The sequence below is a fragment of the Piliocolobus tephrosceles genome, chromosome 21 (assembly GCF_002776525.5).
Source record: "Piliocolobus tephrosceles isolate RC106 chromosome 21, ASM277652v3, whole genome shotgun sequence".
In the NCBI taxonomy this organism is placed as follows: domain Eukaryota; kingdom Metazoa; phylum Chordata; class Mammalia; order Primates; family Cercopithecidae; genus Piliocolobus; species Piliocolobus tephrosceles.
Window position 1 is genome coordinate 24700741 of NC_045454.1, and position 121512 is coordinate 24822252.

Genomic DNA, 121512 nt, shown 5'->3' on the forward strand with positions numbered 1-121512 from the left:
AGTGCACTAGGCAGACTCTAAGATCTCACAAGACTCCCTGTCTCCTGGTGTTCATTCCCTGTGGAATCCTCTCCTTTAAGTGTGGTCTGGCCTTAGTGACTGGCTTCTAACAAATATAACATGGTGGAGTGATGAGATGCCACTTCTGTTATTAGAGAACCTAAGGACAGTGATCTCTGGCTTGGACTTTCTTGTGTGCATGTGCACCTGGAGGAAAGCCAGCTTTCAAGTCATGTGCAATCCTACATAAAGGCTCACAAGGCAAGAAACTGAGGGAAGCCTCTAAGTGACCACTTACAAGGAACTGAACACTACCAACAACCATGTGAGTAAGCTTGGAAGAGGATCTTACCCTGGTTGCGCCTTCAGATGAGACCACAGACCTCACTGACAGCTTGACTGAAACCTGATGTGAAATCTTGAGCCAAAGGCACCCAGCTAATTTATGCCTGGATTCCTGAGCAATAGAAACTGTGAGATAATAAATGCTTTTAATGTTTTAAGTCAGTAAGTTTTGGAGTACTTTGTTATACAGAAATAGATTACTTACACATGGATTTATCTACTGGGAGTGTAGGAAGAGGAGGGGCTGGATGAAGAGGAGAGATTTGGAATAATTGTCATGAAAGATGAAAAAATAAGTTGACAGCTCAATAGATTTTCTGAGCTGTTGAGGACCTATATGAGCTTAGCAATCATGGCTTTATAATAGAACTAATTTGCCTTATGTAAGATATAATGGAATTTTTTAAAATAAAAATTTTATTATGTTTTGATTGACCATGGGAAATACAGCCTTCCTTTAGTCTTTCTATTACATCTTCTGGAAAATGTATTCACTTGGGATATTTGCTGAGGGCCTATTTATACCAGATACTCTTTATTCATTAAAATATTTATTAATACAAAGAAATGACAAATGCTTGAGGTGATGGATACTCTACTTACTCTGATGTGATTATTATACACTGCATGCCTGTATCAAGATATCTCATGTACTCCCATAAATATATACACCTACTATGTACACATAAAAATAAAAAATAAAAAAAATTAATAAAATAAAAATAGACAAAAAATAAAATATTTATTAAGTGTCTAATTGATGCCAGGTCTTTTAGGTACTGGAGACATGAGGTTTATGTTTTAGGGACATGAAAAACAAATAATTAAACAATATGATAATGTATACTGTAAAGAAAATCAAAGCAAAATAAGGGAGACCAAGAAGGGGGTGCTCTTTTCCATAGGGAGGCCAAGGAAGTCTACTTACAGTAGGTTCTGGAAGCAGAAGAGAGAGAGTGAATGAGATACAGTCCTTGCCCTTTGGAAACTTACATTCTAGTGAAGAAACTAGAACAAGCAAAAATACAATCATAGGTGCTGATTGATAGTATAAAAGAGAATTGGGGGATTAGGACAGGTCACTCTTAGAAGACAATATTTGAGCAGAGAGTTGAGTGGAGGGAGGGAGGAAGTTGTGTGGAAAGAAGAGGCAAGAGGCTGGGTGCGGTGGCTCAATCCAGTAATCCCAGCATTTTGGGAGGCCGAGGCAGGCGGATCACATGAGGTCAGGAGTCTGAGAACAACCTGGCCAACGTGGCAAAACCCTGCCTGCACTAAAAATGCAAAAATTAGCCAGGCATGGTGGCGGGTGCCTGTAATCTCAGCTCCTCGGGAGGCTGAGGCAGGAGAATTGCTTGAACCCAGGAGGTGGAGGTTGCAGTGAAACAAGATCGTGCTACTGCACTCCAGCCTGGGTGACAGAGTGAGACTCTGTCTGAAAAAAACAAAACAAAACAAAACACAAAAGAAAAGAAAGGGGAGGGAAGGGAATCTTGGGCGGGGGGACCACACGTGCCAGTGCTTTCAGCTGGGACCACGCCCGGCATGTTCAAGTAGTTGCTAATGCTCTGTGAAGTTATTTCCTTTGTTGCTGATGGCACAATGTGTTTCAAAATAGGCAGAGAGTAGACAAAGAGAAGGTGAGGTATCTATTCACACAGGGGTCAGCCACGTCAGGGGTAAACATTTTATACCAGAGGGTAAAAAGAATTATTACACAAGCCAAACTCGCTTGTAAGAAGTGTCAAAATTGTGTTAATAATATCAATAAATATTAATAGGTGCTTACTCTGTACCCAACACTGTTCTAAGGGCTTTGAATTATTAATTAATTTAATCATTTTTCAAAAACCCTATAGGATAAGACTGTTGATTTAATCTATTTACAGTTCAGGAAACTGAGACAGAAAAAGTGCCCAAGGTCACGCTCCTGGCAAGTGGGTGCCGGGGCAGAACCTTTGGTCACTCTGGTACCTTCCTCCAGATCTCTTGGACCTTCCTCCAGATCTCTTGGACCTTCCTCCAGATCTCTTGGAAGGGTATTAGAAAATATTGTGCCTCACAGCTTAGGTTTCATGAAGTAGATTATCTTCATGAAAGAAACAAATATCTTACTGCAAAAAGTACCAGAGTAGATTTTTGGTAGTCACATAGAAAGCAGCTTAGATTTACAGATGGCTCACTAATTATTTTGTATTAGAATTCTTAAAATATTACACACTGAGTTTGCATATTAACTTAAAATAGCATAGAAATATTAATAAGCTAATGATTTATGTTGAACCATTTCCTTTAAAACATTGTCATTTTGAAAAAACCCAAACATTCTCATGGATAGTAGTAATTCTTTCCTTTTTAGAGTGTTTCTGTTAGACATCAGACTCAAATACTCTGCATTGCAGTTTCTTTCTTGGTTTTGAGGTCATTCTGTTACTGACTGATTTTGCATTCAATTAACTTGAAAAAAATAGACTTCATTTTTTACAGCAGTTTTAGGTTCACACACAGCAAAATTAAGAGGAAGGCACAGAGGCCGGGAGCAGTGGCTCACGCCTGTAATCCCAGCACTTTGGGAGGCTGAGGCTGCCCGAGGTCAGGAGTTTGAAACCAGCCTGGCCAACATGGTGAAACCCAGTCTCTGCTACAAATGCAAAAATTAGCTGGGCGTGGTAGCAGAATCCTGTAATACCAGCGACTCTGGAAGCTGAGGCAGGAGAATTGCTTGAACCTGGGAGGTGGAGGTTGCAGTGAGCCAAGATAGCACCACTGCACTCCAGCCTGGGCAACAAGAGCAAAACTCTGTCTCAAAAAAAAAAAAAGAACGAAAGAAAAAAGAGGAAGGCACTGAGATTTCCCATGTACCCTGTGCTACCCTTACACTTGCATGGCCCCCCCCATTATTCACATCCCCCACTGGAGTGGTAAAATTAATGCCATTGATTAACCTACACATTATATATCAACCAGAATTTACAGTTTGCATTAGGGTTCACTCTCAGCGTTGCATGTTCTACAGGATTAGACAAGTGTATATTGACGTGGATCCATCATTACAGGATGCTACAGAGCAGTTTCACTGCCCTAAAAATCCTCTGTTCTCTGCCTATTCATCCCTCCCTCTCTCCCCACTAATCTTTGGCAACCCCTAATCTTTTTACTATCTCCATAGTTTTGCCTTTTCCAGAATGTCATAGAGTTGAAAACATACAGTATGTAGCCCTTTCAAACTAGTTTCTTCCACTTAGTGATAGGCATTTGAGATTCTTCCATGCCTTTTCATGCCTTTCCATGGCCCAATAGCACATTTCTTTTTAGGGCTGAATAATATTCCATTGTCTGAATGTACCACTGTTTATTTGCCCATTGACCTACTGAAGGACATCTTGGTTGCTTCCAAGGTTTAACACTTACTTATGAATAAAGCAGCTGCAAACATCTGTGTACAGCTCTTAGTGTGGACATAAGTTTTCAACTACTTTGTGTAAATCCCAAGACACCTGATTGCTGGGCGATGTGGTAAGAATATAGTTTATAAGAAACTGCCTGGCCGGGCACGGTGGCTCAAGCCTGTAATCCCAGCACTTTGGGAGGCCGAGACGGGCGGATCACGAGGTCAGGAGATCGAGACCATCCTGGCTAACACGGTGAAACCCCGTCTCTACTAAAAAAATACAAAAAACTAGCCAGGCGAGGTGGCGGGCGCCTGTAGTCCCAGCTACTCGGGAGGCTGAGGCAGGAGAATGGTGTAAACCCAGGAGGCGGAGCTTGCAGTGAGCTGAGATCCGGCCACTGCACTCCAGCCTGGGCGACGGAGCGAGACTCCGTCTCAAAAAAAAAAAAAAAAAAAAAAAAGGAAACTGCCAAATTGTCTTCCAGAGTGGCTGTACCATTTTGCATCACCACCAGCCATGAATGAGAGATTCTGTTATTCCACATCCTTGACAGACGTAATGTTATCGGTGTTTTGAATTTTTGCCTAATAGGTATGCAGTGATATCTCTTTGTTGTTTTAATTTGCAATTTCTGTAATTGTTGTTTTAATTTGCAAATAATGACATACAATTAAGTATTTTTGAAGTTTGTGATCACTCACTTGAGTCCAAAGATAAGAGTGTCTGACACTAGTTCTTTATTAGGAACTTCTCATTTATTTGTAAATTCTATGACTTCCTAGATTCAATGGGGTAGGGATGTGGTTTAAGGAGATGGGGACAAACAAACTTCAGTGGAGACAAACACATGTACTATGGTCTGTCTCCTTGATCTTAACATACTAATGCATCCAGGGACGGCTCAACTTGCCTCTATGAAAGAAAGCATTCTGGCTATCTTATCAGTTCAACAAGAGATATAAATCACCAGTCTGATCTAGTTACCAATATCCTTCATTTATGTATTCTTCAGTTTGGTCTCAGGAAGTTATCTTTCATGATACAAAATGTCCAACAAACTAGGAACAGAAGAAAACTTCCTCAACCTGATACCAGACATTTATGAAAAACCCACAGCTAACATCCTACTTAATAGTGAAAGACTGAATGTTTTCCCTCCCAAGATCAGGAAAAGAGAAAGACGTCTGCTTTCACCACTTATGTTTAACACCATACTGGCGGTTCTGGCCAGAGAAATTAGAGAAGAAGAAGAATTACAAGACATCCAGATTGGAAAGGAAGAAGTAGAACTATCTCTATTTACAAATGACATAAGCTTGTATGTATAAAACACTAAGGAATCCACTAAAAAGCTATCAGAAGGAATACAAGAGTTCTTTAAGGTTGCAGGAGACAAATTCAATGTAAAAAATCATTTGTATGTCTATATACTAGCAATGAACACTCTGAAAATAAAATTAAGAAAAAATTCTTAAAAGTCGGGAAACAGATGCTGGAGAGCTTGTGGAAAAATAGGAATGCTTTTACAGTGTTGGTGGGAGTGTAAATTAGTTCAACCATTGTGGAAGACAGTGTGGCGATTCCTCAAGGATCTAGAACTAGAAATACCATTTGACCCAGCAATCCCATTACTGGGCATATACCCACAGGATTATAAATCATTCTACTATAAAGACACACGTACATGTATGTTTACTGCGGCACTATTCACAATAGCAAAGACTTGGAACCAACCTGAATGTCCATCATTGATAGACTGGATTAAGAAAATGTGGCACATATACACCAGGGAATACTATGCAGCCACAAAAAAAGGATGAGTTCATGTCCTTTGCAGGGACATGGATGAAAGTGGAAACCATCATTCTCAGGAAACTATCACAAGATCAGGCAACCAAACACCGCATGTTCTCACTCATAAGTGGGAGTCAAACAATGAGAACACATGGACACAGGGAGGGGAACATCACACACCGGGGCCTGTTGAGGGGTGGGGAGCTAGGGGAGGGATAATGTTAGGAGAAATACCTAATGTAGGTGATGGGTTGATGGGTGCAGCAAACCATCATGGCACATGTATACCTATGTAACAAAACTGTACATTCTGAACATGTAACTCAGAACTTAAAGTATAATTTAAAAAAAGAAAGAAAAAATGCATTTACAATAGTATTAAAAGGGATAAAGCATATAAGTTTTAAATTATTCATTAATACAGTTGTCTTTAAGTCAGGAGAAAAATGAGCAGCAAAGAATACTTTATACTGTATATATATCCATGTAATTACATTTTCCAGTGGTCTTTATTTCTTCAGGTGGATTTAAGTTATCTAGTGTCCATTCATTTCAGTCTGAAGGACCCTCTTTAGTATTTCTTGTAGGGCAGATTTGCTAGCAGTGAATTCTCTCAGTTTTTGCCTGGAAAAGTCTTAATTTATTTTTCATGTTTTGAAGGGTAGTTTTGCTGGACATAGAATTATTGGTTGACTTGACCAGGCTTGGTGGCTCATGCCTATAATTCCAGCACTTTGGGAGGCCAAGGCAGGAGGATCGCTTGAGTCCAGGAGTTTGAGATGAGCCTGGGTAACATAACAAGACCCTGTCTCAGAAAAAAAAAAAATTAGCCAGGCATGATGGTGTGCTGGTAGTCTCAGCTACTTGGGAAGCTGGGGTGGGAGGAGGATCCCATGAGCCCAGGAGTTCAAGACTATAGTGAGCTATGATCATGCTACTATACTCCAGCCTGAGCAGCAAAGTGAAACCCTGTCTCCAAAAAAAAAAAAAAAAAAAAAAAAAAAAAAAAAAAAAAAAAAAAAGAAAAGAAAAAAAAAGAAAACAAAGGGGAAAAAAAAGAAAAAGAATTCTTGGTTTCAGCACTTTCAATCTTTGAATATGTTGCCCCACTGACTTTGGCTGTTTCTCAGGAGAAGTCAGTGGTAAATCCTGCTGTGGTTCCCTTATTCATGTCGAATTGTTGTTTTCTTGTTGTTTTTAAGGTTTTTTTCTATATCGTCAGCATGTTTACTACAATGCATCTTTGTGTGTATCTCTTTGTGTTGATCCTACGTGTTATTTGTTAAGCTCTTGATTGTGCAGATGAGTGTTTTTCATCAAATTTGGGATGATTTCAGCCCATTATTTCTTAGAATTTTTTTCTCCTCTCTCTCTCTCTCTCTGTGCCCTCCTGATTCTACAGTATGCATGTTTGTGTGCTTGATGACATCCCACAGGTCTCTAAGGCTCTATTCACTTTTCTTCTTTTCTCTCTGTTCTGCTGGTTGTATCATTTCTATTGATCTGCTGTCAGATTTGTTATTTTTTCTTCTGCCAGTCCAAATCTACTGTTTAAGCCTATTTAATTTTTTATTTCAGTTTTTGTACTTTTCAGCTCCAGATGGACATATTTGGTTTTTTAAAATAATTTTTATCTCTCCACTGATATTTTTAATAGAATGACATATTTTCATCATACTTCAATCAGCATGATTTCCATTACTTCTTTGAATGTGTTTAGCATGGCTGTCTTGGAATCTTCGTGTATTAAATCTGACATCTGAGCTATCTCACAGATGGTTTTTGTTGCCTATGTTGTTTTTTTCCTATGAGTTACGTTTTCCTGTTTCTTTTCATGTGTTGTAATTTTTTAAAAAACTGGACATTTTTAGGAATAGTTCGATAATATACACACTGACTCCCTCCCCCGGGCTGATTTGTTTAGTATCAGATGGACTATTTTAGTGGAGTTGTTGCCCCTTGAAATGTGCACCCTTGGGCCTGTGCACAGTCACTCTGTCATGACAGTGGTTCCAGCGGGGCTTTCTCAGTCTCTTTCCCTGATCACACCCATCTTTAAGTTCTAATTATTGCTAGCTGACTGCTCAAATGTTTTCAACAATGCTCTGAGACAGAAATTGCTTCATAGTCTCATCCTGTTACACTGGGGCCCTTTTGTAAAAGTAGTTTATGTAGTTTATGAGTCTAGTGTTTAAGGCTAGTTTTTTTTAATCCCAGGAAGACTTCTTCTTTTTTTTTTTGTAGAGATAGAGTCTCACTCTGGAGCCCAGGCTGGAGTGCAGTGGTGTGATCTCGGCTCTCTGCAACCTCTGCCTCCTGGGTTCAAGCAATTCTCCTGACTCAGGCTCCCAAGTAGGTGGGACTATAGGTACACGCTGCCACACCTGGCTAATTTCTTTTGTATTTTAGTAGAGATGGGGTTTCACTGTGTTGCCCAGGCTGGTCTCGAACTCCTGAGCTCAGGCAATCCACCCACCTCGGCCTCCCAAAGTGCTAGGATTACAGGCGTGAGCAGGAAGGCTCCTTTTAACGTCTTTTTTCTTTGGTTCTGTCTGGTAAACTAGCTGATCTATAGTTTAGCTTGTGGTTCACATGAAGCTACTAATATCCTTAATTGCTAAGCACCAAAACCTCCATGGTTTGTGACTTAGTCATGGACTTCCCTATAGTTTGTTTAAAATAAAGTCAGTTCCTTTGGGGAGGACTTCAGAGATCTGTGTTCTCATGGTTTGCCTATTACCCTGGCAAAATATCAGCCTAGGGGTAGAGGCAGTAGCGCACTTCTGAGTGACCCCTCTGCTTTAGGAGCAGGATAGGGGATGAGATTGGTAGCCTCTGGTCTTCCCAGCTTGCTTCCCCTGACATTGAAACTGTGAACTGGCTGGAGCGAGGGTGATCAGGGCCTAGTATTCGCAGTGTTTCATGCCTTAAGTTGAGCCTCTGCTCTATTGTAGGGATCTGGGTGGAAGAATGGAGCCCCAAACCTCTTGACCATACTTGCCTGGAATTTAGCCTCTGCAACATGTAGCTGGGCAATAAATGCTGTGGCCTGCCACTCTGAAAGGTTCTGTAGCCATTGACTGTTAGCTGGAGGAGAAGGAGCCCTGTGCTCTTGGCTGCTCATGCCTGGAGTGGAGTTTCCATCATGCTGAGCTGGGAGGGTTGAGGGTAGGAAAAAGTTGTGGTTCAAATGCCACAGACTTTTACTGTTTTTACAAAGTTTTCACTGACTTTCCTGAACAAATATTTCTTCATTTGCCACAGGCTCTTAGAACAATTTCCAGACACTTTAAATGGTTGATTTTTAAAAATAATTTTCCCAGTTGCACTTATTTCTTTGGGGAACAGGCACACAGAGAGGAAACCCTTGTACACTGTTGGTGGGACTGAAAATTGGTACAGCCATTATGAGCAACAGGCCAGGTGTGGTGGCTCACACCTGTAATCCCAGCACTTTGGGAGGCCAGGGCGGGCGGATTACCTGAGGTCGGGAGTTCAAGACCAGCCTGGCCAACATGGTGAAATCCTGTCTCTACGAAAAAAGCAAAAATTAGCCGGGCGTGGTGGTGGGTGCCTGTAATCCCAGCTACTTGGGAGGCTGAGACAGGAGAATCACTTGAACTTGGGAGGCAGAGGTTGCAGTGAGCTGAGATCGTGCCATACTACATTCCAGCCTGGGCAACAGAGTGAGATTCCATCAAACAAACACACACACACACACACACACACACACACACACACACACACACACCCCAAATGTATTATGAACAACAGTATGGAGGTTCTTCAAAAAATTAAAAGTAGAACTGCCATATGATACAGCAATTCTACTACTATCCTCACTTCTGTATTTATTGCAGCACTATTCAGAATAGCCAAGATGCAGAATAAACCTAATTGTCCATTGATTGGTGAATGGATAATGAAGATGTGGTATGTAGACAACATTTCCATGTATTCCATGCATACACAACGGCATATATTATTCAGCCCTTAAAAAGTATCTTGTTATTTGTGACAACATGAATGAACTTGGAGGACATTATGCCAGGTTAAATAGGAAAGGCACAGAAACACAAACACTGCATGATTTCACTTATATGAAAAATCTAAAAAAGTCAAACTCATAGAAGCATAGAGTAGAATGGTGGTTGCCAGGGGCTAACAGAGATGTTGCTCAAAAAGTAAGTAGATGCCATGCCATACCATGGCATCTATGTGTGAAGTGATAGATATGATGATTAGCTTGATTGTAGCAATTATTTCACAATGTGTACATATGTCAAGACATCATGTTGTATGTATCGTCTTAAATATATACAATTTTTACTTGCCAATTATACCTCAACAAAGCTGGAAAAAAAACCCTCAGAAACAATAAAAGTAAAAATATAAACATTAAATGAATAGGAAAAAAAGACACTAATTCACAAAATGTGGCAAATAAGCCAGCAGCATTAATATCATCTGGGAACTTACTAAAAACTTTTTTTTTCTTTTTTAAGACAAAGTCTCACTCTGTCGCCCAGGATGGAGTGCATTGGCATGATCTTGGCTTACGGCAACCTATGCCTCCTGAGTACAAGTGATTCTGCTGCCTCAGCCTCCCAAGTAGCTGGGATTACAGGCAAGCCCCACCACGCCTGGCTAATTTTTGTACTTTTTTGTAGAGATAGGGTTTCACCATGTTGGCTAGGCTGGTCTCAAACTCCTGACTTCAGGTGATTCACCCACTTCGGCCTTCCAAAGTGCTAGGATTACAGGCGTGAGCCACGGCATGCATCCAAAAACTTTTATGCCCTACCCTAGACTAACAAAATCAAACTCTGGAGCTGGGCAAACTCCGGATGATTCTGATACATACTAAAGAACCATTGCTTTAAGATGTATAAAGCTATTTAAATGCTATACTTTTTCTTAAGCCAGTTTGGCAATTTGTATTTTTCAAGAAACAACGTCCATTTAATCTAAGTTATTGGCATAAGGCTGTTCATAATATTCTCTTTTTATTTTAGTGTCTATAGGATCAGTAGTGATGTCCTTCATACTGATAACTTGTGTCTTCTCTTTTTATTAATCAGTCAAGTTAGAATGTTGCCTGTAATTTGAGAATGACACCATCTAATTGAAAATCTTTTCCCCCCTCATCTTATTTGTACCAGTAGAGGATGATATCCTTGGGTAAAAAAGAAAAAAAAAAGGAAAATAATTTTATCAGTATTATTGATTTTTTCATAACTCGTTTAAATTTTATTGATTTTTCTCTATTGTTTTCCTGTCTTCTATTTTATTGATTTCTTCTTGGATCTTTATCACGTCCTTTTGTTACTTTGATCTTTTTATCAAGTTATTAGGGTGTATGCTTAGGTCACTGATTTCTAACTTTTCTTCTTTTCTAAATAAGCCCTTAAAGCTATGCATTTTCCTCTGTATACTGCTTTAGCTTCATCTCACCTATTTTGATATGTTGTGTGCTCTTTTTTATTCAGCTCAAAATTTTTTTTTTTTTTTTTGAGACGGAGTCTCGCTGTGTGGCCCAGGCTGGAGTGCAGTGGCCGGATTGCAGCTCACTGCAAGCTCCGCCCCCCGGGTTTACGCCATTCTCCCGCCTCAGCCTCCCAAATAGCTGGGACTACAGGTGCCTGCCACCTCGCCCAGCTAGTTTTTTTGTATTTTTTAGTAGAGACGGAGTTTCACTGTGTTAGCCAGGATGGTCTCGATCTCCTGACCTCGTGATCCGCCTGTCTCAGCCTCCCAAAGTGCTGGGATTACAGGCTTGAGCCACCGCGCCCGGCCCAATATTTTTTAATTTCTCTTTTGCTTTCTGTTTTTGGTCCATGGATTATCTGAAAATGTGTTGTTTAATTTCTAAATATTTGAAGGGCTTTCCAGATACCTGTCTGTTATTGATTTCCAATGTAATTCCACTGTTGTTAGAGGACATACTTTGCATGACTTCAATCCCTGTACATTTACTGAAACATTTTATGGCCTCTTCTGTGGTGTATGCTGCTGAATGTTCTTCTGTAGTGTATGCTGTTGAATGTTGAATGTATGCACCTAAAAAAAATTTGAATTCTGCACTTGTTGGGTAGAATAGTCCTAAATATTGTACTTGTTTAATCAGTTAATGAGAATGGTATTGTGATCTTTACCTGTATTTGTGGGTTAATCTATCCTTTCAATTATGTTAAATTAGAACCAAAGTATTAAAGCTTTAATATAAATGAAACAAAAACTTGTTGGGGTCAACCAAATGTGGATTGTTGTTCTGATAAACTGACTCATTTATTATCGTGAAATATCCCTCTTTATCCCTGGTAATAATTATTATTGCTAAATCCACTCTGCTGACAGTCATATAGCCACCACAGATTTTTGTGATTAGTGTTAGTGGGAGAGATTATGTTAGTGTTAGATGGGGAATGGATTAGTGTCTGTTTTCATTATTTTCCCCCAATTTTTAAATTTTGGTAAAATACACATAACATTTACAATTGTAACCATTTTTAAGTGTACAGGTCAGTGTAAATACACATAATGTTGTACAACCATCACCAACATCCATCTCCATAACACTTTTCATCTTGCAGAACTGAAAGTATATACCAAGTAAACAATCACTCCTGATCCCTCTACCCCCAACCCCTGCCAGCCCCTGGCAACCACCACTCTACTTCCTGTCTCTATGATTTACACTATTCTATGTTCTTCATATAAGTTTAATTATACAATATTTGTCTGAATGGTTTATTTCACTTAGCACAATGTCCTTAAGGTTCATCCATGTTGCAGTATACTGCGGAATTTCCTTCCTTCTTAAGCCCGAGTAATATTCCATTGTATCAATATATCACATTTTGCTTTTCCATTCATATGTTGATGGATACTATTGCTTCCACATTGGAGCTGCTGTAAACAATACTGCTACAAACATGGTGTATAAATATCTCTTTGCAATCTTGCTTTCTATTTTGGCGGATGTTACCCAGAGGTACCCATTCATTGCTGAAACTAATTGCTTAATTTTTTGAGGAACCGTCATACTGTTGTCTGTAGTGGTTGCACCATTTTACATTCCCACCAACATTGCAAAAGAGTTCCAATTTCTCCACAACCTCACCAACATTTGCTATTTTCTGCGTGTGTGTGTGTTTTTTGGAAGGAGCCATCTTAATGGGTGTGAGGCAGTATCTCACTGTAGTTTTGATTTGCATTTCCCTAAAGATTAGTGATGTAGAGTATCTTTTTACATGCTTGTAGGTAGTTTGTAGATCTTTCTTGGAGAAATGTCTATTCAAGTCCTTTGCTCATTTTTGAATTTTTTTCTTTTAGTTTTCTATATATTCTGGATATTAATCCCTTATCAGAAGTATGATTTGAAAATATTTCCTTCCATTCTGTGGGTTGCTTTTTTACTATTGATGGTGTCTTTCAATGTACAAAATTTTAAATTTCTGTGCAGTCCAATTTGTCATTTTTTATTTTGTTGCCTGTGCTGTTAGTGTCATTATTTATTTATTTATTTATTTATTTAAGATGGAGTCTTGCTCTGTCGCCCAGCCTGGAGTGCAGTGGTGTGATCTCAGCTCACTGCAACCTCTCCTTCCCAGGTCCAAGCAATTCTCCTGCCTCAGCCTCCTGAGTAGCTGGGACTACACGCACGTGCTACCACGCCCAGCTAATTTTTGTATTTTTGGTAGACATGGGATTTCACCATGTTGGTCAGGCTGGTCTCAAACTCCTGCCTCAGGTCATCCACCCACCTTGGCCTCCCAAAGTGCTGGGATTACAGGCGTGAACCACGGTGTCTGGCAACTACTTATTTTAAACCTGCCCACGCCTTCTTATTCAAAGTGTGCTTCTTTAAAGTTTTGCTTTGTATCCAGTGTGACAATATCTGCCTTTTAATTGTAGTTTTGACCACTGCATTTAATATAATTATTGATAAGGTAAATTTTAGATGTTCTATGTTGCTCTTTCTTTTCTATTTATTCCGTATGTTTCTTTTTTCTTTCTTTTTAATTGTGCAGCTGTACTTTAATATGTATTTCATGCACAAATATATTGAGAGAAAAAGGGAAAGGCCAGGAGAGGGACAGGGAGAGGCTGTGAGGGTGTAATAAAGATCCATCTTTAATACAAAGCACCTAGAAATAATACTCTATCACTTCAGATAATTATGAGACCCTTACAACAGGTGGAGACATGGTGGAGAAATAGTATGCAAACAGAATATGTTCTGACAAAGTGGAAAGAATGCAACTAAAAATTGGAGCAGAATGGAGAAGGAGAAAAGTAGCCCATGACAATGACTGTTGAATAGATAACAGATGAGAATCAACAGATACCTTGAAAACGGAGACACCAGAGAGTAGAAGTTAAATGAGCTTTCTTGTTTATGCCGAATGAAGAACATCAAAGGTGTAAATAAGGTAACCAGTGAAACAAAATATGAGGCTTCCAAAACATAAAAAATAATTGTAGAATGTGAGATACTTATACATCATAGAGAGAAACAGGGTAAATATTATACACGCTGTAATTAGAACAATGTGAGAGCATTGAGATCATATCAATAATTGTTAATGGGCTTAACATCTGTAGAACAATGAAGATATTTATGGACCCACATGGAATGATTTCTAAGATATAATAATTTAACTATACTATATTACATATGATAATATATAATGGTATATTATGACTATAATTATAGTATAATATATAATTATATATAACACATATAATACATATTATATAATATATACTTATATATAACATATATTATATATGTTGTTATAATTGTATGTTATATATTGTTATATGTTATATATTATATAAGTTATATATTACATATATGATATATAATCATAAATTATATATGACATATGATACATATTATATTATATAAAAGTCATATAATATATAATATACTATATATTATGATATATAACATATCCTAAATATTATGTATATTTATATATAATATAATATATAATTTGAGACCAATGTGGCCAAGATGGTGAAACCCTGTTACTACTAAAAATACAAAAATCAGCCAGGCATAATGGCAGGCGCCTGTAGTCCCAGCTTATTCAGGAGGCTTGAGGCAGGAGAATCCTGGATCCAAGGGGCAGAGGTTGCAGTGAGCCAAGATCTCACCACCACACTCCAGCCTGGGCAACAGAGTGAGACTCCGTCTCACAAAAAAAAAAAAAAAAGGATTCTGTGAAAGAGGAGCAGGACGAGATAGCAGGAATGAGGAAGGAGCAACATTTCTTTGAGTCTATCTTTTTTTTAATTGTTTTCACTGTTAGATGATGTTAATGTTCTAAATAGTAAAAATAAATAAATAAATGAAATTAGATCAGTATACATGGGGGAAAACTCTAAATGCCAACTGAAACCAGTAAACTCAACTCTATTTCACAAGAGCAAAAACTACAGTGAAATGGAAGGGCAAAGAATTAGTTCAAATAACATTTGAGGCTGGGCTTGGTGGCTCATGCCTATAATCCCAGCACTTTGGGAGGCTGAGATGCGTGGATCACTTGAGGCCAGGAGTTCAAGACCAGCCTGGCTAACATAGTGAAACCCAGTCTCTACTAAAAATAGAAAAATTAGCCAGGTGTGGTGGTGCATGCCTGCAATCCCAGCTACTTGGGAGGCTGAAGCAGGAGAATCGCTTGAACCCAGGAGGTGGAGGTTGTAGTGAGCTGAGATTGTGCCACTGCACTCCAGCCTGGGTGACAACAGCAAAGCTCAGTCTCAAAAAAAAAAAAAAGAAAAAGAAAAAGAAAAAAAGAAAAAAAAAATAAAAAAATAGTATCATCGAATAAAGGAACAAGAATATGATGGGCCTCCAGGTGTGATACCCTGAGGACACAATGTCGTTTATGTAGCAATCCAGCTGGGAACATAGGAGATTCTATACCATAACTGGCCTGTATTCTTCAAATTTATCAATTTCATGAAAGATAAAGAAAGGTTGAGGAACTGTTCCAGATTAAGGGAGACTTAAAAGACTTGTATTTTTAGTAGAGACAGGATTTCACCATGTTGGCCAGGCTGGTCTCGAACTCCTGACCTCAAGTGGTCTGCCTACCTTGGCCTCCCAAAGTGCTGGAATTACAGGTGTGAGCGGTGGTGCGTGCCTCTTATCCCAGTTACTCGGGAGGCTAAGGCAGGAGAATTGCTTGAACTTGGGAAGAGGTTGTAGTTAGCCAAGATCGTGCCACTGTACTCCAGACTGGGCAACAGAAGACTCTGTCAAAAAAAAAAAAAAAAAAAAAAAGATTTGGCAACCAAATGCAACGTGTGATTCTGAAATGGATTCTCTACTGGAAAAATAATTGCTATAATAAACATTTTGTGGGCAATTAACTACATCAGAACATATAAGTTAGATGTATATCATTACATTGTATCATTAGATCTGTAGATTGTCACATGTTGATGTTAAACTTCCTACATTTGGTAATACAATTGTGGTTATATAAAGGAATACCCTTATTAGGAAATAATCACTGAAAAATTAAGGGGCATAGTGGTATGATATATGCAGCATACACCTAAAGAATTCAGAAGAAATAATAATAAACATTTTCCTATAACTATCAATCTGCTGAGAGAATGATAAAGCCAATATGGTCATATGTTAAAAATCAGTGAATCTGGGTTCTTTTTATAATTCGTATAACTTTTCTATAGATTCGACACAATTTCAACATAAAATCAGAAAAAAATATTTTCTTACAGAGGGGTGAACTGAATATAAAACAGGTCAAATAGAAAACTAATAGTGAGATAGTGTATGCAGACTCCAATGTATCTGTCAGTGATTACATTAAATTCTAAACAGACTAAAACCTTTTTTGTTGCTGTTAGAGACAGGATCTCTCTCTGTCACTCAGGCTGGAGTGCAGTGGTGGGATCATAGCTTACTGTAGCCTCGAACTCCTGGGTTCAAATGATCCTCTCACCCCAGCCTCCCTAATAGCTGGGACCATGGGCATGTGCCACCATGCCCGGCTAATTTTTTAATTTTTTTTTTTTTTTGTAGAGATGAGTCTCACTACATTGTTTAGTGAGGGGTCTCAAACTCCTGGTCTCAAGTGATCCTCTGGCCTCGGCCTCCCAAAGTGCTGGGATTATAGACATGAGCCACTGTGCCTGGCCTAAAGACTTTTATTAAAAAGAAAACTGGGCCGGGCACAGTGGCTTACTTTGGGAGGCCAATGTGGGCAGATCACCTGAGGTCAGGAGTTTGAGACCAGCCTGGCCAACATGGTGAAACCCCGTCTCTACTAAAAACACAAAAATTTGCCAGCCATGGTGATGCACACCTGTAATCTCAGCTACTTGGGAGGCTGAGGCATGAGAATTGCTTGAACCCAGGAGGCAGAGGTTGCACTGAGTCAAGATCGTGCCACTGCACTCCAGCCTGGGCGCCAGAGTAAGACTCTGTCTCGCAAAAAAAAAGAGTAAAAATGGAGGCAAAACCCCCCTAATTATATAAATATAGGAATACAGAAAGGTTCAAGGAAGAAGGTCACAAATATGTATACCAACTGGTAGACTACATTGGTACTGAACAAAATTAGCTCAGAAGCACTGCTTAGAAATTAAGTGGGCATTTCATAGATGTTAAAGAGACCAGCCCACCTGCAAATGTTAACAATTCTAAATACTGATGCACTCAATTGCACAGTTTCAAAACATATAAAGCAAATTAACAGGACTAAACTGAGGCTGGGTGTAGTGGTTCACGCCTGTAGTCCCAGAACTTTGGGAGACCGAGGTGGGCAGATCACCTGAGGTCAGGAGTTCGAGATCAGGCTGGTCAACATGACAAAACCCCATCTCTACTAAAAATACAAAAAGATTAGCCAGGCATGGTGGTGTGTGCCTGTAATGCCAGCTACTCAGGAGGCTGAGGCAAGAGAATCGCTTGAACCCGAGAGGCGGAGGTTGCAGTAAGCCGAGATCACGCCACTGCACTCCAGCCTGGGTGACAGAGTGGGACGCCATCTTGAAATAAAATAAACTGAGAAAGAGACAAATCCACAGTCACAGTGGGAGAGTCTAACGCTTCTCAACCACTGACAGAAGAAAGAGACACAGAAATAATTCCATACATATTGAAGATCTGAACAGCAAAATTAGATTTGATCTAACAATAAATATCAGCACTGCACCCAACACCGACATGGCAGACATTGTTTTGTAAGTGGGCACATATCTCCTACATTGTATTCTGTCACTACTTCCCCCCCCCCCCTTTTTTTTTTTTTTTTTGGCTGTTGACTTGAATGCCTGGATCTTTTTAGTGGAGTTTTCATATTCATACATTCTTTTGGGGATGTATAGGTAGGTCAGTTTCTTTGAAAGGCAGTAGGGAGGGAAGTTATCTTGCCAGCCATCATGGTCCACACTCTCATTCTGTTTCTCTTCTTGGAAGGAAGACATTAACTATAGTTCACTGAGTATCATGTCATCTGACCCTGACCTCACCTGCTGAATCCAAGGCAACAAACCCTTGATACACACTCACTCCAAGAATCCACTGGGGATTTAAAGATGGAAAAAAAAAAAGTTTCTGCCTTCAAGAATTTCAAAGCACTGTGAGAAGGGCAGAAGCATATATAATTAACCAGAATTCAGGGTGAGAAGTATCATTTTTAACTGTTTGGAAATGGTGTTATGAAAGAGCATTACAGAAAAGGTGTCTGCCTCAAGAAAAACAGACTCATGAGAACTCTTTAGGGTCTTCATCTGGGATGACTTAGTTATAAGGAAGGTGTTCTTGCCCTAACCCAAGTCAGAGAAGTCATTCGGCTGAAAGGTAACCAAGAGCTTCATGAAACCTGGGAAGAATGAGTGAGGCTGAGCCTTGAGAGGGGCTTACACATGGGCAATGGGAGTCCACAGACCAGGTTTCCTCTGCCCACCTCCTTGGGGCCACCTGGCCGCTTGTGGCTACTGTTCGTGTTTGCTTCGTGGCAGGCTGCAGCCTGGCTTTGTCTTCTTGGTGTGCAAATAGCCACTCTAGCCTCATGTCTTCATGATTCAAGTTGCCACTGGAGACCAATTAAAATCTCTGAATCACATTTCCAAATACACAGAGAAGAATGATGGTTCACCCTGGGTAAGACAGCCGTGGGCAGCCGGCTGTGGGCAGGGGTCATGAATGTGGTCTCAGCCAGCTCTCTAATAAGAGGATGTGGGCAAGGAAGGCATCACCAGGCAGAAGGGCTGGCTGCTCCAAGCACTAGAAGCCAATATGATGACACCATTATTTCTGAGTGAAGAAAAGCTTTCTGTTATGGGTTGACCAACAAGAAGACAGGCGTTCAGCTCAAATCTGATTCTGTGCTGGCTTTTAGGCCATACTTTTATTAGAAAACGTTTAGTGGCTGGGTTCTGGGACTAGCAGGAGATTGGTGGAAAGAAAGGGGAGGTCTGGAAAGTTCTTGCACATGTGCAGTTCTCTCTCCATGCCCCCTCATGGGTCCCATGTACAAGTTTGCGGCAAAGTAGTATGAAATGTACAGTGAAAATTTGGGCTGTGATGTCCACAAGCTCCTGCAGTGCAGACTACAGTTGGCAATATTGGTTCAACTGGTTTCTGCCAGTTTTGTTATCTTACAAGTGGAGGGAGTTTCAGTGTTTCAGCAAATTGTTTCTCTTCTTATCCGCCATCTTGCAAGCTCAAGAATTTCTGTCAGTCATTGGTTTTAGTTAACTCTTTGGGGCATGGTTTCAAAGGTAACATACCTGACACAAATGAGCTGACTGTAGGGTCCTTAGGCACCTCTCTACATGGCTAATTACTGTAGTTGAGGCAACTGGCAAAAAAAAAAAAAAAAAAGTTACTTATTCTTTTCATTGCTTATTTAGGAAAAATGTTTGTCAGAATAAATCTAATAGTGGCTAAAGTTTACATGGGAGACATTCGTGTCAATTCTAGCCAACATTATCAGTGTTTGCAATGGTTCCCTGAAGGATGGGAATATTGGTAAGTGTGTAGGTGCTGAGGCAAGGGACTGAAGGCACAAACTGTTTCAGTATAATCAATAAAATAGTTAGAATAAGAATAGTTATAATACAAATTAGATATAGAGATGATCATGGACATTATCAATCACTAGTATAAACATTATCAATCATTAGCTTTTAATATTACTCTTCGTTGTATTACTAATATAACCAAGGAATAACCAGCGGGTATAGGGTCAGGTGCTGAAGGGACATTGTGAGAAGTGACCTAGAAGGCAAGAGGTGAGCCCTCTGTCTGCCTGCATAAGGGCCGCTTGAGGGCTCCTTGGTCAAGCGGTAATGCCAGTACCTGGGAAGGCACCCGTTACTTAGCAGACAGTGAAAGAGAGTCTCTTTTCCTTGGAGGAGTCAGGGAACACTCTGCTCCACCAGCTTCTTGTGGGAGGCTGGATATTTTCCAGGCCTGCCTGCAGTCATCCGGAGGCCTAAACCCCTCCCTGTGGTGCTGTGCTTCAATGGTCACGCTCCTTGTCCACTTTCATGTTCTTCCCGTACTCCTGGTTCCTTTTTGAAGTTCTTAGTAGACAGGGGTAGAATAGTGAGTCTTTCTTTCTCTTTAGGTAGCCGAAGCAGACAGCATTTTCTGCTGATGTATGCTGCCTTCCCTCTCTGCTTCGGCTGCCTAAAAGGGAAGGGCCCTCTGTCCCATGATCACGTGACTTGCTTGACCTTATCAATCACTTGGATGATTCACCCTCCTTACCCTGACCCCTTGTCTTGCATGCAATAAATATCAGTGAGCCCAGCCATTCAGGGCCACTACCGGTCTCTGCGTCTTGGTGGTAGTGGTCCCCAGGGCCCAAATGTTTTCTCTTTAACTCTTTGTCTTGTCTTTATTTTTCTACAATTTCTTGTCTCCGCACATGGGGAGAACACCTGCTAAGCCCCATAGGGCTGGACCCTACAGGTAAGACCACACAAAGTGCCAAAGACAGTGCCAGATCTGCTGCAGGAACTTGAAGATGTCTTTTTCCTTGTACTGGACATGTATTCCCAGCATCTCTTCCCATCTTCTCCCTTTCCAATAGTACCTGGCTTTCCTAGCCAGGTGATTTATGTGTGATTATTTCCACATTCCAGCTCCAGAGATAGAAACTGACTGGTCCAAGTCATCTACTGAACCCATGCCCCTGGTCACAGTGGTTGGCTCTACGATGGGCACATGAACCAAGCCAGGTCCAAAAGGCTCCAGTACTGGCCCTTTGAGCTATATTGGAGGTACACTTTCCCTACTCTGAACTTGGACCAGGAAACACACAGACCTTGAGAGCAGTGGGCAGCTATTCTAGAACCAGGGGTGGGTCTGCAAGAATGGAGTGGAATATGTTTACACTCCTCACAGCACAGCAGTGGAGTGGGCCAAAGGCCTGGGACCTGGAACACCACTGAAAAAGCATCTTAAACTCCACATGGCCAATTCACAATTCTTTTTTCCTGCTCCTCCCCCAGTATGTCAGGTCAGAATGGGTGAGACTGTGGGGCAATAACACACAACCCCCAAATCTCAGTGACTTAAAACAAGACAGGTTTATTTCTTACAGTACAAGTTGAATGCCAGTTGGCAAGAAATCTCTGCTCCTCACCATCCTTATTTCAGGACCCAGGTGGACAGAGCAGCAGCCACCACTGGGGAGAGAGAGAGTTCTGGAGGATTTTGCAAGGGGAGTTGAATGCTCTGACCCAGAAATGACGTATCTCGTTGTCAAGAACAAGTCATAAGGCCCCACATAAGTGAAAAGGGGCCAAGAAGAGGGGAGAACCAGAATATTTGTTGAACACCAATCATGACTAACACATAATCTTCTCCATCTCAAGAAAAGGCACCCTTTTATGTTCATAATATTAAGTTCATTAAAAAAAAAAAGAATCAAGAAAAGGCACCATTATATACCCAGTTATGCAAGCCAAGAAAAAAATTTGTTCCTGATAGTCTTTCCCCTATTCCTAATGTCTAATCTGCCAGTAAGTCTTTTTTTTTTAATTTATTTTTAATTTTTGTGGGTATGTAGTAGGTATATATATTTATGGGTTACATGAGATCTTTTGATTCAGTCATGCAATGCATAATAATTATATCAGAGTAAATGGCATATCTGTCACCTCAAGAATTTATCCTTTTGATATGGTATAGCTGTGTCCCCACCCAAATCTTACCTTGAATTATAATAATCTCCATGTGCCAAGGGTGGGGCCAGGTGGAGATAATTGAATCCTGGGGGTGGTTTCTCCCATACTGTTCTTGTGGTAGTTAAGTCTCAGGAGATCTGATGGTTTCATAAATGGAAATTCCCCTGCACAAGCTCTCTTCTCTGCCGCCATGGCAGAAGTGCCTTTGCTCTTCTTTAATGTTCCGCCATGATTGTGAAGCCTCCCCAGCCACGTGGAACTATGAGTCCACTGAACCTTTTTCTTTATAAATTTCCCAGTCTCACGTTTGTCTTTATTAGCAGGGTGAGAACAGAATAATACACCTTTGTCTTACAACATTCCAATTATACTCTTTTAGTATGTACAATTAAATGCACAATTAAAATGTACAATTAAATTATTTTTGACTACAGGTGCACTGTTGTGCTAGCAAACACTAGGTGTTACTTATATTTTTTGGTACTCGTTAACCATCCACTTCCCCTCCACTCCCCCACTACCCTTCCCAGCCTTGGGTAACCACCCTTCTACTCTCTATCTCTATGAGTTCGATTATTTTAATTTTTAGCTCTCACAAGTGAGAACATGTGACGTTTGTCTTTCTGTGCCTGGCTTATTTCACTTAACATAATGACCTTCGGTTCCAATTATGTTGTTATAATACCAGCAAGTCCTATCAGCCCTACTTCCTCTCTTTCTCTACCCCTACCTACCATTCTGTTTCCAAACACCATAACGTTGCACTTGGACTACTGAAGTATCCTGGTCACTTGATCACTGGTCTCCCTGCTTCCGATCGCACACCTCACCCGCACATCTGATTCCCACCCAGCATCTGTGGTCGGCTGATTAATGCCGCCCCCCTCTGAAATATCCACTTCCTAATCTCTAGGAAATGTTCACTTCCTAATCTCTACGACCCGTGAATATGTCATGCTCCTTGGCCAAAGGGCCTTTGCAGATGTGATGACAATTACGAACCCTGAGATGAGGGAGATTATTTTCTCTTATCTGGTGGTTCCAATTTCACACACACCAGTCCTAAGAAGTGGAGACTCTTTCCCAGCTGAAGTCAAGAAGATGCAGCAAAGAGACAGAAGGAATGTGAAGCTTGACACCCTGCTGGTGGTCTTGAGATGTAGGGGGCTATGCAGCAAGAACCAGAGAGAGGCCTTGAGGAGTGAAGGGTGGTCCCTAGCTGAGAGCCAGCCAAGAAATGAGAACCCTGGTTCTTCAACTGAATGAGCCTGGAAACAGACTCATCCTTGGAGCTTCCAGAAGGGAGCCTAGGTTTCATCTTCCTGGACTCTGTGCAGAGGAAACAGTCACGCCCTGCTCTACCTGGACTTCTGATTACAAAACTGGAGACCACATGTTTGTGATGTTTTAAGCCTGTATGTTTTTGGTCACTTGATATGGCAGCAATAGAAAAATACAGTATCACAGAGATACTGTTTGAAACACAAATGAGATAATGTCACTACCCTGCTCAAAATCCTCCACTATTTTTCAATCACATCTGGGAACAAATTCAACTTCCTTATGGTGGCATGTGTGGTCTGCCTTCTGCATCCTTCTACTCTCTCCTCTCCCACGTGCTGCATCTGATAGGCGCACCAAGCTCCTTTCTGCCTGGGGCTTTGTGATACTGGCTTAGCGACCTGGAGGTTTCTCCCCTCCAATCTTAGTATAGAGTGATTCTTCTGGGGGTAGTCACTGAAACCTTGGCCTAAATATCTCCTCCAAGACGGCTTTCTGAGCGCCCAAACCCAAGGAGCCACCACTCATCTCTACCACAGCACTTTCATTTCTCTTAAAACATTTGGAGTTTTCTGTAATTTTTCTTATCTGTTGTCCGTATCCTCTACTAAAACGTAAGCTCTACAAGAATATGGAATGTCTTAGACACTAATGTATTCCCAAGGCCTTTTAGGTATCAACAAATATTAACTGAATAAATCTAATTACTAGGATATCAGATTAAGCCTTACCTAAAGGCCTAAAAATGTTAAATGTGCTAAAACATTCCCTTTATGTAAGACAACCTGGGTTAGGTTTTCTGAAACTTGTGTAAATCAAACATAAAATTCTTTTATTTTTATTTTATTTTTTATTTTTTTTGAGGCGGAGTCTCGCTCTGTCACCCGGACTGGAGTGCAGTGGCCGGATCTCAGCTCACTGCAAGCTCCGCCTCCCGGGTTTACGCCATTCTCCTGCCTCAGCCTCCGGAGTAGCTGGGACTACAGGCGCCCGCCACCTCGCCCGGCTAGTTTTTGTATTTTTAGTAGAGACGGGGTTTCACCGTGTTAGCCAGGATGGTCTCGATCTCCTGACCTCGTGATCCGCCCATCTCGGCCTCCCAAAGTGCTGGGATTACAGGCTTGAGCCACCGCGCCCGGCTTAAACATAAAATTCTAAGGCCCCCCCAACCACCTGAATGGACCCCTCCTTTAGGCCAAGGGCATTCTGAAGTTAACCTGAAAAACTAGTTCAGGCCATGATGGGAAGGGGGAACTGGACATGCTTCATTATATCCTCCTTACTTTGGGAATTATGGATAGAACAGACTCTTTAAGTCTGATAAGAAACATTTACAATCTACTACTGTCTCTGAAGCCTGCTACCTAGAGGCTTCAGCTGCATAATAAAACCTTGGACTCCAGAGTCCCTTACCATAACTCGGACATTCCTTTCTATTGACAATAACTCTTTCAACTAACCGCCAATCAGAACAATCTTTAAATCTACCTATGACCTGGGAGCCCCCCACTTTGAGTTGTCCCACCTTTCTGGACTCAACCAGTGTACATTTTACATGTATTGATTGATGTCCCATGTCTCCATAAAGTGTATACACCTAAGCTGCACCCCGACCACCTTGGGTACATGTCATCAGGACCTTCTGAGACTGTGTGTCATGATGTGTCCTTAACCTTGGCAAAATAAACTTTCTAAATTAAGACTTGTCTCAGATACTTTTGGTTTACACTTGCAATTTTAAATTTCCTAAATGATACACCCTTGGTTTTCCCTTAGAGGTCATCATAACCATTTCAATTCAGTGCAATAATAGGATCTTTTGAATTCATGTTTATATCATAAACCTATCCTCATGCCCTTTACTCCCCTGTTCCTCTGGCATAGAGTAGTTACTCAGTAAGTTCTCACTGAAGAAACCATTGAGCTACATGATGGCCTAGGAAAAATTGTGTTAATAATTTTCATAATCTACCAGGCTCTTACAGATATTCAAAGATTCTGAAACATTTTCTATTAAACAAAAAGGCTGCCCACAAAAATACCACAGTAACAGTACAGCAGGTCCCCTAACAATGGTTTTGTCTATTTGTGCTGAACTATTAATTATCAGTAACCCCCAAAGCACCTTCCTAGCTACAGAGTGAATCTAGTGTGAGATCAGGTGTTGTAAAAAAAAAATAATAACAATAATTAACAGCAGTGAGTGCCAAATGAGCAAAACTTATGTAAATAATCTTAATAGAAATGAGAGATAATTGTTCACAGGTGTCATTTCCTGAGAAAAAAACATACACCTTTTCTTGCAGGAGAAAATGCTAATAGTTTCATTAAATTTATGAGCCTTAATTAGCTCACTGCGGTTCTAATTACCCGGCTAGTCCTGAAATCATGTTCCTTCACTCCTTTCCCTTTCTTAAGCAGATTCATGCACAATCAGCCCGTTCTACTTCTTTATGAATATGTGCACCTTGGCAGGGCTTTGGCATTTATCTTCAGCAATGATAATGTCTCCTCTAAGAACATTCAATCAATCAGTGTCTCTTCGTCTTTGTCCATGGCTCTATTTTTCTGTCTCTCTTCCCCACCCATACACAGACACAAACACAAATCCATTTCCTTGTGTTGCAAATACACACCTCCGGACTTACTAAGAAACTGATTTCTCTATAAAACTGTTCTCTTTATCTCCTCAGTCCCTGAAGTTTTTTTTTTTTTTTTTTTTTTCCTGCTTTTAAAGATATTTTCTACAGCAAGAATAGTCAACATAAAATTACTAAGGGCTCTTTAGTATCTGTCAGACTCACCTGTAACTTTGTTCTTCAGGCTTTTCTCTTTCACATTCTAATTTTGAAGATGACTATAATAATAATCCTGCAGCTTTCATCTAATGTACTTACCATGTGCTAGATATTGGGCCCAGTGCTTGAAATGTTACCTCATTTAATCCACCCCACAACCCAATAGGTAGATTATGATTACACCTCCATTTACAAAAGAAGACATGAAGCTAAGAATATGAGTAGCATGCTCAAAGTGATACAGGTTCATTCTCTTTCTTTTTCTTGTGGGACTCCAGTACCACTTAGAGAATGGCATAAAATGTACCAAAATACATTCCATGCTCTTTTCTTTTTAAATAAAAATGGGGGCCGCGCATGGTAGCTCACACCTGTAATTCCAGCACTTTGGGAGGCCAAGGTGGGCAGATCATGAGGTCAAGAGATCGAGACCATCTTGGCCAATATGGTGAAACCTTGTCTCTACTAAAACTACAAAAATTAGCTGGGCATGGTGGGCAGCTGTAGTCTCAGCTACCTGGGAGGCTGGGGCAGGAGAATCCCTTGAACCTGGGAGGCAGAGGTTGCAGTGAGCCCAGATCTTGCCACTGCACTCCAGCCTGGCAACAGAGTGAGACTCCATCTCAAAACAAAACAAAACAAAACAAAACAAAACAAAACGGGTCTCACTATGTTGCCCAGGCTTGTCTTAAACACCTAAGGCCCAACCTATCCTGCTTTGGCCTCTCAAAGTGCTGGGATTATAGGTGTGAGTCACCACATACAGCCTTTCCTTTGTTTTTCACGTTCTCCCCAACCCACAATGTTTTAGTCTGGATATTTTCTTTTTTTTTTTTTTTGAGACAGAGTCTTGCTCTGTCACCCGGGCTGGAGTGCAGTGGCTGCATCTCAACTCACTGCAAGCTCCGCCTCCCGGGTTTATGCTATTCTCCTGCCTCAGCCTCCCGAGTAGCTGGGACTACAGGTGCCCTCCACCTCGCCCTGCTAGGTTTTTGTATTTTTTAATACAGACGGGGTTTCACCGTGTTAGCCAGGATGGTCTCGATCTGCTGACCTCGTGATCTGCCTGTCTCGGCCTCCCAAAGTGCTGGGATTACAGGCTTGAGCCACCGTGCCCGGCCTGAATATTTTCTTCTAACCTATTGTCCAGTTGATCAATTCTCTCTTCAGCTGTGTCTAACCCAACAGTGAACACTTAATTCATTGTACTTTTTCAGTTCTAGTATTTCCATTTTGCTTTTATAAAGTTTTCAGTTACTCACCTAAATTCTCCATCTTATCATTTAAAGTCTTAAATATGATAGGCATAGTTATTTTAAAGTCTATGCTTTAGGCTGCAATATTTGATTTGCCTGTGGCTCTGTTTCTACTTCAATTCTGTTTCTGTCATGTTTTTTGTTTTTGTTTTTGCTTTTTTGAGACAGGACTCTGTCACCAGGCTGGAGTAGAGACTGACATGATCATGGCTCACTGCAGCCTTGATATCCCAGGCTCAGGTGATTCTCACACCTCAGCCTCCTGAGTAGCTGGGATTACAGGCACATGCTACCACACCTAAGTTTTTGTATTTTTTGTAGACACAGAATTTTGCTTTGTTGTCCAGGTGTCAAATTCCTGGGCTCAAGTGATCCTCCCTTCTTGACTCCCCCAAAGTGCTGGGATGACAGGTATGAGCCACCACACCTGGTCTTAGTTTTTAAAAATTATTCCTGATTATTTTTTATTGAGTGCTACACTGTGTATATAAAAAGTGTAAAGATAATTTGAAGCCATGAATAAGGTTATCATCCTTCATAGCAGATTTACATTTGTTTCTGGTAGGCAATTTGGATAACAGCCTCTACTCCCAGAATAAGGTATAGCCTCTCTAGAGTCTCAGCTGAATGCCTGGGAGATTCACCATGGTCTCTCAGTCCCAGCTGGACCCAAATTCCAAAGTCTCCTCAGGATTGTGTAACTTCTGAAATTTCTGTTCAGTTCTGCCACTGACCAGATGTTCTCTGCTAAGCCTCTGCAGGCTAGGAACTGACCAAGGACCCAATGGGAAATTCTTAGGTGTTCTTTGTTGTAACTCCCTCCTCTCTGGTGCTCTGCCCCTCTAACCCCCTGCCAAATCCCTTAGCCACCTTAGCAGCTATCAACTCAAATCTGCTTCCTCCAGGAAGCCTGCCATACTCTGCTTGGGCTCCATGTTCCTGTGCCACAGTTTGGAAAAGCCTCTAAGGGAGAAAGCCTAGGTGACCCCGGGATTCGCCTTGTGTGCCTCCTTTCTGTCAAAGTTTACAAAAGCTGTATGTTAACCATTATCGCCAGGCCCTATTTCTTTTAAATTTTTTTTTTAAGAGACAGGCTCTTGCTCTGTTACCCAAGCTGGAGTGCAGTGATGCAATCATAGCTCACCACTGCCTCAAATGCCTAGGCTCAAGGGATCCTCCCACCTCAGACTCCTAAGTAATTGGGACTACAGGTGTGTGCCATCACTCATGGCTAAATTAAAAAACATATTTTGTAGAGATGGGGTCTTGTTATGTTGCCCAGGCTAATCTTGAACTCCTGACCCCAAGTGATCATTCTGCCTTGGCCTCCCAAAGCACTGGGATTACAGGTGTGAGCCACCATGCCTGGCCCAGATCCTGTCCTTTTAAACTGTGGTAGGAAGAATTCTAAGATGGCCCCCAAGATTCCCACTGCCTGAGGAACATGCCCTGCAGAGCCCCTCCCCTTGAGTGTGGATGAGCCTATGAATATAAACGCTACACCTACTTACGTAATTAGGCAAGGCTATATAGCAAAAGCAAAAGGATTCTGCAGATGTAATTCAGGTCACAAATAAGCTGATTTTGAGCTAACAAAAATGGAGATTATACCAGGTGGGTCTGACTTAAACCAGGTGAAAACCCCCTTTTTATTTTTGAGACCGAGTCTTGCTCTGTCACCCAAGCTGGAGTGCAGTGGCGTGATCTTGGCTCACTGCAATGCCCAGGCTGGAGTGCAGTGGCGCAATCTCGGCTCACTGCAAGCTCCGCCTCCCGAGTTCACACCATTCTCCTGAGTCAGCCTCCTGAGTAGCTGGGACTACAGGTGCCTACCACCCCCCCGGCTAATTTTTTGTATTTTTAGTAGACACGGGCTTTCACTGTGTTAGCCAGGATGGTCTCAATCTCCTGACCTCATGATCCACCCACCTTGGCCTCCCAAAGTGCTGGGATTACAGGCGTGAGCCACCGTACCCAGCTGAAAAACTCTTAAAAGAGGAACTGGAGAGATGATTTTTGATGGCCTTGAAAAGGCTAACGGTCATCCTGTGAATCGCCTAGAGGGGGTGGCCTCTAGGAGTTAATGGCCTCAGTCCCAAGGCACAAGGAATTTAATTTTGCCACCAGCTTGTATGAACTTGGAAAAGGTCTCCTAACTCCAGATGAGAAAGCAGCCTGGCTGATACCTTGATTGCAGCCTTGTGAGACAGGAGAGGAACCAGCTAACCTGTGCTTTGGCTCCTGATCCACAAAACCTTGAGATAATAGACGTGTGTTTTTTCAAGCTGCAAAATTTGTGGTAATTTGTTATGTAGTAATAGAAAATGGATACATTCTCTGTGCTATTTTGGTGTGAAAGTTGGACTAGCTTTCCTAAAACTTGGGGCTCTCCCTATTCTATGGCTGAGACTAAGTGAACTTGGGAGTCATCCCCTCTTTAAAAGTGAGAAAGAATCTGGCTGTGTACCCTTCTTGTCCTGATGTCCTTTGTGACCTTTGAACCCCATGCCAGAACTTTCATGGGTCTTGTCTATTCAAGTTTTCAACTCCTTTTTTCAGGCCACATTGACATTTTCTATTTTGTTAGAAAGTAACCTATTTCCTATAGGTTATTTAGTTTTGTTACAGAATTGCATATGTTATCCTCATATAATTATTATTCCTGATTCTGGAATTATATTTTTTACATTTCTACTGTTTTATATTTTTGTTTTGTCTTAATCAGGTTGGCCCATTGTTTATCTGCTTCATTTTAAAAGAACTGAATTTTGAATTTATTTATCCTTTTTACTATTTGTTGGATTGATTGATTTCAGCTATCTCATAAATTTTATCTTCCTAGTTTCCTGGTCTGTTTCGTTGGGTTTAATTTCTCTCTTTTCATTATCAAAAAATTCCAAACTAGCTTAAACCATATGTTTTCATTGTTAATTTGTTTCATCTAGATGCCCCACAAAATTTTGACACAAATCCTAGACATACACTTGCCTGTAAATATTTCAGTATATATTTTAAAATATAATGACTTTAAAGAAACTTAAGAAAATGTCCATATCACATATAAGAATTATTGAGATGGGACTGTTCCCTTGAGCAAGGCAACCCCTTTGTGGGTGAGAACTGGAGTGGCTGTTTCACTCAGCCTGCTGCTGGCCACTCCTCGCGAGAGGGAGTATGTGAGCAAGTGAGTGCAGGAACTGGAGGGAAGGAAGGCTGGAACTGGCCAGTTGCTCCTCTCTGGGAGGAGGCAGGCTGTGTGTGGGCCCCACAGCAGCATCCAAGCCCCTGCCCTCCTGGCACCTGGGTTCTTGTCTGGCATCCAGGAAGAATCAGGTCACATGAACGGACTGAAGCGTAGTAATATGTGGATGATTTTGTGGGGTGATGGAAGTGGCTCTCAGTGGGATGGGAGTTGGAAAGGGGATGGTGTGGGAAGGAGATCTTTCCCTGAAGCCACATGTCTGAAGTTAGCTGGGTCTATCCATAGTCTCCGCTGCTCAGCTGCTTGTATTCCCACCAGTTGGCGGCTTGTATCCCTGCTGTTCAGCTGCTTGAGTTGCTCTGCCACCTGAAGTATTTTTATGGGCACAGGATAGGGGTGTGGCAGCCGCAAAAGGCAACATTTGGGCAGAAAAACAGGGTCAGCTGTTTTCACTTAGGGTCAGGGTTCTGGGCTTAAGGGTGGGGTTCAGCCAGGAGCCCAGCCATTCTGTATCATTATGCTAGTTCTTTAATATCACCAATGTTCATTCAGACAGTACTGCTAGCACAGAGGGCAAGGACACAGACAAGTTCAAGCTGCCATTCTCCCAGAATCCCCCAGCTAATAATGGCCTGGCTTTCAGCCTGACTGTAACTCAGAAGAAATATATTTTATATTGTACCCCCCAAACATGAATACCTACATGTATAACTGGAACAGATCTTCCACAAAACAGCACTTACATTTAACACTGGGCTGTCCTCCTCCTTCCTTCCCTCCCTCCTTTCCTTTTAAATGTTGGTTGTAACTCATGAAATTGACTTCACATTATACTATGGTTCTATTATGCACATGTTGAAAAACAATCTTATAAAGCAAACTTCTAAATAATAACGAAAAGGTTTATGAAATGAGTTTCAGACACCTTATCTGAAAGGAGGGGCAGAGAAAAAAAAGCATTTCATCTGTCAAGCGCCTGGTGTCCATGTCAGCCCATTTCATGTTCAGTATCATATCCCACATCTCTCGCTTATCTATACTATTATTCTTATTTTGCTAGGGACCACCTTTCAGTACAGAATATCTGAGATCTCACTGCCGGTTTTTTTCCATTTTGTCTTTCTGACCATTTTTGCTTGAAATTTCAACTTCTGCTTTGAACGTAACAGTCCAACACATTTGTTATCTATACACTCTAACCAAGCAGGTGCACTACCACCCATCTTCCTGAACTACTAAAGACTCAGAATTTAATTAAGTAGAAACTGTTCTTGAGGTCAAAACAAATAGCATTTAGTCCTTCAAGGATAAATTCTGCTGATAGTAGTCTTCTCTTTATAAATCTAAACTATAACCTTGGAACTCAAGTGAAACAAACAAGCAGATGTCAAACCAAAATCCGCGTGAAAAAATAAACACCCTCAACAATAACAGTTACAATTAAGATCCTGACACACCCATCTTTAGTGATTTACTCTATTTAGCAAATATTTCATGCACTTCAACAAGCAGGTTCCTTGGGCTTTGACCTTCAAAGAAATGCAAGACACTCATGCAATTTAAAAGAGCTTTACTTAGTATACAATCTCCATACAATTCAGTAAAACAAATTATAAAAGCTCTTTGTAAGATTTTACCCAAAGGGTGTTAAAAACAGAAAACCAATTGCCAGAAGAAAGACAGACATTCTCTCATCTCAAAAGCTTTTTTCCACAAACAGACAAACACTCTCTTAGGCCAAAAGGTTGCCATGTTTAAAGCATTTGGGAGCATATTAACCAAGATACAGGATCTGATAACACTTCACTGATTTTGAGATTTGAGTTAAATTTTAAAAACCAAATATTTGTACGTTAATTTAGGTAGGTTTTGGCCAAAGATGAACTAAAATCTTTACACCTTAGACAAAATTAATATAGAATCAGAATAGACATTTTTACTTTTAGTTAATTGTGGAATAAAGATGCAGATCGGATGATGTATTTACATGTGCCTTTGCCACCTGGCAGCATCCAACCAAAAACACACACCCACACAAACACAAACGCACACACTCCTGTCACGCTGATCTCACAAGGGTCAGGAAAATCATCATTAACACGATGACAAATGGCCTGGGTAACATCTAACTATGCTCCTGGCTAATATACTTGAAATGAATCCCTATTTTTCAAATGCCTGTAATAAAAGTGGTTAGAACCTTCCAACTAAATTAGAATCTCTAATAACTATTGTGATCAGTATCAGTAGTTGGTCATTTAATAAAGTAAGTAGGTTAAAGTAGGGAATCATAACCTCAACTGTGTAACTGTACATTCGTTTGCTGATCTTCTGATATAAAGACATGAGTTTTTCCTTTGCCTAAGGGTCCAATGACTATAGTTCTACTTCTCACATAAATCACACCAATAACATGATTTGGGTCCCTTCCTCTCGGTTTAGAGTTTTAAAAGTGGGATGAGTACTTAAATAAATCTATGAAGCAATCTAAGCTCAGAAATTTTGATTTGTAAATTTTCCCCAATATCTTATAATTTTCCCAGCCACACCTAATTTAAAAGCAACTTTTACTGGCAACTAGCCTTTATCACTTCTTACCAAAGCATTCAACTTAATTTTTGCAGAAAGCTCTTTCTTTTCACACCCGTATTTTCTACGTGTACGTAAATACTTAACTGAGTTGTGTACTTACAAGAGGAAGCAGAGCTTGCATGTAGTAGTTTGGGACGGGCGCACAACTCAAGGGAGGGAGCCAGAGCACTGAGAACACCAGAGAGCAGCCTCCAGCTGTGCCGGGGCAGGTGGCTTACGAGAGAGATGGAGACTCCGGGGCCTGGGAGTCACATAGGCAGAGTCCGTTAAGAGCACTTCTATTGTACTTAGAGGGTCTTCTGATTGCTAACTCAGAAGCAAAATCAAGTGGGTTTTCTATCAACAGAAAACAGAGCCATTCTTTGAGGCTATCACCACCCCGGTCTGAGTGGCGGGGAGCTGCCGCTGTGGGTCTCTTGCTTCAGCCTGGTGGAGAGGCTGTAAGCCAGAGCCAGAAGTCAGATGCTCTTCTTTGCTTTCCTTCTGTGTACTCCAATGAGAAGGTCACATTGGAGAATACTGACGAGTGCTAAAAATATTTATTAATAACATGATTCGTTGATAGATTTGGTCATCAGGAAATAAAAACTTCTACTGTACATTGTCACAGTGTCTTGGAAAGAGTGTTAAGTATGGATTCTGTCTTGCAAGATTTTTTTGGCACTTTATATTTTTCACTGAAGACTGAGCACTAAAGACGCTGGCAACAATGACACCTAAACTATGAAAAAGAAAAAAAATCACTGTTTGCCATCATTGCGGTGATAAGCATACAAATTTAAGTGCATGTTTCTTGTATATTAAGACTCCAAATGCCCAAATGCTTAGATGAATACATACAGGAATACTTAAAACAAATTTAAATATAGCCATAACAGAGGATTTTGAAAACAAAACCACAGTCTAACATATTGTACTGTACCTTACGTGTGCTTGGTTTCAATTAGAGTAAGGCACTCGCTGAAGGATGGACTGACCCATGCTGTCAGCTACAACAGGCATGCATCATTATTGGCTTAATTAAAGTTTTAGTACTGATTAAAACGTTTTATTATTGTATTATCCTAAACTGCAGTGGTCTCCAATCTTATTAAGGGATACAAAAAAGGTATAATTCAGGAGTTTCAGTTGCATAATTTAGTAACCCAGCTACTGTCAATTTTTTATTTAAACAAGTTTTGATAAAAGCTGAGTCTGCTTGTGTCCAACATGACAGTGTAAACGACTTTTTGAATGCTGCTTAATAAGTAGTAATTTAATATAAAATCATTTGAAAATGTGATGTAGCCATCTTGATGTCTATGGTAATTTACTTCAATACAACTGCAAGCAGAAATGCTTAAATCATTTCCACCTGGCAAGAACAGGGGAGAAAGTTAATTCCATTAGCCATCTTGATTTAATTAAATGCATAATATGTTCTTACTAGCAACTTTTACATGTCCTCATCATTAGAAATTAATTATATAAGCAATTATCAAAAAAATTTTGAGCAAGTACATATACTCTTCTTTGTTGTTTACAAATAAGCATGACTTAGAGGCACTTGGTTACCTTTTAGTAAGGAAAAGAATTATACTACCAGGGCCCTCCCAGTAAGATTGGAAACCACAAGTCAAACTTGGTATGAAAATGCTGTCTGAAAATGCTGTCTGCTAAAAATACTGTATTAGTGAACTAGTTAAGATAGAACATTTAAAAAATATTCAGACTTTGCAAGATTCTAGGCTGTAAAAAATACAAAGGCTAAAAACACAAGAAGTTTACAAAATTTTGCAAACCCAATAAATTGAAATGAGTAAGAAATAAAGCAAAACTATTACTTGCAGGAGAAGTTAGCGTATCAGTAAGTTTTAAAATAATAACACTAAAATGTAATAAATTCTACTTGGCTACATACATTTCTGCCCCTTTAAGGACTTACAATATGGAACTTGTAACACTTTTCTGTGCCCAGCATTGAAACACATGTGTGCACACGCGCACACACACACACAAATACATGACACATAGTGCTGAAGTACTCTACATTTCAGACAGAGTGTAACAAAATGTTTGATAAAAGCCCTAACATGATTTTTTTTGTTAATGTTAAAAGCATGACAATTGGAAAATATTATAACATTTTAAGATAAAACAGGACACTAAAGAGCTTTTTAGAAAGCTACCAATTCGTCTTCACCAGTGAAATCATATTAAATAAGCTGATCATCATTTCTAGTTGATTCAATCATAGCTGTTTTAAGCCACCTGAAAATTAAAAGTATTTCAAATCCTGAGCAGGTGCTCATCTTCCAACATGGTATGTGCCTATCCAGGTATCCATGGAACACGCATCATTCTCTCCAACAACATAATTTTAGGTCACTCTTAGAAAGTTGTCAACATTTAGGCTAAAGAACATTAATGAGAAAGATAGACACACAACAAAAAAGACTTCTGCTTGTAGAAGATGCTTTCAAAGATGGCAATGCTTGTGTAAACATCTGTAGAACCTACTCATATCACAGCTTGAAGGTTTGGGCTACCTACTTACATAGGAAACGTCATCTACCGAGTTTCATCATGATGCAGTTTCACTGTATCAAACATAGACACTGGGCAGAAATCTGTGCTACTTGTTTCTGGACAGCTTGTAAACATGGAAGGTTTTGTTCTGGAACACTCTGGTGAAGTGGGCCACATAGGAAGGCAGGTTTCTTTTGATCTCTTCACAGAAGCGAGGGTGGTCTGCAGGTTTCAAATCAGGATCATTCTCTCCTGGGCCATCCATCATCTAAAACCAAAACAAACCCAAATACAATTTTGGGGGAAAATCCTACTTATGAAAGACAGTAGGAGCAGGAATGGGTATTGGGTTTAAGAATTGTATGTAAGTGAAATTAAATTATATTATTTCAATGTCCATGGGCACTTGGAGATCATCTGGCGCATCCTTTTCCCCCTTCAGAAGTGCAGACCACGGCTGAGAAGGAGAATGCAGTGTCACACAATGATCCCATTAACGGGAAAGCCAGAACTAGAACTCAGGTCTGTTTGCTCTTAGGAACATACTATACTGTCTCTCTCACAGAAATGAAATATAGAGAACTACTGTGATCAGAGGAAGCTCTCTAATTCATCAGAAAAAGTCACACTTCGGCCAGGTGTGGTGGCTCATGCCCAAAATCCCAGCACTTTGGGAGGCTGAGGCAGGAGGATCACTTGGATCAGGAGTCTGACCCCAGCCAGACCCCATCTTTACAAAAGATAAACAAACTTAGCTGGGTATGGTGATGTATGCCTGTGGACCCAGCTACTTGGGAGGCTGAAGTAGGAGGATCACTTGAGCCTGGAAGGTTGAGGCTGCAGTAAGCCAAGATCGTGCCACCGCACTCCAGTCTGAGTGACAGAGTGAGACCCTGTCTCCAAAAATAAATAAATAACCTGAAAAAGTCGCACTCAAATCAAAATTTAAATGGATGTCTTTGGTCTGCACCACCTCTGAACTCAAGACAATTATGAACTATGATTCTCCTCGGGCAAAAATCTGAATCTCAAATTTTGTACAGTTAAGAATTTTTTTTTTTTTCCAAATTTAGGCTAGGTTTGTCACTTTGTACAACTCGTTTACAAATATCTATTGGCTTCCATACCATTAATTACAGCACACCTCACACCTCTAAAGGGTGAAAATCTGTTTGCTCTACTGAGACCTGGCAGAGCTCCAAGAACACTTTCCTCAGAAGGGAGAGGGGACAAGCAGCTGACTGCTTTTCTGTTCTGGAGTGCAACTTAGCCTCTGAAAGCCGGCCTGTGGAAACGCACCAGAGGACACAGGACACTCAGTGGAAGACAGCAGGAGGGGCAGGGGGAATCCACCACCTAGACCGGAGGGCAGGAGGGCTCCACCATCCCCGCCATGCAGCGGCTAGCCAATACGAAGCGTTGGAGCAGTGGGTTTAAAGGCTGAGGTTTTGTTTATAGCAGCAAAATCCTTAACAGATACATTTTATGCAGAGCCCTATCATACAAATGAGCTGAAGGCAGAGCTGCTCTGTTTGATGTGACACTGGGGACCCAGGGCTCCCCTCTCACCTCTTCCTTGCCCAGCCCCAGTGGCAGTCACTAAAGTGCCAAGAGAGGCATTCTGCAGGAAGCAAGGGAAAAAGTGAATACTTGATTTGTAGCGTAATTCAACCAGACATAAAGGATAAAAAGATGCACATTCTTAGGATTCAAATCAGAGTCCTGCCCTGGAATGCAACTTAGCTTCTGAAAGCTGGCCTGTGGAAATGCACCAGTGGACACAGGACACTCAGTGGGAGAGAGCAGGAGGGGCAGGGGAACCCCACACAGGGAGAGGCAGCAGGCTCACGTGGCCGTTGGCGATGTCCAGCAGGTCCCGGAGTCGGCAGCCCCGGCGGTGCCTCCGCTCATAGCAGATGCTGTCTTCCAGGATTACGTAGTCGGTGCCAAAGGACCTTAGGAGGGCATGCACTTCCTCTGGTGCCCTCTTGGCATATATCTGATAAACCTTCAAAAAGAGATAAAAATGCAACGTGGCAAATGCTACTCAATTGCCAGGGAGTTAACTATGTGATGTAGCCTTTCACAGGGCTGTGTCTAAGACCTAATGCCCAAGGTGCTTTCTCCAGCTGAGGTCACGCTACATGCACTCATCTGCAGGCCTGGAGTGTGTGCATGGAAGTTCCCACAACACTGCGAGTGCTTGGCCTTGGGAAGAGAGTGAGCCAGGAAGAACAAATCTGGATTCAGAATGTATTACTTCAAGTTAGGACTATATTCATTAGTAGGCGCTGTTCCAAGGTAAATGACAGGGCTGAGTAAATAAGATACAGTCTCTACTTTTAAAAAGGGGATCCCTAGACTAAAATGGCCCATTAAGAGCGATGGGACAGTCTGGGAGACACACTTCCCAGTAAGGCAGAGCCCCAGTTTCTGATACGGGTAGGTGGGGAGAAGGACCCCGTAGGGTCCCTGCTCCTAGGTTGGGGCAGCACAGGCTGCTTTACCAGCTACACCGCATCTCGGCTAACTGAGAGACCCCACTGCTCCTCTCCCTCTCGTCCGTCCTGGGGGTGAGCCACTTGCAGCACACCATGGGCAATGCCACAGGAGGCCCCTTCACATTCATACCAGTGCCACACACCCTTAGTGGACGGATACAAACTGAGCGTCCTAGATTCTGGGGCTGGAATGGAAACAGACTTTGTGAGGTGTTGAATGTGGGGGTTCATGAAGGCACTGCCTCCTTTCTTGCACCCTGATTTCGATGCTAGATTTCTGATTTGGGCTTAAGGGTCTAACTTGATGTGTCCACACAGATGGGTGAAATGGTAGGGAGTAGGATGCTATTACTGCGACAACTGTGTCATCCTACAGTCCAGCACAAGGTCTTGGACTGAAGGCATTCCAAGGATTCCAGGGTCATGATGAAGAGCCGTAGGGCCTTCAGGATTTCAGCATGGGGGGCCTAACCCTAGTACCGAGACAGGAAAGGAGATGCCCAGAAGGATGCTCTGTGCACCTAACCTGTCTTTTCTGCAGTCTCCAGTCCAAGCAGTAGAGGCCACCCCTGATGAACCTGGTGTCTCAAACACCAGGGAGCCCCTTTCCTGCATCCTCCTAGTTAATTTGGAACTATCTGGAACACTTGAGCCCATCAAAAAATCTCTATTTTAGCAGGAGTCTAAATTCAAATGATTCGTACACAAAACAGGAGATTCAGTAAAAATCATCTGCTTTCAGGCTAGTCAAATGGCACCTCAAAACAAGACTTTTTCAACAACTTTTCAAATGCCAACATGAAAAAGTGACATTAGGAAACATTTATGAGTTGGAAACCTGATTGGAGCGGATGAAGGGACACAGGCACCCTCCTGCACTGCTGACTTGAATGTAAACAAATATGACCTGTACAGACAGGACTTGATAACATCTTTCGATCTACATTACAGATGCCAACAACCCTGACCCAGCACTTCCACATCCAAGAATCTGCTGTACAGACAGGCACTGTGTCTGGAAAGAGTGATGTGCAGACAAATTTACCTACAGCATTGTTCATATAATCGCAAAAGACAGGGAAACAGCAGAAATGGCTAAATAAAATATGCCATAGCCATGTAAAATATTAAGCAGCTTTAAAAATAACAAGGAAGCTGTTAATATACTGAATATAGAATGATTTCCAAAACACATGAAGTGCCGAAGAAGCAGAATGTAGAATGCCACTTCTTTTGTTAAAATGGAGAAAGGAGCACCACCCTCCCCCACCATATTTGTATATGCATGAAATACCTGTGGAAGGAGACACAAGAAACTGCTAACATTATCTGCCTCCTACGAGGGGAACTAAGAACTGCAATAATGGGAGAGGCACTTTTCACTATATTTCCTTTTGTATGTTCTGAATTTTGAACTATGAGACTATTATTATCTATTAAAAAACAAAAACCCCAGACTTCAGAATGGTCCATAAGAAATGTGACCAGTATGCCTCAACTCCTTTTCCTTCCCCTCCCTAATCCAAAAGCTTTGCTCCGAAACGCTCTTTTCTGCACATCTCAAGGCGTGTGTCTTCTCGGTTCTTCCCTGGGGAGGACCTGTGGCCCAACGGCACGTCCTTAGTGGATGTGGGCAGGCAGAGGTCCCGAACCGGGAGATGTGAGCCCTGTGCACTTACGCTCTGATTTCCCCTCTGATACGGTTTGGCTGTGTCCTCAACCAAATCACATCTTGAATTCCCACATGTTGTGGGAGGGACCCAGTGGGAGGTAACTGAATCATGGGGGCAGGTCTTTCCTGTGCTGTTCTCGTGGTAGTGAATAAATCTCACGAAATCTGATGGTTTTATAAGGGGGAGTTTCCCTACACAAGCTCTCTCTTTGCCTGCTGCCATCCATGTATGACATGACTTGCTCTTCCTTGCCTTCTGCCGTGATTGTGAGGCCTTCCCAGCCATGTGGAACTGTAAGTCCATTAAATCTCTCTTTCTTCTGTAAATTACCCAGTGTTGGGTATGCCTTTATCAGTAGCATGAAAACAGACTAACACACCCTCCTAACCTAATGCTGGAGGGTGCAGCATTCAGCCCCATCTTTACCACACATAGGGACATGTAGCCCATGGCTGGCCCACAAGAAGCGAGGGGAGGCACAGGGAACCCTCACCGCTCTGGTCCGCTCTCTCAGGCTGCTGTCTTCGTAGTGTGGGTGGTTGGTTAGGGTCCTTCCCGTGCACAGCTTGACTCCGGCCAGCAACTGCATGCTTCCCGCAAACACAGCCTTTCTTGGAGTGTTAGAGCTGAAAGATTTTTGAGTCTGAATTAACCCCACCCTTAAGAGGTCCTTAAAGACAACAAAGAAGACAATATTAAACTCTTTCAAAAGAATCCAGCTATGTTACAAAGAGTTACGAATCAGGGGAAAAAAAAAAAAACGGGAGTTTGTTTGGGTTTTGACTTCCACTCAAACCAGTGAGTGCAAAAGTAATTGCGGTTTTTGCCATTACTTTCAACAGCAGAAACCTCAATTACTTTTGCACCAGTCCCGTATTTTTTTACAACAATGTTTTGTATCTGTTTTTGACTGTTCACCAGAATAGCAGTGGGGAAGCCTTACTGTTTTGCTAGGTTTACTTTTATAAGGAATTGTCTTAGAAGGCAGGCAGTGTAGCTTTTGAGTTCAGACTTCTAGGCCAAGACCCACAATCCTCTCTTGCTATTGTTCCAGAGGGGCAGAGTCTAACAAAAATAACCTGAAAGACTGCCACTGCTTGTGTATCCAACTTAACAAAAGGGCTACCTAAAGCAACATGTAACAAATCATCAAGCCAGAAACTGCAGGTGATACTATGTCAATTCCAAGGGTTTTTGCTTAAAAAAGCAATAAGGAAAAAAATCACAGATACTACCATAAATAAAAACACAATTAGCAACAATAACAAAAAATATGGGGCCGGGAGCGGCCCCACTCCGGGAGCGGTGGCTCAAGCCTGTAATCCCAACACTTTGGGAGGTCGAGACGGGAAGATCACGAGGTCAGGAGATCGAGACCATCCTGGCTAACCCAGTGAAACTCTGTTTCTACTAAAAAAATACAAAAAACTAGCCGGGCGAGGTGGCGGGCACTTGTAGTCCCAGCTACTTGAGAGGCTGAGGCAGGAGAATGGCATAAACTCGGGAGGTGGAGCTTGCAGTGAGCTGAGATCCGGCCACTGCACTCCAGCCTGGGCGACAGAGCGAGACTCCGTCTCAAAAAAAAAACAAATAAAAAAACCCCATGGAAACAAGATTCTGAAATAGCCAATATTTTATTACTCAATATAGGGGATACACAATACTTCTGATGTGAAAACGCAAATATTTTACACATAACTTTTCTTTAGTCCTGATTATGAGAAACTATATGCAGTTTAAGGAACACAGGGCACCCTAGTATTACGGCACAAACTCGCTTTCTAGTTCCCACCACACTACGATTCTCCGCCTCCCATGGGTGTGAGGGGCAGGGGCTAAGGACCAAGAAAAGACTCCCAGAATACAGGGAAAGCATTTTTCCTTTTTCCTCCCTGGAAAAAAGGAATCATAGTAGCTGATTTAATTCCTTTCCTTTTTTTTTTTTTTTTTTTTTCCTGAAACTTGAGAGTCACTTGCAAGCGGTCAAGGAGTTAATTTCTCAGGAGGCCCTAAGAGCTCTCTTCCAGGGATTCTCCTGAATGCAGAATTTCTCACAGAGGCCCACTGAGGACACTGCGGGATGCGTTTATCCTTCTTGTGTTGCGAGGAGTCTGTGCCTGCTGGACTGAACTAAAATGAGGAAGATGGTTGTGAGGAGTTTATTTAAAATCATTAAAATTCAACATCCTTTGCAGAAAAAGCCACGGCAGGCTGTTCTCCATGGTTTTGGAGCAGGGCACGCAACTAGCTCTGGTGCTGCGGTTTCTAAGAGAAGCCTCATCACATTCGTACATCCCACCAGGATGTTTTATTTATTCCACTCAGTGCTAAGACTCCAGCGTGAACGCCATCCAACAGAGGCCTTGGATGTCTACAAGCAAGACATCCTACAGTTCAAGTTGTGACATTTACAAATAGTTTACTTTTGAAAAATTCAAGATTTTCTTTCTAACAATGACACTCTCATTCACTCGCATTCCAATAAGTGTTCTTAGTGAGGAAAAAAAGTGGCTGGAATGACAATGAGCATACATAATGACACATAATATGCATCCCCTCTCCCATGCCAGAGTCTAGAATGCGGATTCCAGCAGGAAAAAAGTTTCATATGAGCTTGGCTGCACTTGAGAGCTTGTCATTCTGACAGACCCAGGAACACAAGAACAAATAGATGTTAGCTCTGTCCTCCGTACCAACAAATTACAGGGACTGTCTCACATTTTGTCCCACGTGGTCAGAGGAATAAGAGGGTTTCAATGAAAATGCAATGAAGGTGCACAGAATTCCTTAGTGAAAGGTTTTAATGAAATTCAGTTTAATTCAACTGACACTTACTAAACACTTACTCTGGGCTTTGTGTACTGTGCTACCCTCACCTAGAGTATAATGCTACAGGAAACAAGTACGAACAAACACTAATTTTTCAAAGTGCCACCATTTTTCCAAGCCAGGTTTCTTTCCTTTGAATACTCTCAACTGGCATGAGCCATTCCACAGCAATCAATGATACGATAACTTGACACATCCGTGCCAAAAAGTGGCTGTCTTTGGTCCTCTGAACTAGACAGATTTAAGATGCAGAAAGAACATGAGTCTGGTTTCCACGCCTGGCAGAGCAGGAGGTGGAGGCGAGAGCTATCAGGGGTGAGTGATCCTGGTTTGTAGTCTCACTGCCTGAACAGTGCCAAGCTGGCCTTCTACACAAAAGACAAACCGGCAGCTGAGCTTACAACATCCATTCCAATCACAAGACTGTCTCCCCATCACGGTTTTGAATGTATAATAGGAATCTCTGTGTAGCTTCAGCACCAAGAAGATGCACAAAGCTATGTGTAGCATGCATTTTATAATTACAGCAGAGATAAGATGACAGGCCTTGTTATCCAGCCACAGCTAACGACCAAGGTTTCAGCCTGCCTCCTGGACTATAATCATAGCCCTTGGATGAATTAGAGTTCACAAAGGCTTAAATGCCCAAAGTCCTAAACTGCCCTCTAGGGAGTTATAAAGTTCTTTCTTTATTCAAAAAATACTGCCGAGGGTCTACTATGTGCTGGGCTGGCAAACACGGTATGACAACCTGCCTTCAAGAAGCTTACTTAGGCCAGGTGTGGTGGCTCATATCTGTAATCCCAGCACTTTGGGAGGCCAAGATGGGGAGATCACTTGAGGTCAGTAGTCTGAGACCAGCCTGGCCAATATGGTGAAATCTGTCTCTACTAAAAATACAAAACTTAGCCAGGCGTGGTGGTGGGCGCCTGTAATGCCAGCTACTCAGGAGGCTGAGGAGGGAGAATCACTTGAACCTGGGAGGCAGAAGTTGCAGTGAACCAAGATCATGCCACTGCACTCCAGCCTGGGCAACAGAGCGAAACTCCATCTCAAAAAATGAAAAAAGCTTACTTAACAGGTCCCGTTACAGACAGACACTTCAAAATAACCCAGTGCTGTAGTGAGCCTAGTCCATCACATATTTACTGTGATGCTTACTGCAGGCCTTCAGCTAAGCTGGAAATGAAACAGCAGTCACTGAAGATGCTCTCTCCTGGGCAGGCTCTAAGAGCTCTTGAGTGGCTCCCATCCCCGGCCCCTAGCAGGTACAGCCCCAAGGCAACAGCAGGGCCATCACCAGCAGAGCAAGTGACACATGGTTGCTCAGGGGAATGAGATAAAAAGTGGAACAAAGCTCAGTAACTTGTGACTGTCTTAATGTCTGGCCTTATTAGCAAAAGTCAGAAAGTTTAAAAGAAGTATCTCTGTTTGATGTGTTAGTGCCACAATCGGATTGTTAACATACTCTTTCACTGAGGACGTGGCTTTATTTTAAAGCAGTAAAATACACATATCCTCATGCCTATAAGATGAATTAAAAATAATACTTCTAACTGGGTGTAGCAGCTCACGCCTGTAATCCTAACACTTTGGGAGGCTGAGATGGGTAGATTGCTTGAGGTCAGGAGTTTGAGACCAGCCTGGCCAACACAGTGAAACCCCATCTCTACCAAAAATACACAAATTAGCCAGGTGTGGTGGCACCTGCCTGTAGTCCCAGCTGCCTGGGAGGCTGAGGCAGGAGAATCGCTTGACCCTGCAAGGTGAAGGTTGCAGTGAGCTGAGATCACGCCACTGCACTATAGCCTGGGCGACAGAGATTCCATCTAAAAAATAAAATGAAATAAAATAAAACAAAACAAAAAATAACACTTATTTGAAAATGACTGACTTCTGAGGACAGTAGGGATGATGCTTCTTTCCTCTGTGCCATGTGGCCTTGTCTGATATGCCAGCTCCGTGGTAAACCTGGGAAATATCACTGCTACTTCCAATACTTCACTCTACCCGTAAGGCAAATGCCAAAGGAAAAGCTACAAGCAAAGTGGAACAAAATGAGAAACAAACAATCACACATTTCTAAACTTAAAAAGATACTTATATTCACTGTCCTTTCTGTTTTGTGGTAAATTTAGCAGGCAAAAGGAGAAGGGATTCGTTGTCCTTAGCTGAAAGCACGCAGTGATGGACATAATGCTGGGTGCTCTTCCTTCACACACACTCTTGCCTGATACAGTCTGTGGTCTGTATCTAAAATAGCTAATGTGCTTTTAACCATTGAATGACATTTCTCTATTATAGAAAAACAAAGCAATTTTTACAAATGTTTGAACAAATGATGTATAAAATGAAAGGATAATTTGTTTTTATAGCTCTCTGCCAAGCTCCATAGCAGGCTGCCCAACCTGCACACAATTTGTTCTGTAAGAAATGTCACTAAATAATGACAAGGACTCACAGGTCAAATGGATTTACATTATATAATTTAAATGTCATTCCAGGAAGACCTGATGGCATTTTGAACAAATAATCTCATTTATTTTTGAAGCTCTAAGCTTCAACAAGTTAATTGCTGTTGAACTAATGGGGAAACTGAGCATTATAATACAATGTGTGAACATTTGCTTTATCTACACTTCAAAAATTTATAGAATTATGCAAATACTACAAAATGATTCATTAAATAGAAAAGAGGCTTATAGGCATTTAAGGTCTGAACTCAGCCTACATCATATTTAAAATATACACTCACTTTCTGCTTTGCTTAAATGTGAAAGAAAGTTGGTCCATTTTTTCAGACCCATCGAGAAAATACTGCACACGCAGGTTTTCATTACTGGAAAGAGACTATTTCCAGTGAAAATCTCCTAAAGTGAAGTAGCTAAAATGTCATCCCTCAAAATATGCAAATCTATAGATCTGTCTATCTTATTTGCAAAATGTCAGAAGAAAATTTTCAGGAACGAAAAATGAAACATTCAAGGACACAAAGAAACAAGGTGGAAACCACAGATTGTGGTTGCATTCGGCCTTGCTGAGGTAAACGTGCTTTCTAATCACACAGAACCTTTAAAACTATCGCCTGACTTTTGCTGAAAGAGATACCAGAAGGAAAAAAAAAATTCCAAGTTTTTAATTTTGTATCCAGGAAACCTTATCAGGAGAGAAGGGTAAATATGAATATATGCATTTAAATCTGCTTGAAAACAAGGCATGCAATGCATCGGTGTAGTGTGGAGAGCAGCAGACAGGTGAATGCACAAAAGCTGGGGTGTGGAAGGCTGGACATGCCTCCCAGCTCTTAGGGAAGGCAGCTGGGGCTTTCGCAGCCTGGGGCCTGACTTTAACAACATGTCAAATGTCACAACATCCTTGTAATAAAGAGCAACTTAATCCCTAAACACTCTTGGTTTCATTCTGAAACTTCAATCTCTACTCCTTTTAGGAGCTAAAGATAGGAAAGCATAAAACATTTTCTATTATTAAAATTAGAATTCTAAAAAAAACCTTTCCCACTGAACTTGCTAAGCCACTGAAGATCTTAAAATGGAGTAGAGAGTGAGAATCCGGGAGAGAAGAATGAGGGCAACTGTGCTGAGGCGAAGCCCAGCAGTTACTCCAGTGAGAGGCAGCTGCAGTGGAGTGCCACCTGCATCCACACACTTCACGCGGTGCCCATACACAGCTGGTGCTCAATGAACATCTGCTGAACTCTATTAACAAGTGCACAACTTCAGATGTGGAATAACTTTATAAATTAGTTAAGGCTTTAAGAGTCTTCACAGGAATCCAATCCCTTGGGTATGACCCTTCTCATTTTAAGTGTTCCCCTTGAGTAACGCCCTTTGTTTTCCCTTGAGGATATCTCTTCAGCCTCTGAAAAAGAAAGAACCAACTCCCACTGAGGCAACCACATCTTTCAATTTACCCTCAAAGCAGAGAAGCCCTCCGAGAATACTTGGAAAGCCTGAATCTCCGAGCTGAAGCCGTGTCCAGGAGCACAATAGTGACACCTTGTGTGCGGTGTGGCTTTCCCCAGCAGCAAGGACACGGGGCGGGACACTTCCAGGTACGTGAGTGACGAAGAGGACGGATAAGCTTCTTTTCAACACTTCACATAAGGGGTGCTGTGTGCCAAAACACTTGAGGTGTCCCTAGGGTTTCTGCAGGCCACTATTTCTCTAGTTGTGATTCATCCCAAGGACAGCCATCCCTCCCATAATGGAGGTTGTGCCCCTGTCCGACAGATGCCGTGATGACTGCATGGGCAGAAGACAGACATTTGAGTGTGTCTGCTTTGACTGTCTGGGAACAGGGCAGACAGGAAGACAGGCAGCGGAGGACAGAGGCAGCCCTCAGGGACAGTGCTGGTTCTCTGTCAGGCATCTTGGGACTCTTTCAGACGCAGCCCATGCATCTGAAAGAGCCATTAGGCCGCAGCCTTTTCTCCAGAACAATTCATACTTGCTAATAACACGGATACCGTGTGACTAATCAAAGCAGTGAGGTGAAACTTGAAGGTCATATTTTATGTCTCAAAAACAGAAGAAATCAGGGCAGGTTAAAAGAATATTAAGGCAGTCACTTGCGTTTGGAATCCATGCCTTACAGGCCAGTGTGGATTTGAGTGTTGATTTAAACAAACATATTTGATGTCTACATAGACCCTATTGTGGCATACATTCATCACCACTTACGCTTACTTTGCAAACATGCCAAGCAGCTGGTTTTACAAAAATATTATTTAGATTTGAAGAATTTTAGGGGAAAAAGCCGAGACTAGATCACAATAGAACGAATTTTTTGGAACAATGCAAATCCTTCAGTTGCTGAGAAAAAAAAAAAAGCCAAAAGAGTATGTCTACTACAAAGGCACTACAGGGAGATGAGCTGTTAGCAAAAGGAGGGTCTGAAGAGTGAACATCACCTCCCAAACAAGGGAAATAGGACACTTGTATTCTCTTCTTTACACCTGGAATCATCTCTCATCCACAATTTTTCACGGTCAGAAATGTTACTTTAATTTTCTGTGAGGAAAAATATAAAAATAAAGGCACTACAAATAAATGTATCTAGTCTGAGACTGCCAAAGATAACCTGGGGCTTTGCTAGAATACATTTTTAATGACTTTATAATTAATTCCTGAAAGACTGGGGTGTTTATGGTGCTAATCTAAGGAGGTGCGGAAGACCCACTACCTTCAGGATGCTACCAGAAAGCAGGGGTCCTCCCGCATTAATTTCAACAGTATAGTCCTGAAAATAGAAAATATCAGCCTCAACTTCAAATGTACGTCATAAATTTCCAGCTGACTATAGTTAAATTAGCTTTCCTTTACATGAATAACTCTCTTTTCCTGTACATAATAAATACTGAAGGAATTATTTACTCTGTAATTGTCTGGCATGATTTAAAATTAAATAAATAAAGACAAAGCACGGCTTACTGCTCTCAGCACTAGAAATATGTGAAAAATTATATTGACTGAATCTAGTCACACCCAGCCCGATATGAGGACCAAAGCCATGTGTATGTTTTAGACATAAATCTCTATGAGATCCACGCGTTGCCCTAGAAGGCCTCAGCTATCAAGCATCTCTGCAGACACTCAGGGCTGATGTGTACTGGTGAGTAAGCCTTAGCCATGGGCAGGTGCTGAAATAGTCACTAACATCCCAAGTGATGCAGACAATCCAGGCAATGTTTTCATAAGGCACCACATGTGATACGCAGCCTCTATTTACGTGTGAAGAATTACACTGCTGCTTTCTGGTTAAAAGTAGGGAAATACAGTGTTCCAGGGCATAGGAATGGTGCCCTAGGTAGAAAAGTTTATTTTTGCTGGTGCGAGGCAGGTTTTGTTAATAAAGCTTTGAAATACACAACTTTCATTCAGATGCTGAATGCTGAGGCAAAACAACAAAGTGCCGGAAGAAATAAGAGCCAACAGGACACTAAAGCATTATATTCAAGACAGAAGGTCCCAGGTTTTGTATCTAAAACTTTCTCTGGTCCTAAGCTTTGGCAATATGATGAGTTAACATAAAATCTGCACTGAGCTGGCATGAGCCTCTACTTAACTGGAGTTTACAGTATAATTTAAAAATAATTAACGAGGGAAGAATATTTCCTTTCCTTTTTTTTTTTTTGAGAGAGTGTCTTGCTCTGTCGCCCAGGATGAAGTGTGGTAGCGCGATCTCGGCTCACTGCAACCTCCACCTCCCAAGTTCAAGTGATTTTCCTGCCTCAGCCTCCTGAGTAACTAGGACTATAGGCGCCTGCCTGGCTAATTTTTGTATTTTTGGTAGAGACAGACGGGGTTTCATCATGTTGGCCAGACTAGTCTTGAACTACTGACCTCAGGTGATAAGCCCACCTCAGCCCCTCAAAGTGCTGGTATTACAGGCGTGAGCCATTGTGCCTGGCCAGAAAGAATACTTTCAAGTGTCTCCATTAGTAGAAAATCAGAATGGTATTAAAATGAAAATAATAAAGATAAAATTGGCAGAGACATAAAGTTTTAAGTTTCAACAGATACTATAAATAAACTTTTATTGCCATTTCTGTCAGTGGTTTGAAATGTCTTTATTGAAATTGTTTTCCTCTCCAAATGAGTATTTTCCCTTCCTTCATGAGATACAGTTGGAGAGAATATTTCTTGAATAGAAAGATGTTATTTTCAAATATGGAGTTTTAAAGAAAAATTTAGTAAGGACGAATGTTTCTTCATAATTAGATTCAGAAACAAACAAAAACCCCCCAAAACCAAATGTGGTCTATAGTGACTCTTAAAAGGCACTTACAATTTTAAAAGTTAAAAAAAAAATCCTCTTACTTAATCCAGTTCATCAGCTCCACTGTATCTGGATCATAGAATTCTCTCAACTCGGAGAGTTCATCCATCATTCCTGGCCAGAACTGAAATTAAAAACAAAACAAAAACAAAATCCACCCCTATACCCACAACTATCACTAAGATTAAATGAAAAAAAGATAAACTGCATATAATGTGTGAACTAAATAAACATGGCAACTGGAATATACAACTATTTCACCTCTGCAGCAACCCTCCTAATACAAGGGAACTGGTGTCTGGGAAGTGTCTGAAATTATCTTCAGCTGAACCTAATCAGGATGAGAGGTATCACCAACTTTAAAAAATGAGCCTTTTAGCTTGTTCCAATAAAAATGCTATTGTATGTGATGTTAATACCTGACAAAACATTACCTTGACATGACAAAAATGCCAACCATGAGAAAGCTCAGAGTTCGTTAGGAATATGTAATTAACTAATACCACGCAATTTACCCCTAAAAGTAGAATGTATCCTGTAGAAGACAGAGCCGTTTTATGGCTGCAAAAATGTTTTAGAATACGGCATTGTTTTATCCTCACAATAACCCATGACATGGATGACGCAACAGGCAGCATCACCCACTGGGATTTATTTTTCATTTAGAAGTGTGGAAACTGTGGCTCAGAGAGGTATCTGACTTGACCAACTCACAAGTGGCAGAGCTACAACCTGGACCCTGGCTCCAAATCCAGCCCCCTTTTCATTTCATAATAGCATGACTGTATTTTTGTACTAGAAATCTGGTCAAATGGTTTGACATATATTAATATAATTGCTGGTACAATGAGAGAGAAGAATCTTTAAATGTAGGGCTCTCCAGGAAAATCTGGTACATCTGGTTGTATTTATACCACTTGGTGCCTCCTGGTCAACTTGAGTTACTTAAGATTTTGTAAATAAAATATAAAAACTACTCTCTGAATAACCCACTTATCTAATACCTTAAGTCTATTTAATTCAACAATTAACTAAATCTTAATTGTTTTTATCAAATGACAGTTGACTAAAAAGACTTGATCATATCTATATACATCCTAAGGTTAAAGGCAGAATTCATTTCACATATTAGCACAGAACACCAGTGACAACGTATGTATGCTCCACTGACATAGAAAATAGAATACTTTTATTTAAGAACCACTAGTAGAATTAAAGCAGCACCTGATTGATCTCTGGCTGTGTTTGAGACCTATCACTTTTTTTTTGGTCATCTCATCTTTGGCCATTTTTACTGCTCATTCAAATCTTGTCTCCTGGGTGGGTGAATCAGGAAAATTGCTAGTGATGGGAAATCAGGTGTCAGGACTTCTGGTTCTAGTTTTTGGAAGAGATGTAGTAAAAATTACTGATTAAATGATACCTTTGTAACATTTCAATGATCTATTTTTCCTTATTAATTTGATAACCAATAGAATACCAACTTTTTAATGAAATGCTCTAATTCTTACAGCATAAACATATTTGAAATCTGTGAACTCAATGAATATTAGGTATTTTTCTAGTTTGAAAGTTACTAATTCTGAAAATGTTAAAAGCTAGTGAGAATTTTGTGGCAAACTCCTTTAACCATATGAAAGTGCTGAATTAACTAACTGCTGTTTTTACCAATCAACAGTAGGGATTTCAGCAATCCAAATAAGTTAATCAAGACCAACGTACTAATTTTACTAAAAGTCTTGACTTCAGAGTGGAGGCTAGTACATGCTTTTTTTCTTTTAATAGGCTTATCCTAAAGAGAGATATAGTAAAATTGGTAGTATAAACAAGAAATTTTGAAACCCTAATAACAATTGCAATGTAAAACTGAAATCAGGCTTTGAAACATGAATTCACGTTACTTACAGGTAAGTCTGTAAGAGTTGGAATAGTTGGAAAACAGATTCAGTTTCAGGGTAACCCCTCATACCTGTAACATTTTTATTTTCTCTGTGATTTTATATACGTTTTGTGGAGATGAAATATCTGAACTATTTTACACAGTGAAAGCTGAATGCATTAGGATTTCTCCTGAAGTCCTGTATCAAGAGGCTAGGCCAACAGTCTTTTGGAGGATTCCTTAGGATACTAACTCCCTCATTCAGGGAAAACCTGCAAGGATTTCCTGGAGATGATGGCTTCTTTAGCCGTACTGGTTCTTCTATAGCAGTGGTTTTCAAGAGGAGTGAGGGGAGAGATTGTGCCCCCAGCCCTAGTCCCAGGGTGTTTGGCAATGTCTGGTGACATTTTTGGTTGTTGCAGCCAGGGGAGAGGTGCTTCAATGAGTGGGCAGAGGGTGAAGGTGCTGCAGAGCAGCCTACAGCACAAAGGACCGCCCCTGCCCCCCGGCGGCAAAGAATTCTCTGGCCCAAGTGTCAATGTGCCACTGCTGAGAAACCCTGTAAACACTACAGCAGGGGGTTCTTAAACTTGGGGGGCTGGTTAAGTGCATATTTCTATATTGGACTCCCACGCTTCTGACTCGGTAGGTCTGGAGTGGGACCCAAACACATGCATGTTTACAGGATCCCAAGAGATGCTGATGCTGTTTATCTGAGGACCACACTTCAAGAGTCAGTGCTCCCTAGGACAGTTTACTTCTTATACAATGTCCTTCTTCAATTTTATTACAAACAACCTCAGTCCTCAAACAGCAAAAAAAAAAAAAAAATCTGTAAAATTTCAATAGATAGCTGAGACATAAAAGAACTGAACCTACATGCACACGGGCAGTGTGAAAGATGGTTATTGTCTGGTACAGCTTCAGTGGTGAGAAAAACATTCATGGGCTTTATCTTTTCTGTGAGGAGTGTGCTTTAATCCTCAGCATCATTGTGTAAAGAAAGGTAAACTGACTGGACTCCTCAGTAACATATACTGTTTAATCCTTAATTGTTGGTGTCTAGATGTTTTTAATGAGTTTCAGTTATTTACATTAGAGCAATAAAATTCCCAGAGGTGGGGAGGCATAAATCTATTTGTGTGTTTTTTAATATCTAGGAGTTAGCACAGGGTTTTGCTAATGGTAAATGTTTGATAGGCTCATGACAGAACACATTTTTTGAAATATTTACAATACAGCATTTAGCAATATTTTCTTTAGCCTGAAACCTTTGGTTCACAAAATCCTACATGAAAATATAAGCAAATAAACCCCAAAGCTGTGCTGCTCTAGCTGATCCTCTCTGTGGAAGGCCCCATCAACCCTGCTTTTAGCCACCCTCCTGAATCAGGGAACAACTCTACACGGTAGAGTCTGAAATCCGTCATTCCAACTCAAAGTAAAACTTAAAGGGAAAAAAATCTAAACTTAGTATGTTAAGTTTTTTAAAAAGAGAGGTCAGAAGCTCAATTGGATAAAATAGTCTGTGCTATCTGCCCTGGTGACGATTCAAGACTGTCAGTGTCAAAGATGTGACAAAAAGCCACAGTCAACCTGACCAATGATCACTGTCTCTGATAATATCTGAATTAAAGGGCAGTTCATGCTGTTTCAGAAACTAGTCAAATGAGAATATGAAAAATTCAAATACTTCCTATTGATACTGAAGAACAGATTTAAAAAAGCCTAGCCTTAGACACTATTTATTTATGTGTCTAATTCTCTTATGAAGATAAGCATCTAACAAAATATGGAGCTTAAAGTAAGATACATTTAAAAATCTCTTAGTCTATATAAATCAGGTAATGGGAAAATAATTTTTCTACTTTCATTTCAAAATAGCCTGAAAACACTTTATTTTTGGAATTTGCATCAGCTGAATATTAAGAGTCTAAACCAAAATTAATCAGAATTATTAAATGCTATAGTAGTTTTTGCTATCATGTTTTCACTTGTTAAAACTATTTGGGAAAAAGATCCGTTTTCCAATCAATGTCACCTGCAGTAAGAAGCTAAAGTGGTATTTATAACCTCCACAAACCACTCTATTTGCCAAATAATACAAAAAATACACTGAATCAAAGCAATTATTTTACTAAATAAATGAATGACAAGAATGAGGAAAATCAGTCTTACCTTATAGCATAGATACAGCAGTATTAATATCGGTACTGAATATCGCATTATACATATCTATATAAGAAAGACATTATTTAGATTACAAGTATTTGGAACCTTTTCTTTTTTGAGAGACAGGATTGTGCTATGTTGCCTAGCCTGGCCTGGAATTCTTGGGCTCAAGTGATCTTCTGTTTCAGCCTCCTGAGCAGCTAGGATTATAGGAGTGAGCCACTGTGCCTAGCTTTTTAAAACACTTTTGACTTACAGTTTTGCTTTGTAAATATATGACTTAAAAAAAATACCAGAAATATAATTTAATGGAGCGCAAGTCTCCAATATGCAGAATAACTGAGTCGATATGAAGATTCTAATCATTTGTAAGATATCTGCAGCTTCTACCATATTGCCACCTAGTGAATTTACGGAGTAGAACAATTCAAAACTGCATTTATAGGCTATTGAAAAATGGTCATACATGTATTAATAATTATCTTCATGAAAATACATTATAATAATAAGTTATAATTCTGGACAAGGGGAGTATTGGTAATTTTAATTCCCCTTTTGTGCTTTTTTGTATTTCCAAATTCTGTATAATGAATATATCTAACTTATAGTCTGAGAAAAAAGAAGTAGTTTTTAAAAATAAAATTATTTTAAAATAATTCCCTATAAAATCTTAATATATCAATTATGTATTTTTAGCTTCAATTTCAGTATCCATTTTATCTCACTGCTACTGAAAAACAAACAAAAAAAAGTGGTATGAAAGAAATACTACAAGTCACAAAAGGAGATGGAAAAAGAGATGACACTGACCCTCTTTGGGTTATAAAGATGGACTGACTTCAGAAGTAACTCCCATATTTCGGGGCTACATAGGCCGAATGATGCGAACACGCACATGTGTGACGTCCAGAGGTACTTCATTCTGCAAGAACAGATACAGGCGCAAGTCAGGAAGTACTAGTTGTAATATAAACCTGGATCCTGAGATACCTATAAAGGCAGCTTTACAGTCTATGACGGCAAAATCTTACTTAAAACTATGCAGATGCCATTTGCCGAAGGGTTCGTTGTTTAACTCCACTGCCTTTTGAGGACTATGTTTTGAATAAAACATAGAGGCACGTTTGTAATTAATTGTAAAAACTGATGATGAATATTTTATACTGAGAGAAGATAGTATATAAGGATGATTTTATGGGAACCATGATTATTAATGAAGATGACTGTCACTTTCTACATTATATTGCTAAGTAACATCAAGAGTGGTCAAATTAAAAAGTAAACAAACAGGTAAGAAAAATACCTCATTGTACTCAATGCCAAGAATCCAAACAGAATGGTATGTATTAAGTTGTAGGCAGTTTCTGGTTTCAGGTTAACTGTGCCTTTTTCCGTTTTATCCACGGATTGTTGATTTGTAGAATCACTGAGTAAAACAGCAACATACAAAATTTGAGCTGGAAACATAATTTTAGTTAGATCTTTTTAAAAGAAGAAGATACAAGAAATGTATGCCTTTATATATTCAGAAATTGATTATTTCCATAACATGAAATGAATTTGCATTGATCAATTTTGAATTTATGAGGCTAAAAGTGTAATATAAATGCATTAACAATGAGAAAAACTGAAATTTCATAGCAGCTTTGAAGTAAAAATTTAAAGTGCTTCAATTCTTTAAAAAAAAGAGAATGCAAAAAAAAAAAAAACCCAAATTTTTTTGGAATCTCTGAAACTGAAAGAGAGCTTTAAAAGATGTTTCACCAGTTATGAGTATTTTTCAAATTTTTACAAATAAAAGCAAAAAGCACATCCATTAACTTGGAATTCAGTTTATGAACCCTCAAAAATCACATTTTTAACCTACCAATACCTCCTGATATCCAAAAGATGACTTTTATCAAACAGCTACATTAAAATTATTACACCCAATAAAAGTAACACTAATTCCTTAACATCATCTACTACCCAGTTCATGTTCTATTTTTCCTGTTTGCATCAACTGCTTTTTTCAGGTTTCTCTGAATCAGGAACTAAGAACTGCACATTGCACTTCACTAACACATCTCTTTAAATATCTTTTGATCTATAAAAGTATCTCCTTTTTTTAAAAAGCAGGCCATTTGTTTGGGGAAGAACACGGAACATACGTCCTGACGCTGTTCCCGTCTCCCAGGCGTGGCTCACAGGGGTGGTTATACACTTCATGCTTCTTGTAAACTCGTAATTAGATCTAGAGGTTTATTAGACACAAGTTCAGTGTTTTGGCAAGAACACTTCACGGGGTTATGATGCACAGTAGTCCCCTCTCATCTGTGGATTCACTTTCAGTGGTTTGTTACTGAGGAAACTGCTGTTCGAAAATATTAAATGGAAAATTCCAGAAATAAACTATTCATAGTGCTGAATTACACATTATTGCATGATGAAATCTCTCTATCCTTGTCTGTCCCACCTGAGACATAGATCATCATCCCTTGCTCCTGTGTTTCCACGCTGTATACTCTACCCACCCACCCGAGACAGACAAGCAGATACATTCAGCTACTAAACTACTAATAAAGTAAGATACATTTAAATATCCCTGTATTGTTTGTGTTCAAGCAGCCCTTATTTTACTTAATTAAGACCCCAAAGTACAAGAGAAGTGATGCTGGCATGTTGCTATTGATTGTTGTATTTTATGATTATTGTTAATCCCTTACCATGGTTAATTTATAAATGAAACTATATCACAGGGATGTATGTATGGGAAAAAAACATAGTATAGAGAGGGTCTGAAACTATCCAAAGTTTCAGGCATCCACTGAGGGACTTAAAACATTCCCACAGAAAGCGGGACAGCTCTACTCCACATTGCATTACACTGGGAAGCACACATTGCCTGGCTGTCTCCACTTCAGTGATGTTAAGACTGATCAGTTTTTAGATGTTGCACAATTTGTTGTCGAGGGAAAAAGAAAACAACAGTAAAGGTTACTAGTTAAAGATGAAACTTTCATGAAGGTCTACTGATCACTTCATACATACCCAATAGAACTGGGCACCTGTGATGCTTCTCTATGTAACTAAAGACTTGACCTTCTTTATTTCCCAGAAATCCTTTTTTCCCTATCCATAGATACACAGGAAAATTAAAAGGATATTCTAAGGCTGTTCTCACCATTGGTAATTCACCACTGGAATCTTAAAGGAAATATTACAACCCAAACACTGGTTTCTCTATTGGTACAAAAAGGATACTCCAAACAAGGAGAATATCCATAAACAGGGCAAGGTGTGAAAAGTAAATAAAAATAAAACAGACAAAGAGAGTATCTGCTCTTATCCTCTTTAGATACCTAAGAGAAGTCCTCAGCACCTCCTCAATAACCCAGCCAAACTGGAAATCTCTGATTAATTCCATGAACACAGAACACTGTGCCCCTTTCAGATGTACCCCTCACACTAATGCAGACGTGCTGCATAAAAGTTACAGTATCCGGCAGGGTACAGGGGCTCATGCCTGTCACCCCAACACTTTGGGAGGCTGAGGCAGGCAGATCACTTGAGGTCAGGAGTTCACCACCAGCCTGGCTAACATGGTGAAACCCCGTTTCTATTAAAAATGCAAAAATTAGCTAGAGGTGGTTGTGTGTGCCTATAATTCCAGCTACTTAGGAGGCTGAGGCAGGAGAATTGCCTGAACCCAGAAGAGAGAGGTTGCAGTGAGCTAAGATTGCACCACTGCACTCCAGCCCAGGCAAGAGTGAAAGCATCTCAAAAACAAAACAAAACAAGTCATAGTATCATCCTTCTTAGTACTAAAAAGGTAGCAATACTTTAAAAACTTGGCACTGACAAAAGGCCCTTATTTAAAAGTTAATTCACATTTGGACATAGTCACGTGCCACATAACAACATTTTGGCCAACAACAGATGACACTTACCACAGTGGACTCGTAAGATGATAATGGAGCTGAAAAATTCCTATTGCCTAGTGACATCATAGCCATCATAATGTCATAGCACAGTCACTTTGTTTCTTAAATAGATTTACTGTAGCCTAAGTGCACAGTGTTTATAAAGTCTACAATAGTGTATGGTAACATCCTAGGCCTTCACATTCACTCACAGGCTCACACAGAGAAACTTCCAGTCCTGCAAGCTCCATTTATGATAGCTGCCCTATATAGGTATATAATTTTTAATCTTTTATATAGTATTTTTTTTAAATAGAGATAGGGTCTCCCCCTATTACCCAGGCTAGAGTGCAATGGTGCAATTATAGTTCACTGAAACCTCAAATGCCTGGGCTGAAGTGATCCTCCCGCCTCAGCCTCCTGACTTGTTAGCACTACAGTTTGCACACATCATGCCTGGCTAATTTTTCTTTTCTTTTCTTTTCTTTTTTTTGTAGAGATGGGGTCTTGCTATGTTGCCCAGGCTGGTCTAGAACTCCTGGCCTTAAGCAATCCTTCTCAGTCTCCCAAAGCACTGGGATTATAGGTGTGAGCCACCATACCTGGCCTTTGTATTTTTACTGTACCTGTTCTATGTTCAGATACATTTAGTTACACAAATACTTACCATTGTGTTACAATTGCCTACAGTATTTAACATAGTAACTTGCTGTCCAGGTTTGTAGCCTAGATGCAGTAGGTTATAACACATAGCCTAGGTGTGTAGTAGGCCATATTATCTATGTTTGTGTAAGTACACTCTATGATATTCGCACAATGATAAAATCACCTAATATGCATTTCTCAGAACATATCCCCCTTGTTAAGTGACACATGACTGTACTACGATTCTTTAATTACTTTAATGTAGTGCTTTTCCTCTAATAAAATCCTAATATCCCTATCTGGTAGATGAAGATGCTCTAAAATCTTTTATCTATGATCATATACCAAATCAGCCTCCAGAGATGGCTCATAGATTCACACAGGGCATGGCAGATATTTTCACAAAGATACTTCAGGCCCACTGAACTTCCTGCTTTGTATGCAGTCTAGAGTCCTGTCGACACTTGGTATGTCTGGAATAATATTAAATCACATTGTCCAGAATAATTTCCATCTATTTTCACAGGGCTAAATTTTATCTTGGGTTAGGTATAAAAAAGAACACTTCTGAAAGATAGTAAAATAGTTTATGGTCAATGAAATATTTTCATGGTTCAATGTTGCTTCATTCTTAATAATCATAAAACCTCTCAACTGCTCTGGACTCATTTTAATGACAGCTCTCTCATGGCTGTGAATCACAGTTCACCAGCATCTTAATTGGCAAGGTAACTACAGAAAAAGGGCTTCCTCCTGAGCTTCATTAAGTTTTCACAAATGACAGTAGCTTCAACTTCTTACACTTAATTTTCTTTCAGTTTAACACAAACAGTCAATGCAAACCGCCCCCAGCAGCTTGATGGGTAGATATTCTTACAAGTTTTTAAAAAGGCTTTATACTCTTGATTTTTTTCTTTCAGTAGATTAGTAGACATGCTAAGTATTTTAAAACTGGCAGTTATTACTCAAAACTTTCAGTAGATACTAATAATTATGGTCCACTCCAATATTATCAGCCCTGAAGCAAGATGCTAGAAAACAAATGAGCAATAATTAACTCTTACATTTCAAGAGGAATACAAAAAAGCAGCTACAGGTGGAAGGGAGAAAAACACAGGATGCTAATGATGGAAACACAACAGAGGCTTATGAGTCAACAGTGATAATGAAACCAGTTCATGATGGCTTGTACCTGCCAAAGTCTAGGCACCAGACACTATTTTAAGTGCTTTATGTTGTTCTGACTTACTTATTTCTCAAATACCCTGTAGTGTAAGTACTCTTAGTCTTCCCACTCTAAAGATAAGGAAATGGACATATCGAAAGGTTATGTAACTGACTCAAGGATCACTTTGTCCCCAAGTGTGCAGGCCAAGACTTAGGCCCAGACCGTATGCAATCTGATCGTTACTCTGTTGTCTCTTAACTACTGGGAGTGTAGTCCACTGTAAAAGAGGTATGTTCCCCCTTTAAGATGAATACTATTACTCTGTTCTGTGTCTAATATTCTGACTCTCAACTTTGCAATTTTTCTGCAACATGGAACAAGTTCATTAATAGGAGAGCATTAGATTTCTGAAATATACCATACCTGAGATTGTGAAAGGCAACAACGAATGCTACAGTCACTGTGATGGACAGAACGAATACGTAAGCATAAAAAAGCAGAGTGTCTGAAAGCCTTCCAAATGTATTAAAAGGCAGGAGGCCAAAAGCTTCTTCACACAGATAGAGATTTGCATCAAAATCCCTAGGGAATAAATGGAAAGCAAAGTATTAAATTCAATACAAGACAAAGAAATGACATTACATCTTTCCTCAAAGGGAGTCTGTAATTAATAGGTGAAGGCATAATGACAACTTAAGTTTTAAAGTCCCTGCTGATTCAACAGAAAATAGCAAACACAGATTTTCAATTCAGTTATACCTTGTTGCTCCAAGCCCAAATTTTGCCTTCAGAAATTTAAATATGTGTTCATCTGACTTCAGGTTAAGAATTTTCTATCGAGGAAAGAGAAAACAAAAATTGCTATTAGTCCTTTAGGCATAGTTTCCTGATAATTCCCCATTGAATTTATATATTCAGTGTCCAATTTCATAGGAGCATGTGGGTGTATAAAATCAGTAAATGTTCACAGTAGTTCGCAGAACTGAGGAATTCCAAAGCAGGGACTTCCAAACTCCTTCCAATCCCCACTCCCCATTTTAGCATAATCCTTTATTCAAAAAACATCTTATACATAAGTTAAATATGCAAAATAGGTAAAAGATGAGATTTTTTGGTTTCAGGGAGAGGGAGAAGGCTGAGGCATAGTGAGCGTAAGTTTTCAGACCAGAAAACTGACAAGACGATGATCTGAAACCTCAAATAGATACACCACCCACAAGGCCTGTCTGGCTTTGGGGCTTTTGGTCTGTGGATATAATCGATCCAAGACTTATTCACTCAAAGACAATTCAAGACAGTTGTAACCCTCAAGGGGTGGACAGACAAATATGAGTGTTCATCATTAGTGATTACAATTTTAACTCATATAATTCTATTTTAAATTTGTGGCTTAAAAATCCATATATAATAACACAAATGGTGAAGAAATTCTATTCGAAGAAAAATGAAGTTAGGGAAAAAAGATGAAGCCACAACTGAGTTCAGTACACACAATATATTCATTAGAGATGAGCCACAAATCTGGTCTTTTGCATTCCAGCAGCAAATGCAAAGAGGTAGGTCAATATATTTATGTTACTCACAGGTTTATAAGAGTAAAACAAAACAGTTGCTCAGAAGAGATCCTAAGAGTCCTAGAACTGCGACTCAAAATAAATTTTTCCCATGGGTATAGCAAAAACAGCAAGGACTTTCAAGGAAAATTTTCTCTACTTCCTCTTTTTGTAGGTCACTGGCAAGACATCAAATGCAATTCAACAGATGTTATTCTTTTGGGGGTTCAAAAAATGGTGGTCCAGGGATGCAGCTCTTTACTGATTTAATCCAAGAACAGGTCACTGAATATGTACAGTGGGCCAATGGAAGAATTGTGTATCTTTCGGCCACTTTTCCAGAAATGCTAGCAGTTCCACTCAAATAAGTTTTTGAAAAAAAAATTTTTAGCAGAGTTTAGGTTTTGCTATGTTTCCCAGGATGGTTTTGAACTCCTAGCTAGCCTCAGGCGATCCTCCCACCTTAGCTTCCCAAAATGCTGGAATTACAGGCATAAGCCACCATACCTGGCTTTGAATAAGCTTTTTAATTTTTAATTTTTGTGGGCACATAGTAGATGTATGCATTTATGGAATATATGAGATATTCTGATACAAGCATATAGTGTGTAATAATCCCACCAGGATAAATGGGGTATTCATCAACTCAAAAAAAAGCTTTTGGCTGAGTGCAGCGGCTCGTGTCTGTAATCCGAGCACTGTGGGAGGCTGAAGTGGGGGGATACCTTGAGCCCAGGTGTTTGAGACTGGCCTGGGCAACATGGCAAGATCCCATCTGTACAAAAATTGTGAAAATTAGCCAGGTGTGGTGGCACACACCTGTAGTCCCAGCTACTCAGGCTGAAGTGGAATGACTGCTTGAGCCCAGGAGGTCAAGACTGCCGTGAACCAAGATAGTGCCACTGTACTCCAGTCTGGGTGGCACCGCGAGATCCCGTCTCAAAAACACAAAAACAGAAACAAAAGTAGAAATTTAAAAATAAATTATTGACAAGTACTGGACTATATGGAGTTTAAGAATATACTGACAGCCGGGCATGGTGGCTCACGCCTATAATCCTTTGGGAGGCCAAGGCAGGTGGACTGCTTGAGCCTAGGAGTTTAAGACCAGCCTGGGCAACACAGCAAAACCTTGTCTCTACAAAAAATACAAAAATTAGCGTGGTGATATGCATCTATAGTCCCAGCTACTCAAGAGGCTGAGGTGGGAGGATCACCCAAGCCCAGGAGATCGAGGCTGCAGTGAGCCGTGACCACACCAGTGCATTCCAGTCTGGGTGAGAGACCCTGTCCAAAAAAACAAAACAAAACAAAAAAAAGAACATAGTGACATAGTGACTGGCTGAGTGAAGACTCTTTTTTTCTTTGATAGTCAACAGACGTGAACAAGGACCACAGTTCTCTTGTGGAAAAGGAGCTTGTTTTACAGATGCCTCCTATCCTGAGACCAACCTTCTAGGACAGGTAAAATTATCTGAAGAAATCAATGTAGTTTTGCTCTAGCATAAAAACAAATGGGATATCAAGGTCCAAGAACTATGCCTTCAATAAAGCCTACCCTGAAAAAAAATTAAAAAGCTAATAAAAACATTTAAAAAGTATGTTAAACGAAGCAGAGCCCCTGGGGCAATGTAAAAATCTTAGCAAAGCACCTACTGGACATAAAACCAATGGATGCCTATGTTACTAAATCAGTTGTTCTGTTAGGCATGTTACATATAAGTCCATTAAATGTTGGGAAAAATGAGCTTAACTCTTCTTTCTAGCAGAAAGTAGATAGATAGTAAGGCCAGCTTACTTATTAACTGAACTCAATAAAAATCATGTCTTTTTTTTTTAAGTATCACAGTAAAAGTTATGTGTATATTATGGTACTAAAAATAAAAATTTTAAATTTAGGGACATATTTGTTTAATGCTTTTTAAGCTTTTAAAAGTTTCATAACAAAAGGTGAGTAAGTTCAAGGTGGGACATAAGAGTACATAGAAATGAATGACTAAAATCAATAAAATAATTGTTGTTACTAAGACAAAGTTAAAACTGAGCCTGTTTGAAGTAAAACTGGTAACTCTCCAGTCACGTCACAGTAATACACTTTATAAAGCAAGAATTTATTTAAAATTCAAAGTTTCAAAGAAGCCAGGTGTGGTGGCACCTGTAGTCCTAGCAACCTGGGAGGCTAAGGTGGGAGGGTCATTTGAGACCAAATGTTCAAGAACAGCCTGGGAAATGGCAAGACCCAGTCTCTAAAAAAATTAGTCTATTAAAAATGAAAAAGAAAGTTTCAAAAATTATCTCCAATGCTGTAAGTTAATTAAAAATACATTAAATATGTCATTTTATTAACTTACCTTAATTATGTTGTTGAGAAAAAGTGTCAAACATAAAACCATAAATAAATGCAACAAAAGTTTCCCAAGCCTATTAAGGAAGCTTCCAGTTTTCAGATTTTTCTAGAAATTAAAAGAGTTATGTTTTAATTCTTCAGTTTTAAAATAACTTCATAAACACTGAAGATAAGCTTACTTAAGGATTTAAAAACACTGGCTCATACAACATAAAGGGAAAATACACGTGGAAAATACAACCTACTAATTTTCATGGGGTTACACTGTCTTAGTATCTGTGATTTTCTAGTAATAAATGAGTCACTTAATAATGAGCTTCATAAGATGAGGAAATGTGTCCTAGTCTTTTTTTTTTTTCCTAATTATTTTTTAAGACCTTAGCAACTGGACGATCGGGGTCTGCCATTTGGAAGGTATTCAGGATACGCTGACCGAACAAACTGTTACATCTTTTTTTTTTTTTCTCTTTTTCTTTTGAGACGGAGTCTCACTCTGTTGCCCAGGCTGGAGGGCAGCAGAGCGATCTCAGCTCACTGCAAGCTCCCCTTCCTGGGTTCACGCCATTCTCCTGCCTCAGCCTCCCGAGTAGCTGGGACTACAGGCACCCGCCACAACGTCCAGCTAATGTTTTGTATTTTTAGTAGAGACGGGGTTTCACCATGTTAGCCAGGATGGTCTTGATCTCCTGATCTCGTGATCTGCCCACTTCGGCCTCCCAAAGTGCTGGGATTACAGGCATGAGCCACCTTGCCCGGCCCTGTTACATCTTTTATCCATTAATTCCCACATCACAGACATAGTTACAACTCAGTTACATAAAAGACCTATAGGTGTAAAAAGAAGTACATTGTGCCTTTTGACATGTAATAGTTTTCTTATAATCATCAGATAATTTTATACATTGTTAAATATAATAATATCTTAACAGTTCAAATACGAGTAATATTTATTTATAATTAAGGTTAAAAGGATGACTGTGAACTGCTGTTTTGACAACTAAAAGCCTTTGTCCATAACAATTCTCACTCAAAAGACTAATAAGAAAAATGATTTCTTTTTCTCAAAGTGGAAAACAATGGCTTCTTGACACAGAAATGTTTCTAGTATATGTGAAACAAGATGTTTTAATTTTAAGCAAAAACAAATGACTCATATCTTATGTAAATACAAGAAATTTAATTATATAAATAAAGCTAAAAGAGCAAGTCATTGTTTTCAAACATGATTTGACAATACTCTAGGAAATGTTCTGTTTCTAAAGCTATTTATTTGGATTTTCAAAATTCTCAAAACAGAGTTAATTTTGGTTCACCTAAAAATAACTAGTATGGTACGGAAGGATGGGGAAAAGAGTAGCTTTACTACATCAAATGACAACAGGGTATCCACCAACGTGAAAGACTGTGATGAACACGCTCCCAACATAAGCAGGAGACTCTTCTCGCTCCTGAGTTCACACTCAGGAAAATTAAAAACTTTTCTCTTTTACTTCAACTTTAAATCAGTGGCATTCAACTAAGCACCTTTAGCCGATCCCCACATTGAAGGTAAGGTTCCAATTCTCTAAGAAGTAACTGTCAAAACAAAAAGATGACCTCAGAAAGCTTGAAATAGAAATGCCACCACATGCACATGAAAAAGCACACAATGCCACTTGCGCTTTTTACTGCGAAATCAGGTCGTAAATTTCCCTTTGTACGCTGTATGAAAATAAGGTTCAATAAGCCACACAATTAAAAAAAAGTTTACTTCGATAAAGGACAAAAAAAGTCCTACCTGAAGTTTTCTTGCAATGAATACTGAAAGGTTAAAACTGATGAGCAGCGATCCAAGAATCATGGAATTAAAAAACTGAAGAATGCAGACCAGGAGTAAACTTGTTATCTGTATTCCATACAGCCACGTCGCCTGCAAGAACCAAAGATTAGATGAGTACAAACATTTTACCAAGAGATCACCGCATGTCGCCATGTTGGTCATGAGTTGGATACAACCTCAGCTTACAAATAATGCAGAAAACACACACAGCTTCAAGAAACACAATCTAGGCCGGGCGCGGTGGCTCACACCTGTAATCCCAGGTGCTCAAGGAGATCAGGAGCTCAAGACCACTCTGGCCAACATAGTGAAACCCCATCTCTATTAAAAATACAAAAAAAAAAAAAAAAAAAAAAAGGGCCTGGTGCGGTGGCTCACGCTTGTAATCCCAGCACTTTGGGAGGCCGAGGCGGGCAGATCACAAGGTCAGGAGATCAAGACCATCCTGGCTAAGAAGTGAAACCCCGTCTCTACTAAAAAATACAAAAAATCAGTCAGGCGTGGTGGCGGGTGCCTGTAGTCCCAGCTACTCAGGAAGCTGAGGCAGGAGGATGGCATGAACCCAGGAGGCAGAGCTTGCAGTGAGCTGAGATTGCGCCACTGCACTCCACACTGGGGGATAGAGCGAGACTCTGTCTCAAAAAAAAAGCCGGGTGTGGTGGCTCGTGCCTGTGATCCCAGCTACTTGGGAGGCCGAGACGGAAGAATCGCTTGAACCTGCGAGACAGAGGTTGCAGTGAGCCGAGAATGCGCCACTACACTCCAGCCTGGGCAACAGAGCGAGACTCCATCACAAGAAAAAAAAAAAAAAGAAACACAATCTAAAAAAGGAAACTAAATCATATATATACCAACTGTTTATTTACCTTTTAATAACAAATCTTCTAACATTAATTAAAAGGGAAGTAAAGAGGGATATATGAAGTAGAGGATGTAAACAACAACATAAATTTATTTATTCATGGGAATTGGCAAAGGCCATTTGTAATCTTCAGTTTTCTTTTCAACTATTTCAGTTACTGTTTATGGCCAACAATAAGTACTTTACTGTGCTCTGTTCTTTCCTAGCTTTCCATACTCTATACTTCAGGACTGTTTCATTCCTTGCTTTGTCTGTGTTAGTGTGTGCCCAGATCCCCTGATTAGACCACAAACCCCTCCTGCTGCATGACCTTGTTTTCTCTGACCTCACAGCTTCACAGCAGGCAGCACAGTATAGTGGGCAATGACATCAGCTCCAGCACCAACAGCACGGTACTGCAGTTCTGATTCTGGTGCAAACCAGCTGTGTGACCTAAATGGTTCATCCGTGAACCAGAGACGATGACACCTTCCTCACAGAGTTGATGTAAGGTCTGACAAGAACCAGATGTGGTAATGTATGAAAATGCCTGGTGGCCAAGCACGGTGGCTAATGCCTGTAATCCCAACATCTTGGGAAGTTGAGACAGGAGGATCGCTTGAACCCGGGAGTTCAAGACCAGCCTGGGAAACACAGCGAGACTGTGTCTCTACAAAAATAAAAAAAACTAACCAGGTATGGTGGTGCAAAAGTCCCAGCTGGTCAGGAAGCTGAGGCAGGAGGATCACTTGAGTCCAAGAGGTTGAGGCTGCAGTAAGCTATGATTGCTCCACTGCACTCCAGCCGGGGTAACAGAGCAAGACCTGGTCTCTAAAAAAAAGAGGGGGATGGACGGATGGGGAGGAAATGCCTGGCACATAATGAGCGCTAAGGATTAACTCTCGATGTAATGAAAATTGTTGACAGGTTGATACTAAAAGCAGCAAAACACAACTAACTTGAATACACGAAACATGCCACAAAGAAAAAAAGGCAGTTCCTAACAAAGAGTGGACACTTATTTTGTTAGTTTTCTTCTTCTCTTTCAAATTAGACAATGCCATACTCATACTGACATGTGAAAAATACCAGTTTTATTCAGCAGCAAATCTGATTTTCTCCATGGTTTTGTTTTCTTAAACTCAAGGGAAAAAAACCTATTGATAGAAGCATTGAAAAGTGAGGCTTGCAGCAGTTCAGCGCTTTGCTTAGTGTCAGTGGGAACCCAGGGAAATGGATGCTGATGATCTTTAGGATCATGAAGATAATGTATCTTACTCTAGGAGAGTTAGACACTTCAGAAAAACACAAACAAGAGGCCGGGCGCGGTGGCTCAGGCCTGTAATCCCAGCACTTTGGGAGGCCGAGACGGGCGGATCACGAGGTCAGGAGATTGAGACCATCCTGGCTAACACGGTGAAACCCCGTCTCTACTAAAAACTACAAAAAACTAGCCGGGCGAGGTGGCGGCGCCTGTAGTCCCAGCTACCCGGGAGTCTGAGGCAGGAGAATGGCGTGAATTCGGGAGGCGGAGCTTGCAGTGAGCTGAGATCTGGCCACAGCACTCCAGCCTTGGTGACAGAGCGAGACTCCGTCTCAAAAAAAAAAAAGAAAAACACAAACAAGAAATAGCAATCGACAGGTGGGCTCTTGAGTCAAAACCCAGCACCATTACCTAAAGAAATAATATTGATTTCATAGCAGTATATAGTATTTCATGTACAGGATTTTACATCCTTCACATCCTACCATATCCTTTTCTCACATCAGTGACCATTCTGTGAAAACTTAAATTTTAAATGGTTATGTAACATTCCACCATATGCCATAATTTGTTTGCCACTGGACCATTTAGGTGTTTCTGGCTTTTTATTAACATTGTGAACATCCCTTTAAAAATTTTTTTCAGATCTGATTCTCAGAATTTCTAATCGAATTCTGATTAGTTATGTATTTTGTTCACTGCTGTATCCCCAGCACCTTAAAGAATACCCACTAGAAGAGTGGCACTTAATAAACATTGGAGGAATGGATGAATAAAAACATTTCCTTAGGGATAGATTCCTGAGTACAATTACTGGTTAGAGAAGGAAGAGTTTTTCCTTATTAGCAGTTTTATTAGTTGATATAATTCATATATCATCCAATTCACCCATTTAAAGTGTACACTTCATGATTTTTGGTATATTCACAGAATTGTGCAACTATCAACTCAGTCTAATTTTATGACATTCTCATCACTTCAAAAGAAACTCATATCCACTACCCATCACTCGCCATCATCCCCTACCCCCCAGCCCCAGCAACCACTGATGCACTGTCCTCTACAGATTTGCAAATTCCGGACATTTCACAGAAATAGAATAAAGTGCAGTCTTTTTTGGCTATCTTCTCTTACTTAGCACGGTATTCTCAAGTTTCATCCAGGTTGCACCATGTATCCACATTCTTTTTTATTGCTGAACACTATTTATTGCATGGCCAGACTACATTGTTTATGGAAGGGATATGGGCATTCGGGTGGTTTCCACTTTGTAGCTATGAATCACACTGCTATGAACATTCATATGCAAACATTTCTGCACGGTTATGTTTTCATTTCTCTTGGTATGTATCTAGGAGTGGGATTGCTAAATCATATGGTAGCTCTATATTTAAAATCAGGGAACGCTGAGGAAACGCTGGTTTTCAAAGTGACTACACCATTTTATAATCCCATCATCATCAACGTATGAGAGTTCTAATTTCTCCACATCTGTGACATCTGTCTCTGTTTTTTAATTTTAGCCATCCAAGTGGGTGTAAAGTGGTATCTGCTTGTGGTTCTGATTTGCATTTCTCTGATAGCTAATGATGTTGAGCATCTTTTCATGTGTTTATTGGACATTTATGTATCTTACTTGGAGAAATATCTACCCAAATCCTTTGCTATTTTATCACTGAAAGAGTTGTAAGAGTTCTTCATACATTGTGGAATTCCTGATCAGATATATGATTACAAATGTTCTCTCTTGTTCTATGGGCTGTCTTTTTACTTTCTTAATACTACACTTTTGAGTACAACAGTTTTAATTTTGATGAAGTCCAACTAATCTGCTTTTGTAAAAGTCACTTGTGCTTTTGGTGTTGTATGTAAGAAGGTCTGTGCTACTCCAAGGTCACAGAGAGTTATTACTATGTTTTCTTCTAAAAGTTTTGGTTTTAGCTCTTACACTTAGGTCTGTGATTCGCTTTGAGTTAGTGTGTACAGTGAGAGGAAGGGGCTCAACTTCATTCTTTTGCATGTTGATATCAGTTATTCCTGCACCATTTGTTGAAAAGGCCATTAATTTTCCATTTAATTATCTTCAAACCCTTGTTGAAAATCAACTGACCATTTCTAGTGAGGGTTATCTCTCTCAATTCTATTCCTTGGGTGTATGTCAATCCTTCTGCCAGTATCACACTGTCCTGATTACTATAGCTTTGTAGTAAGTTTTGTAATTGGAAAGTGTGAGTCTTCCAACTTTACTCTTCTTTTTGAAGATTGTTTTAGCTATTCTGGGTCCCCTGAGTTTCCATATGAATTTCAGGATCAGCTTGTCAATTTCTGCAAAAACTCCTCCTGGGATTCTGAGAGGGAATGTGTTGAATCTGTAGATCAATTTGGGGAGCACTGCCATCTTAACAACAGTTAAGTCTTCCAACCCAAGAACATGCATTATCTTTCCAATCTAAGCGTTTAAAACTTTCAACAATAAGTTGTCACTTTGTGTTAAATTTGTACCTATGCATTTGACTCTTTGATGCTCTTCTTTCTAGGAAGTGTTTGTGTCCTTAGTTCCCTTTTCTCATCGGTTTATAAATGGTTTTCTCATGGATGTGTAGGAACTCTTTAAGGATACTAACTCATTCACAAATGCTTTTTTCCCAAAAACATCTTTCTGTTTGCCTTTATTTGTGGGTGTTTTTTGATGTTTACAGTTCTTTTTATATCAAGTGAGCCTATTTCCAGAAAAAGGGGCAGTTTGTGTAACAAGATTGTATAGTTTTATATACATTCAAATGAAACATTGCTGATGAACAGCCAAAAATGTAAAATTGAGCAGTACTGTGTATTAGGAAGTCCTGGATTATCAGTGGTATACTGGATATTCTTTCCCGGTTCTATTAGTACACTACAGTATAGAAACAAGGCGGCAATAATATAGTTGACCCCTGAACAACACAAGTCTAATTATACATAGATTTTATTCTGCCTCTGCTACTCCTGAGAGAGCAAGACCAACCCCTCCTGTACCTCCTCCTCCTCGGCCTACTCAATGTGAAGACGATGAGGATGAAGACCTTTGTGATGATCCACTTCCACTTAATAAACAGTAAGTACATTTTCTCTTCCTTTGGATTTAACATTTCCCTTTCTCTAGCTTACTTTCAGAATATAGTACATAATGCATCACATACAAAATACATGTTAATCAACTATGTTATTGATAAGGCTTCTGGTCAACAGTAGGCTACTAGTGGTTGAGATTTTGGGGAGTCAAAAATTGTGTGCAGATTTTCAACTGCTGGGGGGAAGACATTGGCACCCGTAGCCCCTGTGTTGTTCAAGGGACAACTGTATATCCTTTCTGTGTATACTAACTGTAGTTGTCTTCAATGGATCGTGTTCAGGCTCCTTATCACCATTCATAATAATCACAGTTAATATCTGTTTAACATTAATGAAATACCAAACATTTTTCCATATGACCCACGTATGACTTACTCAAACTTAGGCAGCCTGGCTGCAGACTCTGTGTGCTTAACCACTATGCTATACTGGCTACCACATAAATAGTACCACAGAGGCTCAAAACTTTGATTTATACATTTGTGTAAATTTAAGCGGTACAAGTACAGTTTTGTTACATGTATATAACATATACTGATGAAGTCTGGGCTTTTCCTGTATCTATCACTCAAGTAATGTGAATTGTATCCATTAAGCACTCAACACCCACCCACCTCCCACTCCTCCTGAGACTCAGAACTTTGGAAGTCTGTTAAGATTGAAAAGTTTTAATGTTCCAAGGCAATTAAGGAGGAGGTTCAGAATTTTACTAATCTTTCAAAGAGCCAGCTCTATCTATCTATCCATCCATCCATCCATCCATCCATCCATCCATCCATCCATCTATGAGATGGAGTTTCGCTCTCATTGCCCAGGATGGAGTGCAATTGCGCGGTCTCGGCTCACTGCAGCCTTTGCCTACGGGATTCAAGTGATCCTCCCGCTCAGTCTCCCAAGTAGCTGGGATTACAGGTACCCACCACCACGCTGAGCTAATTTTTGTATTTTTAGTAGAGATAGGGTTTCACCATGTTGGCCAGGCTGGTCTTGAACTCCTGACCTCAGGTGATCCACCCGCCTCAGCCTCCCAAAGTGCTGGGATTATAGGTGTGAGCCACCGTGCCCAACCAAGCTAGCTCTTTTTAATTAATTCTATTATTCATATGTTTTCAATAGCATTGATCTCTGCCCTTTATTATTTTCTTCTCCTGGCTTGAATTTATTTTGTTTCCTTTTTTAAGGTGAAAGCTTGGATGACTGATTTCAGACTTTGTCTTTTCTAATGTAAGTATTTTAGTGCTACACATTTTCCTCTTAATACTGCTTTGGATGTGTCTCACAAATTTAAATATGCTTCACTTTCATTTTCATTGAGTTCAATGCTCTCCAGGGGTTCCTCTTTGACTCTTTTTTAGTGTATATCTTTATATATTTTTAAAGTGGTTATTCTGGCTATTACTACTATACATGTAATAGTGAGCTTAATTCCCAAGTATTGAAACATTTCCTGTTATCCTTCTGTACTGATTTCAAATTTGAATCCATTGTAATCAGAGATTATATTCTCTATAATCTTAATTCATTTATGTTTGTTGTTTTATGGCTCGGGAGATAGTCTATGTTGGTAAGTATTCTGTGACTGCTTGAAAAGAATGAGTATTCTGCTGTTGTTGGGTGGAGTTTCTGTAAATGATGATTAGATTCTGTCGGCTGAAGGTGTTGTTGGGTTCTATATCTCTGATGATTTTCTGTCTGGTGTTCTATCAGTTGTCCAGAGGGAGGTGTTGAAGTCTCAAACTAAATTGTGAATTTGTCTATTTCTCCTTTCAGTTCGGTCAGTTTTTGCTTCACACACGTTGCAGTACTGTTGTTTGGTGCAGGTACACTTAGGATTACTACGTCTTCTTGGTACACTAAACCTTTTATCATTATATAATGTTCTGTTGTGTCCCTAGTAATTTTCTTTGCTCTGAAATCTACTTTTTCTGATATTAACATAGCTACTCCTTTCTTTTGATTAATACTTGCATGTTGTATCTTTCTCCACCCTTTTACTTTCAACTTATCTATACTGTTGTATTTGAAATATGTTTTAGACAACAGTTGGGTCATGCTTTTTAAATCCAGCCTGCCATCTCTTTAATTAGTATATTTAGATCATTTACCTTTAATGTAATTATTGCTATTTTAGGTATTAAATCTGCTCTTTTATTCTTTTTTGTTTGCTTGTTTCTAATTCCTGCTTTCTTCTTCCTGCCTTCCTGTGGGTTATCTGAACATTTTTAGAATTTCATTTTTATTTATCTGTACTGTTTTTTCATGTACCGCCTCGTATAGTTTTTTAAAGTGGTTATTCTGGCTATTACATTATGCATTAATAACTTATTACAGACTAGTGGTATGGACATTTTAACTGTTTGAGTGAGGCATAGAACCCTAACCTCCATTTAAGTCTCATTACCCTTCCCATTTTATATTGTTTTAAGTATTTCTTTTACATACAGAGAACCGCATAAGACAGTGCTATAATTTTTGCTTCAGCCATCAAATATAATATATCTGTATTTTTGAGACGAAGTTTCCCTCGTCTCCCAGGCTGGAGTGCAATGGCGCAATCTTGGCTCACTGTAACCTCTGCCTCCTGGGTTCAAGCAATTCTCCAGCCTCAGCCTCCTGAGTAGCTGGGATTACAGGCACCCATCACCACGCCCGACTAATTTTAGTATTTTTAGTAGAGATGGGGTTTCGCCATGTTGGCCAGGCTGGTCTTGAACTCCTGACCTCAGGTGATCCGCCCACCTCATCCTCCCAAAGTGCTGGAATTACAGGCATAAGCTACCACGCCGAGCCTCAAACATAATTTAGAAACTCAAGAGAATAAGAAAAGTCTGTTATATTTATTCACATTTTTACTTTTTTCATTGCCTTTTCTTCCTTTCTGATGCTCTTAAATTCCTTATTTCTTTTCTGTTTCAACAACTTCCTTTAGCCATTCTCTTAAGGTAGGACTGCTGGTAATTAGTTTCCTTAATTGAGAATGTTTTGATTTCCCTTGCATTCCTGAAGGGTATTTTAACTAGGTATAGGAGTATAGGCTGACAGGTTTTTTTTTTTTTTTTTTTTTTTTGAGACAGAGTCTCGCTCTGTCGACCAGGCTGGAGTGCAGTGGCATGATCTAGACTCACTGCAAGCTCCACCTCCTGGGTTCATGCCATTCTCGTGCCTCAGCCTTCCGAGTAGCTGGGACTACAAGTGCCTGCCACCACGCCCAACTAATTTTTTGTATTTTTTTAGTAGAGACAGGGTTTCACAGTGTTAGCCAGGATGGTCCTGATTTCCTGACACTGATCCACCCACCTTGGCCTCTCAAAGTAGTAAGATTACAGGCATGAGCCACTGCGCCCGGCCTTGACAGTTCTTTTTTTCTCCATCTGAAAATACTATGCCACTTCCTTTTGGCCTCCATGTTTTTTTTTATTTTTTTATTTTTGAGACTGGGTTTTGCTCTGTTGCCCAAGTTAGAATGCAGTGGTGCAATTACAGTTCACTGCAGCCTCAATTTCTCCCACTTCAGCCTCCCAAGTATCTGAGACCTCAGGCACGTGCTATCATGCCTGGCTGATCATATTCTTCTTCTTCTTTTTATTTATAGAGATGGGGTTTCATCATGTTGCCCAGGCTGGTCTCAAACTCCTGGGCTCAAGCAATCCACCCGCCTCAGCCTCCCAAAGTGCTGGGATTATAGGCATGAGTCACTGGGCCCAGCCCCTCCATGGTTTTTGATGAGGAATTCACTGTCATTTAAATTGGTTTTCCCCTATAGGTACAGTATTTTTCTGACTACTTTCAACTTTTTAAAATGTATGTTTACTCTCCAGAAGTTTGATTATAATGTGTCTTAGTGTGGCTCTATTTGGATTTTTCCTGTTTGATACTAGCTCAGCTTGTTGATTCTGAAGGTTTATAGCTTTTGCCAAATTTGAGGAAATTTCAACATTTTTTCCAAAAGTATTTATTTGCATACTTTTTTCAGCTTCAGTATACTCTTTTCTTGTCGTCTTCTGGGGTTCTGATTACCTGAATGTTAGACTTTTCATTATAGTCTCACAAGTCCTCGAGGCTCTGTTCATTTTTGTTTCATTCTATTTTTTCTTGCTCCAATTAGGTAATTTCTAAATTGTTCTATCTTCAAGTTCACTGATTCTTTCCTCTGACCACTTCATTTTGCTGTTGAGTCCATCCACTGAGTTTTAAGCTTTGATTACTGGAATTTTTGTGTTCTAAAATTTCCACTTGCTTATTCTTTGTATCTTCTCCTTGTTTGCTTAGAGTTTGTATTTTCATTTGCTTCAAGTGTGTTTGTAACTGCTCAATGAAGCTTTTTTTTTTTATGATGGCCGCCTTAAATTCCTTGTAAGATAATCCAATTTCTGTGTATCTCAGTGTTAGCATCTATTGACTGTCTCTTCTCACTCAAGACAGATTTTCCTGATTCTTAATATAAGAAGTAGTTTTTTTTTTTTTTTTTTGAGACAGAGTCTTGCTCCGTTGTCCAGGCTGGAATGCAGTTGCCCCATCCCGACTCACTACAACCTCCGCCTCCTGGGCTCAAGCTATTCTCCTGCCTCAGCCTTCTGAATAGCTGCATTACAGGCACATGTCACCACAGCCAGTTAATTTTTGCATTTTTAGTAGAGACGGGGTTTCACCATGTTGCCCGGGCTGATCTCAAACTGACCTCAAGTATCTGCCTGCCTCGGCCTCCCAAAGTGCTGGGATTATAGGCATGAGCCACTGTGCCCAGCCTAAGAAGTGATTTTTAACTGTATCCTATTACATTATGGGACCCTGGATCTTATTTAAATCTGCCATGTTAGCAGGCCTCCTGTGACACCGTGTGTCTTGGTCCATTTAGGCTGCTATGTAACAAAATACTGCAATCTAGGTAGCTTATAAACAACAAAAGAGTTACTTCTCATAGTTCTGGAGGCTGGGAAGTCCAAGATCAAGGAACCGGCAGATTCACTGGCTGGTGAGGGCTTGTTTCCTGGTTCACTGATGGCACTTTTTTGCTGTCTCCTCCTCACATGGTGAAACAACTCCCTTGTGCCTGTTTTATAATGGCACTAAACACCTCCTAAAAGGCCCTACCTCCTAATACCATTGCCTTGGGGGTTTGGGTTTCAACATATAAATTTGGTGGGGGACCACAAAAACATTCAAACTATGCCAACGCTATGCCAACGGGGAAAGAAGGGTGCTGCCTCTTTACTTCCAGACGGAAATGGAAGTCCAAGGTGCCCACTTGCCCTCCACTGACATCTGGGGGTCAGCAGAAGGTGTGCTTCCTTATTGCTGGGTGAAGGTGAAAGTTCAGGCTCACTACAGGTCCCTGCTGACACATCCCTGGCTGGGAGAGAGAGAAGTGCGTCACCACTGCTCCTTACATGGCCTCCACCGACGGCATGGGGTAGGGCAGTAGATAGAGAAAGGCTTATTACATCTGGGTGGTGGTTAGAGTCTCAACCTCCCTGTTGGCCTCCTCTGACACCATCCTGACAGAGAGGGGACACGATGTCTCATTATCACTGAGTGAGAGTTGAAGTCCAGGTTTCCCAAGCGGCCTTTACAGATGTCTTTGGGAGATGGTGAAAGTTCTGGTTCCCCACTAGACTTCTCTGACACAGGTCTGGCAGGAAGCGAGGCATGCCTAGTGACAGCTGGGTAAGGGTAGGAGTCTAGGCTTCCCACTGAACTTTGCTGATGGAGGTGGGAGTGGGGCTGTGGTTTTTTCTGTAGCATCTGGCTAGAATAAGGCAGTTAATGTTTGAAAGTTTTCTGTCTTGTTAGGCTTCCTCTCTTCTGGTCCTTTTGCTAGAGGGAGGAGGCTTTTTGTTTGTTTGAGTCCACTGGTATTCCCAGGTTTCTGACTTCTTCAGCACCCAGTCAAGGATATATGGGGCAAAAAGAAAACCCAAGAAACTCGCTGTCAAATTTTCCCTCTGGTCTCAAGGTCTCTAGGCAGTCTGATTTCTTCTCACTACCTCTCAAATTCCTCTTAGGTTTGTTATATACATATACTGTCTAAGGTTTCAAATGTACTTTGGGGAGGAACGGGGAGAAATGTCTCTATCCCCTCTCGTCTGGAACCATATAGGGTACTTAACATGATCTCTTAAGCATTTATCATGAATGTGTCTTGTTTCCACATAAATTAAGAAAACTTTATTAACCTCCATATTTTTGTCTTTATTAAGCTAAAGTATACACTTTATAACATGCTTGCTGTTCTGTTTTACTCTGTTCACATTTCTGACTGGAAACTTGAGTTTTTGCTGGTAAGAGTTTCATCATTCATGAAAAGATGACAAAATGGACTGAAGAAGGTACTGCTTCTTGTCACCATCTTGAGCTCTGAATTTGTATTATTCTATACCAATTATTCCAACTCTTTTCCATTTGACATGGTTAGAGAGAAGTAATTCTAATTTATGAAGAAACTAAGTTAAATCACTTGCCTAAGCTAAAAGAGCCAGTTACTTTCAGAGCTGATAGCTGCAATTTAGTTTTATAACTCAGGATCCTTTCATTGTAATAATGTTCCTCCTTAAAGTCTGATACTTAAAACTACTTCTAATACCAACACAGTTTCAAATGCAAAAGTTGAACAAAGTTTAGAACTAAATATAAATTAGCTATATTATTTTAAAATGTTGTGTGAGCCAAAACAGTACCTTTGTTTTCTAATTAAAAAAGAGATACATATTCAGATGGGCACAGTGGCTCACGTCTGTAATCCCAGCACTTTGAGAAGCTGAGGCAGGTGGATCACTTGAGGTCAGGAGTTCAAGACCAGTCTGGGCAATATGGCAAAACCCTGTCTCTACTAAAAATACAAATATTAGCCAGGTGTGGTGGCATGCACCTGCATTCCCAGCTACTTGGGAGGCTGAGGCAGGAGAACTGCTTAAACTCGGGAGGTGGAGGTTGTAGTGAGCCAAGATCGCGCCACTGCACTCCAGCATGGGAGACAGAGTGAGACTCACATCTCAAAGAAAAACAAAAAAGAGATACATGTTCATTATCAGAAAAAATCAAAAGATTTAAAGAACAAAAGGAATATGCAGAACATCAATCATGTAGCTGACTGTTAATACTTTACTGTGTGTTTTTCCAGAACCTTTACTCATTTCCTCTATGTTTTGCTTTTCCAAAAAAATATGGGGGGAAACTAATGGTTATGTAATACTTGATTGCATAGATATGCCATCATTTATTTAAGTATACCCTATTGCTACTGGCTCAAGTCATTTCCAGTGTTTTATTTCTTTTTATCTTTTCTGCCCAGCTTTTTCTTATTACAATACAGCTAAAATGAACATGGTAGATTATTTACTTAGGACAAATTTATAGGGGTAGAAATGTTGGTGAAAAGGCAAATACATTTTTAGGTTTTTGATACCTGCTGTGAAACTACACTAAAGAAGGATTATAAGAGTGTACAGGTTACCAGCAGTGTAAGAGTGGCCACTGGCACACCCGCAGAAACACTAAACATTTTATATACATATATAAACTTTGTCCTATATACTTGCTCTTGCTGTATTCCACCTTCCTATTCTGCCCCTACCCCTGACATCCCACCCAAATTTTACTCTCGTTTGTGATCCCGGTGGTCCAGTTCAAGCTTCTCACTTCTGTAAACACTTCTCTGCCTAAAAATAACTTTTCTTCTTTTAGATATATCAGTATTGCTAATTAGCAGCTATCATTTGTCTGCCTGTTCTTGATGTGTATAACCTTTGTTTCCCAAGCTAAAAGGCAAACTGTGGCTACGACAATGAATTACTACACATATTAGCATTTCCTGTAGTGCCCATCTGATTACAGTGTTTCAGCAGACAGGCAATGTGTATTTGCTGGTTGGCTTTCATGTTTCTTAATTCAGACTCAATCCGTTATGGAAGCTGACTGCATCTCCTTTGATATGGAATAAATGAGAGCAAATCCTTGGGCTACACTGCTGCCTTAGATCTGGAGAAAGTATTTTATTATACTTGGGAAATATTTAAGTTATTACTACTTTAGAATAGTAACTATAAGGCATTTTAAAACTGTACACAATACATAAAATCATATTTTTGCACATGAAAAAATGTGATTAAATGACAGCAGCAGACACTAGGAGACAGAGATGGGTTTATTTCACATGTGACTTTCAGCCAGTCAACAGGGATTCACATCCCATATTAGTTAAATGTGACTGAAAATTTTATAAAGTACTACAAAAAAACTGTTATATACCTATTGAGTTCTTTTTTAAAAGCGGCAGTACACAGTAAGAAATCTTAAAAGAGCTATTTTATATTTTAAAATTAAAGTCATCTCTATAAATAATAATTGACCTAGGCACTTATGCTCCAAAATAAAGCAGAATAAAAGTTAAGATGGTCAAACTAGGCTTCATAAATTACTCAGCTTCAACTGGCCACAGCAAATTTACAGGAGATCTAAGAAACAGCTTCAATTTTACCATAAGTACTTGCATATTTTCATCTCATTCTATGATATAAAAACACTAAATGGCGAAAATCTCAAGTGAGAAAAGAAAGCAAAGCTCACCTTCACTGCTGGCAGCATGTCCAGGGAGTCCAGTGCGAACAGCACTAATGCTTGCATCAGCATCATAAATTGATTAAATTGCCATGTCAGACTAAAGAGAAAAGTTGATATGAAAATGGCAAGAAGTGTCAGCCTCTGTAAAAAGAAAACCTTTGTATAATTTACATGTCTCTAGTAATAAAAAAACCTTGCAGACAAGTTTTCTCAAGAGCAGCCAGTATCTCTATAAACCAAACAGAAAAACCATAAACTGTTGCTCTGAAAACCCTTGCATTTGTTATTTAAGCTCTAACTATCATAAAGTGACACTTTGCATATAAATATTCACATACGGTGTGTGTATTCCACACTATTATGGAGGCGATAATACATCAAATCACATCTCAAGAGCAAGGGCTTAAAAATTCTGACAGTTTTGCAGAAATCGTGTGTGGGTTTGCTGCAACTATTTAAGGGTAGATTATGTAGAGTACATTTTTAACATCAAAAATGAAAACATTCTCTTTGCAAAGTAGGAAAAAGCTCAGGAAAAGAAAACTTAATTTAACTCAAGTTTAAAAATTGGTCATGGAATAAGAACTATTCACATGCATTGGGATACTAAGCACATCACATTTTTTGAAGCTTCATATATAAAATTGGGGGATTAAAAATATATGAAATTTTATAAACACTTACTTCAGAAAGAGGCTGTAAGTTTGGTCTCAGGAAATATGTAATTGCTGCTATCTGAATTGCAAAGAATGGCAGTGCCCAGTTCTCCCTCAGTGGGATGGTAAACTCAACTCTTGTGGTATCTATTCTGTACAAAAGAAAACACAAATGGCCAAAGTGATAGCTTTTACAATAATTTCTTTGAAGACTTCCTCAGTGAAAGATATATTACATTAAGGACAAGTATACTTAAGATCCGATTCTGGCCACTGGTTCTCAATAACTGTCCTTATCATCATCATCATCCCTGTAACATAAAATTGGCATAGAGAACATTTAAGTGCTCTGTCCATGGGTATGCCCTTAGCACCTGGGATTCAAGCCCAGGTCAGACCTACTCACAAATGTATCAAACCAAACCCTTACTTTTATTTCTCCCTAACTTCATTAGTGTCAAGAGGCAATCAACATTTTCCCTCTCTCTCTATTTTTTTTGGTGTTTTTTATGCTTGAGTCTTAAATATGTCATTGACAGTATTTTTAAAAAACTTCCTGCCTCTCTAGAATGTGAACCCCAAGAGGGCAAGTATGGGTAAGATTTTTCATCTTTGTATACCATCCCCACACATACTAGGCATTCAATAAATGATACACATATATAACACAAACATACGTGTGTGTGTGTGTCTATATACCAAACAAGGTATCTATATCTACATATACCTCTATATAAAAGAGATATATATATGAAACAATGTATCAATGTATCTATATCTACATATATCTCATATAAAAGATATATAGATATAGATATATGTATATCTATATCTATATACAAAATGTAACCTTTTAAGCCTCGATTTTATCATTTCTAAAATGGGGATAATATGGTATCTACTCTATAGGGTTCTTAGAAGAAGACATATAACGCATATTGTAAAGTGTTTGGCATACAGTAAACCCCCAATAGGATTGTAATAACAAGTAATTTGCTTAGACTTACAAAATAAAACCTGTATTAGAACTCATGCTCAAGTTTTAAGACTCCTTTTGAATACTGGTATTGCCACTGTAGGTCAGGCAATAACTCAATGGTCTTGAATATGTTTTTTAAAAATGTGATTTCATAAGGCTCTACTGCTTATAATAGTAGATATTAAATAAGGCAAAAATGCCCTTGCATTTGTACACCTTTAAGCTCTACTAATTGAGAGCCATATACAACCCTATTAAGGTTGACAGTGAAGATACAATTAAAACTTCTTAGGCAAGGCACAGTGGCTCATGCCTGTAATCCCAATACTTTGGGAGGTCAAGGTGCGAGGACTGCTTGAAGCCAGGAGTTCAAGACCAGCCTGGGCAACACAGGAAGATCCTGTCTCTACAAAAAACAAAAACAACCGCTAAATAAATAAAATTTTTAAAAATCTTCATTGGCTTTAAAAAAGAGCAAAAAGAACCCAAAAACTTCTTAATGACTGATATGCTAATTACCTTGATCTGATCACTATACACTCTATATGTACTGAAATATCACTATGTAGCCCATGAATATGTACAATTACGATTTGTCAATTTAAAAAAACCCTTTAAGAGATGGGACATGTGGCTGGAGAAATCTTGATCACACAGCAAACAGATAATAGGTTTGGGATTATTATGAATGATTTTCTTGATTTGCAATTCAATGCTCTCTGTTCCTCAGCTGGAATTATACATAAGCAGCACTTTCTCCCTAACTAAACAAGAAAAATTGAGTAAACCACCAGGTAAACCAAAGAGAAAATGCTCCCAACCAATCAAATGTGGCAGAAGAAATTTCTCTGAGCTGGAAATGAAGTGACTTCATTTTCACTTACATTTTGGAAAGAAAAGAAGCATACTGACTCCAACTCACCTATTTGTGACATACCAGAAAGCTGCCAACAGTCCTGACAGCCACGTACCACTGAGTAGCCAGCTGGTTATATAGAGAGCTGTGACATAGATCGCCTGGAGCCCAAATAAGGTGTAAATATAAAAATAAACCGGCTCTAAATATTTCTGTAAAAGGGAACAATAAAACAAGTTTGTCAGGTAAGCCCTAACCCTCCTTAGTGCCATTTAAAACATGACAGTAGGAACAGAATATGCAGGAGCTTGCCCCTAATTCCAAGCAGCAAGCCTACACACTTTCACCTGTTCGGGCAGCCTTTCTTCCCACCACTAAGAGACAGGGGAAGGAAGTCCGTGAGAAGTCTGGCTTCACTCTTTACTCCAGAAAGTTTTATACCTAACTCAGTCTGAGGATACCTCATTCACATGAGAAGTAGTCATTGTGATTTGCTGACTTTACAAATTTTTTTATCTCAAAGATCCATCAGGACTGATTACACATTTCCAAATGAAAGTATTTATCAGCTTCTAGGCCACATACATGTATAAGCCAGGAAGCATCTATGTACAAAAACCTTTTATCTTATGTAAACATAAAGCAATATCTTACAAAATATAAAGTTCACAATACACATGGAAAAAATACGGTATTGCTGATTTTCTACTAAACCAGTTGAAGATCAGAAGGACAGATGCGACAACTTTCAGCTCAAAATGGCAGGCTTTGACTTTCATCTGATATTAACAATTCAATGTCACAAAACATAACATACCTGTATGGGTAGAACTCTATATAAAATACTGAGAAAAACCTCTTGGTAAATATTCATTCGCTGAAGGAGATTAATTGTCTTCATAGATTCAGTTTTATTATCATATATTAGGCCATGAAAACCTAAGATTGGTATGTGAAAAGTCAGGAAGAAAATAATTACACTCATAATTATTCATTCATTCAAAACTATCCACAGATTGTTTAGTATGTTGTAGAGAGTGTGGTAGGCATTGGGGATATAATAGTAAGCAAAAAAACCATACTCCTGCCCTCAAAGAGCTTACCACACATTCGATGGACATCATTTAAACATTTACACAAACACAGGCAAATTAAAACTTTTGTAACTGGAATGCAAATACCACCACCACAAGGTCCTTCTCTAGAAATGTGGGCAAGAGGATTTCACATTTCTCTACCTTGGCTTCCTGCCATGCGACCTGCAGTATCTCCTTTGGGAGAGTATACATGGCCTTCCTTCTCCACTCCCCAGAACAGCTTTGGCCATGTGCTCTAACCAGTGGCATGTGAGTGGATGTAAGTCACAGCTGAGCAGAGGTTTTAGGAGACAAGGTATGTTTCTACCAGCTCTTGCTCTTGCCCTCTGCCATGACACTGACATGTTCCAAATAGGGCTTGAATGCACGGATGTTCGGGGCAGAGTAGAGCTGCAGCTCCCTCACAGCTGACATTGTCATGAGAAGGAGAACTCGACCTGCTGTTATAGAGATCCAAGCCATAGAGGTCCTCTGTCACTGTAACCAGGCTAATTAATCCAAGGCATGAATGGATAGTTCACAGAAAACATGCACACAGTCCTTCCCCATAGGAGAAGATGCTCAACCTTGCTCCTATTAAAAGACTGCAAATTAAAACTACCCTGAGGGATGCTATTTCTCAACTACTGCCTTGGCAAAAAAAAGTTTTACAATACACTCTGTGAGATTATAAAAAAGTAGACTCCTATATACTATAGTTGGGAATACAAAATGGCGTCATCTCTATGGAGAGGAATTTTGCAGTATCTAGCAAAATCACATATGAATTTAACCTTTGACCCAGAAAGCCCGTGTCTAGGAATCAATCCCATACACAGGCTGGCAAAAAGACAAAATCACATCGGCACAAGGTCACTCATGCAGCACCATTTGTACCAGCAAAAGATTGATCCAAAACAACCCAGATGTCCCTCAACAGGAGGTGCTGTGGACTGAAATGTGTCCCCCTCAAATCTGTATGCTGAAGCCCTAACCCCTAGTATGACTGTTCTTGGAGACAGGGCCTACAGGAGGTAATAAAGGGTATGTGAGGTCACACAGTTGGGGTCTTAATCTGATAGGACTGGTGTTCTTATAAGAGGAACAGACAAGGCTTGCCCTTGTGCTCTCTGCATTTGCACAGAGGAAAAGATATGTGAGGACACAGCAAGAAAAGGGCATCTACAAAGCCAGGAAGAGAGGCCTCAGTAGAAACCAATCCTAACAGCATGGGGATCTTGGACTTCTAGCCTCCAGGAGGGAGAGAAAAATTTCTGTTGTTTAAGCCATGCAGTCTGTGGTATTACATTATGGCAAGCCTGAAGTCTAACACAGGAGTGTTACGGATGGATAACTCTCCAACTCTTAGGTCAGAGAGTTATGGGCCCTCATGATGGGATTAGTGGCCTTAAAAGAAGTGACACCAGAGAACTCGCTCTTCTCTTTCTGCCATGTAAGGGCAGAGCAAGAAGGTGGCTGTCTGCAAGACAGGAAGACAGCCCTCCCTAGAACCTGACCATGTGGCTCCCTAACCTCAGACTTCCAGCCTCCTGAGCTGTGAGAAAAAAAATTTCTGCCATTTAAGCCACCCAGTCTGTTGCGTTTTAATTCATTAATGTTTTTATTTTTTAAATTTTGATACGGAGTCTCGCTCTGTCACCCAGGCTGGAGTGCAGTCGTGTGATCTTGGCTCACCACAACCTCTGCCTCCCAGGTTTAAGCGATTCTCCTGCCTCAGCCTCCCGAGCAGCTGGAATTATAGGCATGCGCCACCATGCCCGGCTAATTTTTTTGTATTTTTAGTAGAGACAGGGTTTCTCCAGGTTGGTCAGGCTGGTCTTGAACTCCCGACCTCAGATGATCCATCCGCCTCAGCCTCCCAAAGTGCTGGGATTACAGGCGTGAGCCACCGCACCTGGCCTTGGGGGATCATTTTAAACTGCAACAAAGAGCAAAACAATGCAAAGGCCATGGCATAAAAGAGACTTTCTGAAAGGGACACTGCAGTGTGAGAGCTGAGACAAGGAGGCAGAGTGTCACCTCATTCAGTCTCTGTGGGAAACACGCATGCCAGAGGCTATTCTGTTGCTCTGGACATGTCCATGAATGACTGTGAAAGCACTATTAATACTGATTTTAGGTTATAAGTACATTTTAGGAAGTAAATGATTTTGCAACTATGCGATCTGTGAATAACAAGGTTTGATCGTATGGGGAAAAAATGAATACTAAGCCTGCCTTTCTTGTATAAACTGTACCGCAAGGTAGCGAAACAATGAGAAGGTTCTCTATATAACAGAGTTCCAACTAATAAATACAGAAGGAATGACAGAATTAGAAGGTCACTAATTTGCATCCCTAGTGAAGTAAGAACTACAGACGATAATCATCAATGGCTGCTAAAACCAGTGAAGGGCTGGCGAGTAATTACCCTTATTATGGATGAATCTGGCTATCAACACAGGGACCAACTCATTAATTTTTATGGCACAAAACCAAAGATAACCAAAATGTCATGTCTCCTAGGTGATAAAAATACAAGTACAAAACATTACTTACGGGCTGGGTGCAGTGGCTCATGTCTATAATTCCAGCATTCTGGGAGGCTGAGGCAGGAGGATCACTTGAGCTCAGGGGTTTGAGACCAGCCTGGGCAACATAGTGAGACTTCATCTCCACAGAGAAATAAAACAAAACAAAAAACGAATATGGTAGTGCATACCCGTAGTCCCAGCTACTTGGGAGGCTGAGGCAGGAGGACTGCTTGAGCTTGGGAGATTGAGACTGCAGTGAGCTATGATGATACCACTGCAACTAATTTATGAATAAGTGCCACCAAAAATGTCAAAGCCGACTCCAAATAAAGCCTATAAAAGAGCAGTTTTTCTGTCACATGCATTCATGCTAAGCCTATCAAGTATATATTAGGTAGAAGAGATGTATGTTGGGGCTTTCATTAGATGGAGTAAAGGCAGCGTGTGGGGTCTAACCCACTCAGGGTAAGTAAAAATGCAAGAAAATGGCAACTGTGAAATAAAGGAATGAATGGGGGCACTGGGGACAAGAGAGACAACTGTAATTTTTATTTGTGTTACCAAAATGCCTCCTGTTCTCAGACAATACTCCTTTCACCTGCAAAGACCTCTTCCAAAATGATAATGAGAAAATTCAGCAACAAAACCATAAAATTGTAAAGGTATTACTTTTGGGATGGAACAGAGCTGGAAGGCAAGAGGAGGAGGGTTATATAAAGTATTACATAACTTCTTCCAGAGCAAAAAAGACATTTTCGTGGAATGATTAGACATTAACAAGGAAAAGCTACACATGTTCTAGAGAGCATTTAAGTAGTTTTTGGTACACAGTACTTCTGAGTAAACTATTGAAAAAAATGCAGAAGACCCCAAACGAAACTATCAGTTGTAATTACCTTGCACAACGGTTGGAGCCTGCAGCATCTGCTTGTAGTAGGAGTAATACAAGCCGCACTCTGTTCTGAATGAGATTTCTCGCTCCACTTCCTGAAAAAGAGTTAGATCCTATGGGTTTACATGACCTAGTTTTGGTCATACATATTGTTCCTGTAGAAAGGATATATAACTGCAACTTGAAAGAGAAAAAACTCTGAAAATACATCTCAAAAAATCTTGGCAAACAAGAATGGAAGGCTGATCATTGTTAAAGTTGAGTGAGGGATACATGGGAGTCTGTCCTACTATTCTCTACTTTAGTGAATGTTTAATCTTAAAAAAATTTTTTTAAAGAATACATCACCATTCCTATGCAGTATCAGTGAGACACAAAACAGGGATGGCAGAAAAAAAAATCTCCCACATGAAAAGAAATATAATTGCATTAGACACCTACCTAAAAGCTACTAATATTACATAAGATCCATCATTTTCTTTTTATTCTAAGATTAAAAGGCATTCGTAGTCAAATAAGGCAGACACATGAATTTTACTCTGACAAGTGTAACCCTGGTGGGAAGAGGTTCATGCAGGTAAATGGATATATGAAATATTTAAACTGCTTTTAGATAAGTATTCAACCCTAGAAGAACTGAAAACCTAAAGTAATAGCTATTAGCCAATTTAGTTACAAGATACTTTTATTAAATTTAAATTATTACTATAAAACATAGAAGCAATAGGCAATAATGACACGGAAGACTTTCTGGAATAATGCAATTAATACTGTTGGATGATACACTTTATCTATAGGTTAAGCAGCCCTAACCTGAAAAGCTGAAATCCAAATGAAATACTTTAAAATCGGATACTTTCTGAGAGCCAAAATGATGCCACAAGTTACCCTGAAAGTGTTATTTTTTTCACTGTACTGATGGTATGTCATATTTTTTATCGTTAAGTACTTATGTGTGAATAAGTATAAGAAAATGATTACTTATAAAGGTAGCATATAAATTCAGAGTCAGGAACAATGGTGATGCCAAATAATCATACATTGCCCACTAGGATGGTTGAGATAGTGCTACCTTTGTTTTCTGATGGTTCAGCATCTACAAACTTTGTTTCATGCACAAACTTATGAACTACATTGTATAAAATCACCTTCGGGCTATGTGCATAAGGTATACATGAAACATAAACGAATTTCATGTTTACACCTGAATCCTATCCCCAAGATTTCTCATTATGTATATGCAAATAACCCAAAATCTGAAATCCAAGACACTTCCGGTCCCAAGCATTTCGGATGAGGGATACTTAACCTGTACCTGTAAAAGCATAAATAAATAAAAAGTTATTATCTATGTCATTAGAGATTCTTTTACACCAGTGTTAAAAACGAAACAAAACAAAACAAACCATGTCCTAGAATCTGTAACACATTGTCTAAAATATAATTCAATCTGTCTTTTTTTTTTTTTTTTTGAGAGGGAGTTTCACTCTTATTGCCCAGGCTGGAGTGCAATGGTGTGATCTTGGCTCACCGCAACCTGCAACTTCCAGGTTCAAGCGATTCTCCTGCCTCAACCTCCCTAGTTAACTGCGATTACAGGCATGTGCCACCACTCCCGGCTAATTTGGTATTTTTAGTAGAGACAGGGTTGCTCCATATTGGTCAGGCTGGTCTTGAACTCCCGACCTCAGGTGATCTGTCCGCCTCGGCCTCCCAAAGTGCTGGGATGACAGGTGTGAGGCACCGCACCCGGCCATGTTTTTTCATATTATAGCAGATCCACATTCCACAAACCCAGTGGGGGAAAGTGATAAATACTGAACATCTCATTTTCCAGCTGATGAACTTCTTTTAGCTCATTTTGCTTTCCCCTAACTCCAACTAATTTACATATGGTAATAAACATTTCATTAAAAGAACTACTCAGGCTGGGTGCGGTGGCTCATGCCTATAGCCTTGCACTTTGGGAGGCCAAAGTGGGTGGATTGCTTGAGCTCAGGAATTCAAGACCAGCCTGGGCAACATGGCAAAACCCTGTCTCTACCAAAAAAAAAAAAAAAAAAAAATTAGCCAGGCACAGTGGCACGCACCTGAATTCCCAGGTACTGGGGAGGTTAAGGAAGGAGGACTGATTGAGACTCAGTCTACTGGGAGGCTAAGGGTGCAGTAGCCATGATCAAGCCACTCCAGCCTGGATGACAGAGCAAGACCCTGCCTCAATAAATAAATAAATAAGTAAGAATCTTTCATGCTATTATCTTCAGACTTAGAAATTATTTATTTAATATATTTCTGCTACCCTCTAAATCTTTTTCTCATTGTTTGCTAACTCCTTTTAGAAAAATGAGAGGTATGGTAGCAAACCTTACATATTGAACTTCCTTTCACAGGAAACAAATTTATCCTGAGGAAATCAAGCATTTAAAAAAAGGCCCATCAGGTTCTGAAATTTATTCATTTATTTTTTGGAGACAGGGTCTCACTCTGTCACCCAGGCTGGAGTACAGCGGCCTGATCATGGCTCATCGCAGCCTTCGCCTGCCAGGCTCAAGTGATCTTCTCGCCTCAGCTTCCAAGTAGCTGGGACTACAGGCACATGCCACTATGTCCGCCTAATTTTTGTATTTTTTGTAGAGGTACAGTTTCGCCATGTTGCCCAAGCTGGTCTTGAATTCCTGAGCTTAAGTGATCCTCCTGCCACGGCCTCCCAAAGTGCTGGGATTATAGGCAGGAGCCACAGTGCCTGGGCCTAAAATTTAATTTCAATAACACACTTGCTTTATAAAAAGGCTAATACATAATGATACAACTTTTCTAACTTTCATTGCGAGTGATTTGTGTTGTATCTTTCATAGCAGTAAAGGCAATTCTTCTGGGTAGTTATGTTAACCCACTCATTTTTTATCTTTGAGAAAAAGTGCTCTATTGCTTTTAAGAACATAAACCCAACGTGGTATCACTCGTTTCTAGACTGTTCAAACTCCTACTCAGTCAAATAGCCACAGAGGCTATGAATTGATGTTAACTGAGCAAATACTAGCTTTTGTCCATGCAAATAAGAAAAACAACAACATTAATTACATTATTTTCTTTAGCTTCCTTAAAGTGTTCAAAGGCACTCGAGGAGTATGAAAATCCTCATGTCACACCTGCATCCCAAATCAAACTGGAGAGCCAATAAAGAACGAAAGAGTAAATTATATGGTTCTAAGAATAAAAGACCAGGGAATAAGAAAAAATGTTGCTCAACGTACTAAAGGTAGAAAGCTTTTGTGTCCCATCCCTCCCTTTAATATAGCCAGAATGCATAAAGAACAGAGGGGGACCTAATTAGTAAAAATGCATTCAAACATGATTAATTGGTAATCTGGCACCAGCTGTATAGAACCAAATGCTATACTTTATTAGACAGACACTTGCAAGTTTTACATCTGCTTCATGCTAACAGAACATCTGCTTCACTCATTCAAACACTTTTCCAGTTTTACGGCAATTTATACTTCGCCTGGTAGATCACACCCATGAAAATATACACCAATAGTACTTATCCTCTAAAGAATGCAAAACGAACAAATACTTCATATTTCAATTTGCACAGGTTCCATGGGGAATGCAATGTTGACAGAATGAAAACATCTTTGAAGATAATGACAGAAACAAGTAGAAAGACAAAAGACTTGTATTTATAAAGAACTGTACAGCTGGCCAGGCACGGTGGCTCATGCCTGTAATCCCAGCACTTTGGGAGGCCAAGACAGGTGGATCATGAGGTTAGGAGTTCAAGACCAGCCTGGCCAAGATGGTGAAACCCCGTCTCTACTAAAAATACAAAAAATCAGCTGGGCATGGTGGCAGGCACCTGCAATCCCAGCTACTCGGGAGGCTGAGGCAAGAGAATCACTTGAACTCGGAGGGCAGAGGTTGCAGTGAGCAGAGGTTGCAGTGAGCCGAGATGACGCCACAGTACTCCAGCCTGGGAGACAGAGTGAGACTCCATCTCAAAAACAAAACAAAACAAAACAAACAAAAAACCACATGGTTTAAGTACCACAATGGTACTTAAAACCATTGAAGTAACAGTGTATATAGTAACTTAACGGAAGTACAAAAAGAAAATAAAATGACTGCTCACAATGACTCATCACATTCCCCACAGGCACTCAGATAAGTTGCTGGCAATGCCCAAAGGCTAGAGAGTCCTTTGAGACAAACGACACCCAATGTGGAAAGGAAACATCAAATTAGCTTTTAAAAAATCTCATGTAAATAGATCCCCCACATAATGTCTGGTCACCCTGGCCTGCCTTTAGCAAGAATCCTCTAAGCCTGGTTGAGCCAGAATCTCCCATACCCCAGTGGTTCCTCTTACTCATTTCCCAGCCACTGACCCCACCCGCTCCTTGGCTGCCCATTCCTACTCACCCATGCTGTACTAGGAGTTGAGTACAATCTCTCTCCACCACTGCAAGACCTTGTTGCAGCGGTCCCTACATCTATCATGATGGTCCTGAATAAAGTCTTCCTCACCCTGCTTTAAAAAAAACAAAAACAACTCATGTAAAAAAGTTCTGTTTACAGGCCGGGCGCAGTGGCTCACACCTGCAATCCCATCACTTTGGGAAGTCAAGGTGGGCAGATCACTTGAGGTCAGGAGTTTGAGATGAGCCTGGCCAACATGGCAAAACCCTGCCTTTACTAAAAATACAAAAATTATCCGGGCATTGTGGCGCATGTCTGTAATTCCAGCTACTTGGGAGGCTGAGGCATGAGAATTGCTTGAACCCGGGAAGTGGAAGGTGCAGTCAGCTGAGATCCCGGCACTGCACTGTAGCCTGGGTGATGAAGTGAGACTCTGTCTCAGAAATAAAAAAAAAGTTTTGTTTACAAAAATTGTCCCCCAAAATAATTAGACTGTTAGTAGTGGGGAAGCCACCGAAAAATTAACTTTATAAATGTAATCTGTTTCAGAATGAGGTTAACAAATCATCTCACCAAGAAATAGTAGCCCATAAGACAGCTGTTCTTAAAGTTCTGTACTGGGAATCATGCCCTCAGCAAACATATTTATGGCACATACATGGTTTATTGTCTGGTTAAATTCATGTCCATCTGTTAGAGGGGAATGATTCTTGCCCTAGAGTTGATTAAAGCCGTGGCATGTGAGAAGTGACAAGCAGGGCTTGTGAGGAGGGCAGTCTGCTGCTGAAGCGACAGTTCTTCCACTGGGCCCACACTCAGGCAATCAGAAGTCTTAGCACTACCGTGCTAATATTGTGTGGATTAACCCTATCTATTCTAAAGTCTTCTTGCTTTGCAGGAGTATTCAATGGGAAGTCACGCAAATTCGGCAATATCAAGTAAATAAGTGGAAAATGTTAGCAAATGGAAAAAAAGACTAAAAAGAAGAGTGACCTTGGTGCTCACAGCCAAAGGAGAACTGCCTTCCTTATCACTGCACATTTATTTGCTGGGGAAACAAAAAGGTGCAGGAATTTAGTACTTGACCAAAAGATGTTTATGTTCCAACAAGAAAGAAGAATGCGGCTGTGTGCGGTGGCTCATGCTTATAACCCCAGCACTTTGGGAGGCTGAGGCAGGTGGATTACTTGAGCCTAGGACTTTAAGACCAGCCTAGGGAACATGGCAAAACCCAATCTGTACTAAAAATATAAAAAATTAGCTGGGCACGGTGGTATGCACCTGTAGTTCCAGCTACTTGTGGGGTTGCAGTGGGAGAATCACCTGAGCTCAGGGGGTCGAGGCTACAGTGAGCTGAGATTGCACCGCGGCACTCCAGACTGGGAGACAGAGCGAGATCCTATCTCAAAAACAAACAAACAAACAACAACAACAAAACACTAAAGAAAGAACACATTGTAAACAAAGGGAAATGACTTCAGGCACGCCTCATCTCACTGTGCCTCACTTTCCTGCCCTTTGTAGATAATGCATTTTTACAAACTGAAACTTAGTGGCAACTGTGCATCAAACAACTATCAACGCCATTTTCCCAACAGCTATTGCTCATTTTTTGTCTCCGTCACATTTTAGTAATTCTTCCAATATTTCACATTTTTCTTCATTATTATACTTGTCATGGGATCTAGGATCAGTGATCTTTGATGTCATCAATACTACTGTAATTGTTTTGGGGCACAATAAACCACACCCATGTAAGACGGTGAACTGAAACGTGTGTGTTCTGATACCTCTGTCATTCTTCTGTCTCATTTCCTCTCCCCAGGCCTCTCTGCTCCCTGAGACACAATCATACCAAAATTACTAACTTTACAATAGCCTCTAAGCGTTGAAAGGAAGTGTGGCACATCTCTCACTTTAAATGGAAAGCTAGAGATGATAAGTTAGTGAGGAAAGCATGTCGAAAGTTGAGAGAGACCAAAAGCCAGGCCTCCTGTGCCAAACAGCCAAGCTGTTAACACAAAGTGAAAGGAAATTAAAAGTGCTACTCCCGAATGCACCAATGATAAGAATGAAAAACAGCCTCATTGCTGATACGGAGAAAGTCTAATGCTCTGATAGAAAATCAACCCATCTAAAACATTCTTTTAAGCCAACGCCTAATCCAGAGCAAGGCCCTAACTCTTCAATTCTGTGAAGGCTAGAGAGGTGAGGAAGCTACAGAAGAAAAGCTGGAAGCTAGCAGACCTGGTACATGAGGTTGAGGGGAAGTAGCCATCTCCCTAACATACAAGTGCAAGGTGAAGCTGAAAGTGCTAATGGAAAAGCTGTAGCAAGTCATCCAGAAGATCCAGCTAAGATCGCTGATGAAGGTGCCTACATTAAACAACAGATATCCAATGTAGATGAAACAGCCTTCTATTGAAAGATGTCGTCTCGGACTCTTACAGCTCAAGAGGAGAAGTCAACGCCTGGCTTCAAAGCTTCAGAGCACAGGCCGACTCTCTCGTTAGGGGCTAATGCAGCTGGCGGCTTTAAGTTGAAGTCAATGTTCATTTACCATTCTGAAAATCCTAGGGCCCTTATTAAGAATGATGTGAAATCTACTCTGCTTGTGCTCTAGAGATGGACAACAAAACCTGGATGACAGCAGATGTTTTGATAGCATGATTTACTGAATATTTTAGGCCCACTGTTGAGACCTACTACTCAGGAAGAAAAAAAATTCTTTTCAAAATACTACTGCTCATTGATAATGCATCTGGTGATTTGTGTTATTTTCACACCTGCTAACACAAAATCCACTCTACAGCCCATGGATCAAGGAATAATTTTGACTTTCAAGTTTTAATTTTTAATTTTTTTTTTTTTTTGAGTCGGAGTCTCGCTCTGTCACCCAGGATGGGGCACAGTGGCCCCATCTCAGCTCACTGCAACCTCTGCCTCCCAGGTTCAAGTGATCCTCCTGCCTCAGCCTCCCTAGTAGCTGGGACTACAGATGCGTGCCATCACACCTGGCTAATTTTTGTACTTTTAGTAGATACAGGGTTTCACCATTTTGGCCCGGCTGGTCTTGAACTCCTGACCTCAAGTGATCTGCCCACCTTGGCCTCCAAAGTGCTGAGATTACAGGCATGAGCCACTGCGCCTGGCCTGATGGTATACTTTGGAGTATGAAAATGTCTAATTTTGATGAAGACCAATTTATTTATTTTTAATCATGTGTTTTTAGTGTTGTCTCTATGAAGTTTTGGCCTACTCCACGATTATAATGATTCATTTGTATGTTTTCTTCTAAATGCTCTACAGTTTTAGGCATTCAGGCCTATGATCCATTTTGAGTTAATTTTTGTGTGTGGTGTGAGGCAGTGGTCTAACTTCATTCTTTTGCATGTGAATATCCATTTGTTTATAGACCATTTATTGAAGACTATTCTTTCTCTACTTAACTGTCCTTCCTGGTGCCCTGTTGAAAATCACTTGATCATCTAAGGATTTATGTCTGTATTTCCAATTTTATTCTACTGATCTATACATCTACCTTATGCCAGCACAAGAGTCTTGATTACTGTGGCTGTGTAGTAAGTTTTGAAATCAGAAAGTTTGAGTCTTGCAACTTCGTTTTTCTTTTTCAAAACTGTTTTAGCTATTCTGAGTTCCCTGAGTTTCCATATACATTTTCGGACTAGCTTGTCAATTTCTGTGAAAAGTCCACCTGGGATTCTGAGAGGGATCATGTTGAATCTGTAGATCAACTTGAAGAGTACTGCCATCTTTTTTTGTTTTTGAGACAGGGTCTTACTCTGTTGCCCAGGCTGGAGTGCAATGGTATGATCTTGGCTCACTTAAGACTTGGCTTCCTGTGCTCAGGTGATCATCCCATCGCACCCTCTCAAGTAGCTGGGGGTAAGTTGTGTGCCACCAAGCCTGGCTAATTTTTTTTTTTTTGTATTTTTAGTACAGACAGGTTTTTGCCATGTTGCCCAGGCTGGTGTTTCTTACCAGTTTTAAATCAAAATTTTGACTTCCAGATATAAAAGAGAAAGAAATCAGGATACTCCTACCCATTTTTTAAAAAATTTTTTTCTTTTCTTTTTTTTTTTGTTTTTAGAGACAGGGTCTCACTCTGTCACCCAGGCCAGAGTGCAGTGGTGTGATCATAGCTCACTGCAGCCTTGACCTCCCCAGCTCAGATGACCCTCCTGTCTCAGCTTCCCAAGTAACTGGGGCTGCAGGTGCACACCACTACACCCAGCTAATTTTCAAAAAAATTTTTGTAGAGATGGGATCTCACTATGTCACCCAGGCTGGTCTTGAACTTCTGGGCTCAAGCAATCCTCCCACCTTCTGCCCTCCAGAGTGCTGAGATGACAGCTGTGAGCCATTCTGCCGGCTGGCTTCCCCCATCCTTTTTTTTTTTGAGACAGGGTCTCATTCTGTCAAACAGGCTGGAGCACAATGGCACAATCTTGGCTAATGACAACCTCTGCCTCCTAAGCTCAAGTAATCCTCCTATACCTCAGTCTCTCGCGTAGATGGAACTATAGGCACGTGCCACCATGCCCGGCAATTTTATTTTTTTAGAGATGGGGTTTCACCATATTGCCCAGGCTTGTCTTGAACTACTGAACTTAAGCGATCCTTGGCCTCCCAAAGTGCTGGGATGACAGGCGTGAGCCAGTGTGCCCAGTCAGCCTCCACCATCTTTTACCCTCTCTTCTCTTTCCTCTTTTATCTTGTGTTATATATATTACATTGTTATGTTATTATTGTACTATTATGTATTATAACATTATTACTTATGTTGGCATCCTTATGTACTAGGTTGGTGCAAAAGTGATTGTGGTTTTTGCCATTTAAAAGTAACGGCGGCCGGGCATGGTGGCTCACATCTGTAATCCTAACTTTGAGAGGCAGAGGTGGGTGGACTGCCTGAGCTCAGGAGTTCGAGACCAGCCTGTGCAACATGGCAAAATCCTGTCTCTACTAAAAATCCCGAAAAAAAAAAAAAAAAAAAAAAAATTAGCTGGGCATGGTGGTGCACGTCTGTAATCCCAACTACCGGAGAGGCTGAGGCACAATTGCTTGAACCCAGAAGGTGGAGGCTGCAGTGAGTGGAGATCATGCCACTTCATTCCAGCCTGGGTGACAGAGCAAGCTCTGTCTCATAAATAAATAAATAAATATTAATGACAAGACCTGCATTACTCTTGCACCTAATATGACAATATCTGTATCATATACATTTTGTTCTATCACTAATTTTTAGTTTTAGTCCTATAGTTAAATAAATTTGAGCCCCACTGAGCATCTTTCTGTCATTGTTTTTCCATGTATCTCATGGAGGGATCACGTTTTTCCTCTTCCAATTTTTTCAGGTATTCTTAAAAATATATTATTTCTAGGGGAAAAAAAAAAAAGGTTGTATGCTGTCTTTATATGCAATGGAATGACTGGGTTAAAATGTGTAAATCACTTTCTCTTACTTGAGTATTTTCTAGGCATCATTCATGGTCTCTGATGATTAGACGTTACTGTGGAGAACCTGAATGCCAGGTTGACCTTTGTTTCTCCTTATTGGTAACTTGATCTTTTTGTCTGGAATGTCCAAAGGTTTCTTTATATATTTAAGTCCAGCAACTTCAGAGAACTCTATCCTGCTAATGATGTTTCTAGGCCAATTTATCCTGGAACCTGCTCTGCCCCTTCAATTAGTAGATTCAAATTTCCTTTTATTTTTGGAAAGTTTCCTTGAATTACATCTTTAAACACGTGTTTTTTGTTTTGTTTGTTTTGTTTTCCTGATTTATTGTTCTGGTTCTCTTTTTTTGGGACACAAATGATGCATGCTTGCTGCTCTTGTCCTCCTCAATTGTCACTTGCTTTCTCATACTGTCACTTTATTCAATCTTCCTTTCATTTTGTTGACCTCTCTCAGTCCTGTCCAACATTGCTCTTTCTGTACATTCTGCAGATTCTAGTCTCCTGTATGGTGCATCTGAGATGGTCATAATTTCTACAATGATTCTACCTTGTAATTCTATTTCTTGTCTAAAGTCTGCCAGTTCATGTTTCACTTCCTTTTGTTCTCTTCCTGTTCCCCCTTGAAGAAGGTACACAGCTTCTTACGTTTCTCCTTTGTATGCATCTTCCACAGTGGCAAATGATTATCTTTTAACGTGACATGTGTGGTTACAACCTCCACATCTCCACTGTAAAATTCTTCTGGGGACTGTTCTTCATCAATGATGTCTACTTGTTGTTCTCTTCCCTTTTCTGTTGCAGTATCACTGGACAATCTTGTCCCAGTTCCTTCCTTATTAGTTATGTCTGAATGTGGCAAGTTCTTACCACACAAGCTACTTGCAGGAAGTTCATGTGGGGGCGAGGCTGGGCACAAAGCTCAGGTCAGCAAGATTTTTCATTATATAGGGTGGTTTACAAGGGTGAGTTATTCAGTATTTTCCTCATTTTAGTCAACAGAACTTGATAGCTTTGGGGATCTTCAAAATGCAGGTTGCCTCCCTTCATTACTGTCCTCTTAAATCCCATCTCTTACAAATATGGCTTGTCTCTGTGATCACTCCTTTCGGCCTGCGTAGCGTGCTGTTCTTCATAGCAGAGTGAATCCAAGAGAGCTGCTGCCACTATAGCCTGCACACTCATCCCATGGTCCTACTCAAGGCGCTGTTGCTTTTACCCCTTAGGAGATGCCAATAACTTTGGAGGACGACGCTTTACTCACTTTATCTGACCCCTGCAGCTTGCAGACTCCTCTTTCTTTTTTTTTTTTTTTTTGAGATGAAGTCTCGCTTTGTCACCCAGGCTGCAGTGCAGTGGCGCAATCTTGGTTCACTGCAACCTTTCCCGCCCGGGTTCAAGCGATTCTCCTGCTTCAGCTGGGATTACAGAAGTGCACCACCACGCCTGGCTAATTTTTGTATTTTTAGCAGAGACAGGGTTTTGCCATGTTGGCCAGGCTGGTCTTGAACTCCTGGGCTCAACTGATGTGACCGCCTCGGCCTCCCAAAGTGCTGGGATTACAGGCATGAGCTACCGTGCCTGGCCGCAGACTCTTCTCTCAGCATCTTTCTGAGTGCCACTGGATTTGGCAGCCCCGTTGATCAAAGTTGGAACTTGATTATCTAGTTTTCACATTCCTTAATTGCTCTGAGGGAATTCCAAGAAAGAAGGAACTGATAACCACTACATTGCCACTTTAAAGTGAGAATAAGTAAGCCATGTTAGGAATTTAACTGTCGTATTATAAATGATCTAACTATCCAAACTTGGGAGCATGTAAATAGTGGAATAATCAAGAGTATAAAAACTTCAAAAATATTAAATTATAAAACCATAACTACTTACGAAATTATAAAAGTTTTGTGAAAATGTATATATGGAAAAAGCATAGGATGTAACAGCAGATAAGGTAGATTATAAAAACTAGCTATACTTGGGTCATAAATAAGTAAAATATTTAGGCACTTAGGAGGAAAAATAGAAGGGAAAAATGAAAACTGCTTTTTCTTAAGGGTAATGAATATTAAGTAATTTTTTCATTTAAAATTTTTCATTGTTACAACATAGTTTCAATAATTAAAAAAAAATACACACTCAAAAAATAAAAAGGAAGGCTATACAGATCTATCAAATACACGGCAAGGTGCGGTGGCTCACGCTTATAATCCCAGCACTTAGGGAGGCCAAGATGGGCGGAACACCTGAGGTCAGGAGTTCGAGACCAGCCTGACCAACATGGCAAAACTTCATCTCTACTAAAAAACACAAAAATTAGCTGGGCGTGGTGGTACACACCTGTAATCCCAGCTACTCTACTCAGGAGGCTGAGGCAGGAGAATCACTTGAACTCTGGAGGCGAAGGTTGCAGTGAGTTAAGACTACACTACTGTACTCCAGCCTGGGTGACAGAGTGAGACTCCATTTCAACAACAACAACAAAAAACAAAACTACTAAACAAAAATCACTTAAAATGCATCCACTGGCTCCTGTAACTGCCAGGACTAACCATATTGTATCCTTGAAGGCAAGCTCCAGAAGTCATATCCTTTGGTTCTAGTTCCCATCCAGATCCTTCACAGCAGCCAGTGCCTCCCCTTTTCCTCTGCCTACCCCATACCCCTCAGCCCCAGCAGCTGACTCTACTGCAGAATACTGGAAGCTACTTAGCACTGATGACGTGCCAGGCACCATAAAGGCAGAACACCAAGTAAGAAAACGGGCTTTCACTAGCTGGGTGTGGTGGCTCATGCCTGTAATTCCAGCACTTTGGGAGACTGAGGTGGGTGGATCACAAGGTCAAGAGATGGAGACCATCCTGGCCAACATGGTGAAACCCCGTCTCCACTAAAAATAGAAAAATGAGCCGGGCATGGTGGCGCCTACCTGTAATCCCAGCTACTTGGGAGGCTGAGGCAGGAGAACCACTTGAACCCAGGAGGCGGAGCTTGCACTGAGCCAAAATCGTGCCACTGCACTCCAGCCTGGGTGACAGAGCAAGACTCCGTCTCAAAAAAAAAAAAAAAAAGGCGGGGGGTAGTTTACATTTTGTTTACAACAAAGGGCAGTAAGAAAGCAGGTTGCATTCAAAGGACAATTTAGAGTTAGTGTTTGGGCTCTAAAGATTGGCAGATTATGCAAATATGTAGGTCGGGCATTGTGGCTCCTGCCTATAATCCCAGCACTTTGGGAGGCCCAGGTGAGAGGCTTGCTTGAGGCCAAGAGTTCAAGAACAGCCTGGGCAACAAAGTGAGACTCTGTCTCTACAAAAAATGAAAAAATTAGCCTGTGCCACTTGGGAGGCTGAGGTGGGTGGATTGCTTGAGCCCAGGAGTTCAAGGTTGCAGTGATCTTGATTGTGTCACTGCAGGCCAACCTGAGTGATAGAGTGAGAACCTGTCTCAAAAAATAGGTACAAAATAAATACAGTATGTATTAAAATGCCCCCAAATAGTTTCAAGCATGTAATAGACATTCAATAAATTCTTGAACACTTTCAATTTCCCAGAATTAAGATAACAGAAAAATAACTTAAAATTTCAAAAATATGCTGAGAAAGGATACTAGATATATATTTTCAAAGACCATGTAAAACTAGTATCTTTTCCTTTAACTTTCCAGTTGCTATTTCAGGGTTCCCTCTTTTCACATACAAACAATACAACAAACATTTAAAAATCATTTTGAATGCATAAATTCAATGTATGACTTGTCTATTATATAAGCAACACTTTTACTCTCTGATTAATTACAACAACTTCAAAATATTCAAAAATAACATCAAAGTATTTTCATTAAACACTACCTAATTTTGATGAGGTAGGAACACGAAAGGAAAACAGATTTACTCTTCTCAAATAATTCCCCAATATAGAAATGGTATAAATTAGAGGAGATTTATAAAGGAATATACACTCTAAAAATAAGCTTTTCTTTGGCCAATAAGGTCTTGTTCAGTGATATTTATAATTTCTAATTGTTTATTGACAGAAAATATGTACATATTTAAAAATTAAATCAGATTAATTTAAAAAAATTGAGTTCCTGAGTTGTACTACCCCATTTCAAGTGTTCAGTAGCCACATGTGCCAACTGTACTAGACAGTGCATAGACTGAACATTTCCTTCATTATAGTCCTATTGGACAACGCTGATCTAGAGAATCTAAACAAAACACTAAACCAAATGCCTACGCAGAGGTATTAACAGGTTTGAGAAATGGTTCTAACATTGGAGGATTCTTCTTGTGATATAGAAAACAAACCAAAATGTGTGCTATGGACTACTGCTTCAACAAAGAGGAAAAAAATTGAGTAAGACTCTGAGCTCATCAGTTGGACTCGGGAAGGGGAACATCACACAGTGGGGCCAATCACGGGGAGGGGGGAGGGGGGAGGGATTGCATTGGGGAGTTATACCTGATATAAACGATGAATTGATGGGTGCTGACGAGTTGATGGGTGCAGCACACCAACATGGCACATGTATACATATGTAACAAACCTGCACGTTATGCACATGTACCCTAGAACTTAAAGTATAATAAAAAAAAAAAGAAAAAAAAAAGAAAAAGACTCTGAGCTCAATTGTAAGTTTCAGAGGACAAGGTGGGTGGGTGGGGAAAAGTGCCTGTTTTATAGCTTCCCAGATGGTATCTGAGGCACAGACAGAAACTGGCCCAGGTTCTCTTTCCTTTCTCATTTTACACACTCCTGAAACAATCTCACCCACACATCTACAAGATGGTAATATGAAAATGCCCATTTCCAACACAGACGGAACTCCTGCCTTCAGTCCCGTAAGTCTAGCTCCCTTTACTCCATATTTCTGTGTGGACTGCTTTAAAAGTGCCTCACAACATAGTCAAACCTCAGCTCGTTGTTCCCTGCCGTGCCTCCTATGCAAGAAAAAAATTGGCTGGCCTCTGTTCCTGGTTACGGGGAGGTAACCTTGTATTAGTCCATTCCTCACTCTGCTAATAAAGACATAACATAGACTGGGTAATTTACAAAGGAAAGAGGTTTACTGGAGTCACAGTTCCATGTGGCTGGAGAGGTCTCACAGTCATGGAAGAAGGTGAATGAGGAGCAAAGTCAAGTCTTACACGGTGGCAGGCAGATCTGGCCAGGCGTGGGGGCTCACACCTGTAATTCCAGCCCTTTGGGAGGCCAAAGTGGGCAGATCACGAGGTCAGGAGTTCAAGATCAGCCTGACCAACATGGCGAAACCCATCTCTACTAAAAATACAAAAATCAGCCAGGCGTGGTAGCACGTACCTATAATCTCAGCTACTCAGGAGGCTGAGGCAGGAGAATCGATTGCTTAAACCCAGGAGGTGGAGGTTGCAGTGATCCGAGATTGTGCCACTGCACTCCAGTCTGGACGACAGAGTGAGACTCTGTCTCAAAAAAAAATTAAAATAAATAAATAAATAAAACAGATCTCGTGAGACTTATTCACTATCACGAGAGCAGCATAGGAAAGGCCCGCCCCCATGATTCAATTACCTCCCACTGGGTCCCTCCCACGACATGTAGGAATTATGGGAACTACAATTAAAGATGAGATTTGGGTGGGGACACAGCCAAACCATATTAAAACTCGACACTCTAGGAATAAAGAATCTGGCTGCTGTTTGTCCCCAGTTCCTGGAAGATACGCTCTAAATCCTTGGAACTTTAAGTGATGAGAGTGTCTTTGTTATTCATGGTAGGTTCTTCAGACTTCATCTGAGAGTCTGTGCTAGCAGGTGACAGGGTGAGCTCCTAATTTGTGTTAAGGAGATGACTCAGGATTGGGGTTGGCCATGCCAGAACACTCAACCATGTGGCCTGAGAGTCAGGGCTTTGAGCCATGTGCTAGCAGCCCAACCTCAAAGGAGCAGAAAAGGGCTGGAGATTGAGTCCAGCCTTGTGGGCAATAATTCAATCAATCGTACCCACATAACGAAACCTCAATAAAAACTAGACACTGGAACTCAGGGGAGCTTCTTTGGTTGGCTCCACATAGTGTAACACACTGATGTGCCAGGAGGGTAATGGGCCTGACTCCACAGGGAAAAGATCATGAAAGCTTCCAAAGGGACCCTTGAAGACTTGGCTGCATGTGTCACTCCCTTTGGCTGGTTCTGATTTGTAATCTTTTGCTATAACAAATCTGTAGCCATAATACAGCACTTTCCTGAATTCTGAGTTGTTTTAGTGAACTGTTGAAGCTGAGCGGGTGGTGGGAACCTCAGAATTTGTAGCCAGCTGGTCAGAAGTGAGGGTTGTCTGGGGGGGGGGGGGGCCAAACTTGCACTGGTGTGTGAAACGAAGGCATTTTTGTAGAGAGCTGTGCCCTCATCCTGTGAAGTTTGGCCTAATGGTGGGTAGCTGGTGTCAGAACTCAGACACTCCAGCTCTGCTCCTCCCGGTGCTCACTGTCACAGTAAATGGCATGTCCATCCAGCCACCCCGCTGCTAAGCAGACCAGGCAGCTTGGACCGACAGCCTCTCAACTGTTTCCTCTCAACGAACTTCTACACAGTGAATCAAGACATCCCTCCAAGTCCACTTCCTAAAAAGCTCTGACTTCTGTTCACGTCTCTGCAACTCTTCTGCAGCCTCAAAGCCCTACGTGATCTGTTCTTCTCCTGTCTTGTACCTTCTCTTCATCGCTCATACAATTCTGGCCACACGCACCTTCTCTCTGATCCTGGATTTGCCGAGTTCATTCCTACCTTACAGACTTTTGGCTTGCTGTTTCCTCTGCCTAGAACGTTCTTGCAGAGCTTAGCTTGGCTGGTTCCTTCTATAATATCATGTAGGTTTTGATTTACATGTCCTCAAAGTGGTCTGCTTTACTTCCCTATTCCAAGTAGCCTTCTAGTGACTATCTCATCATCCCGTATGACTTTCACCACAGGATTCATTTTCATTTTCTTTCTGATTTTTCCCCTTTTCATCCTAATTAAGTTCTACGTTGTATTCAATGTTTTACTCCCAAGGCCTAGAAAAGTGTCCGGCACACAGAATATATTCACTTACTGAATATCTGAATGTGGTAAGTATTACTGAATCCACTGAATTGGATTATCTTAGCAGTTTCCTGACTTTAGTTTTGCTCTCCCCAAATCCATTTTCCACATCATAGCCTAAGGCAACTTTCTGAAACACCAGTACAATGACATCGCTGCCTCACTAAAAATATGGCTCCCTACTATAATACATTCAGAGAGAGTTCTATCTTTGAGACAGAGAAGACAGACCCTTTATTATCTGGCCTCTGTTTACCATTCCCAGTACATCCCTTCTCCCCTTCTACTCTCTAGCCAGGTGGAGAGTAGTGCCTGAACTACTGCCAATGCTTCACATACCAGGCTTTCTTGCCTCTTCAATTTCCTGCACTTGTCCCTCTTCTAGGACACTCATTTTTCCTCCCCAGCTTGCCTGGTTAACTCTTACTGATCCTTCAGGTCTATTTAACCATCATTTCCTCTAGAAAAGCCTCCCTGATCTTCCAAAATGAGGTTGGGCTCCCCCTCCTATGTGCTCCCACAGTGCTCTCTATCTCACCCCATCCTAGCACTGAGTTTGGACATCCTGTAATTGTCTGGATACTCACCTGTTTCCCTCTCAAGAGTGTAAGTTCCTTGGGGGCACGGCCTTGTCTTATTCAGTGATACTGCTACCACTAAGCACAGTGCCTGCTGGCATACTGTAGGTGCTTAATATATACTTACTCAATTCATTTACTATACTGGAAAATCTGCTGGCAAATTCAGAAATCTTTGTTATTCCTTCCATGTTCTCCGTAGTGTTTAACTCAATGTTACCCACGGAACAGGAGCTCAGTAAATACTAGGTGAAACTAGAACTTTCTTAACCCAGTGAAAGTAAAGAGAGAAAAACGAAGGGTGTTCAAGTTTCTTGATGATGGGATATATTTATTTAAGGAAACCAGCAAGGCTAGTTGCAAGTTTTACATTAAAGAGGCACACTTAATAGTTTATAATTAAGTTATATGATCTCTTTCAACATGTCTCCTTGCTACACTGTTGTTAGCATTTAATTTGGGCTATCTGCTCACAAAGGGATATTTCAGTCTTTTTCAAAATACTTATGTTAATATATAAGCACTACATGACTTAATTCGAGGTAATCACTTTATAAGCACTTTTTTTTTGAGACGAAGTCTCGCTCTGTCACCCAGGCTGGAGTGCAGTGGCACGATCTCAGTTCACTGCAACCTCTGCCTCCTGGGTTCAAGCAATTCTCCTGCCTCAGCCTTCTGAGTAGCTGGAAATACGGGCACGCGCCACCATACCTGGCTAATTTCTTTTGCATTTTTAGTAGAGACGGGGTTTCACCATGTTGGCCAGGCTGGTCTCAAACTCCTGACCTCAAGTGATCCACCACGCTCTGCCAGCATTCCATTTTAAAAAGATAGGCAGGGCATAGCGGCTCACACCTGTAATCCCAACACTTTGGGAGGCCAGTGCAGGAGGATTGCTTCAGTCCAGGAGTTTGAGAACAGCCTGGGCAACACAGTAGGCCCATCTCTACAAAAATTAAATAATTAGCTGGGAATAGTGACGTGCACCAGTTACTTCGGAGGCTAAGGTGAGAGTAATGCTTCAGCCCAGGAGGTTGGGGCTGCAGCGAGCTGTGATTGTGCCACTGCACTCCAGCCTGGGTGACAAAGAAAGACCCTGTCCGCCCCAGCTCCTCCCAAAAAAAGATAGATAAACGGGTAAAATTCTTCCGACAAGAAGAACTACCTACTGTCACCGAAGGATAAGAATTATTCTTCTTTGGTACTATGATAATTTGCATAAAGATATATATACTGTTCCCATAAAGCAACACAGCAGGTTTAAAAATAAACACACTAGAAGTTATTCTTACAAACTAGATTTCTCATCAAAGCAATCTCCTTTGGAGGCTCATTCCAGTAAGAGAACCAAAGCTCAAAATGTTTTGGAAAACTTTCTTTGGAAAATGTCTTTAGATCCTACATCAGTCACTTCTTTTGAACTTTCTTGCAGATATACATCTTTGGCTTTGACGGTGTTTGTTTACCTTTACAATCAACTAGTCATTAGACACTACAGTTTACGTTAAAAGAGCGTGACATATTAGATTTAAAAATAAGGTATATTTGAATGTAAATTTCCACATGTAAGTTACATACGAGTTCTGAAAACAATGCCAAGAGGAGTTCTAGAAATGTTGAAAAAGAGAGAAAGAAAACAAGGAAACATGTTTAAAGAGTCACAGACCACCCTCCCAACTTTTTTTTTTTTTTGAGACAGAGTCTCACTCTGTTGCCCAGGCTGGAGTGCAGTGGTATGATCTCGGCTCACCGCAACCTCTTCCTCCCGAGTTCAAGTGATTCTTGTGCCTCAGCCTCCCAAGTAGCTAAAATTACAGGTGCATGTCATCATGCCTGGCTAATTTTTGTGTTTTTAGTACAGATGGGGTTTCACCATGTTGGCCAAGCTGGTCTTGAACTCCTGACTTCAAGTGATCTACCCACCTCAACCTCCCAAAGTGCTGATATTACAGGCGTGATGCCCGGCTGACCCTCTTGCAAATCTGATTAAAATTACTGCTCCTTTCCCTGGAAATATCATGGGTTCCCCATCGCCCTATGCCCTGCAAAACCACTTGCACAGAGTATTACATAGGCATGAACATGCTGAGGACCCCATTATTTAAAGCAGTGGCTTTTTTATTTCTTTTTCGGTTGTTTGTTGGTTGGTTGGTTTTTTTCCTGTGTAGCCAACAAGAAAAAAAAGAGAAGTACCTTGTATACTGTGACCCAGTTTGTGCATACATATATATATACAATTAAAAGTTTCACAAAACAATCCTCAGCTCTACTAGATGTGATAGTATTCTCTTCTTTTTGATTTCATTAAGAAAAATGTTACTCATGACCTACTGCACTAATTTCACAATCTATAACTTGAAAAATACTAATTTAGAATAACTGCTAAATAAATGGAATAATTTAATGAAAAAGAAAAAACTCATTTGATTAGAAAAATCCTGGGCTGGGTGCTGTGGCTCATTCTCATATTTTGGAAGACCGAGGCAGTAGGATCACTTGAGCCAAGGAGTTTGAGACCAGCCTGTCTCTACAAAAAAATCAAAAAATTAGCTTGGCGAGGTGGTGCATGCCTGTGGTCCCAGCGACACAGGAAGCAATGGCAGGATACCCGCTTGAGCCCAGGAGGCTGAGGCTGCAGTGAGCCATGTTTGCACCACTGCATTCTAGCCTGGGTGACAAAGCAATAACCTATCTCAAAAAATTAAAAATAAAGAATCTGGCTGGGCGCGGTGGCTCATGCCTGTAATCCCAGCACGTTGGGAAGCAGAGGCAGGTGGATCACAAGGTCAGGAGTTCGAGACCGGCCTGGCCAACATGGTGAAACCCCGTCTCCAGTAAAAATACAAAAATTAGCTGGGTGTGGTGACGCGTACCTATAGTCCCAGCTACTCGGGAGGCTAAGCCAGAAGAATCACCTGAACCTGGGAGGCAGAGGTTGCAGTGAGCCAAGATTGTGTCACTGCACTCCAGCCTGGGTGACAGAGTGAGACTCCATCTCAAAAATAAATAAATAAATAAATATTTTTAAAAAGATTCTGATATGTTATTTTAAAATAATAAACACAAAAGTCTTTTCACTCTATAGTTCAACCTTTCTGGAGATTGGGTTCTTTATGGCAAAACTGTGTTGCCTTGGTCATTCATCCACATGGCTTACTACTGGAGACCCTATTGAGTGAATCATACAATGGTCAAAGAAACTCCATACCTTAATATTAGAAAACCATAAATCATTTTCATGTAACGTGGCAAGGTAAACAGACGTAAGAAGTCCAATGCAAAGGGCAATGGTTCCACCAATTGTCAATGACAAAATCTTCCATAATCTTCTACTGGTACAACCTTTTGGAAAAATGGAACAGATAAATAACTAAGTTAGCAAAAAAATTAGAATGTAATAGTCTACTTCAGATTACCAAGTAAGCTAAGTCTAGCTGCCTGTCACTGGAAAAGCTTTTCCTGTCTCCAACAGAGAGTCCTTTCTGATTTCACAGACCTGTTTTTATTCTATTACAACTTTTACCCCATATCCAACTGTTCATGTGTCCATTCTGCCAACTACAATGTGAGCTTCTTGAAGACAAATATATTATCTTATTCATCTTTAATACTGAGGACCTCTGTCTGGCACACTTTAACAACCATAATTTAACTATGAAGTCTGTCAAACGGATGACTAAATGTGTTACATGCCTAGGATGCAATCGATCTTTTAGATGATCTAGGTACAACTGGTGGTTTATTCTTTAAAAGCTATTTTAAAAACTTAATTACCTTAAAAAAAATTTTTTTTTTTTTTTGAGACAGGATCTTGCTTTTTTGCCCAAGATGGAATGCAGTGGAGCATTCTCGGTTCACTACAACCTCTGCCTCCTAGGTTCAAGCAATTCTCCCACCTCAGTCTCCTGAGTAGCTGGGACTACAGGCACACACACTATGCCTGGCTAATTTTTGTATTTTTAGTAGATACAGGGTTTCACCATGTTGGCCAGGCTGGTCTTGAACTCCTGACCTCAAGTGATCCACCCGCCTCGGGCTCCCAAAGTGCTGGGATTATAGGCACGAGCCACTGCGCCTGGCCGATTACCTAAAACTTTTTTTTAAAACCCACAGGTTTTGCAGGAATGCTCTGGCGGGAAAAAACCCAGAGAATAAATAATCCAACATAACTCAAGTTAAAGGACATATAAACTAGGAAAAATATGGATAGCACATATACGAAAGCTTAAATACCCTTAATATAAGATGAATACTTTCAGGACAATTTATTTTATTTCAGGACAATTTATTGTCCTGTCAAGATGAATACTGCAGTAGGAAAAAGATAAACGACATGAACAGGCAATGTACAATAGAAAAAAGTGGCCAATAATAACAGACTGAAGATGTTCAAATTCATTAATGTTAAAGAAACGCAAATCAAAACTGTGAGTTATACTTCTAAAAATCTTGGCCAATTTGACAACTTTCAAAATGCGAATACTATGTTTTGGTAAGGGTATAAAAAAATAGACATCTTCAAACAATGCTGCTAGAAGAATAAACTGGTGCCTCTCTGGAATGCAACATGGCAGCAGTGAGTAAAAGCCACCAAAATGAGCATCCCATTTGGCCAGTAATTCCAAATCTAGGCATGTACCCTGCTATGGTTTGACTATTCGGCCCTCCAAATCTCATGATGAAATATGATTCCCGATGTTGGAGGTGGGGCCTAATGGGAGGTGGTGTGGTGATGGAACCAGATCCCTCATAAATGGCTTGGTGAGATTCTAGCAGTACTGAGTTCTCGAGTTCTCATTCTGTTAGTCCTAGGGGAGCTGGTTGGTTAAAAAAGAGCCTGACACCCTGCATTCCCCGGAAATTACTTCTGCTCTGGTCATGTGATCTCTACACACTGGCTCCCCTAGGCCTTCCACCATGACTGGAAGCTTCCTGAGGTCTCACTAGAGGCCAATGCTGGTGCCATGCTTCCCGTACAGTCTGCAGAACGCTGAGGCAAATAAATCTCTTTTCTTTATAAATCACCCAGCCTCAAGTATTCCTTTATGGCAACATAAAGGAATGGACTAAGACATGCCCCAAGGAAATAAAGTTTTAAACAAACATATGGCCACAAGGAAACTGATCACGGTTCTGTCTGTATTAGCAAATGGTAACGAAACCTTTCACTTCTACAGTGGCAGCTATAAAAATACTTCACATGGATATTTCAAAAATACGTTAACTGGCTTATGACATGTTCATAACATAATAAGAGAAAAATAGCAAGCTACAAAACAGCACGTGGATCCCAATTTTGCAAAACTGTATATGAATGCTTATGGGTATACATATGCAGAATATGACATTTAGACAGCAAGACAGTGTCATTGGTGTTAGTTTCAGGATGGGAGTGTATTTTTCTTTCTTTGCAGTGTTTAAGGTGTTCAGAAAGTACTATTATCCAAAATGCATTGATTACTTGCTCATGGCTGAGCCAGGTAGCATGACCTCCCATTACAGATCACTTTTGTTAAACTGTTTCCCTGAATTGCTTTACTAGCCTGGCTGGTAAGAATTAACATGGCTGTAAATAATGTAAATTCTGTCAGATATCCAAAATGGTTAATGGGTATGAAGATTTTCATGTTAACTTTTAAAATCCTGACCATGCTTTAGTTATAAAACCTACTCAGGAAGACAGAAATTAATGCTATTTGATGCATCACTTAGCAAGCTTTACCATTATACAAACAACTGACCAAGTTCTGATTACTTTTCCCACCAATAAAAGAAAAAAAAAAAAAAAAGCAAAAGAAAACTTCAGGTATTTGACTAAATTATAAGGAATTTAAAAAAATGTTGATCCACCGTTCACTATTTTAATGAAATAAGAAACTCATCCAAGGTAAGGTTGCCTGGTGTGAACAGTATACACGACTACAAAAATTAGAGATAGACTAAACTCTGGGGTGTGGATGGGGGACCATTACTCCAGAGAGTCAAAGGATGAGACTGGAAGAACCATAAGTTAATGAACAGACAGCTGACGAATGCTTCTAATCAAAGTTCTTTCATCTTTTGTCAAATCATAACTGTAAAATCAATCTAATCAAATTGCAATTAGAACATCAGGGTACTAGAACAAGTTTTAATTGTCAGGTCCCAACAAATTTTTATCCTATTGGAGAGTGACATTTTAACATGCAGAAATAAAAGCAACCCAAATCGCTGCTTTAGTTTAAATCACCTACCAGATGGCAATTTATTTTCCAACTTCACATTTTCTTCTTGGGCTGGAAAGTCTTCAGAAACTTCTGTGGCTCTTATTTCTCTTCTTTGCCGAATGGATATCATGATGTCAGACTTTCATGCATTGTTCTCCCAATCACTCCTACACAGAAATAAACAGGCCATCAACGTCAGTACCTTCTCCCCAACACACCCCATGCTCATCCATGCTGAAATGCCTTTACTAATGCCATTTTCCCTCAATTCGCATGCCCTCCCATCTTTTTTTTTCTTCCCCCTAAGAGAGGTTCTCACTGTCACCCAGGCTGGAGTGCAGTGGCATCATCATGGCTCACCGTAGCCTCTACTTCCCCAGGCTCAGGTGATCCTCCCACTTCAGCCTCCTGAGTATCTGGGCTACAGGAATGTGCTACCACACCTGGCTAATTATTTTTTGTAAAGATGGGGTCTTCCTATCTTGCCCAGGCTGGTAGTGAGCTCCTGGCCTCATGCGATCCTCCCTGCCTTGGCCTCCCAAAGTGCTAGGATTACATGCATGAGCCATTGTGCCCAGCCTGCCCTTGATCTTGTCATCTAAATCGTTGCTGGCTTTCAAAGCTACGCTCAAAACATAAATATTTATTTGACTCAATCATATTTATTCATGAAGCATGTGCTCTACAGCAGGCCCTGCCAGGAGTCAGGAATACAGGTGAGCAACACACACAAGCCACCGTTCTTCCAGAACATCTTGGGACATTCCAGTTCCAGCTGATCTTCTCCCTCCCTGAGCCATAGCAGCTACCATGCAATGCGTCACGTAATTACACAGTTGTATATTATTTTCTACTTCCATAGGCGGTAGTAGGTCTTCAGTACCTCCCACAGAAGTGGCCACGTGGGAGATACTCCATAGTAAATGTGTTGACAACCGGATTTTGAAGAACTAAAATGTTGTTTTGTCTCAGGTACCTGAATTTTAACACCAGTGTTCTATAAAACAATTCACACTGGCAGCTTCAGGAATATGCCTCCGTGGTGATGACTGCAGGGGTGTGCCAATCAGGGCAGCTGCTATCCCAGGGAGCGTCGGTGGGAGTAACCACGGGGAGCAGGAGCCTGGTTTGGCAGCAGTAAGTGGGAGGCGGGGGAGTGGTGGCAGTGAGTAAGCGGGTTCCAGTCCTCGGGAACATCTTGCTTCACTCCTCTGAATAATGAACAGCTTCTTACTAATTATTTCTCAAACGTGACTAGTAGCCTGACATGATTGTTTCCACAGTTTATTAATTCCTAAGGGTAACTTGCTCCACAGAACAAACCAACTAACATTATACAATTCATGTATTCATTCATACCAAAAAAAAAAAAAAAAAAAGCAGGAAGCCAAATTTAAGTACTGCGCTTTCAAGCACTGGAAATGGAGAACCTGGAACAGAGAGAGTGTTTAACAAAGTCCTACAGCCACAGATGGGCTTCTCCCCCATGTGACCTCATCCTAGAGTCCTCCCTAAGTGGGAAAGGACTTTTTAAAACAATTCATATAGTCTAATATGGTAAGGCAGAAAACCAACACATATTTAAGTACCAATTATGTGTCAGGCACTGCAATAGTCCCATGAACTATGAAACAAAAAGTTCCTCCATCAGATCAAAAGGAATGCCATGGTAAGCGACTGAAAAGGGACCAGACTCGATTCTTTATTAATAAGGACGACTAGTGCTGGCCGAGCGAGGCGGCTCATGTAATTCCAGCGCTTTGGGAGGTTGAGGCAGGAGGATCACTTCTGACCAAGAGTTTGAGACCAGCCTGGGCAACAGAGCGAGACCCTATCTATACAATAAATAAAATAAAAATAAAAATAAATAAAATAAAATAATTAGGCGGGTGCGGTGGTGCATGCTTGTGGTCCCAGCTATTCCAGAGGCTGAGGTGGGAGAATCGCTTGAGCCCAGAAATTCGATGTTGCAGTGAGCCGTGATCACGCCACTGCACTCCAGCCTGGGCCAGAGAGCGAGACCCCCGTCTCCAAAAAAAAAAAAAAAAATTAAAAAGCCTAGCGCTCTAGTGAGCATCCCCTGGGTGAGGCAGGCACCGGGTCCGCTTACCTACGCGCCACGCCCCTGCACACCTGGCGTCCCCATCAAGTAGGTCTCCCAGGGCAGGGGCAGCCGGGAAGTTCCGGCAAGCGGCCCTGGGGGTCGCAGCCCAGGCCCTGCCTCGCCGCACTGCCGTCGCGCAGAAGCCGCTCCGCAAACTTGGTCCCTCCCGAGTCCAGCCCTGCCCTCGTCCCGGCTGACACTTCCGCGCTCCGCCCCTCCCGACGCCCCGACGCCGCGGCCGCGCCCCCCGAATGCGCCACGCGGCGGGGCGGGGCGGCCCGAGGGGCTCGAGGCTGTAGCCGTGTGTTCCGCCGGCTGCCGCCCGCCCTCTCGGGGGACCCTCCCCCGCGCGTCCCCGCGCGCCGCCACAGACCTGCGGTCTCAGCGGTCCTCACGCGCGGCTCCGGGAGGGGAAGGAGGCCGACTGGGCTAGGCGGGAACGGGGCAGCGCCACGGGCCGCAGCGCGCCGCGGGGACAAGGAGGGCAGAGTCGCCGCGGAGCTTTGTGGAAATGAGGGGCTGGGGGGCGTCGACAGCCCCGGGGAGGGGGCGCGCCGGAGAGGCCGGGCGGCTGCGGCCGCACCCATAGGCCCCAGGAGCTGTTCGTCAACACGAGTCCCCGCCTCCTTCCGCGGATCCCCGCCCCGTCTCGTGCGGCGCTGGCCGGAAGGAAGCGGCACACTTCCGCTTGCCTGGCCTTCCTTGAGTCCGCTCTGTTCCGGAGACTGAGCGCCGCCGCGTAGCCGCTGTCGTGGGGAGCGGGGTGCGAATCGTGGGTTTGCGCACGCAGGCGTCGGTCACCTCAGGCCAGAGCTAGAGATTCGTCTCGGGAGAGGAGGGCCCGGCGGCTCCGAGGAAGGGTCGCCTCGAGCCGCGCGGCCCGGAGCAGCGACTCAGCGGTGGCCCCCGGGGCTTGAGAAGGGCGCGCGCGGGCCTGGGAGCCCCTGAGGGCCTGATTTACGGGACTTCCCCTTCTTCCTGCCGTCTCCTGCTCTGTGGCGGATGCGCAGGGATCGGTAGGGACGCCAGCAGTAGGGCCACTCGGGCCTGCCCCGCTTCCCGCGTTGCCCGGCCTGGCGCGCCGTTTCCAAGCCTTGGCAAAGCCCCAGTGCCCCATTGCCACTGACGAGTGCTTGGAAGTCCTTTAACGACTGCCCGTCAGCGTCCCGCAGAGAGGGTTTTTCGTCTCCAAAGACGCCCCTTTTCCGAAAATAGGCTCCTCTGTGTTCTCACTCGGATATATTTTTCTGTCTCCAAACTAGATTGGCAGCCGCTTTTTGAGAGCAAGTAGTGACTGTGCTTTATTTCTAGATACCTTTCTTACTCACACCACGAAAAACACTAAATGGAACCTTTTTTGAAATTATTTTTTAGAGATGAGGCTCTCACTCTGTCGCCCAGGCTGGAGTGCAATAGTGCTATCACGGCTCACTGCAACCTCGACCTCCTGGGCTCAAGCCATCCTACCGTCTCAGCCTCCCAAGTAGCTGGGACCACAGGCTCGCACTACTATGCCCGGCTAAGTTTTAAATTTTTCGTAGAGACGGGGGTCTTGCTTTGTCGTCCAGGCTGTAGTGCAGTGGTGTGATGATAGCTCACTGCAACCTTAGTCCCCTGCACCCAAGTGACCCTGCTTCCTCAGCCTCCTGAGTAGCTGAGATTCATTTTAATTTTTGTAGAGATGGGGTCTCGTGTTGCCCAGTCTGATCTAAAACTCCTGAGTTCAGGCAGGCCTGCCTCAGCCTCTCAAAATGTTGGGATTACAGGCTTGAGCCACTGCACCGGGCCCATCAAACGTTTTATTTGTCAGCACATACTTTACATGTTAATTGATTTTTGTTAAAGGAATGGCCATCTGGGACCTCCACCCTTGAAAAGGCGGCTCATTGGTCTGACTCCAACACTAAATTACTCCATCCAGGAAGCCTTTCCTAGTCACCTCTGCAGGAGATCGTCCTCCTTTGTGTGTGGGTTGTTAGTAAAGAGCACACATTCTGTGCGAAGGTATTAAGGTATCTGCTGGATGACTTTGATAGAAACAAATGCCAGCTGTTTTTTCAGATGACATTTGTCTTGTTTCAACCTGGTTGTTGGTAGCTTTTCTGTCGCCTGGCCTGAGGGCAAGGATGTATGTTTATTATCTTTCATGTTAAGATGACTTTATATACATTTGTCTGCTTCGTGAATACAGAGGTGAATTGAGTCCCCCTTAAACAGGATTTCCCTCTTACTGTATAGGTTTCTTTTTTTTTTTCTCTTAAATTGTTTCACTCTGGGGGAAATGTGACCATTGTGAAACATCATCGCTTAGTTAAAAAGAAAGTAGAATTCAGCAGCAGCTGCTTGTTTTAATACTATGAAAGGACATTCCTAAGCAAGATAAAGCTTTGAGACTTCCTAAGTAGGACCTACTGCTGAGAGTAAGTCTTGGGGAGGATAAGCCAATTAAGAATTAGTCTTTGGTTCTGATAAAGTAACCATGGAGGTGATGGGTAATGAGTGTAGGTCCTCGCTCACATTTCTGGCCATATGAGCCAGGAGCCAGACAGGAAATGTAAGAGGAATGGGCTCCAGTAATGGACTGTGACTGCAGTGGTGGTGTAGAGGAAGACTTCTGGTTTGCAGTAGGTTTAGAAGCCTAAATGGTCTCCCTGGTTGTCTCTGCCAGGGCCAGAAATAGTTGTGCTGTGCATCTCAAAAGTGTGGTCTGGGGATCTGCAGCGTCACCGTCACCATCACTTGGGAGGTTAAATGCCCGTTATCGGAAACCATCATTCTTAGCAAACTATCTCAAGAACAGAAAACCAAACACTGCATGTTCTCACTCGTGGTGGGAATTGAACAATGAGAACACTTGGACACAGGAAGGGGAACGTCACACACCAGGGCCTATTGTGGGGTGGGGGCAGGGGAGAGGGATAGCATTAGGAGATACACCTAATGTAAATGACGAGTTAATGGTTGCAGCACACCAACATGGCACATGTATACATATGTAACAAACCTACACGTTGTGCACATGTACCCTAGAACTTAAAGTATAACAACAACAACAAAAAATGAAATGCACGTTGTCAGGTCCTACCCCACACCTACTGAATTTAGAATCTGTAGGGCTAGGGGACCACTAATCTTTAAGAAGTTGATATAATTAGACTTTATGTCCCCACCCAAATCTCACCTTGAATTATAATTCCCATAATCCCCACCTTTCAAGGGAGAGACCGGGTGAAGGTAATTGAATTATGGAGGCAGCTTCCCCCATGCTGTTCTGGTGATAGTGAGTTCTCACAAGATGTGATGGTTTTATAAGGGGCTCTTGCCTCTTCGCTCAGCACGTCTTCCTGCCTCCTTGTGAAGAAAGTGTCTTGCTTCCCCCTTTGCCTTCTGCCATGATTATAAGTTTCCTGAGGCCTCCCCAGCCATGCTGAACTGTGAGTCAGTTAAACAGCTTTCCTTTAAATTACCCAGTCTTGGGCATTCTTTATAGCAGTATTCTTCAAAGCAGTATGTATAGCTGTATGGACTAATACAGAAGTTTTCCAGATAATTCTGTTCTCAGAAAAGTTAGGGAACCACAGCAGAACCTTGTTACTCAACATGTGGTCTGTGGGTTATGCAGCATGGGCATCACCTGGGGTCATCTGAGACATGCCGGGTCTCAGGTCCTACCCAAGACCTGTGTAGCCAAAATCTGCATTTTAACATGACCCCCCAGTTCATTTATATGTACATCACACTTTGAGAAGCACTGCACCAGAAGTCATTAACACTGTTTATTACATCCTTCCCATGGAAGTATCTTTTCTTGGGATCCCGAGGGTGTGAGTTCTTCTGTATTACTGTCTTTTTCCTGTCGGATATACAATGTTCATTTTATTTAATTTTTTGAGGTGGAGTCTAGCTTTGTCACCCAGGCTGGCATGCAGTGGCACGATTTCAGCTCACTGCAACCTCCATCTCCCAGCTTCAAGTGATTCTCCTGCCTCAGCCTCCCAAGAAGCTGGGATTAGAGGAGCCCGCCACCACACCCGGCTAATTTTTGTCTTTTTAGTAGAGATGGGATTTTACCATGTTGGCTAGGCTGGTCTCAAACTCCTGACCTCAAGTGATCCGCCCGCCACAGCCTCCCAAAGTACTGGGATTACAGGCGTGAGCCACCATGCCTAGCCCTGTAACTCATATTCTAAATTGTGATAAACATTGGCAAGCTACCTTCCAAAAAGGTTAAAGATTCTGTTGTTTTTCTCTTCCACCAGCGGGTATTATGGCACTTATTTCTCCATGCCCTTGCCAACAATTAGCATTTTAAATCTTTGCCAATCTTAGGTGACAAATAATACATGATTATCTAGTGGGCATTCTTTATTAGTGAGGTGAAGACAATATATCAGGAGTTTATTGGCTATTTGCATTTATTTTGTGTAATTTGTGTTCTTTCACCATTTATTTAATCTTGCTATGAAGGGATTATTTATAGATTATCGGGTTTTTTTGTTTTGGTTTTTGTTTTCAAGACAGGGTCTTGCTCTGTTGCTCAGACTGGAGTACAGTGGCACCATCTCAGCTCACTGTAGCTTCAACCTCCTGGGCTCACAAAATCCTCCCATCTCAACCTCCTGAGTAGCTAGGACCACAGGCGTGTGCCACCACACCTGGCTAATGAAAAAAATTTTTTTTGTAGAGATGGGATTTTGCCATGTTGCCCAGGCTGGTCTTGAACCCCTGAGCTCAAGCAGTCTGCCCACCTTGGCCTCCCAAAGTGCTGGGATTATAGGCGTGAGCCACTGCACCTGGCTGATTATGGGTATTTATTAATCTGTTGTCATATATGCTACAGATATTTTCTCATTATTGTGTATCTGATATTTTCTCATTATTGTGTATCTGGTGTGATGTTTTTTGCTGTGCAGGGATTTTCCATTTTTATATTGTCAACTTTCTTTTATGCCTTCATGCTTAGAAAAACCTTCCCCGTCTCAAGATTGTAAATTTTTTTTAATTCTTTCTGCTAGTATTTAAAAATATTAACTCTTTTTAATATGGTGTGAGAGAGACTTGACAATTTTTTAAAAATTAGATAGTTGCCAGGCGCAGTGGCTCACGCCTGTAACCCCAGCACTTTGGGAGGCCAAGGCGGGCGGATCACCTGAGGTCAGGAGTTCGAGACCAGCCTGATAAACATGGAGAAACCTCGTCTCTACTAAAAGTACAAAATTAGCCAGGCGTAGTGGCACAAGCATGTAATCCCAGCTACTCTAGGGAGGCTGAGGCAGGAGAATTGCTTGAACCCGGGAGGCAGAGGTTGCGGTGAGCCGAGATCACACCATTGCACTCCGGCCTGGGCAACAGCGGAACTCTGTCTCAATATGTATTTTGGCAATTTCTGCATATTTATTTGCTCAGATAAACTTTATAATCATTTACCAAGTTCCAAAACAGAATACATGGAAATTTTTACCAGAATTATATAAAATGTTTAGAAATGTTTGGAAGAAATGAGATATTTACAATGCTGAGTATTCCCTTACAGAAACATGTATGGGACAGTTTGGTACACTACGTATATTTTTTTTCCAACGGTGCTTTCATTCAATTTAGTTGTCTTTTCAAGTGTCTCGGTGAAAGTCAAAGCAGTGATCTCCAAACTACTTCTTCTTCTTTTTTTTTTTTTGAAATGGGGTTTCACTCTGTTTCCCAGACTGGAGTGCAGTGGTGCGATCTCGGCTCTCTGCAGCTTTTCCCTCCTGGGTTCAAGCGATTCTCGTGCCTCAGCCTCCTGAGTAGCTGGGATTACAGGCGTGTGCCACCAAACCTGACTGATTTTTGTACTTCAAGTAGAGACGGGGTTTCACCATGTTGGCCAAGCTGGTCTTGAGCTCCTAGCTTCAAGTGATCTGCCTGCCTTGGTCTCCCCAAAGTGCTGGGATTACAGTTGTGAGCCATTGTGCCCAGCCTCCAAACTTTTATCAGAAAAAAATGTTGTATTCTCTTTCTGTATCTATATAAATGTATTTTTTTTATTTAAATGAGGCAAGGTCTCGCCTTGTTCCCCAGGCTGTTCTTGAACTTTTGAGCTCAAGCGATCTTCTAGTCTTGGGCTGCCGAAGTGTTGGGATTACAGACGTGAGGCACCACACCCAGTCCATATAAACATATTTTTAAACAAAGTGACTACACGTGGAAATCCTAGTGTTTTCTGCATACATCCCATTGAATTGTTTTACACACACTGTGTGACTCATGTCTGAGACCACAGAGGTGGGGCGTGTCTATGGCAGTCCTCTGAGATTGGCTTGGCATGTGTAGGTCTTAGGGAACCCAGGCTGAGTGCCAGGGATGAGCTTCCTCTATGCTCGCATCATTCCAGAGTCCCACAGTCACTGACATCACACTGGATTACTTTTTCCCTCCTTTTAAAGTGTTTATCAATAGATGGCTGCTTCTCTTGGAGTCTTCATGTGGCAGGCCAGGTCTCGCTAACGCAGGCCTCGGTAGCAACCATCTCATTACTGACTGAGTGGTGAAGTTAAATAGTAAAAACCGATAGAGCCAGTACCCTATACAAAGGCTAGAATGTAACAAATGCCCATCAGGAGTTTTGCCCTGGCCTTTCCTGGGTCTTGAAGCATGACAAGATAACGAGGAATTCTCAACAGGACCCGTTTAGGATTATACTAGTTTTATTGGGGTCTGAAGGAACTCCCCAAACCATGATTTAGCAGGAAACAAGATAAGGGTAATCACCCCAGCACCTGGACCCATTTAGATTAAATAAATTTACTGAGGCTCCAGAGGAAGGTCTTCAGGACTTAGATCTTAGTTATAGATTTGAAAAAGTCGATCACTTATGTGTTTAGATGAATGCACACTTACACACAGACATATAGCTGAGAAGGTCTATAAGCTCTGGAACACTATGATTTTGAGTTAGTCTGGGGATAATTTCTAGGCCTTCTCCCTGTACCTGATTACAGAAGTAAACTCCCTCCTTTCCCAGGTCATCTGCATCTTGTTATTGGGCTGTGAGAATAAGCAGCCTGACCCTCGATTTGGTCCGGGAACATTCAGAAAAGCATTATGAAATGTTTGTGTTTTTTCTCTTCCTTTGTTCAACTTTATATTAACTAAATTTATAGTGCTTTAAAATAGTGAAATTTTTAGACAGATTAGCATAGGTGCACAAATCCAAGGATTTCTATAAAATGTAAAGTTAGCAAAGTATTTACATGTGGAATTTTTGTTTCATTTTCTTTTATTGTTATTATTTTTGAGACAGAGTTTCACTCTTGTCACCCATTGCACTCTTGTCATCAGACCAAGTGCAATGGTGCGATCTCAGCTCACTGCAACCTCCGTCTCCTGAGTTCAAGTGATTCTCCTGCCTCAGCCTTCCAGGTAGCTGGGATTACAGGCATGCACCTCCACACCTCCCTAACTTTTTTGTATTTTTAGTAGAGACAGGGTTTCACCATGTTGGCCAGGTTGGTCTCAAATTCCTGACCACAGGTGATCCACCCACCTTGGCCTCCCAAAGTGTTGGGATTACAGGTGTGAGCCACTGCACCTGGTCAATTTTTAATAGAGGTGGGGTTCCAGTATGTTGCCCAGGTTGGTCTCGAACTCCTGGCCTCAAGCAATCCTCCTGCCTTGGCATCCCACAGCACTGGTATCACAGGGGTGAGTCACTGTGTCTGGCCTCATTTTCTTCTCTAACACCTGCTTCTCTGCTTACCTCTACTTGTCTGTACTTTTCCCATTTCCATGGTTACCACCTACACTTTTTTTCATTTCCATGGTTAGAATAACTTGTATATTTTTGAATGAGGACACGAATAGGTAAGGTATTCAATTAAAGCAGATGATGATGTTTTATTACATAAGCTTTTGCCACATGTGTGATTCCCTAGATGTTAGTCCGAGAATCAGTGTCCTTGGCTGGTCCTTCTGGTTTGTTTCCTTGGACTGCTGTAATGTCATTTCCTGCAAAACAGGTATGTACACACGTGTCCACAAATCTCAGCAGCAGAATTTTCCCACTAATAGATGCCAAGGCATCTTGTTAGGCTTGGGACTTTTTTTTTTTCTTGTTGTATGCAGGACTTTCAGCCAGAAAAGGATGTGTTTCTAACACTCTCAAATTCAGACATTTTATCGTGCCTTAAATCATGGCTGGATTTTCACTTAACACTTACCAAGTGCTCCCCACAAACCTTCCTGAGTCAGCTGGTGGACAGAAATGAGATAACGCAAAGGACTCCTTATGCATAAAGTCCACAGGTTTGGTTGCAACTGTCCAGGTCCAAAAGCTCTGAGACGGAAACTGTCCCAACAGCTAGATGGAGTCTAGCTGTATCGAGTCGATTTTGTTGTACTTTAGTGATTCTCCACGTGATGGAGGTAACAAATCCAGCCTCCTCTTATAGGTTTCTCCTCACAATCTCTTGACCTTTTTGGATGTTCAGTCAAGATACCAGGAAATGAGATTTGAAATAAATAGCTTTCCCTGTAACTCTCTTCATTCAACCAGTTCATTTAAATACAAGGATGAATTTCCTATGGCAGTATAACCCCCTAGTGGGGAAAAACTGGTCCCTGGTTGTTGAAAAAAATTACTACTTTAATGTATAAAGCACAGATATACAGACTTGGTGTGGTGGCTTATGCCTGTAATCCAGCACTTTGGGAGGCTGAGGTGGGCAGATCACCTGTGGTCAGGAGTTAGAGACCACCCTGGCTAACATGGCAAAACCCCGTCTCTACTGAAAATGCAAAAGTTATCCAGGTGTGGTGGCACATGCCTGTAGACTCAGCTACTCAGCAGGCTGAGGCAAGAGAGTCTTTGTTAAACCTGGAGGTGGAGGTTGCGGTAACCTGAGATCACACCACTGTACTCCCGCCTGGGTGACAGAGTGAGACTCCGTCCCCCCCCCCACAAAAAAAGAAAAAGCACAGATATACTAACAGTACCTAGAAAGATAAACAGTACAGTACTTCTGTGTCATGGGTGGGGAAATTAATTGGGAAAAATGCCTTGAAGGGTTTAGGAGGAGGGTAATGAAATAAAGGTAGAAACACCGATACAGACTAGGTTTTGGTGATTGGATCCTTGCAGAATCCTGGTGGTTTACTTTTCCCTTTAATGTATTTCTCGATATGTAAATGGTGGGACAGACTGGAAGTACGAGCTGAGGGAACATTATTGACCCAAAGACAGTGGCTGAAATGATGTTTATTTCTGTCACGTAAGCAGTCTGGTTCCACAATGTCAGGGACCCAGGGTCCTTCCAACAAAAATGTCACACTTGTGGTTTTTAAAAAAATTTTTCTTTTGTGGCAAAATACATAAAATTTACCTTCTTATCTTGCTGTGTCGCCCAGGCTGTGATCTTAGCTCACTGAAGCCTCCACCTCCTGGGTTCAAGCCATTCTTGTGCCTCAGCCTCCCAAGTATCTGGGATTACAGGCACCTGCCACCACAGCTGACTTATTTTTGTATTTTAGGTAGAGACAGGGTTTCACCATGTTGGCCAGGCTGGTCTCAAACTCCTGACCTCAAGTGATCTGCCTGTCTTGGCCTACCAAAGTGCTGGGATTTCCACTGTGCCTGGCTGATTTTAACTATTTCTATATGTACAGTTCCGTGGTATTACATTCATAATGTTGTGCGACCATCACCATCATATACCTCCAAAACTCTTCATCTTATAAGACTGAAACTCTATGCGCATTAGACCACCATACTGTTTCCACAGTGATTGTACCATTTTACATTCCCACCAATGGTGCACAAGGGTACCAGTGTCTCCACATGTTTACCAACACTTCATTATCTTCTGCTTTTTTATTTTTTGATAGTAGTCATCCTGATGGGCATAAGGTGGTATCTCATTGCAGTTTTGACTTCCATTTCCTTAATGATGAGTGATGTTGAGCATCTTTCCATGTAATTTTGGCCATTTGTAGATCTTCTTTAGAGAAATATCCATTCAAGCCCTTTGCCCATTTTTGAATTGAGTTTTGTTGTTGAGTTTTAGTTCTGTCCTGTGCTTGTTCTCATAGTTAGTGATCATAACATTTACATAACGGGTGGCAGCACAGAGAAAGAAGGGGAGGTGGAACTTCCCTTCATTTTAAGGGCACACCCAGAAGTTTCTTTCATTTCTTTTGGTGGTAACTTCAGCTGATGTATTCTATCGTTTTATGAAACAAAACAATTTTATATTTGCATTACAATATGTTTAGAGAAAAGACAGCCA

At 40.9% G+C, this 121512-nt stretch overlaps 1 protein-coding gene across 6 annotated transcripts; it reads right to left on the reverse strand.

Annotated features, from left to right (window-relative positions):
* Nucleotides 1–31809: 31809 nt before the first annotated feature.
* Nucleotides 31810–111853, reverse strand: DPY19L3 (dpy-19 like C-mannosyltransferase 3). Of its 6 annotated transcripts, XR_002735114.1 has the most exons (20): nucleotides 111260–111567; nucleotides 109177–109316; nucleotides 106152–106285; nucleotides 85412–85502; nucleotides 81723–81844; nucleotides 80972–81117; nucleotides 79099–79222; nucleotides 78421–78555; nucleotides 64601–64732; nucleotides 62828–62929; nucleotides 59683–59756; nucleotides 59347–59505; nucleotides 54512–54634; nucleotides 54019–54130; nucleotides 53215–53271; nucleotides 49199–49281; nucleotides 40024–40156; nucleotides 37206–37364; nucleotides 35385–35624; nucleotides 31810–33569 (listed from the first exon to the last, which is right to left on the reverse strand). XR_002735114.1 is itself a non-coding variant. In XM_023229042.1 (19 exons), the coding sequence occupies exons 2-19, from the start codon at nucleotides 109277–109279 to the stop codon at nucleotides 35463–35465; spliced, it is 2151 nt and encodes a 716-aa protein (XP_023084810.1). In that variant the 5' UTR covers nucleotides 109280–109316; nucleotides 111260–111567; the 3' UTR covers nucleotides 31810–35462. The 6 variants fall into 6 exon arrangements, 5 of the variants coding, with proteins under 5 accessions (XP_023084810.1, XP_023084815.1, XP_023084811.1 ...); XM_023229042.1 differs by having other exon boundaries at nucleotides 31810–35624; XM_023229043.2 differs by lacking the exon at nucleotides 111260–111567 and adding an exon at nucleotides 111627–111853 and having other exon boundaries at nucleotides 32807–35624.
* Between the last annotated feature and the right edge of the window lie 9659 nt (nucleotides 111854–121512).

Coding starts and splice junctions, on each gene's coding strand:
- DPY19L3 (XM_023229042.1), bottom strand. CDS start 109,279: ATGATATCCATTCGGCAAAGAAGAGAAATAAGAGCCACAGAAGTTTCT. Junction 59,506..59,682: donor TTTGGGCTTGGAGCAACAAG/GTATAACTGAAT, acceptor TTTATTCCCTAG/GGATTTTGATGCAAATCTCT. Junction 35,625..37,205: donor TGGACATCGCCAACGGCCAC/GTGAGCCTGCTG, acceptor TTTTGGTTTTAG/ATGATGGATGGCCCAGGAGA.